The 144,179-nt window shown below is 46.7% G+C and overlaps 1 protein-coding gene across 1 annotated transcript; it reads right to left on the bottom strand.

Annotated features, from left to right (window-relative positions):
* Window positions 1–19,166: 19,166 nt before the first annotated feature.
* On the bottom strand, window positions 19,167–106,879 carry Fid (class I SAM-dependent methyltransferase fire dancer). The gene is made up of 6 exons (XM_077702635.1): window positions 106,512–106,879; window positions 67,938–68,235; window positions 30,120–30,421; window positions 26,943–27,000; window positions 24,909–25,261; window positions 19,167–23,441 (listed from the first exon to the last, which is right to left on the bottom strand). Exons 2-6 carry the CDS (start codon window positions 68,173–68,175, stop codon window positions 20,034–20,036), a joined length of 4,359 nt encoding a protein of 1,452 aa, XP_077558761.1. The 5' UTR covers window positions 68,176–68,235; window positions 106,512–106,879; the 3' UTR covers window positions 19,167–20,033.
* Between the last annotated feature and the right edge of the window lie 37,300 nt (window positions 106,880–144,179).

Raw genomic sequence — 144,179 nt, forward strand, 5'->3', positions numbered from 1 at the left:
CACACACTCGCCCCGCGGCTTTGCCACGGAACTCACCCTTTTGACGTGTCGGCGAGGACGCGACGCCAGCGTTGCTCTCAATGGTTCCAAGCGCCCAGAGCTGTCAGGTTTCCCGAACGACGGCCGGAACAACAGTCCGGTATTCCGAAGTCACAGCGTCACAGTCTCGTTTTTTCCAAATGCACAACACACACACAGATACAACGCTGCGTTCTGCTAAGAAACGCACACCCTTTTCAGCAACCAACGCCTCCGCCCGTAGCAAGAACGAATAGCAGTCGCCGCCACCCGGCGCGGATCCAGCAAGAAATGGCGCCGGGGGCGGTGACGTCGCGCGTCTTATCGGCGCATAAGCTACCCTGGCGCCACCAAACGTACGCAGCTTCGGAATGACCAGCACCCCCTCGTCATCTATTTTCAAGTGTTCGATGTAGAATTCTTGCAACAACAAAAACAACAACAACAAAAAAACTATGTGCCACTCCAACCATCTCATCACATATCAGCAGGAAAAACAGGCGGCCTGTCGCTTGAGGATGACTGGGAGGATTTAATGACGCAGCATCGCGTAGCGCTCGCTCGACTGTTGCGCATTTCGGCGCGTAATTCGCGTTGCCCATGGCTTGCGTGTCCGACGTCATTTCGATTTTTTGAAAACCGGCCGCCTGCCGAAAAAACGGAAAGAAAATGTAAAAACCAATTTTAAAGAATGAGTGCTTGGCGCACCTTACCGCAACGTGTCTGCTAATGTATTTCATTCAAGAATTTATTTTTTCTTCGCTCGATGTTAAACGAAACACTTGCTGCCACCACACAATAGAAGAATTCGGGGCACGCCGCGGTGGCTCAGTAGCTAAGGCGTTGCGCTGCTGAGCACGAGGACGCGGGTTCGATTCCCGGCCGCGGCGGCCGCTTTTCTGATGGAGGCGAAAAGCAAAAACGCCCGTGTGTGCGGGATTTCGGCGCACGTTAAAGATCACCAGGTGGTCAAAATTAATCCGGAGCCCTCCACTACGGCGCGCCTCATCGCCTGCGTTGCGTCGGCGCGTTAAACCCTACAATCAATCAGAACCGGCCGGAACGGTTCTGGTGAACGGTTGAAGCGGAAAAACACGGGATTTTGTTACAAACACGGTGCCGCACGGGAAAGAAGCCGCGTTTTGCTGTCATCACTCCCCAAAAATTCTCCTAACGCTTTTTGCAAGGCTTTGTTTGCCCGCGTGGTCGGACAAGTTGATCTTCAAAGGAACTCCACCACTTTCAATCTACGCAGCTGTCGTGGTTCGCGCGTGGGTGTGCGTAGTAGTTAGATTTGACTAAGTACTAGTCAGCCTAAATTTAGCTCAGGACACAAACAAAGACGAAGCACAAGCGCTTCGTATTTCGTCTTTGTCTGTGTCCTGAGTAAAATTTAGTCTGAGCAGTATTTAATCAATTATGATCCAACTAGTTCAGATTCTGCCAGTTCTAATTTAGATTTGACATATGGCTCCCCCCTCCCGCCACCCCCCACTGCTTCTCGTGATAAGCATGTTTACTGCTCTCTCTCTCTCTCTCTCTCTCTCTCTCTCTCTCTCTCTCTCTCTCTCTCTCTCTCTCTCTCTCTCTCTCTCTCTCTCTCCAGTGAAGTGAACGCAAGAAAAAAAAATTTGGTGTCCTTGCAATCTGTGAAGAAGGATGACCCGCGAAGCTGTGTCCAGTCCAAGGAATGGGCGAAACAGAACACGTTTCTAATTTGCAGTTCAGGATACTTTCTGGTTAATTAGTTGAATGAAACTTGGAAGGAGTCGAGTTTTATTCTAGGGGAGAAACTTGGGGCTGTCCGTTTTCCTCCCGCAGACGCCCTTATATTTACAGAAAACGGGAATCGCACAATATTCGCAACTTCACTGTGAGCTCAGAATGAAAAAAAAAGCAGATGAAACTTCGCGTAATGTTAGAGCCGCTGCAGTGGTTAATTGTCAATAACTTGTCTCGGAGTAGCTTCGATTGAACAAAAGTTACAGCCGTTTTTTATAACCGTGCTCCCTCCCTAGACACCCGTGTACTGATAGCAGACGGGAATTCTGCAACGTTTACAATTTTACTGTTGTAACTGTGAACTAATTAGAGAAGAACATGAACTCAGCCTAACGAAAGAGTCGTCTTGGCGGCCAATCTTGGTACGAATCCTGTTGTTCCTTTTTTTCAGGTGCTGCTTTCGGAAGAGTACACTACGCGGGGACATTGTGGAGCACTCAGGGCTTCCTTTTTCCGTACCCGAGTCCACCAGCGTCCCATCCTGCAGTGTTCTCCCGTACAAGACTCCAGGACTCCTTCCTCCCGCCACAGGAAGACGTCCCATCAAAGCAGGCCTTACTCTAGTTTTGTCTGTTTTCGGAATTAATTTTTTTCTTGACACCTTCTTCTTCTGCTAGGGCACCTGAGCTCACTGACTACGCCGGCTTGAGCATGGTGCACGCGCGTGTACTCTAAGAACCCATCTTTTGCACTGTGGAACTGGGATGTTAGGCGATCATCGCTTACACGCAACGTTTCTCTCGCTTAATGAAGCCTTGCTCACCACAGAGAAATAATGTCATCTGCATCAGAAATACCGCGGGGAATTGGTGGATGAGAACCCGTTAATAAATTCTCACGCAGTGTAACGAATTGTTTCTCGCCCCCGCCCCCCCTCCTCCCTTAGTTTTCGGCAAAAGGATCCACTGGCCTTGCACCGACTGCACGTTCACTGCACTTAGCTGGCTTCATCGGTGATGATGTCACCGGAATGGACGCCATCACTTCCGGGTACTTCACACGGTAGACGCGACTTTCTCTGCTTGGCAGCTCCCTGGGGTCACGTGGGGTGAAATTGCGGACGGTCGGACAGGTCGCGGATGCATAGACGTAAGTTCCGCTAAAATTTGCTGGTCCGTGGATATTTCTGTCTTTGGTTTATGTCTGTTACGTTACGCCTGTAATGTTACGTCTGTCTAATCTTCTTGCGTGCACGGCTTTTGCGCAGTTCTAGTTGTCGCGAGGTACCAACTAGCCAAGTTTGTATTATGTTGAAAGTTACATTTCGCTGTGAAGTTCGTATGATCTTTATTGGTATGGTATAGTACATAAAGTTGCTGTAAAGTGTTTGTAAGAATCTGTGTTCAGAACTTAATAGTAAGACGAAACGGAAAGACTAGCGTAAACCTGAACTTCCAGTTGAATAAAAAAGGTCCAAGTATAATTTTCTGCTTGGCTGGGATGGGTGTGAAAGCAGAATGATGCTTCTGATAGCTAAAATGTGGGTGCAAATTACACTGTGCCTCTCATATTTAGCTCATTCCGTGCCTCACGTACGCCAGCTCATCGCGTAAGTCTCCGTCTCGGAAAGATCAGCGTACGGCGAGTAAAGTATTATATAGCGGAAACGACTTTCGAATGAAGTGGCTCCGAGATACCCCGACTACACACTGAATCAAACCCAAGGAACATGGATTATTCGGTGTTAACAGGCAGGACAAAACACCTTAGGAGGAGCCTTCTCGAATCTGCTACACGTTGAGCTGCTGCGTCCCCACCAGTGTTGTACACGTTCCTCTAAAATAGGAACGAAAGCTTGTACCCCATTCCTGAATAATTGGATCGCTAAGTGCAACTCACTCAGTGGAGCTCTCAGCTTGAGGAAAACCTGGTGCATATTACGATATCTTATCGAGCCGAGCAGTACACGGGGTGAAAGTGCACGAAACCTCAGGCGCGCCTTTCATTCCTTTCAAGGAACTAACCAAGAACTAGCGCAGGCGCTAGAAAACAGATATTTTTGCACTGCCATCGATCAAGACGCGATATCTCTTTCTTACGAAGGGACGGTTAATGAGGCTCTCGATGCCCCTTACACTTTTGAGGAAACAAAGGCAGCGCTTGCGAACTTGAGGAGGGATACGGCTCCGGGCGGAGACCGCATCACGGTCGCTCTGCTAGCAAACCTCAGCGAAAAATCTATTCAGGAGCTTACAGACTTCATTAACGCAATCTGGGATGGCGCCCCAATTCCGGACCAGTGGAAAACATCAATCGTGCACTTCATTCCCAAACCTGGTAAAGAGATAAACACGGACAACTTACGGCCTATTTATCTAACTTCGTGCGTTGGAAAATTCATGGAAAAGATGGTCTGCCCGCGTCTTTCTGCTTACATCGAAGAACAGGGTCTCTTCTCCCCAACCATGTTTGGTTTTCGTGCACACCTGTCAACACAAGATGTTCTCCTCCAGCTTAAACGGGGGGTGCTCGACCCCCCTCACGGAGAAGATGGGGACAGGGCCATCCTAACACTAGACTTGAAAGGTGCATTCGATAACGTAAAGCACAGCAAAATTCTTAGTAATCTAAATTCCACGAATTGCGGGCACAAAACCTTTCGTTATATTCAGGATTTTCTTCAGGGAAGGAAGGCATACATAAAAATAGATGACACAAAGTATGGACCCGTACAGATTGGAACTCGTGGCACACCTCAAGGGGCGGTGCTTTCCCCCCTTCTGTTCAACGTGGCCATGATCAAACTTCCTGAGAGACTCAAAATGGTAGACGGGGTCCACCACGCTATATACGCGGACGATATTACTTTGTGGGCGACAAGCGGAAGCGTCGGACAAATCGAGGAAACCCTCCAGGCAGCGGCTACTTTAGTGCACACGTACGCTGATGAATGCGGGCTCAAGTGCGCGCCGGCGAAATCCGAGCTGCTTCACATCACCCGGGACAAGGTAGAAGTACCTAAAATTCACATTAGTTTGGGCGGCACGCAGATATCCGAAGTGGAGACCATCCGCGTGCTGGGCCTGCCCTTAACAAACTTAAATCCACGTGTGAACAAATCAGCCGCATGATCGGTCGAGTATCAGGCAAACACGGAGGTCTCCAGGAATGCGAGACGCTCCGCCTAGTGCAGGCCTTCGTCATCAGCCGCATAACATATGCAGTGCCCTATCTCAAGCTACGACAAAACGATCTTGAGAAACTTGACATTATGATCAGGTCAGTTGTTAAGAGAGCCCTTGGACTCCCTTCTAAAACGTCCACCGAACGTTTAACACAGCTCGGGATGCACAATACGATCACAGAACTCATAGAGGCTCAGTACACGAGCCAAATCACGCGACTGTCAATGACAACTACTGGCAGGCAGGTCCTTGAGGATCTCCGCATCGCTCTACCCCCTACCACTGAAGACAGAGCGGACATCCCTCCCCCTTGGTGCCGCAAACTAATCGTTAAATCTCTGCCCCGTAATATGCATCCTGACCGAAACTCAGGAAGAAGGCAAGCCCGAACAACAGCCATAACAAAACAATATGGCACCCGTAAAGGCGTGTATTATGTTGACGCAGCGGGGCCCACACCGGAGGGCATCTGTACGGTTGCGGTCCTGCACGAGGGAACACAGGTGGATGGACTATCGGTGAAAACGAGTAAAATTGAGTTTGCTGAAGAGACGGCTATAGCCCTGGCCGCCACTCACTCTGACGCAACGCACATAATTTCTGACTCGCAACAAGCTTGCCGAAATTTCATCAGGGGTCGGATAGCACTCCTAGCTAGAAAAATTCTCACAAATGCTAATCCAGAAATATCCGACACCATAAAACAACTTGTATGGGTACCTGGCCACCAGGGAGTAGAGGGGAACGAGGCTGCGCATACAGCCGCCCGAGCGTCTCTCCCCCGGAGTTCCTCTGACTTCCCAGGCTCTGGCCGTACGCCCGTACCTTACCCGCTAGCCACATTCTCTGAGGTCACAACATACCTGCGCCTCGGTAGGCGGGCGTTCCCGGTGCCCGCCAAGGGCCTGGATAGAACTGAGGAGCGCCATCTTCGCCGGCTGCAGACGGGCTCATTCTACAGCCCCGCAATGCTCAAACACATCAACCCGTCCTTCTCGGGTTCGTGTAACTTCTGCGGTCAGTGGGCAGACACGTATCATATGCTATGGGCCTGCCAGTATAATACAGGGTTAAAAGTCAAAGTGAAGCCAACGAGGGAGGGTTGGGAGGTGGCCCTGTCCGGTTGCTCGGACCTAGAGTCTCAGCGGGCTCTCGTCCAGCGGGCACGGGTGGCGGCCTCGACCAATGGGATCCCGGACTGAGGAATACCACCCACGCAAGAGAGGCCTAACCGCCTCTCCCTCTCTCTAACTCTGTCTTGTACATTAATAAAGTTCTTCCTCCTCCTCCTCCTTCTCCTCCTCGTTCCTTCCCAATTTTGAAACGAGTTCCCGTTACAAGTTCCTTTATTGCGAAAGGAACGCGTTCCAGTTCCACTTCGAAAATTGGAACGTGTCGTTACATTAACGTTACAATTAGGTTTTTGAATTAAAATATAGCGTCGGACAATCCTGGGGCGAAATTAAGTGAGAAATTTAAAACTCAAATCAAACTACGTATATTATACGAATATTAACACCGCCGGCAGGAGATTATCTGAAGAATATTCAAAAGAAAAACTCCTAGGCGAATTTTTTCAGTGAGCACCGGACAAAATCCAGACGGCTCTAGGACATTTTGGTGCAAGATGTTTCGGTGCGGAAATTTCGGTGTACGGACATATCGGTTACAGGCGTTTCAGTGAACGGACATTTCGGTGTACGGACATTTCGGTGCGCAATCTTTTCGGCGACCAAATTATCCGGTGCTTGCCTGTTTGCGACAGCCGTTATATGTTTATTTCCGCTTAACGGGGGTTATGGACAACAATCTGGAGCAGTGAATTTATTTTTTGATTAATGCCATGTTTGATCTTTCCCAGGTATTTTTAGAAATTCTACATTTATATATTTTGTTTAATACCTATTCCTGGGGACACCTGTTATTCAGCCGACTGAATTCTTTAGCACACGTGTTTTTTTTTATTCACAACAGGTTGTTATTTATATTCGCTCTTTTTTAGCTAAGACAATTAATCCGTGTTTATGGTGGTCCGACGCCTTTTTTGTATTTTTTAAAATTTACACACCCTTAAATTACATAAATTACATACACACTCTCATTATCCAAAACGTAACGTTAGCTAGCCCCCCAGACTGCAGAAAACCTTATGAAGGGCATTACGTAGGCTGGGCTGCCTTGCTAAAATGAATTTGCGAACTCTGGTCTAGGATATTGTCGTGGAGAAAGAACGGGCCCTTTTGAAAACAGCCGCAGCTTCTATATATCCTATATGTTGATTAGGCGCGTACGGGTTGTGCGTACAAATTCCATTCATCCTGCTCGGGAAAACCTACCTTCGTTTTATGTTTACATGCCTACATTCACCACATTTTAATTCTTTGACCTAGCGCCCCCGGCCCACCTCCCCGCCTGCACGCTCGAATCTCGGCCAGATTTCGGTTTCAGTCGTATTATTTTCGGTTTTCCCTGAAAATCCTACAGGCCTGGCGGAGCTCATGGTCTCCGAAGCCTCACCGCAGTGATACACGAAAAAGCTTTACATTCACCAGGAGCTCACGAAACCTCTATAATGTGCAACAAAAAGCCACCCAAAAAGCCGCTGAGAACACAAAGGCCACTATCGTTTGCTGGCTACGCCCTTCCGCGCGTCGCGGTCATACCGATGGCGCCCTCACTACAGGAATCGCTCTTTCTTCGCCTTAAGTCGCCCCATAGGGAATTAACTCTTCAAGTCGCGCATATCATGGACACCCCAGGCATACATTGCTTTCTCCCATTATAAGCAGCAAAAAAATTGAAAGGCTAGTGTGACGAGAGCTGCAGCAGTCGTCTTCAAGTTTTCGAAATCCAGTTCACGCAATGGTGAACACAAGTGACACACCCCTCTCTCTACCAAGGGGGCTGGTAGCCGGTGGGTTTCAGCCTTCCCCTCCCCCAAGTAACGCCACCGTAAGTGCGATCGTTGGTTGGTTTGTTTTAAGCAGAACCGACACCGAATGCAACGTATACGAGATTGATTGAGAAAATAATTAAAACGGATTGCACACACGCTTAATCTACCTCGTTTTTCTGTTGTTGTTTTTGGCGGATGTTTTGCTGTGAGGTGGGGGGGGGGGGGGGGGGAGGATGGACTGAAAGCAGCAGCATCTTGCACCGTTGGGTCAAGTGAAAGCAAACCGCTTTGGTAACACTTTAAGTAGTAGGGTTTATTTATTTATTTATTTATTTATTTATTTATTTATTTATTTATTTATTTATTTATTGTACCCTCAGGGCCAGAGGCATTGAAGAGGGGAGTGGGTTTTAAAAAAAAAGGATTCAGAACGTGAGTAAAGGGGTGTACAGGATTCAACGTTTTCTGAATAAGCAATTTTAGCTGATAACAAAGTCAGGACACAAAAGCAGAATAAAAGAGATCTAGTGTACATATTATAAATAATCTTAGTATACAATGCTAGCTACGAAACACATCAAACACACAAGAACAGAAAAAACTGAAAAGGACCCACGTCATAAGTAATCTCAGTTTACAATGTTTGTTAGTGCAGCGCGAAACACCTGATAATCAGTAATCGCAGCAGTCGCGCCAGGAAGCTGGTTCTATTCCTTGCTGGTGCGTGTGACAAAAGATTCAGAACTCGTTTTAAATGCCGAGCATTTCTTAGCCTCGCCTGTTCCTGCGTCGGACGGTGTCAACAGTTCCGCGTCCGCAGCAGGTGCGCCTCTCCGTCCCTCCTCTCTCTCAACAGCAGCTGGCGCGCGCATGCGTCGTAGTCAGCCCGTTCGCTCCGTCGCAGTCTCGGCGTAACAGGTGCGTGATAGCAGCGCGGTGGGGCGTGGAAGGGCGCGCGCTGCTTGCGCATGCGCGCTCTCCCCCCCCCGCAGTGCTCTCCCTCTACTGCGCGCGCTGCAAATATAGCGGCTAGCGGTCGCTCGTGTTTCAGTCACTGCGTTGCTCCTTCCTTCCTTGGTTGACGCTCGTGCCCACGTTTACTCGTGTCTGCTACTCCAGCATCACGGAAGAAGCGATATAAGCAACACTGCCTTCAATCAGTACTGAGGCCCCAATGCTCTGCATTTACTCGTGTTCCCCTCGCGGGAAGGTGCGGGAATTTTTTTGTTTGACATACCGGTATACCAACTTTGTGCGCATGATCGATGCGAGATGACACGTAGGACGGTGAAAGAAAAAGATTAGCTCGGAGGTGTGGGCTGTTATGGAAGATTTTATGAAAGAGGCACAGGCGAAAGAAATTACGACGAGAAGAAGAAGAAAGGGAAGTCAGTTGCAACGAGTTTTTCATAGCTGTAACGCTTGCTGTTCGATCGTAATTGTGTAGGATAAACCGGGCAGAGTTATTTTGGACCAACTCGAGGCCTTTAATTAAATAAACCATGCTGGGGTCCCAAACTGAGCAGCATATTCTAATTTACTTCGAACCAAGTTCTTATACAACAGTAGTTTTAGAGAGGCAGGTGAAGAAGAAAAATTGCGACGAAGATAGCCTAGCATGCGGTTTGCATTGTTAATAATGTTGCTTATGTGAACGGACCAGGTCAGGAGAGAAGTAATGGGCACACCTAAGTACCGGTAGGATGAAACACAGTCGAGTGAAACATTATTAAGATGGTACGAAGCGGGAGTGGGTGACGATCGACAGACGCGTAATACTTTTCACTTATTAATATTTAGGTTCATTAGCCAAAGACTACACCAGATTGAAATATTATTAAGGTCGTTTTGTAAAATACTAACATCACTTGTGTCGTTAATTTCGCGAAATATCACACAATCATCAGCGAACAGGTGTATGTTTGATGAAACGCAATCAGTGAGGTCATTGATGTAAATTAAAAATAAGAGGGGGCCCAGGACTGAACCTTGGGGTACACCCGAATGAACAGGACATTCTGGGGAATTATACGAGTTGGCTGCAACAAACTGTGTACAGCCACACAAAAAGTGTTCCAACCATTTTAACACATCACGATCAAGGTTAAGTTTGCTTAGTTTCAGGAGCAGGAGAATATGGGATACTTTCTCAAAGGCTTTTGCAAAATCTAAGAAAATACAGTCTGCTTTGGAGTGACTGTCAAGAATGCGGTGAAGTTGGTGTGTAAAAGACAATAATTGTGTTTCACACGAAAATCCCTTTCGGAAACCATGTTGTGCATCCGTGAAAAATGAGTTGGATTCGAGAAATGTTACGATGGTTGTGTACAAGGCATGCTTCAAAACTTTACAAGGAATGCTCATAAGGGATATAGGGCGGTAATTTAAAGGAGATTCTTTGCTACCTGATTTGTGAACGGCCACCACCTTAGCGATTTCCCACTGAATGGGTAGGGACCCGCTGTCAATGGATTGTTGAAAAAGTTTGGAGAGAAGAATTGAAGAATACGTGGCCGTGCCTTGAAGAAATTTAGACGTTATAAGGTCGACACCAGGGCTTGAAGAAGGCTTAAGTGACTGTATTATTTTGTAAATTCCCTGAGTGTCAATAATAATTTAATTCATGAGTGGATAATCGTGCAGCTTTGGGGAAGGTAGAGATGTACTGGAAGAAACCACAAAAGTACTATACTACAAAAAAACTTATTCAGGACAATCGGACACTCATTGACAGGAATGGATTAGTCATTATGGTCCAGCAGTTTAATTGAATCAGTCGTGCTAGGATTAATTACGCGCCAAAAGTTTTGGGGATTGTTTAGAAGCAGGCTAGGTAAGGTACTCCGGAAAAAGTTGGATTTCGCATTTTTGACAGCGGATACATAGGAATTGTTAGCCGCTTTGTATGCCTCCAACCGAACGTTCGAGGGCAGCAATTTCGCTTTACTGTAAAGGCGCTTCTTGCGGTTTGATAGACGTTTTAAGTAGGCATTATACCATGGAGCTCTTGCATGAGAAGAGATTTTGCGAAGTGGGATGTATCTGTTGGTTAGGTCGTGTACCTTTTGCAGGAATAAGTTCCAGTTATCTTCAACTGTACGGTTGTCGAAATTGTCTAGAAAAATGTCAAGAAAAGTGGACAGTTCAATGTTAATGGCATCAAAATTTGCTTTCTTATAATCACGAATTTGCTTAGTTGTCTTACGCGTTTCTAGAGCTGGTACTGCGATGTCGAAAGAAAGGATTAAATGATCAGATAAACCGGGTAAATATGTCATGCACGAGACAGAGTCGGGTGGTGAGGTAAGTACGAGGTCTAGTACTGTTGCTGTACTGTCTGTTATTCTCGTCGGCTGGGTAACTAGTTGAGTAAGAGTAAAGGTTGAGCAAAGGTTCAGAAAGTCGCTAATTTGTGAGGAACTTGAATTAAACATGGGCGATTCGGAGGACCACATGATTTGAGGAAAATTTAAGTCACCTTGTAAGAAAATCGAGGCGTTTGGGAGGCGAGTTACTACGGTATCAAGAACATCGTGTAAGGAGGCAGTAAAGGTTGGCGGAGCGTTAGGGGGGCGATAACATGCCGCAAAAATGAATTTCTGGTGCGCCACCTCAACACACGATAAGATAATCTCAATATCGGTTTCAACACCAATGTGGTAAGAATCATGATCATTCAAAACAGCTAGCATAACGCCGCCACCTTGGCGAAGGGTACGGTCACAACGGTAAATTGTGTAGCAGGACGCATCGTAAAAAAATTCCGTGTTCCGAATGTTATCATTAAGCCAAGTTTCGGTTAGCGCGATAACATCGGGTCCGCACGTGTCTACGACAGAGTTAAAAGTGTCAAGTTTGTTAAGCACGCTCCTGACGTTCGCTAGAAGTACAGGTAAGTGTGACAGGGGCAGCGATCGTCCACATCCCCTCGCGTTTTCCTATAGTGTCTCAAGGTTTGCTGTTTAGGTAGCGTCTAGGCCGTTATTTTGTGAAGCTTTGCGTTGGTGCGTTTGAGGGTGGGAAAAGTTACTTGTTTCTGTTACAGTATCGGTTAAAGAGTCATATACGTAGCATTGCTCGTTGACATACAGTTTCGTGTAGCGCAATTTGTATTTCGGGGATCCAGGTAGACCCTTAGCGAATTCAGAGTTTTTTTCATGCCTCACGAGTCGCAGGCGAAAAGTCTTCGGAAATCGAAATCCCGGATTCTTTAAGTTCACATGAATGTTAAAAAAAAGGTTGAACGGATGCAAATTAACAACGTTAATTTTTACCATCTACTACATAAATTGGGTTTTACGTGGCAATGCTCCGCCAGGTTTAAGCGTTCGTTTCCATGCACGGCGGTGCAAGCACAAGTCTAGAACGTAAAATCATACCAAGGCACGAAATTACAATATTAAAGCTAAAATGTTCAAAGAATGCCTAGGACATCCCGTGGCTCAAAATGTCTAAGCCAAGACGCCGTGCACAGAAATGTCCGCACCGAAACGTCCTGCACCTAAATGTCCGACACCGAAATCTCCGGATCCCGTATTAGACAATCTTTTTCCGCCAGGGGCCAATTCTATCGGCCAGACGCGCGTCCTGGCCTCCACAGGCAAACGATGAAAGGTGAAAAGCATTCTCGCGGCTACGCTATTCACCCGTCGAACGCCGCGTAAGTTCAACCACCATAAAAGCAAGCACAAGCTGCGGCCTGCTGCGTGGTTATTCTTCTGCCTTTGACCTTCGAGGAAGCACTTACGGCTGAAGGGCGGGCAAATTGACCAGCTTATAGGAAGAGAAACGCAGTAGCGACTTGTGGATTTTTGTACTCGAGCCTTGGCATCAAAAACAGCCAAATGCTAGCGATGTAATGGCAGGAACGCCGTTCCTGCCGTTCCTTCAAAAAGCTAACGAGTTCCCGTTACAGTTCCACCGACCCTTAATGGAACGGTGGCGTTCCTCCGTCCCTCCGTCCCTCCAAAAAGGAACTATTTCCAGAACGCCGTTCCTTGTAATGCCGTTCCGTACAACACTGGTCCCCACTATTATTAACTCTATGGGTCCCCACCTGCCTTTCGAAGTTGCCGGTCCACGCCTGCGCCGTCTGGAACCGCTGTAGTGCGTAAATACAACACGGCGTGGCGGAACAGACCTGGTTGCAATTTCGAGCAGAAGTTGTGGAGAACGAGAGAGAGAAAAAAAAAAACGTCTTTATTTGCCCTTCTATAAAGGCTTATGCGTAAATATCGGTAGAACAAGATATGAGTGTTTGTCCTTCTTTTCTTCTCCTGCTATGGAGAGGGGAGAGGACAGCATAGTCAAGGTAGCCAGCAGATAGGGAAATGAATTAAGCTGAGGCACGATAACTACACTTACAAACGAATCCTGCGAAAGTCAGCCTGCGTTGAAGCTCGCAGCACTTGTGAGTGGTTGATTGGAACTTATTAACTAGCCTATTGATCTTGTTAACTCTTTCGCGGCCGTGCCATAGGCCATATCACGGGTGAACGATGATTTTCAAACCTCCCGCAACACCTAAAACGGCGCTATTCGGACAACTGACTCCATCTGGCGTGTTTATTAGAAATACCTTTTTCAGTTTCGTTCCCGTTTTTTTACATTTCGTGTGGGTAGGTGGCGTCGCGAGTGAAGTTTGAACCCAAGTTAGAGTGGCGAGAGAGAGAGAGAGAAACTCTTTATTAAAGAGAAAAATGCAGATAGGTTTGCCAACGTCAGTTCGCCTGCATGCTGCTCTTCGGGGAAAGTAGGCGGTCGATAAAGGTAGTAGGTCTAGAGAAGGAGAGGAGAGTAGTAGCAGAGGGAATAAAAGAGCAGAATACGGTCCTTCTTCAGGGCATTGAGTCAAGCATAGAGTTTCTTACTATATACACTAAAGAGGAATCTGGCGTTAGCACCAATGCGGTTCACATCAAGGCCATCTGTCATAAGAATGAATGAAGGAATGAATAATGTAGAAGAAAGGCAGGAAAGTTAACCTGGCTAGAGCCTAGTTTGCTATCCTGCACGTGGGAAAGGGGAAATGGGCAAAAAAGAGAGAGGAAAAAAAGAGGAAAATTTGGACCAGACACGTATGCCCAGCACAGAGGCACGTGCTCTCAGTCTATAGCCTAGTGTTCAAGTTTGTCGCCCGTAGAAAACGTAATAGTTTCTTAGTCGCCTTCTGAGCGGATGACTGAGAAGGCCAATGGCACAGAATCTTTCCCTCCGAAAATGGCCGCCGAGAGTCCAGGATCCTCAGCGCTGACGACAGCTTTTTTCTTTCAGCCGAGTAGCGTGGGCACTCGCATAAAACGTGGCGTATCGTCTCCGATGTGCCGCACGTTTCGCACTCCGCCCTTGCTGCCATTCCTATTAAGTACGAGTAAGCATTTGTGAATGCCACCCCCAGCCAGAGACGGCAAAGAAGAATTGCGTCAGACCGTGGGAGGCCTAGTGGAAGGGGACGTTGCAGGTGCGGGTCAAAGGCACCAATGCGTGCGCATGTGAAATCTTCTGGAGACCATTGGGAGATAGCTGTTTCCCGGGCAAGGATGCGGAGGACCCTAGCTGCGTCCGTCCTAGACAATGGGATGAGTACAGTTGTCGCTGTTTGATGCGCCAGCCGGGCGGCAGCGTCCGCACTTTCGTTGCCGACAATGCCGCAGTGGCTAGGAAGCCACTGTAGGGTGACATCATGACCCGCCTGGGCAGCACGTTCGCATACCATTCTTATTTCTGTCAGGAGCTGTTCGTGAGGTCCCCGGCACAGCGCTGACTGGAGTGACTGAAGTGTAGGCTTCGAATCACAGAAGATAGCCCACCTGCGGCACGAACTTTGCTCGATGGTGTGAAGAGCGCTACGGATGGCCGTAAGTTCTGTAGCCGTGGATGTCGTAAGATTGGATATCTTGAATTTGCTGCCCAGTGACAGTCGTGGTATAACAACAGCTCCGGCAGAACCCGACGATGTTACCGAGCCATCAGTGTATACATGGGTTCGGTCACTGTATGTCTCGTGCATGTACGTCAAAGCGAGCTGTTGCAGGGCCGGAATTGGAAGATCACGTTTTTTTGTCACTCCTGGGATATCTGGGATATCCTGGGATATCTAGGACTTCCGGCGGCGGGGCGTGAACGGCGCGTGGGTCACCGGATCGGCGGCGGCGTAGCGCGGAAGAGCGGGAAAGAGGATAGATGTTAGATTCAAGAGTGAGAAAAAAACGTGCAAGGAACAGTTGCATGGGTTCGCCTTTTTTCTTTCTTCTGGAAAGCCCTGTGAACAGTTCCTCTGATGGAATACTCAGTTACTCAGGCGCAAGCAAGCACAAATGAAAGGACACACCAATAAGAACACCATTTATAGGATACTACACATACATAAGATAGAGCTCACGAGTACCAGGGTGCAAACCAATATAAAACTTTCCATAAGCTTAAAACAAAGATAACGATGTACTCTCACGATTGTGGTATACATACTTCATGTCATAGCACATTCAAAAACATTATAAATATAAACATAATTGGGAATGATAATTACGGTTTTCAAGTTTAATACATATAACTGAACCTACAAAGTCAAAATGCAAATACTCACATTGCTCCTCCCCCCCCCCCCAAAAAAAAAAAAAAAAACGGAGACTAAATTATACAATCTGTTGAAAAGATTCAGTGAAACGTGAATCGCGAGGACTAATAAACAGTGAAATGCTTTGTATTTGCACTAATATGCATATCTGGTAGAGTTAACAAGTTTAATCCTTATACAAGTTTAATCCAGTCTAGTCCACTTATAAAAATATCCAAGTGCCAAGGAAATCCCATCGTTATAACCCATGATTGTTATATGCGGGTTGCTAAATAAAAAGACCTATCAGAGCTCAAAACATGTCATTTGCAGGCAAGCAAGGTTGTACTGCTACCTATTCGTGGAAAAGAAACCATACTCGGTCAGCTTTGTTTGCTGCACATGAAGCTGGCGCACATCTTTTTCAAGACATCTATAGGTGCTTCACCTAGCTGAGCGAAGGGTCCTTGGTGGAAACGAATTCCCTGAGGGACTATCATGCGTTGGGCCTCTTGCGAAGGTCCTACCTGAGTAGGCTGTGCAACCGCGTCGTCGGAGCTTTCACTGCCACCGCTGTCCGCAGCACGTATCCGCGCAACGATCGCCTCTTCAGTGAGGCACTCTCAGACGTTTCCAAAACACCGGCCGTGACGTCTGATCCGCGGAAAAACGGAGGTAGCTAGAGGCACCCAGTCAAATTCAAAGCAGCAGGCACGGGGACGGGGCCAAAACGGCGGCATCGGAGGGGTGTTTGGAAGGAGAACTGTTCCCCTCCCCCCTCGCTTCCTCGTAAGTTGTGCAGTTGACTCGTTTTCTGAGGGGTGGACGGCATGCGAGGCGCATCGCGGCGCATGGTGTCGGCGTGGTTGGCGTGGAGAGCCGGCGGCACCTTGCATTTTCGGTGCTTGCTGTAACCCGATTCAATCGTTATATCCGATATCGCGGCACTGGAGCATTGTAATAAGCGGTTTATTTTCCCATGGAAAGCATACAAAAGCGGACGGCGCCATAGCTGTTCATCGTTATATCCGATATATTGTTATAAACGGTATCGTTATAAGTGGACTTGACTGTAATAGGACTCGTGAAGATAATTATTGGTCGAAGGACATTCTAAAAACCCAGAAAACATTAAAAAATAGACACACTAAAATTTTATGATAGTGAGCTGAAATAGTAGAAAAAATGTGGCTCTTATACATCTACCCCCAAAAAACGAAGACGAAAATAAGAAGCCCGAGAAATAATGACTGAAATACGGACTAAAAATCGCAAAAAATGAACCACTGTGAGACGCCCTGCATTTACTTTTTTTTTGCGCAAAAATGCTTTATCGGCAGTATTTAAACACCTAATGATAGTCATAACGCAAATTGAGATAATTAGTCGACCAGAACTAGAAAAACTCCGAAACACCAATACACAGCAAGAAATTATGAAAGTTAACTTATGTAATAAAAAATATGGATCTTACGTCTGCGACCATGGGGGTAACACAGAATTGGCAGGCGATTACGATACTCCCTAATGCAATATTTGGGAGCAGCAGCAGTGCACTGAGGCAGCACTCACTCGTGGGTTCTCTCGACGGTAGCGATGATGAGCCTCTGCGTCGGCGGCGCGAAGTGCGTCTCAGGGAGGGACCACGGGCTGCGTCTTAAGCGAACGCACATCATAGTCACGCGCAGGCCCCCCTCATGTTTTCCCCAAGTGTTGCGCCGTCGAGCGCCTCGTGCAGGCACAGCATACTGCACACTCCCCCAGCGCACGCTTTCGGAGAGCGCTGGCTCGCTCCGCTACGGCGAACCACCCTCCTCTCCCAATTTCGTGACACTCTCCTCCTTTGCTTTCTTTCATCATTCGCTTTTTCTGTTACTCGTCGGTCCAGCCATCGTTCGCTCGGTTACGACGACGGCGATGCGGCTCAGCCCACGAACGGGTGACAAAGGGCTGCACCCTAAAACATACAAATTTCAGGTAAGGTAAAACAAACTTGCCAGCCGACGCCGCCGTCCCCCTTTCTCATGCTGCCGACGAGCGCTCAAAGATCGGTTTTCAACTGCAAGTGGCACAGCCAGCATCCGGTGAAGCATGAATACCTCGATGCCTCAAATTACGTGAGAGCGTGTGAATGCAAGGAGTAGTTGAGATGTTCCTTTATCTTTTTTTTTTTTGAGCGTCCTGCCTACGGCGTTCACCCCTCACCTGTTTCAGAACACTCTCGGCGGCGGAAGGCTTTGATTGTAACGGATGGCCGATGGCTGTCAGCCGAGTGGTCTGTCCTTCACGGCTGGATTGCATGAGGTGAAAACAAGATACGCAGCTTCATTATCCCAAGCTTTACCTAATTGGTGCGGAAGGATGGGCGGCAAACAACGGGGCTCATAAACCCAACAGGCATGTTCATCAGGAAAATACAGTCGCAGATCTAATCGGAACTGTTATCAGTCAGCGTTCCATGTGTGACACAACGCGGTCGGAAAGAACTCTAGAAAATGCTCAATACGTCTGAAACGGCACTTTCCAAGCATTTTTGTCAATGAGCAGCAGGTAGTCATTGACGTACCTGAACGTCTTAACCACCTTATATTGGTGGTGGCGAGTGGTGACCTCCCTGTCAAGGGAGGCTAAAAACATGTCGCTGAGTACCGTAGCCAGGCAAGACCCGACACAGCTACCATTCTTTGAAGGTCCTAAGTTTAGGGTTCCCTTCCCAAACCGAGAAAGCAGAGCGGAGGTGCAAGGCAGACAGCTCTAAGAAGTATTCCTGAAGTGTTCTGAAACAGGGTGGCCCCGTAACCCTCTATGCATGCTTCAACACAGGAGAGCAGGCTTTTGTGTTGGATAGAATAATTCAGGTCTATTATGTGCGCGGGGCAGGCCGAAAGACTGTTGTTGCTACTGTCTTTGTGATAAGTAACGACTTCAGAGGAGCTCTCATTAGAGAGATTTCATCAACCGGTAGTAGGCCGAGGTTAAGTTTTAGGTATGTCGCAGGGTACTTTTGCCAAGAACCATAGAACCATTCTCAGAGACTATGTGGCCTGTATATTTTGCGCGTTTCAACGAAGAAAAACATTCGGAGGCTGTCACTTGCGCTCTTATCAATGCCCTTTTCCCCACGCTACGCATTTCAAAATCGTTGCAGTTTCTTCGCTTTCGCTTTGGCGTCGGGCATCCGCACGTCACTCTTTGAACAAAATGAAAAGTCAACGGCCTCTCGTCCTTTCGCGTGAAAGAATCTTCGGTGATAAAAGGGCGAACTTGTCCGCCGCCAGTAGGAACAACGGCTGCTCCTACAGGTAAGACACCGTGGTGCGTTTCAGAGGAAACCTGCGCGTAGCTGATTTGCACAGATAGAGGAAGTCCTTACCTTCCGAAATGCAACGTTCATGTCCCGATTCCCGGGTGATGTAGGAGACTTCCCTAACTAACGATACAAGTTCTAGTGCGATCCTAGTCGGAGGCACTACGACTGTTGGCCCGCATCCCAAAACGCGAAGCACATCAGGCGTAAGCGAGGGTTCACCCAGAACAAGAACTTTGTTGCTAACAGGCGGAATTTTTTTCATCAGCATGTTCCGAAGTTGGGTCAAAGTCTGTTGCCACACAAACTCCGCAGTCCTGTTGGCCATTGCGCTGCATCCTGTTTACGTCTCGTACGCGTCCTTTTTTGCGCTGTTCCAAGGAGGCTGTAGCAACACACCAAAGCTTATACCTTAGTAAAAACCGAACATTAAGAGAGTGACTAGAAGAAAGTATCCACTTTTTCAGACGTAAAGTGATTGAACAAACGTTTTTTATTTACAGCATATTCACATGTCAAAGTCCTCATCAAGGGGTCATACAAAATTCGTTGTAGTCACTCAACGATGCAATAATTCAGTAATGGCCATGCACCCTTTTTACCTGGTTTTCCCATAGTTTTTATTGAAATCATGTTGCTCAAAAAATTGGATGTTTTTAGTTGTTTAGAGATAACTAATGATTGATACCCTAATTACAATCTATGCAGGTGTTGTTTATACATGCTGCTACTCCTGTTTTTTATTGAATTGTAATAATCGCTAGAACTTGTGTTTAAGCGTGGAATTTGACCATGGTTCTAACGAGATGCACAGAATAGATGAGATATAATTTTATTTGTCAGTTGGTGTGTATGTATGAGAAGAATATTTCTAGGTTTAGAGAGTAAACCTACAAACGGTCTTAAATACGCGGTACGTTTACCTTAAAGGCATGCTTTGAGTTATATGTTAGATGGATGGGTCATAATTTAAGGGTCTAGCTTTGTCTCTGTTCTGAATTTTTAGAGATTTATGCGCCAAGGGCGCCATAAGACAACGTCTACGCTGAGTAAGAACTACGCTTTCTGAGAATAGCACTGTGACGCAAAACCGCGTATGCCTCGCAACCCAAGAGTTCATAATTTCCCCGTCTCGAACCGATATCTGGTTCCCGCATTATTTCAGGAGCAGATCGTTATGTATAACGAGTATATACAGAAAATACTGAACCCACCACAGTCGTTGTTGATGCCATTAATGAAACAATACTCCAATGCACCAGACCATGGCATGCAACACAGTTCCCATTTGTGGGACGGCACCTCGTGAACAACGAAGGGTTCGCAGCGCAGCCTCGTCTGTGCTTTGTATTATATAGTCCACACCTGCACTTTCTCGGCCACCACACACCAACTGGCGCGGTCGTAGTACGAGGAGATGATGTGGAGGTTTTCGACGTACTTGTCGATCAGGTTGTCAAGTTCTCCCTCGCGGAACACGTGATAGTACCTGTGGAGCATTATGGAACTGCCGCCTCCATCCGTGTCCTGCAGAGACTCTTGGGAAGAAGAAAGCGATGCAGACTCCTTTCTGTGCAGGCCACTATTTTGTTTGCCTTCAGGCATTCCGGCGTCCTGTTTACTGTCGTCGGTCTCCTCTAAGGACGCGTTTCTCCCCTCAGTGTTCACTTCCCTTTCCACCTCATCCTCTTCTGCCGGTGTGGGTGTCGGGCTCGGGCATTGGAGTACGGTTTGGAAGCTAGCAGTCGAGCTAGAGCCGTTCGAAGTGCTATTCACTAACCTTTCGACTGTCAGCGAGTCATATGTGTGAGCCGCGGTTTCTTCGGCCGTTGGCTCGTTGCAGGAGTCGCTTTCTTCACTGTAGTCTTCGATAACAACATTGAAAGCTGGAGGTTGGCAGTCACTCAAATCTGCTTCGTCATCCACTAATTCCTCAGTTTTGCCCGCTTCTACCGGAGTACCCTCGTCATCATCGCCGCTAAGCTTTGCAGTTAGTGTGGCATCAAGCTGCACGTGCTCTCCCTGTGGTAGGTCTTCCGTCTTCCCGTCCTGTTCTACGGGATGAGTCTGCATACCGGGTGAAGTCACCACTTCTTTTTCATGTATGCCAGCACCTTCATCGTAATCGTGAGTTTCTTCTTCACTGCACTCTTCTATGCTTTCTAAGGAGTCGTCTGGGGAGCTCTCTTCAGTAGTCGGCTTACAAGAGACCACACTTGTGGTCATGCTTTCGTCGGTGCTTAACTCAGGTCCACTGGAAAGCCGGCTGGTCTTAACATCAGCGGCTAGCGGTGATTGCACCACAGGATCGTCGCCTCCGTCCATCGAAAGGACAGACGGCAGCAAGTGCTCCCAATACCTTTCCCCTGGCTTCCCTACACAAGAGTCTCGCATTAAAGGGAACACTTTTTTGACAACAGTAAGCTTTATGGCCATTTCAGTAGAATCAACGTCTTTCTCTTCAGCTTCTGCTTCTGTGTTCTCCTTATGTACAGAATGACCCGGAATATGCATCTCTTCGATAATAATTTCTTTTGTTGGTGACACCAAAGAGAGCAGTGCAAGACCGCTGTCAATATTGCTATCAGACGGGACGAGTGCTTTGTCAGCATCCTGCTTTCCATCGACTGAGCTAACGCTTGACAGAGTCGGTGAAACGCCACTTGTCCTTTCAGTCCACAGATCAGGTGACACCGTGCTCGCAATGTCATGCTCACCGCCTTCGGGGTCATTCTCTGACGAGGGCGCTTCGGTTTCAGGCTCCAGAGTGCCTTCTGAACTGGATGCCGCGCTCTCCACCAGTCCAGGGGAACTGGCCTCGTCGGTGCTGGAGCAGGTGACGAAGGTCTGGGTTTGCTGAGACTCGCTGCTGGTGGTGAGGCTCTCCTCCTCTTGCGCGGTGTCGGGAGCCGTGTAGTAAGGGTCGTCCAGGTCCGTGACGTCAAATTCAATCTGCGGAATGTCGTCCTCGCAGGAACTGGCATCCCCACCGGCCGCCGTGCAGTCAGGGTTGGACATGTACGACTCTGTGTCTCCCGACTCGCTGTCTCTGTCCTCAGTGGCAAGTTCCCCAATACGTTCAGCAGCTTCTGGCTGCTGAGGCGAGTCTTCCAGGCTCTCCCATTGTTGAACGTATATGGTCTCCCCACAGTCAGTGAATGACACGACAGCACCTATCACGTCTCGAATCACCACAGCCTCGCAGTCGGAAAACTTTTCCAGATACTGCCGCGGGAATGAGCCAAGAAGTGGCGGCGAGCTTTTTGGCGCTGACTTGAATGTGGGCGAGAACTCCGGAGAGGACGCCTCTTGGGTGCCCAGAGTAATGCTCAATGGCGAAGCTCTGAGGCTGTTCGAGGCGGCCCTTTGAAGTTCTTTGCGCTGCATGATGGCTTCGATCTCACTGCTGCTCCGCTGTATCACGGACACTATTGACTCTTCGCTGTCAACGCTGGTGTCGCTTTGCAGGCTGCTGCATTTGCGTGACCTCACAGAAATGACTGACTCCTCCGAGTCTTCGGACACGTTACGACTTCGGGACGTAGTCGGTGACGCACACATTGAGGCTGACGCCGAAGAAGCTGAAAATCGGCGGTGCTGATGCCTCTGTTCGGAACGATTGTTCGTACCTACGCTCATGCTTCGCTTGACCACCCTACGCCGGCCTTGCAGCACGCGACAAACCTCTTCGTCTTCTACGAAGATGTCCGAGTCAAAGGAATCCTTTGAACGCTCCTGCTTCTTCGCTTCGACAAGAGTGGTTCGGACCTTCTCGTCAGGGTTTTTTGACAGGTGTGTTGGCTCTTCACACAAGGTGTGCAGATCAGGCATAGAATAGTAGGTCGACAATGATGAATCCTGATGCGCCGCCTCTACCCTGGATCGCTTTCCTTCGACTTCTCCCAAAGAGCACTGATTGTAAAAGTTTTTCAGCAGGGACTTCTCCTGAAGTCTCTGACCGTGTAAACGTAAACGCTTCCGTGCCACTTGCGATGCCCCTGCCCGGCTTACCTTGGTCGAGATGTAGTCGTGAACGGTGGCTGTCGCCGTCGCACTGATGAGGCACTTTTCGAGGTTGGCGTTGTTGTTGAACGAGTTAAACCAGTTCTTGGTTCGGCAGCCGTTGAAACCAGTCGGAGGCGACGGAAGATAGCCGAGCTGCTGCTTCACGATGGAAGACAGCTGTTCCTCACTGAGGATGCTGTTGCCGTTGGCGATGTCGGACGTCGTCAGCTGGCTGGGCACATTGCTGGTAGTGACGTCACCATCGCGGCTTCTTGGCTTACCCTCGCTGTCGGGGCCTTCGCTCGCTGGTTCCTCGGGCGACTCCTGGCTTTCGACCATCGGTGGCAGCTGGTATTCTTCGCGGAGGTGCTCGAACCGAGCGCAGCAAGAAGCGGTGGATTTGGAGCGCACGATGCCGTTCCTCTCCTCGACGATCCTCTTCAGGTACTCACGCGGGTCGCTGGCCGTCGAGATGCGCTTCTGGAACTCGTGCGAGCCTTCTTTCCTGCGCCGCGCGCGCAGCATTGCGGGGATGATGCTGAGGACGTCGCCCAGGGAGCGGGACTTCCCGTGGCCCCGGATGAAGCGGCCGGTGGCGCCGTCGAGGCTCGACGGAGGCCTGCTCCTGGCGCTCTCTTCAACCGGAAGCTCTGCGTCCAGGTGGCGCAGTTCGATTAGCCCGTCGTCGTCCTCCTCCTCCTCAGCATCCTCGGCGTTCGCGTCTGCCTCGGCTTGGAGCTCCTTGTCGGCAGCCTGAAGGGAACCGAAAGAAAAAAAAAGTCAGACGAGCAGTAAGCTAGGGCCGACGAGCAACAGCGGGATGTGACGTCCGTGCATATGTTCTGTGACAACTGCCACGTCTAAAGAGATGCTTGAACTTAACTAGGCTCTTATACGCGTACTTGAGGCCGGAAATTTTTCAATTATCGCGGATTTTAAGCAGCTACATACTATGGAGATTAGCAGACCGCTTCTTCGCACACCTTCCAACATAGTTCTACTACGAAGCCACTATTATGAAAAATCTCGCAAGGCTATTTTTAGCGCATAATAAACGTTGCTTTTTTGTTCGCTGAAGCCGGCTGCTCAATATTCCGTGGCTGTTCAGTTGAATCAAAAAGTGGCAAGCAATACCAAGTCCTGCGTCAGCGTACTTTACGGTAACAAAGCAGGCATTCCTTCCTGATGCACAACTTAATTCAAGGTTTTTTTTTAGCGTGGGGGTGTCAACTGACAGCACGGAGACGCAGAATACTGAGAGAGAAAAGGAGACGTCTAGCCCCGCGAGCGACGTAGACTTTTATTGACTGATGTAGACCACCACCAACGTTACAGGGGGGCGTTCGTACGAAACTGAACAGGTGCATAAAAACAAACGATTATTTTCAAAAGGTGATTCTGTACCTTTAAGGCCATTAGAGTTATTAAACTTAATTACGTTATTCTGTTCTAGCGGATAGACTTAGTGTGTGTCTGTTTTGTGTTCTTTGTAATTTCGCGCCGTCCTTGCGTAAGGGGAGAACGGTACTTTTTATAGAGATTTTGCATTGGCATTGGTTTTGTCGCCACTTTTTGGAGCTTATGCGGGTTCTGGAAGTGCCGCAAAATGGCCGTCGTCATTTTATTTGCTGCAATATTATTTATTGTTCATTTTAAACAGTCAGGTGAAATTCAGCATATTTATAGGTTTGTCTAATCGAGCTAACGCGGTGTAGATTGTTCTAAGGCACATTGTTGTCAGGCCGTAGCCTTTAGGTCTTGGTTCATTTTCCACAGATTCGAAAGAAGTGAATCAACTTGAAACTGCACACTTAATACGAGTTTAAGGCCTGTTTATAGAATGGGCTCCAAGAAAATCTGGCGGAGGGTCCACCAACGCGTTTAACACATATAGTATAGTAAGCTTATATGTATATGCTACTTGTTGTTGTTGTGTTTGCGTTTATTTAATAGCCTCAAGGCTTAGTAGATATGAACCGAGTCCGGTCTATATCCAGGAAACTAGGTTAGCCTCCCGGATAAATTCCAACAAAGAACGGTAGGCAGGGCAATGTTGCTCATAGAACTTTCGGCCGGCATTCCAGCCATGGTTCTCGCAACAAAAAAGAAAGTCAGGGAGTGCAGCAAGGCTCACATTCTCAAATGAGTTGGTGTAAAATCACGTAGCCGAAAACCCAACTAGGCATTGAGCGTTAAAACTGATGTGATTACGGCACGTACCTGCGGCGATGTCACCTTGTTCTCGAGAGCCCCGGTGGAGGCGACGGACGCGGCGTCCGAGAACCAGCCTCCGCGGCAGCTGCTGTAGAAGTAGGGCCGGGACCGGTGGCTGGTAGAGGAGAGTCTCTGCAGAGCGCGCCGCATAAAGCTGTAGCAGGTCTCGCTGGGGCTGGACAGGTCCGAGCCGGAGCCGTCCAGGCTTCCGCGGCCGCCCCTGCGTCGGCAGCGCTTGGAGCGGGCTGGTGCCGCCGTGTCGCTGTCCGACGCCGGCGGGTTGTACGACTGGTACACAAGCAGGTCGTCCTCGCTCGTCGTGGTGCTCGTCATTTCGCGCTCCACCGACGAGCCCCGGTCTGTAGGGGAGAACAGATAGCGCCCATTGCCAAGGTGAGGTGCAGGGTATACAGAACGTCACTTAGTGTAGAATGGCTCTGATCTGCGGAAGTTGGTACATATTCGGATGGGAAGCGGCTTGAACTTAGACTAACTTAGCGGCGAGTCCTGTATTTCCAGTCTTTTGGGTTCGACTGAGTTCTAGCTGCTTCCCATCGACCCCCACTTAATGTGACATCTTGAGTTTGTTTGCGAGCTTCTTCGCACAAGCCGTTTTTAGCTTCAAAACGGGATTTTGTGATAGCGAAGCCAAGTAACGCTACGACCCAGGGATAATGCCAAGAATTCCAAAAGTTCGCGTGTGTTGCCAGTGACAGATCTATGCGTGTAAAGAAAAGTTTAAGCCGGAAACGGGCGAACAGGTCGCTGAAAATTTTTAGTGCCAACACTTTATACAAAACATTTAAGCAAAACATAACGAGACCACGAATATTTATTTTATTTTTTATTTATTGATACTGCAATCCCACATTGGGATTTTGGCAGGAGGGTACAAATGATGAGGAGATCACAAAAAAGGCAAACAACAAATACATAGGTACATAAGAAAGAATAAATGACATAATTTCAGCACTAAGTTAAAGATGATGTGAACGAGGAAAGTGGAGGCTGTTGTACTTGGGTGCTAGTAAGCTGGTTCCATTCAGTAATGGTCCGCGGAAAGAAGGAATATTCGAAGGTATTGTTGCGTGTACGAAAAGGAGTAATTGTCATTTGATGCCTTTGCTTTGTGGCATACCCGGAGGAGAATCTTATTATGTTGGAGATGTCTAATTTATAGTGGCTTTTTACTATTTGATAGAGAAATTTTAGCCTGGCTAAACGGTTTCTTTCAGCTATTTGTGGTAAATAGGCTCTGGATAACAGGGTTGAAACAGAAGTACGCCCGTAGCTCTTATAAATCGATCGGACACCCTTTTTTGTATCTTTTCAAGCTTGTTAATATTGGTTTGAGTGAAGGGGTCCCAAAAAATAGCTGCATAATCTAATGAGGGAAGAATGAGAGCTTTATATGCGGTCATACGGACGTCAGGAGTGCTGAATTTTAGAGCTCTTCATAAATAGAAAAGCTTACAGTTGGCATTTCTTGCCACATAATCAATGTGGTGACCCCAATTTAAAGTATTTCAAATCCAGAGGCCCAAGTATTTGTACTCAGATACTTCATGAAGGAAATTGTTTTTTCTACATAAAAGTTTTTCTACATAAAAAATTTGGCTTGTCTCTATATATTACCCTCGTATTTCTTGCAAGCTCATCTCGTACATCACGGACTCGCTAGTGGGGTCTATGCAATTGAACTAAATTACAAATAAAGTAACTAGTTCTCAATTTTTTTTTACGCCCGGTGGGAAAGAAACACGAGAGGAAAAGGCTTGCGGCTCATTTGAAAGAGCATAAAAAGGTAAGGCTGGAGTCCACACCGACCACTTTATAACCAAAGTACACCTTTAACAAGTAGGAGTAATGGCGTTTTCCTGCAGGCCGTTCGGATTACGGAAACACAGGAGCGTTAACAATCTCAGCGCTCTATTTATTTATGTTTGATAATGAGGAAATATTGTATAGCATAAAGCAATGAATGCGCTTTGTCAAGATTGGTTCCTGAAGGTCAGTTAGATGAACCCGAGGTATAGTCACCTTCACTGCTGCTCTTGGTAGGCTGCCGGTACGGGACAAGCACGTCCTGAGACTCGAACTGCATCCAGGAAAGGAAGGATCCCCGGTGAGAAAAAGCGCCCAAGCACGGCGAATCATTTGAGCAAGCGCCGTGCTTGATAATTTTATTGCGCTCATGACGGCGATTGTGGCAGTCTTCCCACGCGCATTTAGACGCGGTGTTGCACACTGTGTTTGTCACCGTCACCAAGCATTGTTGTAGCATCCGCGCTGAAATCCGCGCGCACCGAAAATGGCTCGAATATGTGGCCGCTTATTTCTGATTGAAATTTACCAGAAGCTTTGTGGCGCCGCGTAGTTTATTAAAAACAAGGGATAGAGGAAAAAAACTCCCCGCATTTCCTCGAGGGGAAGAATGTGAAAGTGCGAATGCACGAGTTGAATTTGCGCGGTTCGGTAATGTTCGCGAAAGAGAGATCACACACACACACACAACTACAAAGAAAGAAAGATGCATTTATTCACAGACACCTATTTGTGTTGTCGTTGTACTTGATTGCTAGAGCGGATCTCAGCTTTGAAATTTCGTGTCAGTACTCCTTTAAGCAGGTGCATTAGCCCTTCTCACGCCCGATTCTTGGCCAATCCCCCACGTGGGTATGTGCCATGTCAGCGGCCAGGCAGCGCGCGCCCATCTCCCCCCGTTGCCAAGGAAGACGAGGAGATTCCTGGCCAATCCCCCACGTGGGTATATGCCATGTCAGCGGCCAGGCTGCGCGCGCCCATCTCCACGTGCGCGGACATCGCCGGTGGACGCAGGTTCAGGGTCGCTTAAGAAGTGCATTGCACTTAAAATGCGTCCTCCCGGGAGCACGCGGGCTTATCTCCGAGTGAAATTTACCAGAAACGTTGCTGCGGAGTTGGCTTTATTAAATCAAACAAGGGATAGGGTGAGTAATGCACCCTTTCGAGAGTACAAGGGCTTATAACGGCTTTTAAAACGGATCTGTCATGAACTTTGTGATCACCATTTTCATCAAAAATTTTTGCAAAACGACAAATAACACAACAGATGGTTACTGAAGCCGACAACTGTATACAGTGGAATGTTTCTTCGTTCGTTTTCTTTTTTTTTTCATTGGCAAAAGAGAAAAAAGTTGATAAGCTCTGTGGGGAATGATTGAATGGACTTCCGGTTGACCCGTCTAGCTATTCTATTAAAGATTCAAGTGGGAATGACAGCTGTCTCTTCGGCTTTTGGGGATATTAAAACACAGGCGGCATGACGGCTGGCCTCCATGTAACATGCATTTAATAATGTAATATTTAAGATAAACATCTTGTGTTCGGTAAGGACCCCCTGTTTTTTTTTTATAACCCCGTCTGCCGTAGCTACGCTGGCAAGGGCCATTGCTCATTTTGTTTTGCTCCCTAGATTTTTCGTTCGTTTCGCGCAACTGTAGTTGCGAGAAACTAGATATGACAACCGAGTGAAAAAAAAAAACGCACATCAATGATTTAAAATAGTACAGAATACCTAGCGAATTTATTGAGCCGGAGCGCCGAAATGAATAGAATGCTGTGTGTCTTCTTTTTTTGTAAGGATTGATGCTTGAGTTATGTAATGATGACAGCGCCGATGAACCCTGTCGGGACTATGACCCCCCTCCCTTCTCGTGGCCTTGTTGTGTCCCCCTCCTTGGGCGGAGGCGATGGGCGGCCTCCGCGGATGCCAGCGAGTCGCAACCCTTTGTATGGGCCTCGCCGGCAGCTTTTTACGCGGCGTCGGGGAAGGCTTTCCTGTCCTCCTGACCTTCGGGGATGGACAGAGGGGGAGCGGAGGTCAAAACCCTAATTGGCAGGTGCGCTGCCGTGGGGAGGCGGCTTTGCTTGTGCCCTGCTCGCGCATCTGTCAATGAGCTTGTGCGGAGCTGCGGCCCAGAGCGGTCGCATCAAGACTTGCTCCCGTGGCGGTTTCTGGGCGCCAGAGCCCCACGAATTTCTCTCCAACCGCGAGGCGGTTCGGCACCTTTTTGGCCTCCGGGCCCACATCAGGGATCGTGCCGCGATACCCCCCTTGTGCGCTGCGGCGCCTTTTAATTGTAACCCAGTTTTCGTTTTGTCTTATGTTTGCTTCATCGTCTGTAAATAAGTGTAAATAGGCTTTTTCTTCATCCTTTACTTGCCTCGTCTCGTCATCGGGTCCTTCACCACCCTCCACGACGACACCAACCACCCTCAATAACGAACCTAACTTTACTGGTTAGTTGGTGGCTCATCGCGAAAACGGTAGAGCGCACACAGACCCGGACAAAGAAAAAATGTAAAAACAAGGCACTCTTCTAATTCCGGATTAACTTTGCAGTTAACGTGGTAAGATGGCATTTTGTCATCATTACGTTTGCTTCTCTGGGTAAGCAAAAGAGGTTTATTTTTTGAACAAATGAGGAACACTGAAGCACCAGCCAGCATCGAAAGCTTGAACTAAGCGCAACCCTCGACTGTTGGTTCCTTCAGCATTAACTGCAGGCTCAATTGTCGACATAGTTCTATTACCTAGTAAAGTAACGAGAAAGGTATAAACGAACCCCTTTCTCTCCCTCCCTCCCCATCCCCAAACCCATCCCGTTCCTGACGAAAGCATGTTTACCATGGGAAAAACTTGCCGCGTGGTAGCGCCCAGAGCAGCATATAAGTTAGGAGTCCTTTGTAACCACTCTGAATTCGAGTTCAGACACATGCCAAGCTTTGGAACTCATGCGTTTTGGGTGCAGAGCAAGCTGAATATGAATCCTCATAACTTGAAAAGGTGCACAGAGAAAGGCGACACTTCTTGTCGGTGAAGAAATGCGCACTCAGGCCCACGCACGCACGCACGCACGCACGCACTTAGAGATTTATAGGCGGCCAACAGCTAGGCAGCCAGGCGACCCTTATCGCTCAGAAATAAATGACACAATAAATTCGTAGTTCTGTAACTGACGAACACAAAATACATTTAGCCATGACAGTATCGGTTTGGAGTTCGCCCGTATTCCCCGTCACGCGTGAATGGAGAACGGGGAATAATAGTTTCACTTTCGAGAAGTGAGCACCTCTTCCTCCTTTTTTCCTTTTCCAATCTTCCCACGAGCTCTCTAAGCCCCCCGGATCCAAAGAATAACGGTGGCTGGTTAGTAATCATCCTCGGAGACTGGCCTTTCTCTGCGTCTGCTCCATGGCCCAGACGGTGATGAGCACGCGGCCGCCGACGCGCAGCACGCGTGCCAGCTCCCTGAGCGCCTGCACGCGGCGCTCGGTGGAGGCCAAGTGGTGCAGCACGGCCACCGACAGCGCCGCGTCGAGGGCCTCGTCCCGGAAGGGAAGCGCCAGGGCATCGCCGAGCACGACCTGGTGGCCGCCGCCGCCGCATGACGCAGCGACGCGGGCCAGCGCGCCGCTCCGCTCGCAGCCCAGCGCCCCGAGGCCGCCTGCCTCCAGGTACTGGCCGCCGCCGCAACCTGCAAAGCAACGACGTCGACGACGCCCGCCTGTAGAGCGTGCTTCACCTGTGCATGACCCTTTATGAGGTGAAAACAACTTTAGAAAAAACCAGTGCTTGCAAAGGGTACTTCGCTTCCATTGGACGCCTTCGGAGGTGAAAACAGAGTGCCCGCAAACACCTTTTTGTTGGCACCACAGCGCGTTTCCCTCACACGCCGTCAACATTCGTCAAGTGGAACATTTTGCAGTGCGGCCTTATAATCAGTCGTTTGGGCCTTTCATGCTGTTAGGGAGCTACTTCAACATTCTCAAGCCACACATTCCCAACACTATCTATGTATCCTCTGACGCTCTCCTTCTTCCTCTTGCTCCGTGTCCTTGATTTGAAAGCTCCCTACTCTTTCGTGAACTTCCCAGGTGGTGCTGTGGTGCATCACACGTAAAGGCAGCAATGCAATCGGTGCTTTCTTGGACGTTGCTTGAGCAGAAGATAAAACGAATCAACATCACCAGCCAGCATTGCTGGACATAATTTGATCACTGGAGCCCAATTCAACAGGAAAACCATTAAAGTAACCGGGAGTCACCCCGCTTCTCTTCGACTGGAATATTTGCCTGCTCGTGAGGCAAGAAAGGGAAGGACACCAATCAAAGAAAAATAAATAAATAAACACCGCAGCGCAAAAGACTACGCATCTTGAGACACTTGCACTGTTTACGATCTAAAGAGGTGTTTCCAGTTCGGAATCCTGTAGGAAGCCGAGCAGTGCTTTCGTTCTAAAGGTACTGTCACCACTATAGGCCCAGGGCCAAAGCAAAAATTCAACACTCATCACTGTAGTTATTCCCCATCTGGTGTAGCAAGCCTCACCAAGCCTCTAGCAGGGCTCACCTCACCTGTTCACAATTAAGAGCCCCCCTCTCTCTCCCCCTCCCTCCCTCCCTCCCTCCCTCCCTCCCTCCCTCCCTCCCTCCCTCCCTCCCTCCCTCTCTCTCTCTCTAAAAAAAATAAGCAGCGGCTTAGCTAAGCTATTCCAGGATATACGTAGTGTGAGCTAATGTTCAGCTGGTTATTCTTAGCTTTCCTGGTTGTCTAGGATTACCTCGATCATCATGCTTACTGCTGCTTCAATGACACATTCACGGTAACCCATTTTGTGACGCATGTATATTTATCAAGCGGCTCCGTCGCAGCGTCACCAATCTACCCAGAACTAAGCTGGTTCCACAGGCACACGCCGGTGTTGCTGCGACGCACGAGCCATCTTTTGCACACGCGGCCACCCCTCGCATGATCATCAAGTGGACCGGGCCGCCACGTGTGAAACGGAGGTCGGCGAAGACGCTGGGCGCGTGGGGTGTGTGAGAGACGCCGGGCAGCGAGCAACGTGCGCCGTGTGACGTCACAGCTCCTCGCGCATGCGCAGCACGGCTCTCCAGGGGCCACGCAAAACTGCTCAACCTCGGCCAGTGTAGCTCACGCTACAAAATCACGTTCCCTCCTTTTAACAGGGACAAGGCCGTGCTCCTTACTAAAGTGAGGAGATGAGTAGGCTTGTTTTTTTTTAAATCCTATGCCAAAGACGAGGTCGCGTACCCAAAAGATGGTGGTCGTGGCGGTCTTAGATGCCTTCTTCGTAAAAAATTGTGAGTGAGGAACGAAAGTAGCATTCTAGAGCTAGCGAAGGCTCGTACGCTTCCTTAAGTCTACGAATTGTAACGGGGTAAAATATTTCTGAGATGGATGCTCTGACAAGATACCTGTGCGGAAGCCAAGCTTAGTGCGCGGAAGAAAAAAAAAACTGAAAACCAACATTGCGGTCGATTAGCTGTAATCGAGGGCCTTGTAGACCCCCCCCCCCCTCACCACCACGTGGAACGGGCTGTATAATCTGTGCCAACAGAAATTGGCTGCAAATGCGCCGAATGTTTTTATAGGAAGGGTGGAATCTCCGTTAGGCGAGGTGGGTTTGCTTTAAACGAGCCGTGAAGACAAAACACAAGTTTGGTTCATTCATAAGGTGGCCTCGTTAGAATCATACTGACACCAGATTTAACATAAACTTCGCTCAAATAAGCTATATAATTAAGAAAAAAAGGGAATGGCCATGCGACCCACTCGCTCATTTCCCGCAATAGAACCTATGATGTCATACCAGCCTGCTCTGTGATTGGCGGAGGCCGGCAAAAGCAAACGCAAATTAGGCTGAGCTTATAAGCTTGCAGAACAAACCATGGAACCCAAATGTTGAAGCACAAACTTCCAGAATTGCTAAATTTTTGCCATACAAACACCATTGTTATCGAAAGGACAACGGTCAAGGAATTGCGTGTCTTCTTTAACCTACAAACCAAGTGATTGCTGCCGATTTTATTTCATGTATTTTCCTGTGTTAACCTGTTGTAACAGTATATATTCTTCTTTCTGTACACAACTGTTCTTTTATTTCGTATTATGTAAAAAACGCGTGCAACCGGGATTGTCGCGCGCTTTATGTTATTGCAAAGACTGCTGATTGTTTGTTTCACCTTTTTTTGTTTTCTCCTTTCTTTTGTCGGTGTGTTTATTGTACGCGGTTCACTGCTGAAAAATTGAACATGTTATATTGTATTTTGTGTTGGGCGGGGGGGGCGGGACCAAGTCAAGCTGATTCACGACCGGGCTGGAGCGGAGGCGTGCGCGCACGCGTTGGTATCAACACAGCGCGCGCCGCCGCTCTGGCGCGGCCGTGGATGATTGTACAGCTTTTTTTCCTTGCCTCCCCCATCTCCAAGGATGGAAAATAAAGGAAATATTAATATTAACGAAGTATTTTTGCTTAAATTTAGGGCACATTCCTTTTAAAGCAATAAGAATGGTGGGACAAACAGTGGAAGTTACGAAAGCACAGTAAACATAGAAGTAGTGATGCTGCTGCACTGATGCATACTGCTGTTGGTACTGCGCGCACTATGCCATGGTTTAGCTGCACAGCACTGCAGGGCTTTGGGGTTGTCTCAGACGACCCCGAGCGATTGACGCAAGTAACGGTGTCTTACGTGACTAGATTTGTCGAGCGAGCTCTATGTTTCACGAAACGATTATTTTCTCCCAGAACAAAAACAAGCCAGGTTTAAATATGGCTTGCCACGGTATGGTGGCGCCATCTATGTTCAGTAACGTAAACAAACATGCGAACACCGCTGTAGGGCACCTCGATGCCAGCGCCGCCGTACAGGGTGGAGACACCCTTTGAATGGTCCTGTGCCACCGCAATTGGGTCAACGTGCTCAACGCGTCGTTCTTTTTGTTTCCCACGAGACCCAGCAACGCGAAACAGATAAGATGATTCAAACTTCGCCAGTAAACCGCGTTGTGGCGATAATTTTAGCGTGGTTTTGATACAATGACTTGCTTCGGCGGCGAGCGAGTGACCCAAAATGGCGGCGCCAGCGTATACGTGCCTCCACCCTATACGGCGGACGCGTGAATCAAGGCACCCTAGGCTGCAGATCGGTCGGTTCTTGTGATGTCATTGCAGACCACAGAAACACAATAAAGCGGGAGAATCAAAATTTTAATTTAAATCGATTAATCTATCAGTGAATAAAATCGTTTATATGCGGACAAGCGCTGGGGGCACTATAAAACACGAAATCTATCGAATAAAACAAACTTGTATTTTGTCTTCATGGCTCATTTAAATAAGTATAACAAAGAGTATATACAAGGAAGAATTCATATGACTCCGCTTTTCTAAACAAATATAGAATACAATATAAATGCCGGCAGTCTATACGACCCCGCCTCTAATTGAAAACTTGATCCTGTGCAGCATTTATGTCACTGTGCTTTTTTTTAGGAGCCTTAAAATTCGTGGCGCAATTTTTTTGGCGCAAATTTTTGGCGCAACCTGGATATAATGAAGTTGACAAAAAATCGCAATTTTTCGTTACATCCAGGTTTTTGTTACATGCAGGTTTCGAGTAAAGGCTCGCGTGAATAAAGCAGAAACGATACCAAAATTCTAGACATCATTGATGGTGTACTCAACTTTCAAGGATATATTTCAGAGTGAAAAACTGCGTGATTTTCGCCTGCGGCTTTCCCACAAACTTAGTCACTATACGGCACTCCAAAGAACTGGGGTCACTCACCCCTGTATTCACAAACGTAATTTAAGTAGCACTTTTGCCTTTCGACACTTTCGCTGCCTTAACTGGTTTCAAGGACCAAACTTACGCCAAAAGGAAGGCGTTTCGCGAACTTGTTTCTCTTTGCCGCACTAAAAATTGTTGAGAAATTCCTGGCCGGTATACTGTACCGGGCGGCGACGGTCTTTCTCGCTGGCCGATTCCGAATTTAAAATTGCGAGCTTGTCTTGAAAATACAAAAAGTTTCGTTTTCTGGCAGCAGAACTCATCCACGACGAGCCGACACCACAGATGGCAGTGGAGACGCCAGACTACACGCCGACATGGCAGCCCTAGCACCTAGCCGAAACCGCACGGGCACTGGAAACACACGGTAGTTTGCGGTGCGGGCATAGTTCGCTAAATTAGTGCGCTTCTCCAGCCGATTATAAGAAAAACTGCAAAAAACAATGGCTCATCAGCGTAGCGAATTCGTTACATCGAGGTTAACCGTCGCAAAGCCTTCGTTACATAGAGGTCGCAAACAAGTGGGTTTCAAATGGGCTGGCAATGGGGAATTGAAAAAATACGTTAAATCCAGGAGTTGGTCACACAGAGGTTCGTTACCTCCACGTTTAACTGTACAATCAAAAGAGTGCACGTACCTACCCCGCGACCCACCGTATATTCGAGAATACTTCACAGCCGTGAGGCACGCGGGAAAGAAAAGTGTATTCATTTTATGCTGGCATCTTCATGCAATCTGTTCAGGCAACAAGAGTTGGTTAATCATGGAACCCGAAAAGAAGGAACCAATGCAGAGAGGTTCTCACAAAACACAAAAAGCGCAAGCTGATAAAATAAAACTGTCTGCGTGGTAAGGCGTTCAAGAGCACCGTGGGGCAATGATTCTTCCACGCACGATGTAGTCCTGTTCGCACGCTTGTGCTTCCAGATCAAGATTCCGCCACGTCGGGTATGTTTGGCCATGGCCCCTTTCTCAAGACTATTCAGCGGCCGTGGTATGACGTGCACATCCTATGAAACCTGGCAGCCGCCGATGCACAAATAATTGGGAGCTTAGTATAAGGATCCCAAGCTTACTGTGTAACTAAGCAAGTCATTTAGCCACATCATTACTGTTGGTGCAAGCTCCTTGCTGGCTAGAATCTGTGTCACTCTATTTTAGATGCTTTATTAAGGGAAGTTACGCGCAAGAAAGTTGTGGATCAAAGTTTGCAAAAGTGTGTTTTCTCTTCCCTTACTTCACCGAGATAAAAGAACACTGTTATCATTTTCACCAGGATGAGTTCGTTATTTCTCTTCTCGGAGAACCTGGCTAGCCGGATGCGTGTGATGCATCAAGGCGACGCTACAGCCAGACGTCCCTTGCCGCCGATCGGCGCCAGTTCACTCTTCGACACTGACAGATCGCTGGCTCGGGCCGACGAGCCCGTGGCGCCTCGAATAAGCCTTTCCGCCGCCTACGATTGCTGTATCTGCGGACGTCGGTAGCTATCCATTAATTACGAAATGCGCTGATCTATATAGGGCAGACCGAGCGCCGTTACTCGTTCTTCTTTTTTTAGGGTTCACACCTCTCTGGTGCCGGCTTGTTTACGGCACGAGCCTCGCAATGTTCGCGCGATCAAGGAATTGTACGCAGCCCCACGAAATACCCGAAGGCGCTTGCAGTACGAACGGTCTCGGAATAAGTTTCCCATCCGCTTAATCTCCACCGCCGTCGACGGTAATCCACGTCAATTACTCGGCTAAGCACCCGGTCGCTCTTCACGCAGACGAAGGCGGGAACTCAGTCACGGCCGAGAAACACACTAAGCCCTATCGATTTAGCGACTGCGGCGCATGGTGGTGGCAGCGTAAGTGGCGTTTGTGGGCCGACAACATACCTAGGCAAAGTTGAAGCTCGTCACTCGAACTCATCCACATCTTTTTTTTTTTTTTTTAAATCGCCGCCCTCTCAGACTAATCGCGGAATAACTTATCTACGGTCAATCAAACTAAGCTTCACCACTGCCGCACCCATGCATCATTCAAACTCCGGCTCACACCCAGCACAAGACTTTGGTTTGCTCACAACTCACAAGCGCTGGAAACTCACAACGGACCCACGGCTCACAAAGACTCATTTCGGCTTGGAAATTGGCCGCCATACACCTATACTTGGCTGCTTGGCCGCTATGCACCAAGCCTGTTTATTGTCGGTTTCGGTGGTGCAAACCAAGCAGTGGTATGGAGATACGAAGGCACTACAGCGCTTTGTACCGATTTTCCTAGGAAAGCAGCCCCCTTTGCAAATAAATAAATAAATAAATAAATAAATAAATAAATAAATAAATAAATAAATAAATAAATAAATAAATAAATAAATAAATAAATAAATAAATAAATAAATAAATACATAAATAAATAAATAAATAAATAAATAAATAAATAAATAAATAAATAAATAAACGCATAAACGCGAAGCTTTCTCGTGATGGATTCTTTGGTTGGGCAATCCCACATTGGCAGTATGTGCTGCTCTGGAGGTACGCGCAACTTTTCTAGAATACCAACAGCAACTCTGGGGTGTGCACTCCGCAGGCCTAACGTTTGGGGTTTGGGTTTGTGGTGTGCGGCGCGAATACCTTCTGCTTGGCGTTCGCTTCGACCATGTCGAAATCGAGTCATAGGATAAACACCGGCTTCATAACGCGAGGGACCCATGTTCGATTCCGGCGACGGGAAGCGTTGTTTTCTCTCACTTCACCCACGATCATTCCTCATCGTCGTGAGAGGACGTTGGCTTTCCTTCGGGGCGTATTGGCGTATCAGTGAGGACACTAAAGCTTCGCTTTCATAAATAAATAAATGCAGACACTCGCCGCCCAAACAACCTGAAAGCTGAACGCCATTCCGGAAACCGGTTTTGCGCGTGAAATGCGATAGGTAGCTTGAGCTGCGAGGACTTTCGCAAACGTTTTTTTTTTTCTCCCGAGCGCGTTTCACACCCTAGGGAAAACAGCAAACCTCGCTATCAGAGGGTCATATTCCCAACAGCTCCGCGCTTCCGCTTATAATAACGTGGTCATCGCACCTCGCCCTAACGGCACCGCTGACCACGCTGAACGACCGGCTCGGCTCCCCAGTCGCTGCTTTAACAGGCGGCGGGCGTCCCGTGGCTTGAGCGCCGGATGCGAGCATCGCGGCTTATCACCGGGGACACGTGTCCATGTGCTGCCGGCTGCCGGCCACGTCCCCCCATTTTGCTGTGTACACACGGGCAGGCAGCGAGCGAGCACTTGCCTGGCGCCCTGTGTAATCAAAGGCTGCGGCGAAGCGCGTTTGTGCAACCCCACCAACCCGAGAAAGCCTGACACCACCTTCCTCGATCCAGTTCAGTTCTTCAAACAAACAATCGCGGTTAGATTGGCAGTTTGCTAGTAGTGTCCTTATTTTTCGCCCACTCATAAGGAGTGGATGCAGCTGAGGACTTCTGTGTGTACGTGTGATGACCCATCTGTGAGGTCTGCTCCCCTAAGCGGTGGTAAATTTTGTCCGGGAGCGTGCGCATGCAGAAGCAGAGCCAGCGGTCTCTTAGCGACTCCAGCTGCGCGTGCTGTAACGGCTCCCATGAGCGGAATTGGGCTCAGGAGCTAGCGTTCGGCGAGGACCGCGGGCCTGATCTCGGCCGTTGTTAGCCAGAAACCCGGAACGCACATTATGAACTCCCAGCGTTAGCCACGCGTTGTCGCGTCATGATGCCCTATAGAAACTAACGTTCCTATAACGGCTGCGCCAAGGAAATACACAGCACGCTAGAGCGTTTTTGGTTAGCCCTCCAATGTTCCGCTCTTCCCCAAAATACAGAAACATCGGTGGCTGGCCTGTAGCCGTTGTGATTGTTTTGCCCTGGACAATTAAAACAGAGTAATTTTGTGCTTAAAAATTTAACCCCCGAAACCTTTTTTTTTCAATTTTCTTTAGAACCTGAAATTATTTTAGAGCATGGTCAGTCAGTGCGTCCATTAATTAGATAGGTGACTGAGAAACATCTGAGCCACATATTATTCTACGCACAGCAGAAAACTTATGAAGCCGCTCAAAAATGTTCCAGTTTTCCAGAAATTTGATGACTGGGCTATGTTCGCGTGCTTGCGTGAATTCACGTACGGAACACTGCCGCTATAGTCCGGCTGCCGGTCATTTGCAGTAATAAACTCTTTTGATAACCACTTCAGCGAATATCGCAGCAATTAGCAAGCAAAGAACATTGCAAGAATGTTGTGTTGAGAAGAAATCAGGTAGTGCCGCTCTCTGCTGGCGATAACTACTGCTTTAAAAGTGCTTCCAGACACGAGGAAAAGAATGAACGCGCTTATCGTCACTGCTGTAGGGTTCCCTTGAATGTATTGGCGGGGAGAAGGTGGAGTTAGGCTACCTGGGAGTATTTACCATGCTGCCGAGAATCTGTACACGCAAACATCTTCGTTTTTTTGCCTCCGCAAGATAAAAAAAAAAACACCTCTGCGACTGAACAGCTCCTTCTCGACGTCGTGCCGAGCAACAAGACGTCTTGGCCACTCGGCAATCGCGGTTGGTGATTGAACTACGACGTTATTTATTACGTCTAGCCCATTACGCCAGCTTACTTTGCCACCAACAGTAGTATTAGTACCGAATAGCAATCGGATTCGAGCAGAAAATCTGTCGATTACGTCGAGGTTTTGCTGACCCATCGATTGGGCACTGCACACTGATGTGTAGTACTTGACGGGGGATTTTGCTGGAGTGCAGACACCGACTGCACTTAGCAGCTTAGTCATCGCCTCAAGACACATTCTAAAAACAATATGATGCTTGTTAAACAATAATTGTCATAATAATGATTTCATGTCTTTTACAAAACCTTTGAAATCGGAGGCATGTGACTGACATATAGTTTGAACTTTTTCTGGTACGTTGAAAAGCGATTCAAAAGGGCTTTGCTAGTCAATCCAGCAAGGACTGGAGTCGAGTGCGGTGTGAATGAGGATTTTGTTTAACCCTGTAATGCCCATACAATGAAAACCGTAGTAAAAAATTATCATGCTTTATTACATTAGAGTTTGTGACTCAAACAATAAAAAAACGCGAAGAAAAATTTTTCTCCCAGGCCTCTAAAATTACATAATATATCATAAACGCATAGAAAGTAGATATATAAATATATATATACCTATATATATAATGTAGGTATATAATTTAGCATATACCTATTTAAATGTAGGTATATGTATGCCGACATATAAAGTAGGTATATAATGTATCATATACCCGGTAAAAAGTGTGTTATGCATACATTAAAAGTTGGTGTAGACCCGCCGGGCACGCTTACGATGGAGAAACCCATCTTTCAAACTGTATTTGGGACTCCATGCGGCCAGTTACCCAGCTACAGTATTCTTAAAATTGCTTAGTAGGTATCAGAAATGATGCAGTGGACATTTCTTGGCGCTCGAAAGGCCCGAGTGTGAGCAAAAAAATCCGAAAGATGGTGTATCTTAAATGATGAGTTCGGCATTACAGGGTTAAATAAAAACAGGTGCATGCAGGCAAATTCATAGAGTTCTGTTGAGCACAATACTATTTCTGACTGTTACAATGACATAAGGGAGTATTCGCACAATAAAAGGCGTTGTAAAATGTGAACTTCTTGGTGGGTTACAGGCCCCAAAATGTGCTGTTTACATTTGAACTTGAGCGCACGTGAGCCCTGTATTATAAACGACGAATTCTTGTAGATAACCATTGCACCTTCACGCTGCCCTTTCCTTTTATCTCTACCGTATAGCGGAAAAACAAATCAAAGAGAACCGCGCACACAGCGAGGCACCAAAGCGAACGAAAGTGACACACAGATTCCCCATCACGATGGAGGAAGGGCACTCCCCGACGCGAGAGAACGTGATAGATTAGGACAGAGCGCGTCGACCGCGGAACATGCGCGGGACGTTCATCAGCAAACGAAGCGGAGCCGCCTCGCTGGCTCCTTCGCCGCCGCCGCCGAGATCTGTCCGAAGCACTCCCAGTCACGGCCTCAAAGAGCGCTTTATCGGAGAAAGCGTCTTCTTCCGCCGACCTACAACTCCCATTGCTTCGTTTGGCCTGCCACTCCCAATCCTTTCCATTTCTCTTCCCGCTACCTGCCCTTATCGATTTTCTTTCTTTCTTTTTTGTTTTTTGCCTTGAGTGAGACCCCGCGAGATTCCTACCTGCGACTCGACTACTGTCGGTAAAAGTGCAGCCTTGGATTCGCTTTTCGTGAAGAGACTCCTGATTGAGGATAGAATGCCGTGCTGGAGGCGGGGTGAATGAGGAAAGGGCAGGCTTTTTTCCACGCACTTTGGGAAAGCAGCAAACGTGGAAAGGAAAGACAAGAAAGTGGGTAGGTTTAGACGCGTGAGCTCGTGCGTCTGTCGTTGAAGCTCCGGCTGAGCCGCACACTCTAGTCTATATTTTTCCCTTTTTGTTTTTAGCTGTTGCCTTGGATTTTTTCATTGCGGTTTAGGATTTCCCCCTACCGCCATTTCAATTAAGTGTCCTGAAATATGTCTTCAGAAGTCGGACATGTCCCTTGTGGATTTCCTGCCTAATTAACATACGTTCTTCTCCACGCTTTCTGCGTAAACCACCAAGCGGTAAAAGGGTGGACACTCCTTTGCGGTTTTTTGTTCTAGGTAAATCCTCCTTTCTTTCTTTACGGGCACTCAAAACACGCACTTCAATCTTAAGTCCAACTCACACAGACAAAATAGAAAACAGAAAAATGATGCGCGGTGTGGGCCCAACTCTTAAATAATACCTTGAGCTTTTTGCCGTCTTGTTTAAAAATTATGGTCCAATCAAGGAACTGTCGAGAGGAAACTGAAAAATCAGAAGGGCAAGAGCAATAACAGCAATAAATACCGGAAATAGTCGGGACTATATTTTATTCCACACGGAGAGCAAAATTGACATTTAAGATTTACACATTAATAAATGGTGAAAACACGGGGTGTGTTTCTGGTTGCAATTCGTCCAGGACATCTCAGTTGCACGTTTGGTTTGCTCATTAAATTTTATGAACGTTCCAACGATCTTATCTCTGCAATATCTACCAAATTTCCAAGTGAGAGCGAGTGAACGAGAGAGAGAGAGAGAGAGAGAGAGAGAGAGAGAGAGAGAGAGAGAGAGAGAGAGAGAGAGAGAGAGAGAGAGAGAGAGAGAGAGAGAGAGAGAGAGAGAGAGAGAGAGAGAGAGAGAGAAATAATATTTTTATTCGTCCTACAGAGGCTGATGTTGGGGGAATCAAGCCTTTGGTGCTCTCAGTCATGTTGACAGTCGTCGAAGGCTTTATTGACCAAAGCTTGTTTGAAGAAAGCAATCAAAAGAATATTCACGAACAAGGGACACAGTAGGTATAAATTTTTGTATTGCGCCAACTAAATTTCTCCGATGCGTTCCGGAAGTGCAGGTAAGATAAAAAAACTGCTCTTCTTTCGTAGCGACCCGACTCACTACCCCTGAATTACACGCTGGCAAACTAACATAACTAACATCTAACATAAATGCAGTTTTTCTCAACTTTCTTTTGTTGCGCCCTTTGCCCATGTCTACATACAACTTCATCGGCTCCTATTAACACAGATACCATGGAGCGTTACTTTTAGCCGAGGCATTGTTGCTTCAGCCTTCTAGGCGCCAGAATATGTAGGGGCTGGCGGTGCAGCCGTTTTATGTTACATAAATTATGAAAGTTGACGATATACAAAGACCACACTCATGTGTACACGGATGGGTCGGTGTCATCAACATCATACACTACCGGAGTGTGGATACCGGCATCATTAGTGCCATGCTCAGTCACAGAACGTCAACTACGGCTGCCGAACTTGCAGCTCTGAGGGTGGCTTTCGCTCATATCATCAAGCAACCCGCACGAGAGTGGGCCATCTTCACGCACTCCAGGGCTGCGCTTCAATGTCTAGCGTCTTTTCCAAAAGACCAGCGTGTATCTGACAAACACGCTGTACATCTCCAAGCTCTACAAGCGCACCATCACATAGCAGTTCAGTGGATTCCAGCCCATAATGGGATAACTGGCAATGTGAAGGCGGACATTACTGCATGCGTTGCGCATAATCATTGCACATGGGCAATATCCATACCATTCTCCAGGAAAGATGCATCTGTCCTTGCATCCATAGTGGCATGGAACATGCAGCGTTCAGCCTGGGATGACGTATCACGCCATTACGCGCCGCTATCTTCCATCGAACCCAACTGCAAATTCAAAATGCCACCAGGAATCTCCAAGCGGGTAGAAGCAATTCTACATCGCATGCGGTTGAATGTCGCATACACGCGCAACTTCCTCTTTAAGATGAAACAGGCTACGTTGCCACTCTGCCCACACTGTGATGTGCGAGAAACCCTTCAGCATCTTCTCTGTGAATGTGTTGGATTCAGTGCTCAAAGAGTGTCCCTCGCAGTGTCTTTGGGACTGCCGCTTTACGTGGGCGTTCAGATAAAGGACGTTTTAGGACCATGGGCTTGTCCCAAACGTACTTCATGGGCTACAAAAGCTGTGACAGGGTACCTGCAACACACAGGTCTAGACCAGTCGCTGTGAATAACTCGCAGTTTCTCTGCGCATCAAGTTCTTGAACATCATCACCATCATCTTCATCCCGTCATCAACTGGAGTAGCAAGTTAGGCATTTTAGCCCGGCTAACATCGCCAAACTTCATTAAAGATCAACCCCCCCCCCCCCCCCCCCCACTCTCTTTCTCTCTTGACAAGGCAGGGATCTCGAATGCCGTTGTAGTCGCATAAAATAAGACCCATAGCCTTCTTTTGTAAATGAAAAAGAAAAGGTAGCGGTAATTAAAACGAAGGGTACGACGAACTGTGGTTATAAGTCAGCAGTGTATATAAGCCATAAAAACCAACGCGCACCTGTGGCAGGACATATTACCGGTACGGTTTAAGTCTGCACTTTTTTTGTCTCATCAATACGCTGACAGAGAGGTCCGATGGTGGGCCTAGCTGATGTTGGCTAGAATTAATGAGCCCGACGGCGTGGCTCGGAGGCGCTGAAACGGATATGCTTCGTCAACCGGAGGGGGGGGGGGGGGGGGGGGGGTGGAGGTTCATCAAGTGGGACAAAAGTGTAAAAGCGCTGGTCTAAGCGTCTCGATGCTTGTGCTGAGAGGGAGGCCGGGGGAAATCGTGGTATCCTGCGGGGGTTTCATACGCAGATCTTGAATTTTGCTCGCAAATAGGCAGTGCAAACGAAGGCGTAAGCGAGAGGTAAGCGAAAACGTTAGCGTATCCCGTAGGCGTAGTGCTTCAGCTTTTTTGAGCCTTGGTATACAGAGCTAGTCACGCGGTGCATTATGTCAGCAGTTCTTTATTTTACCCAAGGGAGACAGCTGCGGTCGAGATAGATTTTTTTGCTGCTTTGAAGACGGACGGTTAGAAAGGTTTTTGCGGAATAACGGCGCCATCTGGGAGAGAGGTACGGTGTTTTCGGACTGCTTTTTGTTGCGTTTAGTAACAAGGAGAACCTTAAATCTTGAAGGAATGCAGATTATTCTACTGGTTCTCCTGTCGAGAATGTATTAAAAAAACCCTTCAAACTAGTGAGCCATGTTCTGCTTTTCGGCCAATGCCAAAGCCGTGCGCGTTTCAGGCGTTCCTACCGCTATGATTATTACAACGGGAGAGAAATAGCAATAAATAAGGCTACATTTCTAACTCCGACATTTTGACTACCACGAAAGAAGTTAATAGGTGTAGATGAGTCTGGAGAAAGAAATGCGCCTTTGCTATCAGTATATCCCTGTATTATGATAAACGTATAAAAACAGCGCAGCAAAAGATCGCCACTTCCGGGCCAAGAAAGCATGTTTTGAGGCGATTGGCGACTACGTCGAGGCGTAAGTGACAAGTCCATTTACTTTCAACACGGCGACGGAGGTTGTCATAGCACAGGTCAGATGGAAAGCCTGTGCGCAGACGACATTGCTTTGAAAGCAATATAAAAAGGGAGCATGAAATGGAAACATGATGATTAGAGAGAACCTTTAGAACCCAAAATCATCGCTGAAAACGTGGCCTACAATACAGGCGACTGCAGGAGAGAGTAGACCTCACGCTGGGTAGCTCGGCCATCAAACAGACAACCACTTCGGCTCAAAGGTCGACGAAAAGGAAAACCAATTTATAGGAGTAGCTGAGTACACAGGATGATGTACTAAAGTACTAACGGGTAGTGTACCGGACCACAGGGGATCAGGCAGGAACCAAGCAGTGAATCAGCTACGTGGAGATTCTGCAAGTACACCCTGTCCCTTTCACAACCCTTGCATGCAGCTCAAAGAAACCCAAAAGACCTTACACGGGACACAACTCGACTTACACAGTAGCAGGCGTTTTCGCTCGAACAAAGCTTACCTGCTTCTTAAAATGAACCTGCAACACTTATCTCAGCTTTTTTTTTAAATCTGAAAAGCTTGTAAAGCGCAGTCAACCAACACATCCAGTACTTAGATTAGGGGGTCGCAAAGAACCTCAGCCAAAAATTACGACATTATGCCCGTCAGATATCTTATAAACTTGCTCAAAAGTTTTTTTTTTCTCTTTTTTCCGGTATTTGCGTTCTTCTACCGCCAGAATTCCATCATTACAACGACAATGCGGCGATTGGCCGGCTTTGCTTCAGTAGCAGCAATGAACGCATTCGACAGCCACTTTAAAAAGACAGCCACAAAAGCAAAGCAGTAACGGAAGACATATCTGCTGCGACGAGCAAATCAATCAGTGGCGCTTTCTCGGTGCTTCCAGATGCAAAAGAAATAGTTAAGGCGTTGATAGGAAGTGTTGCAGAGTCCCTTTAAGGGACTAACGTCAGTCGGCTTCTAGCGCACTGCCGAATAGCTCTTACAAATCTCCCCTCACTTGAAATGCCCAAGTGCTCCTGCCTTTTCTAAACTTCTCGCCACGTACGCCCCGTGGGGCTGGAATGTGGCGATACGATACCCATTTATGCTTAACCGCTCCCCTCCTTCTAGTGGCTCATCTGCCGTGAAAAATTTGTTGGCTGCCAGACTTATAACGCATGACTGCTAACGTACTCATTACAAGAATAGAAAACCTGACTTAGGTTTATTTCACTGAAAAAGTAAAAAAAGAAAAACTCGACTTTGATATTTATTTCTTTGTCGCCATCCAGGAAGTTGGCTGTTTTTATACAGAGCGAAGAAAAAACGGAAATCAATGTTGCAAGTTTTCAGAAGCACAAGTCGTGCCGTTTTCTATAAACAGTATGCATCGAAGGAAACAGGAACCCGATTCTGCTTTCTTTTTTCTTGGTAAGAGAAACAGGAACCTGCGCTATTTCTCCCACGTTTTGCTCTAAGCGTTCTGTTGCTGCTGGCAGCTGTTCTATAAATCGATACTTTTACTTGACGCTTGCGAGAGGCCCCAGTACTGCGCACCAGTCATGCCGAGTTCGATGCCGCGAAAGCATCCGCCCACGCAAAAACGCTAGCGACCTTCACGAAGGGGGGCGTTTAAAAAAAAACAAAGCAAACACGCCGACGGCAAGAATGAGGCGGAACTTGAAATTCCACGCGCCCCTGGAAACTTAGCCGGGGTTGTATGAGGCCAGTAAAATGCTGAGCTGGACAGTCGAGCAACGAGAGCGTCGGCGAGCGACGGCGTGAAAATAAATGAAAAAGGAGACAGAGAGAGAGAGAAAAGAAGAACTCGCGATCGCTTTCCCTCTTACGCGTGGGCGGTTTGAAGGCTACACATTTTCAAAGCACCGGGTCGCAACAAATGACTACAGAAGGGCTGCATTTGTATCCCAGACTTTCCCTGCTTTCCGGCCGGTTATGCCTTCTTGATTCGCTTTTGCATTCCACGCCGGCTCCTACGTCATCGCTTTGCGTAGGAACCGGTAGGAACCGGTGCAACCGTTGGTTGTAGGAACCGGTGCAACCGTTGTAACCAACCGGTGCAACCGTTGGTTGTAGGAACCGGTGCAACCGTTGGTTCTATGTTGAAGTTGAAGGGACGCTGAGGGCAAATAGCAACTTGGGCTCAGACGAAAGTTCACCCGCCCCGAAGCCCTGTCAGCGTTTATTAGACGGCGAAAGATGCTTTAATTGCCGAGAAATTACCAATTGAAAAGCTACATTGCATTCCTCGCGCCATTTCATGACAGTTCGCGTGGCGTCAACGGTTCCCCGAAGCTAGTGAGACAGTGGTGGGGTCTATCAGGAAAACTAAAATCTACCGAACGAACCATCACGGCCGCAGGAGCCACTGGTAGTACACTGTAGCACTGGTCGCGCACTCGGCGCATCCGACAAAACAACTTGTCCGCGTGCACTTCCGTTACCTACCGTTCTCTGTGCGTCAACCTTGGTGCCACACGGGGCGTGAGACGGTGGTTAAACAATGCGAATGTGACGCGCGGCTTTTTACCTTACCTACGAAACGTCTAGCGGACAGTGCAACCGCAGCGCGAACGACGACAGGTGCGCTTTTTTGTTCTGCATTCTCGTTATGGATAGTCGGGTTTTAGTCGCTTCGATGCACTCGGCATAACAGTGTGGCGCCATCTGTTAGTTTAACTTGTAACAGTGTGCAACGCTAAATTTGTGCGGCCCGCTACCTCGGCACCGCGACGCGAGTTTTAGCGGAACGTTTCGTCAGTTTTCCGTAACGATATAGCAACCCTTATTGGGGCATCTGTTGAACGTTTTTCGAAGCGAGTTGCCTATTAGCCCATCTGCCAGAAGTGTGCCTAGAGCTTTTACAAGCGCCCAAACCACTACGAACAAACGCCTGGCCAGTATGGAAGGAAAAACGTGCATAACATGATACAAATATCATTTTATTTAAGGACGCACCGTAGTGGAACATAGCAGAGCACAATGCGCTGAATCGTGTCGGCGCGGCTTGAATTATATCTGTACATTTATAGTTTTTGATGACGTATGAAATTTAACGTGAAAAAAAAGTTTTACGTGTTTCACTGAGCGCTTGTGTGCGCGGTTCTCGCTCTATTGTTTGTCACGTGACTTTTGGCACATCATCTCAGTCGCCGTTTACGTCTTCTCAACTGGGCGACTTATTGCTTCACTTTTTGATTATTTACGCGATTATTTTCAAGGTACTGCCCCAAAGAGTGGTATATTCGTCTTCTGGGTATGCCAACCTATCTATTTAGACCAACTTCTGTTTTGACTTCAGTGTCCCTTTAAACAAACACCACTACATAGCCCAACTCCCAACTGTCTTCCTTGAATGCGCTGTATTCTCACAAACATTCTTCAGCCCTTCCACACTGTGAAGAAGGACAAACAGCAAAACTGCGGTGTTTTCCCTCAGTCGACGCACCTAATGCGTAAAACAAAACACATATGTTAGTAATTTTTGATTGAGCATACTTTCTCGGGAAGCAGCTGAAAGAAACTTAGAAGGACTGGGGTTTTGTTCTAGCGGGCAAACACGATGCCGCCCTTTTCCCTTCTGTAGAAGCTCATTTATTGACAGCAGACGGGAATCTTCCAATATTTACAACTTCACTGCGCACTACGTAATTACGAAAAATAAGTGAAACTGGACGTAATGTCCGAGTTGTCTTAGTGGATAATTTTTATATAGTTCGTTTTGATATAGTTTTAAAACAACAACAGTTACACCCGTTTTTTGTAACCATACTCTTTCCGTAAATAGACGGTCATCTATTGGCAGCAGGCGGGAATTGTGTAACGTTGACAACTTCACTGAAAACTAACTAATTAAGGCGAGTATATGAAACTCGGGGTATTGATAGAGTTGTCCTAGCGGCCAATTTCAGTACAAGTGTTCTTAAGTTATCTACATTAGATTGATACCTACGGGGAATTCACGAGAAACTGGAGACGAAAACTTTTTCTTGTCGATCCAACGCTCAGACGGACGGGTCCACCATCGCCGGAGGGTAGCTATATACAGCTTCGCCGTAATAAGCATGGGCACACATTCAGTCGTACGGTTGTATTCCCACGTGTGGTCCGCAAATCCCACAAACTTGGGAGATGCCAACGCCTACCACGCACTTAACGGTGTACGCGCGTCTTCCATTTTTGTGTTCCTACTGCATGCACGAAGACGAATTGGTGATGAACCGGAAAAGGGACAGCGCAACACGTGGCATGCTGCATTGAGCCGAAACTCCTTCCCGAGGCCCAGTGGCGACTGTCGCTGAGAGAGCCAGCGGTAGTCGGGGCTCCCAGCGTGACGTCCGGCATCGACCGCCGTGCGCCCGGTAGTGATATGGCTCCTACCACCGCTTCGAGGAGGAGCGAATAAGCAAAACGCAAAGACAGCGAGCTTGGCATGACGCGCCGTTTTGAGACACGCTCTTTCCTCATCGACGAAACTCACCTCCTTCTCTCTGCTGCCTTTTCTTGCTGAGGACGGACCATGGCTCGGACCCATGGCGTGCGAGCGCGCAGAAAATGGCTCCCGAAAGGGTTAACAAGGTAAAGAAGCCACCTCTTATTCGCTACCATGCCCGTGTGCTTTGCTCGCTTCGTTTCTCCGCGATGTTTTTAGTGGGCGTTTCTGGTTAGCTTTGTTTTCTTTTCCGCCCAAGGCAGCGGAAAGTTTTAAAATATGAAAACAGTAGGTAATGCTATCAGCGCGCAGAATACAGGGAACTGGCTAAGCAGACTGCTGGTTTCATGAACAATATAAATTTAAAATTAATTCATGTATGGATGTGCCTGTTTTGTTACTTTTTATCGAACGTGTTGGTGTATCGCTACTTATCTATCTGCAAGATAAGCGAGCTAGCCAACTAGCGTATCCTCAGACTTTTATGGGTCATAAATTAGCAAGTAGTTGTCGCGGTTTTCGCAAGTTTAGATGGTACATGGTGTTTTAAGTTTACATTGAATGGGTGGGCAGTTTGTGTTCATAATAGGCAGGTGTTCAGCCTTTTGATGACTGCATAACGACTTGGACTATTCATTCAATTTTCGCCAAGTGTTTCACTCCTAATTCATCAAAGACACACCTCCTCTCCCAGGCGTGCCCTACTTTCAACTTTGCATTCTTTCGCCGCCCACATTCCAAACGTTTTAGCTCCGTTTACTGCGGAGCTGTATCAGGCTATGTTTTTAGATTGTTCGATGCCCTCGCATTAAAACGCCCTGCGGCAAAATTAACTTTACCCACGTGCTTTTATAGCGCAGGACGTTTCATAGAGCGTGGTGTTCTTGTGTGTTTTGTTTGCTCGCTTGCTTGCTTGCTTGCTTGCGTGCTTGCAGAGGTGTCGGAAGTGTTTAGTGGAGGGGGGGATCTCAAGACAATCGACAACGATGACGGCGATGATGATGACGACGACGACGACGGTAATGATGATGACGACGGCGATAACGATGATGATGATATGCTCGATTCGTGTTTTTATGCTACTCAGGCTTTATGCACGCCAACCTTTCGGCTTTTCTTTTTTGCATTTCGTGGTTCTATAAACCAGAGTGGAGTTTCTTTCGGGGCCTGAATAGTTTTGCAGCGGAAAGGTATGTGGCTAGCATCCAGCACATATTTCGTTTTCGTGCGAAAAAAAAAAAAGAAATAAAACTCCCCAGGCAAGCTTTGCTGTCCTTGAAGCGCGAGGCGCTCCTTAGCAGACGCTTTAACTTGGCAGTAGCGAAAGGCGGCCGCGCACGCCAGCACAAGCATAAGCAAGACGCATTCGGGGAGCTTGAGGTCTCCGGCGTGCAGTTCCACCGTGCGGTTGGTCAAGAAGTGACCAACCGGACCAATGGCACATCATGCGGGACGGTTCCAGGTTCCCGAACGAAGCTACCTCCAGGACATACCCGCCCGAACTTTAAAGTGCAGTGCAGTGTACAGACAAGGACACTCAACTATGGTCCGTCTAGCAGGCCCGCGGTGCACTCGAAAATCACAAGCCTCACGACCCGCTACAAACGGGCCAAACTGGGGCATTGCAGAGTATGGCATAACCCCGGGTTGACGCTTGGCCAACGCCACTACGCTTTAAACCGTCGGTTGCCGCGCCGGCATTTAATAAAGTTACTCCTATCCTATCCTCCATCTACGTCGTGTGGACACCAGGCCACGCCAACCTTCCAGGGAATGAGGCGGCACATGCCGGTGTCCGCGAATTAACTACCCGGGAATTCCCTGAAGGCAGAGAAGACCCACCGGAGTCCCTCAATCACCCCCCAGTCCCGAGTCGTTACACAGACATCTTGTACCACTACCGTCGAAATCGCCTCGTCTACCCTCCTCCTCACCTATCTCTCAACGCCAACGACGCACGCCTTTGGCGACGACTACAAACCCAGACATACTACAACACAACAATTATACACAACATATCACCAACCATGTATCCCTACGAATGCCCATCCTGTAAAACCCCCAACACCACATACCACCTTGTCTGGGCTTGCCCCTACCACCCAAATCCCATCCCTTCTCCCTCCCTGGAGCAGTGGGAGTGCGAGCTGACCAGCTGCCTGCTAGAGACGCAGGTTAACCTCGTGTCTCGGGCAAGAGCAGCTGCCACGACTCGCGGCTATCCGGACTAGGAAGGCCACACACAATAACACTTTCCGCTCCAATAAACGTTTCTCTCCTCCTCCTCCTATCCTATCCTAAGCAAGACGCAGTATGGAGTGTGCGGGTACGTGCACCGATTTGACATTACCCAAGAATCTATATGCAGCTTTCAGTATGCTGGTCAGTGTATATCATAGCAACAACAATGCCATTGTAACCGTCGTTAACAAGTGACAATCACTTAACAGCACCGCCGTCATCCGCATTTGCAGGGCCGAATGGCCTTGAATTTTTTGAAGACGATAGTCTTTCTTGGGATACTTACACGCACAAATTTTGGTCTGTCTGTCTGTCTGTCTGTCTGTCTGTCTGTGACTGGATTCAGCCACCCGGCCAAACTGGAACAGAAGTTGCACAATAGTCTTCAAAGTTATATACCCACAGCCAAATCTAAACGTCTAAGTCCGGTGTCAAGGTTCATACTTGTCAACATTGTTGAACAAGAACAGGACATTACGCAAATATAAGGCAGAAAATCAATAGATAAGTGATATTTGCAGTGTTCCTTTATTAGAAAAATTATGGATGCTTGGTTTTTGCGATAGCAAATGAAATACTACATCAACTGCACAAAACCGTCACCTGCTGTTGCCCGCGCTCCTGGCGGCATTTAAGAAATCAAAAGGCAAAATCTACGAACGGTTCCACTAAATAGGTTCCACGTTTTGCTTGAAATGCCCGTGAAGTAGGGCAACGTGATTCTATAAACGTTGTAGTAGGGTGCCTCCATTCACGCGCGTCTCCGCCGTACGGCAGCGCTGACATCGAGGCACCCGACTTGGAGCAGTGGAACGCGGTAAATTTAAATTGACTTGAGCAAACCTCTAGCGTGTTATCTTGGGAGGAACGAGTCGGGAGAGGAACAGCATGAGAGGTGAGCGGGAAAGAGAAGGGAGGCATTTACTTGGCAGGGGCGCCAGTCGACTGTCGTCTTTCGTCGACATTTGCAACGAAAGAAGCAGATACGCCGCCAGTTTTTTCGTTTTATTTCCATTCAGTTATTGGCTACTCCTTTTGTTTTCTTCGTTTAATTTGTTAGAACAATGATTTAATGACCGCAGTTTTCTCGGCTCTCGCACAGCGGATACTTTTTATATAGCGTTTATCTTGCCGCAGGGCATGGATGAAGGTGTAAGATCAGATGATAATGAGGAAAGATGATCAGATGAACATAGACACGTTGGCTTTCCGGATTAAGTCCAGAACGGAACTATGACGGGGCTCCTGTAGCTACGCATTGTAAGATTTTTGTTTTGTTTTTGATCGTTAGACGATGCGTCGTCTACGCAGAGGCCATTCGCCGCACGACGTCGCGTCCTCGTCTCTCTCTCTTTCTTTATCGCTCGCATATTCTTTTTTATCTGTTGTTTTTATACCTACTGATTATTTGCCTCCGTCCGTCTGTCTGTCTGTCTGTCTGTCTGTCTGTCTGTCTGTCTGTCTGTCTGTCTGTCTGTCTGTCTGTCTGTCTGTCTGTCCGTCCGTCCGTCCGTCCGTCTGTCTGTCCGTCAGTCCGTCGGTCCGTCCCTCCATCCGTTCGTTTCATTTTATCTTTGTCTAGTTCTGATACTGATATCTTTCTCGTAGTCCGTCTTTCAACTTATCTTATTCTGCGGCCCGTATTCGCTTACTAAGGGCGGCGTTCCTATGGAAACGCTAATTAGCGTCGGATTTAAATGGCCGCAGGAGGTCAGTAATTTTGCCCTCCTCTCGGAAAGCAACCAGTTAGAACGTCTCGTCCCAGGCTTGCAGCTTGAGAAGATGCAAATCAGGTTAATATTGCCCTCGCATCTCCTCCTGCATACCTTCCTGCAGAAGGTTCTGCGCAGATTATTAGAAAAGCGCTCGCATGCGAAAATATTTATGTGCCTTTCGAAACTCCGCAAACTTTTATCCTCATTTATTTTTTCTCTCTTTCTATAGGAATGTAATGGCTCTCGTACGGTGCGCTAAGATTTGTTAGAAATGTTGTTTAGATGGTTTTTATTTCTAAAAAAAAAAAAAACGCTGTAACGACCGAGAGGTCATGAGGAGTAGACAAACACGACCAATTTTCAGGGACTTCATCTTGTGAGCGACCGACCATGTGGCAACCGATTGCGCAAATGAGTGGCCCTCTGGGCACATGATTGCAACAGTTATTTTACGAGTACCCTATGCGAGACGCTTGTAATGTTCTTTAATGGCCGTCTGGGGTTGTTCGGGATCGCTGATTTTAAAATTTAAAATATATATCTCGCGGCTGTTGCAATGCATGGTCTAAATTTGTAGTGAGCGGGCTGCCTTTAAAAGAAGAAGCAAAATTTACCCGCTGGCCTGTTCGCACGACGCGAGAAATTATTTTTCGGCACTCTTCGTGAGTAAAATAGCAGCCATCACATGGATACCGCTTCAGAAAGTTATTCCCAAAAACTCTGCGCCACTGATGTCACGCTGGGTGATGTCATTGACGCATAATTACTTAAGGTTTCTCAATCGTCAGAATATTCCAATACTAAAAAATATCTGCCAGACATTGATATAAGTCGGCGAATAATATCGCCAAATCATTGTAGTTTCGTATACCTCTAACTGCCCACAAATGGCCGGAAAAATTGCACTGCTCGAGAACTTTCGAAACACACTTCCATAGAAAAAAAAACTTGAAAAGAAAATGTTCGCCTTAACAGTTTATACTTTATTGACTAACGCAAAAGTTAACGGCATCTATTTTTTTTTGCTTTTTGAACGTTAAATATGAATTTCGTCTTCAGTAAATTTGATGGCTGCCTGTAGATGACTGATCCTAGCAGAACCTTTGGTATTTGACGTTTGGTGGTTTATTGCGTTGAAAGAATTACAAAACACAGCGCCAGAAGAACGAGCTAAGGCCGAATAAGGCAAAATAAATAACGAACAGTAGTTGGTATTGTACGTTGTTCCTGCATTTAAATAAGAAAACTGCGCGTAAAAGACGCGAGAATGCATCCACCTGTTTTTAGTTCACTGTTTTGCTTTTTTGTGTGCGCTTGTCTGTTTAAAACGCAAATAGAAATATTTACTAAAACAGGCCTCCGGGTGAGTTGTATCAAAGCGTATGAAGTGGCCTGGAAGTCATGCATTCAAATACATCTCCGACAGCCGCTGTACCAACATTATTTTTTCGTCTCAATATTAAGAAAAGAGAACACCCCTGAAGCTCGATGATACACGTCATCCGGCCTGATTCGATTGGGCAGCAACGGATAGCGGTTGGCGAGCTTTAAAATGAATGACTTAAACTTTCATCATTTGATCACAATGTCTTTGGCGTCTTTGGATCCTGTTTATTTTTGCCGATTTCTCGTTTCTCTTTTGTGTCTAGAATAAACGTCGTTATTATGGCTGACGGAGAATTGCTTTGCGGTTGTGAGGACGGCTTTGTGAGGCGAGGCTTTCAAAATGAGTCCGCAAGGAGGTCTTCACTGTAAGAATTATACAACGCGGTGCTCAATAAGGGCCACGTTTGTTGAAAGGCGCTTACAAACTCCTGCTCGCGCAGTGGAAGGGGGAAGGAAAGGGACAGTGAAACAAGAAAGCGCAGAAACGTGCGGTTTTTTTAGCTTCGTTGGTATTCGTCGTGCACACTACCACTGGTCATCAACGAAAACGAATCATGGTGACCACAAAAATAAAAGGCGACGAAGGTAAAGCTTCGATGCACAAAAAAAGTACCTCCTCTTGAGACATCAGTGGTTTCAGGGCGTCCCTTTTACTCTGTTTGCTGCATCTTCGGCTTTAGACGTCATTGTCTGACGTGGCGGGGTACCGGAGAGGGTAAAAGAAGAGAGCGAATGTCGAGTTGTGCGAGAAGAGCTCGCTCCCTCCAGTTCTTTTTCTCTTGTTTCGTTGCGGACAAAGATGCGCTGTGCAGCCTCATGACTGAGAGCGCAATAAAGCGCCCCTTTCCCTTCCCTATTCTTTGACGTTCTGCACTAGACGGTGCCGTCCAGCCAACCGCGTCGAAAAAGCCGGCAGGGGCGGGGGAAGGATAAGTAATAGAGTGCACAAGCAGGGCTCCGTCGCCTTTGTTAGCGCGCCAGACAACAAAACCGCGCGGAACTCTCGCGCTTTGCTGTGTGGAATCCCCGTTCGAAAAGCGCCGAAGGTACACAAATAGATACAGCGCATTAAGGTGGTCCCGAGGAGAGAAAACCGCTGGCGGCGAGGCAACAAAACGCCGCACAGGGAGTGCCGAAGCGCTCAACCTTCGCCACGATAACAAAGTTTCGCTTTTACGACAACACCCGTGCACATGGGACCTCGACTTATTTCGGCGTCTCGCGGGCTTTTCGAGCGTGTGTGGACACGCCAGTTTGCAAGATCTTGCCTGTTGAGCAATCGAACTAAGAACTACACTGGCTCTTTTGGCCTTGTTTTTTCGGAACAACGATGCTTTCAGAAAGGAAAGTAGTTGGTAGGGGCTGCAGGTTGTTCAGTGTTATCACTCCTTGTTAGACGAAAGAATTTTCGTAGGTGGTCAGAGGCGTAAGAAAGATTTAAGAAAGAAACCACGGGGTATTACCATGAATGCAGAGGGTAAGCGCTACATAATAGATTACGATCATTGATTCTGCGGGAACATTCTGCTTCTGAGGGTTTCTGGAAATGGTGGCGGAAAAAAAAAAATCGATGCTCTTTTATGTTGTGAACCATTTAACAATGTGACGTCACTGTGTCGACAGCCAGGCCTCATTAATAAACAACGTGTCATAACTAAACATCATCCCGAATTTGGCTCAGCATGCTGCTTCAATCCATCAGCTTAATGGTTAGAGCTTTACATGAGGAGGTAGATATGGCGCTGATAAACAGCACTTAGATTTATGGATGCGCAAAAAATATAAAAAGAAAGTTTTAATCTCTAGAATTGTCTAAAAATTCACCAGCCTTCTCGCCATTTCTTTGTTTCAGAAACTTCATCCTTCCTTAATGGCATCTTGTGTGTCAAATTTGTTTGCGTTTTTGACTTAGTCGTGTGTGTGTGTGTGTGTGTGGGGGGGGGGGGGGGGGGCACTGGATTCGACAGACCTTTGCGATCTCGTTACTACTTTAGGTATTTTATAGCCAGATATGAATACAGGCAGCCAAAGATTGTGCCTTTTTTGTTTTCGGCTTGTATTAGGCTATATCTGGTTATACTGGGGGACTTTTGGTTTCGTTTGTTTCTTTTCTTGTTTTTTTTTGTCTTCACCTATTCTCTACGATTACGCTGTTATAAAAATAATTGTCTTAATTTTATGAAATATGCATTTCGTGTGAGCAGTACACGTTGGGGCTTCTTGGGCAAATTTAGTTTTTTGTGTGTTAATTGCAAGAACTCGGTGGAATAGACAGACCTTTAACTGTCTCATCCGTATTTTTGTTTCTTAGCTTTTATACACCAGGAAAATTTCGGTCGATGTACTGTCTACATTTACACTATTATAATGATGACGTGCCTGAATTAGCCTTCGCTAATTAGTCCTCTTTCTGCTGATACATGGCGTTGCTGGGTTAGTACATTTTTGCTTATTCGTTTTTATGGTTCAGTTTGATTTGCCGGATTTTTAAACATTGTGTCTATATCGCGTGATGATGGCGCATTAGATAGACTTCTTTAATTTCGTTATTTTGTCGTAGTTTTTATTTCGATTTTTGTGTTTCTAAACCTTCTTTTGGCGAATAAGTTACATTTACTCTATAATATCGATTAGACGTGTAAACTTCACCAGTTATGCATTTTTGGACAAATACAAGGTATCACATCTCTCGCAGATTGGGTTCTCTATGAAGAATGCTTATTAAAGAATAATATACACCAGTAAGTTTAATATCGGCAAACTATTTCTTTGGCGCTTTTTGCCCTTAGGTGGCCTAGTGCCATAAAAATCCAAACATTATCATAAATATCGGCAAACTGACAGCTGACTTTCTATGGCAGGTGGGGGCTATGCCGAAGAGGGGCATGCGCGAGATCGTGTATCAATTTCCGGCAGTGGTGGCTGCAGTGTTTATGCAGGGGAAAAAATTCTACAGAAATTCAGAGAATTATCTCGCACGGCACAGCATTCTTATGCCGCTTTATTTGAGTGTGAGTTCTTTATAGCCATTTTTTTTGTTTTGCCAAATTCTGTCATACCAATTATCTCCATTGACGCTATTATAACTATTACAGGTGGAACCTTCCCAAACCTGCATTATTGTTTGCAGGGGGCACACGGTTCGCCATTTTCCATGATTTTTAAGTGTTTTTCTTAATTTTTTATGTTTAAAAATTTCGTTTGACCAAATATCTCTATTTACGCTAATATAGCGGTTACAGGTAGAACTTTCACAAAATCGGCATTATTGTGGAAATGCAGGGAGTTGTACGGTTTGACAGTTGCCGTACGTTTTTTTATATTTTTCCTGTTTTTCAGTTTTTCAAGATTTCGTTTGACCAATTATCTTCATTTATGCTATTGTAACTATTACAGGTGGAAATTCCGCGATATCTGCATTGTTGTGGAAATGCAGGGCGTTACACGGTCCTGGCTGAGGGGGTACTCAGCAAAGAATTCTACGCATTAAAGGAAAGAACGTCCGCATGCTTGAAACTGGCACACCCTCGAAGCTCTGAATACACTCGTAGCAATAACTACGGAGCGCCTAGTACCCAACGAGCACCTTTTTAGCGCAAATCTATATTTTTTTCAGTACTAGAAGATATAGTACAGACGTTTTCGTTGGCTGCAATACCTTCAGAAACGAGCGTTGTCGCATTCAGTCGTTTTTTTTTTCAGGAACAGTGCCAGAGATAAACGAGAACTGGGCTGTCACGCGTGCAGAACGTTGAACGGAGAAACCGCCAAAAAACTACGCGAAAAGATCAGTTGGGGCGCGTTCTTTCAATTCCCTTTTCCGTGGGCTGAGAAGTGAACGTGTTACTGCCCGCTTGCCTATATAGCGGTAAAGTACCGAGAGACGCTTGGCTAAAGTAAAATAAAAGTAATGGTGGAAGCGGCTGCGAGAAGGCAATTAAATCAGCCGGAAAGGAAACAAACCGGATGGAAGAGCAGCGGAGGGGGGGGGGGGGGGGGGTTCCATTAAGAGTAGTTCCGCATAGTAATCGATGACCTCGATTTAGGCGGAAGGCTGGATTGGTGCAGCATCGCCAGAAGGAAATAATGGAGCTAATATCCGTTTTGTCCATTAGCGTACTGCTCCTTTGTAAATGCCTTGAAAGTGTCGAACAAAAAGCAGATATCTATGGATTGGTGCGTCGTCAAAACAACGGTACTGGCTTATCCAGATGCTCGCAACAGGAGCCAAGATTTGAATCCAACGGATGTGTCGCAACGCGAGTGTTGCCAGTGCTAGAATTTTCTTGTTAAATTCCAATTTGTTGCAGAATGAAAAAAAAAGTAAAAAGAACTGTGGTTGATTCCTCTGTCATAAGAATCAGTAAAACACGAAAGGGAAATGTGCAGCGAAATCTGCAGCTGAGCGTGATCTGCGGTCGGCGGCTGTCCTGTGAGTGTGCTTGCCGAGCGACGTCCTTCTGGCGGGTCGCATCGGCAAAGGTGGGCTGGCGTCATTTTCGTGACGGATATGACGTCAGGGAAATCTTCGGGTGTCGCGGCATAAAACACTTTCGTGTTAAAATGTACCACCCCAAAACAAACCACCCTAAGTATAACCAGAGTCCTTTAATGCTTTACTGGTCACGAAACTTCGGCGCTCGCTTCATATAGGGACCGCGACCGCCACCGCCGCACGAAGGTCATCCAGCCGCCGCGCGTGCGGCGTATTTGCCGGCTCTTGGCGTGCAAACGCTCGCTGCTTTTGGTGCCTGCGCGCTGATTAAGTGTGTTGTTTTTCGTAGTAGTTAGCGATGAATAGTCCAGTAATTGTGTTTACCACCTGCCTTCAATGGGGTTTTATTTTTCGAAGTAAGTTACCGTAGACTTTGGCCGTGAACGGCAACGGCTTCTGTGTGCTCTGGCACAAGCGCTGCGCCGTCGTGTTTACGGATTTTTAAATCTATATTGCTTCTTTTCTTAAAGCAAAGTTGTAAATGCCACACATACGGTAGCTGTGTAGTGACGGACTGCTGCGGGCCTATCGATAATACAATAAAAAACTGAAAGAAACCAAGTACGCGTCGTTCAGACTACGCTTAATGAATCCGTTGATTGCTCTGTAATGCACAGAACGCTAAAAGAGATAGCCCAATATTATTGTCGTTTCGATGAGTGGATACATACTTGAGAACATAAAAACGCTGCAGAAACGCGAAGGATCAAAACACGAAGAGGTATATGTTACTCCATGTGCCTTTCTGCTTCCACGCTTTGCAATCCTTGCAAAAACAGGAAGCGAAAAAAGAACAATGAAACTGATTTTATCACACGCAACAAAAAATTGCGATGTTACGAAGGGAGACAAAAGAGCGTGGTCCAGCTTACAAAAATTTATTTTTTCGCGCTGCGATGTGCAGCACACGGAGGAAACAGAATATTGCCACGTAGCCAAGAACGGCGCAAAGCTTTTCTGAACGCAGCGAGCTAGCGATCTCCTGCACTACAAAAGACTAGAATGAAACACAAACGTCTAAGAAGCAGTCGGCAGTGTGACGTGAACAGATGAACGTCGATAAAGTGAGTTGCGCGGCGTTTGCTACGCATGCATTACTCTTGGAACGTTATTAATTTCAGATCCATGGAAATAGGATCGAGAACATTGTCGAAGAAACAAAAAATCAAGTTAGCGACAAGGTGTCACCCTTTCTATATCAAACAATATTGCCCGATGGGACGTACGACAAAAAGAGCAAACGGGCGCTCCGGTTGAAACGCCAGATAAGAAACCGGAATCGGCCACGCGCGGCTACAAAACAAACAAAACGAACCCTAAGGGATAATTCGCAGAAATATGAAAAGTAAAAGCACAAGGATGTCCCAAAGCTTTTTTACACGCGAGCCTGAGCGCAAGGTAATACAAGTTTGCAAACAGGTAATGAAGCACCGCTACAACCTGACTGATGTGACAAAAATCCGGCTTTAAGTTAGCCTTGTACAATTCTACGCCCACGATGCTCTCAAAAGGGTACATTGCTTTTTCCATGCTCACACACAGTGCATTTCCACACACTGTCGCACACTTATAATCGAAGCTGAAATCTCCCGTTGCTTGCCTTGGAATGGCACCCCTCCATTTCTCACACAGCTGCCCGTCGCTGGGTCAACAGAACAAGGAAACATTTTCTGTGGTATCGTTGTACAAGGAACGACATCCCGGGACGCAACACATGTTCGGCATCGTCGTTGCACTAATTAAGTCGCATCACAAGAGCGCGATATGTAGGTTACATTTTTTTCCCGCACAAAACAAACACAACTCGCCGCGGCTCCGCCGTTCGAGCCAGCGCAACGCCGCCCAAGGAGTGACCTCAGTGAGAGGGTGGCGACACCGCGCGGCGGCCAAATGCAGCATATGAAGCTCTCCCATTGAGTTACGGAGCAGTTTCGTGACCAGTAAAGCATTGAAGGACTCTGGTATAACGTACCCTTTAGTACTAAAGGTTGCTTCCTCGCAAGCATATCGTGTGTGCAGGGGTGCACCCTTTACAGGCCGCTTGCTTCGTTGTACTGGCGTCACTTCAGTGACGCATATGACGTCAGCGAAATCTTCGTGTATGCGGGAATAAAACACTTTCGTGTTAAAAGTGAAAAGGCTTCAGGATACAATTCTCTGCGGCATAGAGAAAAGGGTAGCAGTCATCATAGCATCAACCTGTACTTCAAGCATGGCAGTCACCAAGGTCCCCACTAGAGCCACTGGCTTATTTAGTGGCTCTAGTCATCCCCGTGATGTTTGCACGTCTGCAAAGTGACTGGAAGGCTGCTAAGCAGGTACGCTGTTATGTGGGAATGCATTTTCTGTCAAGCTCGTGCAAGCAAAATAGCCCTCCCTTCCTCCTTGCCCACAAACTGTAGATGTCTCTAACCAAAACAAGACCGTGCTTAGGACGGGACGAAGGAGGCTACACACACACAGCGCCGCTTCTCTCTTCGTGCCGTCCTGGGCGCTGTTTTGTTTGATTGATATGAACCAACAATGAACCAACAAGTCCAAAGGTTTTTTTTCCTTCACTTGATGTCTAGCAGCCGTAAAAAAATCGCGGAGGTCTGCGCTTCTGCGCTATCTCTTAAGATAATTGAAAGCGAAATCATGAATATGTCTGTTACAATTGCGCGGAGAGAGAGAGGGAAATTATGCGCATACAAGCATGGGCATGTAAGCGTGGGAATGGACAGGCTGTTTAGGTAGCACACCAGTAACTGGGACAGGAATGTGCGGCGAATCGCTTGAAATCGTGCTGATAATTCTGGTTACACCTTGCCTTTGCGTGAAAAATACTACGTGGGGGCCAGCTTAGTAATATGAAGTAATCCTTGAGCACTTTCTTTCCTTATTATTTTTTAAATGAGTAATAAATTGTGCAATTGAAATTTTGCTCGGTAAATTTGTAGCTTTTGTAAAGCATACTTCGCCGATGAAACAGCCTGAATGAGGCTGAGCACCCTTTACAGGGCTGAAGCACCACTGCAACGCGTAGAGATCGCTCAAGGCAATGCAAGCACTACGTCTTTTCTAGCGAAGATTTAGCGTCCTTGCTGATGCCGTTGAACGCCAATACGCCCTGTAGCAAAGTCAACTATATCTGACGATGATGATGAATGATCGTGGGTGGGTGAAGTGCAAGAAAAAAAATTGGCAGTGGCTTAGGTCGGCTATGCCAGGATATACGTAGCGTGAGCTAAGGTTCAGCTGGTTATTCTTAGATTTCCTTGTTGTCTAGGATTAGCTGATTATCATGCTTACAGCTGCTAAAACAATTTCCAATCCAATCAAATCTAATCCAATTCATTCCAATACATTCCAATCCAGTCGCGAGCGGCGGCGGCTCCGGCGCGCCAACTGTGCGCCGTAAGACGGTACTGTTCCTTGCGCATGCGCAGTACGGCTCTCCAAGAGCCACGCGAAACTGCTCAACCTCGGCCAGTGTAGCTCACGCTACAAAAACGCTTCCCGTGGCCGGAATTGAACCTGGGTGCCTCGCGTCATGAAACCAGCGCCTATCCAATCGCTCCATTTCGGCACGGTCGAAGCGAACGCCAAGCAGCAGGTACCGATTCGGGCCGTACACCCCAATCCCAAACGGTTGGCCTACGGAGTGCACACCAGAAAGTTGGTGTTGGTGTTCTTGAAAAGGGGTGCGTACCTCCAGAGTAGCACATACTCGCAGTGTAGGATTGGGCAACCAAAGAATTCGTCACGAGAACGTTTCGCGTTCGACCATCATCGTCGTCGGATGGGAGGGAGGAGGGGTGCATGATTTTTTTCTTACAGGTGACGATGAAACGTTTCTACAGAGATTCTTGAGTCTCAAGGGTGAACTAAAAACCAGTGGTTCACTTCATTACTGTTAATTTTATGTCTGGACTTTGTAGCAAGGTCAGTGTTTAGGGTAAACGGTGGTGCACTTTTTTGGTGCGCTTTCACGATCACTTGTTTGCTTGGTAAGGGCGAAAAGCAAACTAAAATCTTCAAATGCCAATTCGAGCCCCATTTGAGGAAATAAAGGTGCACTAGAAGACGCCTCAAGGTTTAACGTGAACGGCGCGACACAATTGACAATTCCATAAAGGGCTCTCATATAGAAGCACTGTGTTGGAATTTAAACTTGATAATTTGAGGAATTTTCTTTCTTTTCTGGTGGGAGTAAATCTGTGTTAGAACGCTAGTTGATCCGACTGAATGTTGAATTGTCATCGTTTCGTTCTTTTTCTTTTTTTCGTCTGACAAAACCTTTCGACTTGCTCTGCTATACTCCGGGGACACAAAAATGGCTTTTCTTACCAGCCAGATTTTAAAAAAATATGTTTCACACTAAACCTTGCTAGTACCGTTGCCTTCCTCCCCTTTCTTTGGTATTCTAGTTGTTATTTATAGATTTATCTGAAGGGAATCTTTTATCGGTGGCCGTGTCAGTGAGCGAACACGATGGAAGGAGGATGGCGGGGAGCATTGGGCTGTGCGGGAAGTGGAAGTTTGGGCAAAAAGGTTTTGGTCAGACGCTTGCGCTGGTGAAGGACACGCCATTGCTTGTTTACGGTCTTCCCAGGCAACAGCTGCCGCCACTCCCGTCATTTTTCTTCTTGCAATGGTCCTTGCCTTCGTCTGTGCCGGCTTGCCTGAAATCCGTGGCGTGCGCCAGAGGCTGGTGCTCGGCGTCGGTCAGTTCGTTTGCTCTTTGTAATGTCCTCCATGTAACGGTCATAAGTGTCTCTCAAACCGAAACTAAAACGTATTGGTATGTATTCTGTGCAAATATTTTGAAAATGGCGCGTGTTATTGTTCGCAATTAAATACACGTAAAAACAAAATAAGCAGGAGAAAGGACCACGGTGATTGGACATTCAGCGATGTCTGTTGACGTGTGGCTATGCAATTATTAAGACTCTTCAGGCATGATATTGGATGCACTGCATTTGAATCTTGTCGTTCTAAAGCGTGAAGAAAACCAGGAGCCTGGGAATGCACCACGTGTTGGTGGCAGATGATTCCCACACATACCTTTTACGGCATACCTGGAAGTCGATCTTCTGCGTATATTATGCGTCATGTGTCTTGAGCAGCGATCGTGTTTAAAGGGACCCTGCAACACTTCTTTCAATTTTTTTTGAAATTTTAAATGCTTGCAGAACGTAGTCACCCGACACACCCAGTATTTAGATTAGGGGGCCGCAAAGTACCTCAGCCGATAATTATTGCTCTATGCACATCAGATAACTCAAAAGATTTTCCAAGATCGCTCAAAATATTTTTCTCTTTTTCCCGGTCTTGACGTTCTTCGACGGCCCGAATTGCGTCACTGATGAGGCCATGCAGCGTCTATTGGCCGGTTTCCCTTCAGTTGCAGCAATGCACGCTTTTATAGCAATTTTAAAAATAAAGGCACAAAAACAAAGCAGAAACGGAAGGTGTATCCGGTGCGACGAGAAAATCACGCAGTGCCGCTCCGCGCTGGCGATAACTGTATCTTTCGCAGTGCGTCCAGACGCGAAGGAAAGAGTGAAAGCGTTTATCAAAAGTGTTGCAGGGTCTCTTTAATAACAACGGCTCGTTTTTTTTTGCACCCAGTTTACAATTGTGGGGAAATCTACAATCAATGGTAATTTTTATTTCACCGCAAAACCTGAACAGAAAACTTGCAATTCTTTTACGTCATGGTTTGACAATTATACTTTCTTCTCGCTGAAATTGCAGTTATTTTTACGATTTATTGAACAAAAAATAGAGACAGACAAGTGGCAGAGTGGTCACAATTTCCGCGTCAGAAGAACAGCTGTCTTATTCAGATCACATGAACTTCGAAGCTAACAAAAACATTTTGTTTTCGAATTTTCGTCCGGTGGCGCATGCGTCCTGATGCCAGCGATAAACACACGCAAAGTCGGCGGCGGCAGATATGCGGTTACAAAGACATGCTCCCAATCGATAGATAAGAAAGAAGATCTCGCATACAAAGGAACTTTACATCTGTTGCTGTAAAAAGATAGAGAAGCACAATGAAGCCACAGCGAAAATAAAACTGCGGGTGCATTTGTTGCAGCAGTTTAAAAAAAACTATCTCAGTTTTCAGATTGGGGCCAATTGCAAACGAAGCATTCACATTTTAATTGCCACATAATACAATCTGCAAACTATGAGTGAGACCACGCGAAAAAGAGGTGACGATAACAACCATCAAGAAAACCACCACACAGATAGGGTTTTGTGTGGTGGTTTCGAATGTTTGTCTTTCTATATTTGTGTTTCTAATGTTTTCCGATTGCGTCGGAAAATAAAGGCCAGTTGATAGTTCCGCTTTCTTCTTGTGCTTCTCTCAATAGCTGAGGCGTTGTGCTGCTGAGCACGAGGACGCACGTTAGATTTCCGGCCGCGGCGGCAGCTTTTCTGATGGAGGCGAAAAGCAAAAACGCCTGTGTGTACGATATTTCGGTGCACGTTAAAGATCCCCAGGTGGTCAAAATTAACCCGGAGCCCTCCACTACGGCGCGCCTCATCGCCTGCCTTGCGTCGGCGCGTTAGATCAATCAATCAATCAATCAATCAATCAATCAATCAATCAATCAATCAATCAATCAATCAATCAATCAATCAATCAATCAATCAATCAATCAATCAATCAATCAATCAATCAATCAATCAATCAATCAATCAATCAATCAATCAATCAATCAATCAATCAATCAATCAATCAATCAATCAATCTTGTGTTCCGCCGTCCTTCGTATTGGTCAATTTCAATTTAACACAGTGTTTTATAAGATGTAAACTCTACTGTTTTGCCACAAGCTCTATCGGTGGCAGCTAGCGCTGTTCCTTAGAATGAAGTTTGTACGGTCGTCTTTACAAAATTAAGCGGTAAATGCTTCTTAAGACCTGTGTGCTTCTGTGCTTGTGCTCGCTGCACTGAAATATATGGTTAATCAGACGTTTCATTGACCGCATAAACACTTCACTCGAAAGCTCCCGAACCCTACGAAAAGAGTACTCAGGCATCAATGCTTTTCCGTGTTGCAACACTCAATTGGATTGAATAAAGGAAGGCCCAAAAGAAAAATTCTTATATAGAACGGGAGAAATTGAACCCCAAACAAACAAAAAAAAAAACCCCGCTTCTTCCTGTTGCAACCGATCTCGATGAAGGCCCTCCTAACGCGTTCAGGCTATAGCACTGAAGCCACAGTTTTGCTTTCGAGCGAGTTCGCCTGGTTCAGGGATAAAGCACGGCGCGATTCCTTTAAGTGCCACGAAAGGACGTGAACGAACTCACAATGGTAGGAAAGAAATCCTTCGCTGTAAATCGTCTCGTACTGTGCGTCGCCTTGCAATGAAAAAGCGGAAGTAAACCCGGGGTGTTCTCGTTTTCTTTCGCGCACTCTTTTCATGGGCCTGTTTTGTACATCTGGCGGGGGCTCCTCCTCTCTACTTGCGCCCTAGGTTCAAATCAGAGCACGGAGAGCCAAACTAGAGTACAAACCAGCGCGTTCAGTGGAAGACGCAACTCGCTTCGTTTCCAGAGAAGAATAAAACTAAAATACTTGGTGGCTTCAAGGGATATCCGCAGGCGCAAAGTTGCGGCGTCTTTAAGCTCACTCGGAGTTTTGGTGGCGATTGCCAAAGTTACAGAGCTTGCGGAATCTGGTGTTTGGCAAGCGTCTACTTTTCTGGTTGGTGAAAGCAGACGGGGAGAGGAAAGTTAGTTTCGAAACCCTGTAGTCACAGAGCCGTGTCGCGTCGTGGGGGCCAGAGATCCTCGCGACAAGAGATCTGAACGGCTCAAGCTGGCTGAAGAGGACATTTAGAGACCGTCGCTGAGTGAGAAAACATGTTTACTTCTGGCACAGTTTGTATGCGAGGACATTCGGCGAGCATCCTGAACTAATGAAGGATAGGCGCGCGCTGTAACCAAAAAAAAAAGAGGAATGGACAGAACCAATACGTATTCCCGGTTAACGCGTATGGAACAGAAGCTTGGAGACTTGCTGAACAACTCGAAAGAAAACTTAAGCCGACCCATCCAGCCATGGAAAGAAACATCACTTTAGCAACACTTAAAGGTAAGAAACACGCGTCTTGAATTAGGAAGCATTCTCGAATGGGCGACATCAGCTGAAATTAAGAGAAAGAAGTAGACTGGGGCTGGACATTTGGTTCGGAGAATTGACAACCCGCGGACCACCTGGTAACAGAATGGCTACCGAGGGACGGGACTACAAGTAGGGGAGGACTGGACACTCGGTGGAGGGATGGATAAAGAAATTTGGTGGCAAATAATACATTCAAAAAGCCATGTATAGAAGCAGCTGAATTTTACTAGAAATGCCTTTGTCCTGCAGTCAACATGCGTACAAACACCACCACCACTTCCTCCTCCTCCTCCTCCTCCTCCTCCTCCTCCTCCTCCTCCTCCTCCTCCTCCTCCTCCTCCTCCTCCTCCTCCTCCTCCTCCTCCTCCTCCTCTACCACCACCACCACCACCACCACCACCACCACCACCACCACCATCATAATCATCATGATCATCACCACGACATTCATGGCGGGAACGAATGTTGACTTGTAGCTCGTAAAAGCATGCGTGCCCTGAGCACGTGGGAGAGTTTACGGCTGTCAGTAGGCATTTTGCTAGAGATGACGCCGTGTACACACACGTCGATAAAAATATGTGTACATGTACTTTGTATGTACGCGTGCATTGTGCATTGAACAGTGGTGCAACAACACTGCAGCCAGTTTTAACTCGTTTACATAGAATGTCGCAATAACTTCTGCTTATAAATGTGAACTTTGTGCATGCATGCACATTTACGTGCTTAAAAAATTATGCCTTATGTAAATTAGGGTATTTATGTAAGTGTCCCAACTGCACTTAGTACAGGAGGCTTTATTGCGTCAACGTTACACTGGCTTCGTTGCCACTTTATACCGGTAAGTATTTTCGTAAACGGAAGGAATGGTGTCACAACGCAGCAGCGTTTTCTTTCGTTGCCTCGTTAATGTGGTTTGTTATGCAAAAAGAACGAAAGATCCCTAGCTAAGAGTTTTAAAAGCCACGCCAAACGATGTAGTCGTGCCGAACGAACAACAGTTCCCCCGGGACGCGTGCCCGTACGGCTTACCGACGTCTGCGACGAGGCTTCCCAGTTCTAGGTCGCGCAGAAACTGGTGCACTCGGGGCCACAGCCGGGGCCTGGCGAGCCTGGGTGCCAGCTGATCGTACACATCGTGGACGTAAGCCTTCTCGAGGGCGATGCAGCGCGCCCGCCGCTCCTGGAGCTCTTCCGGACTGCAGCTGCCGCCTCCCACACCGCCGCCTTCGCCCGCACCGCCGCCGCCGCTGTCACGGCGCAGCCGCATCGCTGCTCAGATACTCAGCTCCGCATCCCGCAGGCGACTATAGCAGCGCACGCCTTCGCCCTGTTTGGAGAAAGCAAATGGGGGGAAAAGAGAGGGCGATGTTAACCAGACGTTCTTCGGTGGCCGTTACGATGTGTTATTCAAAAGAAGAACAGCCAACCCAGAATGCTTAAATGCAATGGTTGTAAGTTAAAGGAACCCTGTAACACTTTCAATAAACGCTTTCACCCTTTCCTTCGCGTCTGGAAGCACTGCGAAAGCTACAGTCATCGCCAGCACGGAGCGGCACTGCGTGATTTGCTCGTCGCAGCAGATACGCCTTTCGTTTCTGTTTTGTTTTTGTCGCTTTATTTTTAAACTTGCCACCGAAAAGCGTTCATTGCTGCAACTGAAGCAAAACAAGCCAACAGCCACTACATGGCCTCAGTGACGTCATTCGGGCCGTTGAAGAACGTCAATACTGGGAAAGAGAGAAAAATCTTTTGAGCGAGTTTATAAGTTATCTGATGGGCATAATTTTGGCCGAGGTACTTTGCGACCCCCTAATCTAAGTACTGGGTGTGTTGGGTGACTACGTTCTGCAAGCATTTAGGATATAAAAAAAATGTTGAAAAAAGTATTGCGGGGTCCCTTTAAGTCACTGCTGCAAAGTAATTTTAAAATTAATATAATATTCGCAGCTTTCTGTCACAGCAACTCAAGCATGGAAGTTTCGGAGACCTCCGTTCAATTTCAATTGCGTATAAAAAGGCCGCCTGTATAAGCTTATACTGCCACCAGATGCTGCTACAAAGAAGTTGTGGGCAGTTTTGTCGAAAGTATAGAGGCGAAATTAAGTGAAATAAAGTGAAATAAAAAGGTAAAATAAAAGAGCCTTTAATGCGTGAGCTACAAGGGAGTGAAGGGGCAAAGTGTCAAACAGCATATGATAACTGGAAGCAAGTGAACAGACGAAATTATAGTCGGACTCCTCAAGGTTATGCGCTGTATAAAAGAAAATTCTGAGAGCTCAAGGGCTGTAACGTCCATTTTGGGGCAGCAAGGACGCCTCGGTTACAAGATTGGATGCTTGCACTATAAAGAAATGTACGCAAGATGAATGTAATAGCACACGAACGATCACTGATTTCGTGCAGCCGATGAAATGGTCTAACGGATGCTTAGAACAGTGGTGAGTAATGTACGGCCCGTCAAAATAAATTAAGGTATGATTGGTCGACTGATTACGAATGCCGTTGCAGCAACATCAGTATGTGGAAGGCTTTCGCTACATCCGTGGCGGGCAAAACATTAAAAAATTGGTTTCGTAACATTCGTTTAAAAGATATAAATTGTGCACAGCAGTGGTGTTTAGTAATTTTGACTATGTTTTGGGGCCTGTGAAAAATTTGATAATGGGAGTAAAAGATCTACCACTCTTCCTACCAATTTTGATTTTAGCGGGGAGTATGGTTTTTAGAAATGTCCTTTTACTGCTTGGAAAGTCACTGGGCAGTGTTGTAAAACAGCTTCATCACGGTTCACCTCCTCAGTGGAGTCAGAAGGGAAACAAAAAGAAGGGTCACGATTATAATTCTCAAAGAAACATGTGGCCTGATAATGTTCGTGCTCCCCACTATCCTGGTGCTCACCAAGCTTTACCTGTGGCATACGAAACCACAACCGACGTACCATACACCCGCGTATCTGAAATGTCACTCCTAATGGGCCGGGATGAAAATTCAGACGCAAACAGTCACAAACAGGAAACATTTGATAAATAGTACAGCCATGCTTGCAGCATTAAAAAGAGGACACATAAAACAGAAAAGACATAGTGACGCGTCTTCTCGGAGATTGGTAGTTCCTCTGGGGTCATATGAATTCGCGAGCACGGCGTAGAAAAGTAACACCGTGACCTTGACGTCCAATATAAGTTGTGAGGTTGTCTCGAAAACGAAAAAAAGGTGCTAATACGTCGGAATTCACCACCTAAAGATAAACAAACTATTGCAAGGACTGTTCACGAGTAAAGTATATCGTAGCTCCGCCATATCTCGCTTGACCCAAACCTGTTTGCCTTTATGTAGCGTTGTTTTTCCTATAAAAAATAGGTGGCCTTGCTTATTCAGAAAAAGCGTGGTAGCTTCCCTGCAGCTTCGGCGTGCACTCTTGGGTCTCATACCGAAAATAAAAGGTGCACCACCATACCCCGTTATGACCCGCATCATAAACTCTGATCAACAGGGTTGCCTAAAATACTCGAGAGCTCTATCGATGCCTCCGACGTCAACGCGAGGCCACCTACTCCAGAGAAAGCCCTTTATTGGCTGCAGGCTAACGGTCATGGATTTTATTACGTCTGAGCGATATCGATCACGGCCCGAAAACAAACCCATGCAGCCATACCCGCCGTGACGACAACGTCCTCGTGTGGGGCCTTGGAGCTTTGAAAGGCGAGGCGCCGGGAGCTTGTAAAGGTGCTCGTTTATACGAGCAGGTGAGCGAAAACGAAAATCCCAGCCTTTCTCTATACTAATCCCACATGAAAAAAAAAAACACTTAAAGGTAGGTGTTCTGTACACACACTCCCACAAAAAGAACCCGCGCTTTTCCATTAATCTCATAACCCACTGTTTTTTTCTTTTGTGAGCGCACAAAATACGACCTTGTATTCTACCTTCCGCGGTCTGAAAGGACTATGTTCACGTTTTTTGTGCCGCTGCATTTGAGGTATCGCCGCGAGAGTTTTGTGAGCATGCAGAGAGAAGAAAAAAACGCACACCAAATCGAGGGCACCCAACGAAGAAGCGGTTTGATAAACATCTTGAGACGCTAGCACTGATTAGAAATGTTCAGATTGAGATTTTAACGTTACCCTTGGTCGCTTCGCCGAAGCAACTTTAGGCTTCCCGTGCTTCGAAGCAATGTCTGTCTAACAACGTGAATGTTGTTTGTAATTAGTGGCTTTGAACTTGGCTTAACTTTTCAATAACACTTTTTTTTTTCGGCCGCCAGCCACCCAGAAAAATATAATTCGGTTGTGCTTCATCAAGCTATCTAGTAAATTCGGGGTTGATGTAGGCGTACAGCGCCGAACAGGAGATTCCCGAAATGAGGTGGAGACAAGGTTGGCCACATCGATTTCCAGCTATTCCTCGTTTATAACAACCCCGGGTACATAAAGTATGTCAGTTCCTGCAGTGTAAACCAATAAAATAAAAGGCGATGTGTGAAGATTGCAAAAAATTATGACTAAACACTTCTAGTGCTGTGATTATGAACGTGAACTGTACTCCTATTCCCAGCTTGACACCAGTAGACTGGTACCTTATTTGCCCGAGATGAATATTGCCGCTCAAGCACGCAAGCTCGGTAGAGCTGCAAAGGAGCAGCTGCTTCGTTTTGTGCGGAAAACGGTCCCTGGCCAAGCCACCTCTCTTTCATCTGAAGCAGAGAGGTAAGCACCTTCCCACCGCATTCACATATAACCCTGCCACACATACTCACGACGACTGCCTGGTGTGCGAGCGTTTACGAGTTATACCTATCTGATAATGAGACGACCAGAATTTAGGGGCAGCAAGATTGACTGGATCTACGATGCGCTAATTCTCACGTTGGGGGTTCGCTTGCTAGTATGGTGACAGCCGTTTTCGTCTCATTTTCTGGATAGGTTGGTCCGGGGTGAAGCGGGGAGGAGGGGGGGGGGGGTGCCTTTTATTGGATTTTGTGGTATGCACACGTCAGGAAGGAATAACTACTTTTTTGCATTTTGTGAGCAGCGTTATTGTTGTGAGCTGCAATAATCCTGAAAAGCTTCGAGTTAACAGTTCAAACTGCCAAAAGATGTAAATAACTCGGGCTTTTCCTTAATAAAGAATAGTTGAAAAAAATTTATGGTTGGATGGAAGCCCGTCTGGTCGGGGTGGGTCATGATACAACGGGGAATAAAAACACCATCCAAAAATATATTTCGTAAAATAAAATACGTTTCGGCTCCCGCGTATCAATAAAGAATAGTTGCATATGGCCGGCCACCAGTGCATGCCCTTTCGCTTACTGCTGTTTTGTGCGTTCGGCTTATCACAACTGTCCTAAGAACTGTTGTCCGTCCGTCTGTCCGTCCATACGTCCGTCCGTCTGTCTGTCTGTCTGTCTGTCTGTCTGTCTGTCTGTCTGTCTGTCTGTCTGTCTGTCTGTCTGTCTGTCTGTCTGTCTGTCTTCACATTAATTATAAGTGGAAACCCGGTTATATGTCCCCAGGTTTTGCAACATCCTGGGTTTCACGAAGCACAGGTCGAAGCCCGGCAAGGTCCGTGTATAAACAATGCATTAAACACCTCGGATGTCCGACGGGATTTCACGCCTGACCAGCGTTATCCCACCACCCACTCGAAGCGAACGAGTGGTCGGCGGACAAAACGAAACGTCGCGGGCCTGTTCCGTGTACCGTGAGCCCGCTCAATCAGTTCTTTCTAGCACAGCTTTCCTTTCAGTCTCATCGTTCGTTTCTCTTTCTCTTTCCTCCGGCAGCGGCCCGCTCCTCTGTGCAATCGAGGAAGGGGGGGGAGGGAGGCAGTGTGCACGGGTTCATTTCCACTGAGCAGTGAATTGTCTACGAGGTTACGCTGAAACGTTTCCCATGTGTTCGTCATGATCGCGTGTGCCACGATTCGCACTGGCTGGCGGGAATCACGGCTGTGAACTGCTGTACAAGGTTTGTGTTAATACGGCGTGATTGTCATCTGCACTGAATTATTGTTTTCTCTTTCGTTTGTAATTTACTTTGAAATTTCTTGCAAATATGTCGCGCGAAACATTATTTATAGGCGTAATTGTTGTTTGGGTTGTACGACGCCGCATTTTACGGCGCTTTTCCACGGTCCCGAGAAAATTGTATAATTGGGGTTTTACTCATGCCAAATGCATTTATGCTAAAACAGGGCTGTGTGTTCCATGTTGGAAACGCAAGCGATAATCCAGTTATATCCTATTGCCTCACATGCAATGTTAACGTAAGAAAAAAGATGACACTGTGAGGAACAAGACGTAAAAAAACTTATTTATAAAAGCTTCCAAACAACGTTAATTCAATTACTTCCCCATCTGGGCATTTTATATTTAGTTCTTTTCTCTAATTCTGGCATTGGCTTAAAAAGTCTATTAGCCACTAAACTTATTCGTTATTGAATCATGTGCGGTGCCATGGTGCAAGACCAACACTCATTTACGACTCATTAGTTTCCCGTGAAAAAACCTAAACCTACAAGAAATATCTACGAAGACATGAAAGTTTAAGGAACCGTTCAAGAGGAATTCTTACTCATTATGTTTTATATGCGAAAGATGAAAGGGGGTAGAAGCAGTATAAATAAACACTGCATATATCCACGGAACTGTATAATTCTATTGAGAGGGCTTTCATAATCAGAATCTGGTCCATCTTTCTATTGCTTGCAGACGTAACCCCATACCTAACCTGCATCAAGACGGACTTGGTTAAACCCCCGTCAAGAAAAACGCTCATAAAAAAAGATGTTTGAGCCACTGTCGTCGCAGCATTCACTGCAAAATGGTATGGTGATTGCCTAAATAATTACGCTATAGTTAGCAATAGCAGAGAAAAAAGCATTCAAAGGGCTTCGTGGAGTTAATGCTGGCGTTGGCTGAGTTAGGAAACGGCTATTGTGTAAACCATTGCGCAAGCTAATGTTTCATATATTTGGGGAATGCACAATTTACTTTTGCCGACAGAGCTAATTTACTTTTGCCGACAGAGCATTATCTTCCAGTTTAAACCGCCCGGCTGGTAAAAAGAGGACACATGTACTCCAAGATGTTAGCACAGATGTATAAAATTGTTGTTTTAACGCATGTCAGTGTCGAAGTACATCTATCGCCAACGCGTAGCAGCCGCGGCAGCAAACACACCAATCCCCACTGGACATCAGGCAACCGAATCTGCAACCGGTAAAAAGAAGTCGTTCAGAGAAAATGCCTTGCGACAGCTAAGCCATTTGGGATTTTTTAAAGATGTGGTTGACTGGACTGACCAGACCACTATGTCACTGACTAGACCACTCTGTCGTTGCTAGGTTTACACGAATCGCCGCACTAAATCGACCCTGATACACTCAGCAGACCCCAACCCATCTCCAAAATAAAATGATCTTCTTTAAGCCTCGTTCCAGTAAAACCCTCTACGTATACGCTTGAAATGAATAATAGGAGTGAAGTTGTGTGAACGAGTCAAATAAAGGCCACCGGGAACTTTCCTCACTGGGAGGGCGGAAAATTTGAAAAGTTTGGTAAGTAAGGTAAAAGAAAACGCGAGTTTCTTAGCTGTACTGCGGTTTAATTTTCCATTAGTTGTATAGGAAAGCGAGTGCATGAGGGAATACGGTGAGGGCTATACCTTCAAACTGTGCCCAAATCTTGTGCCAGTTATTTGAACGAGCGTTAGCCCCATGTTTTTTATAGCGCAGATCTAAGTGGCGCATTGGGCGTGATCGTGTCGGCCAGCCACGCTATCCCACCATGCACCACGGCAGCGCATGATGCAACATACCTATTCGGGATGATTCAGGTGCCCTTCACCAGCACGCCGAGACGTGATCCCGTGCCTACGTCGGGGCAATGAGGCACAATAGTGACGAAAATAGTTTGAACGTGTGAGAGAGCGACTACACTGAATGGTCACCAGAGGCCACGTCAGCTATCATGAATACGTATTGAAGGGTGGCAACGTTGAAAGCCCGGAGCCACAGTATGCGTGTAGGACATCGTCATTGTTCTCAACACGGCTCGTGGCATAGGAAAAAAAAAAAAAACGTGAGCAGAAGATGGACGAAGAACGAAGCCATTCCGCTGTAACCATGACATAGTAGCTGCCGCCTCCCTTCTCCGAGTTCCTTCCAAACAGTATCGACGGGGGTCTGAGATGAGGTACCTCTCAAGGGCGGCGTGCAATCCTCCGAAAGAATGGTGGAAAATCTGCGAGCGAGGAATCACCACCAAGGACGGCAGAAGAACAAGAGGAAGGTAATGCTCAGAACGGAATAGGACTACTTCATTTCTTGGTACCAACCAACTAACCAGGGCTGCTCAGCGGACTCCTGATAGACGGGCTAGCCTTCTGTTTCTGAAGCCTGTCGTACGGCGGTGTGTTGCGGCTGTTGTAGGACGTCCAGGCACCACGTCCTTACCATCTACGATGCGAGCCCCTACATCACGCCGAGGTATGGCCATCCTGCCTCCGCCCTTTGCTTCAACCGCTGAACTCGCAAGGCCACTGCCTCCGTCGCGCCTCCAACGCCCTACCCTCGTGCACCTCTTCGAAATCAGCCATTTCTTCGCCTTGCAATACTGAAACAACTTGCATTTACAACATTACGTTTAACTGTAGCTGTTCGTATTCTCACCTTTTTTGCTGCCCGGACGTTACCACCGTCGTCTATGTTCATGTTTTATTGTGCCTTTCATCATCTACGTCTATCCTTTCATGAATCCCTATCAATTATCGTGTTTCCGTCTTCAACCTGTGTTCCCATTACCTCGCCTTGAGTCTCCCGTAACCTCACATCACACTGTCCTCAGTACAGAGAAGCGCCCTGAATCTACTGGATAAGGGTCGTTAGAGTGGACCAAAATTTCCCCATGCAGTTCCTGAAGGTCAATGACAGGTGTAACTGCGGCCACCACATATTTAGGATCTAAAAAAGAAGGCAAACGAAACAGAAAACTAATTCACATGTGTAATAGAGGGAGGGAGCAAAATGGGGCTCGCGGTTTAGAGCGTTAAAACGTTAAAACAACCAGTTTTAACGTTACAAAGGCGTCAAAAGGATAAAACAACGAGTTTTAACGCTATAGAGGCGTTAAAACGTTTCAAACAGGAGCGTTTAATCACGGTGCTGTAATAAAAAATCAGAGTCCTTCCACACTGTGAAGAAGGAAGTCCAGTGGATTTGACGCTCTGATGGGATTTTCCACTTCCGGGTTTAGCCGTACTTGGGATTTTCGGTCTCTACATTATAGACTAAGCACAGAGGAAATTTATAGGATAGAGTAAATGACGTTTTATAAAAGCGTGGCTACGCCAATCCCGGCGCATGCTCTAGTGCGCCACACAGGTGGCCGCTTAAAAGCGCGCGGCATTGCGCTATGTTAGAGGGGAGAGAGACGCCGCGCGACGTGAGTAAGTATGTACACGACTGGAGAAACAGGCAACGGGGGTGGAGACGAGTATAAACTGGGTTTTTAACCATAGTCCCTCCGATATAATCATGCTTCGCTGTACCTTATACAATGTTAGAAGGCCAGCTTACAAGGACCAAGTTTACATATTATCTCAAAGTTGGTTTCACCTCTAAGCAGAGACGTAGTGCAGGGAAGGCGTTGTTTTCAGGGGAGGAGGAGGAGGAGGAGAAGGAGGAGGAGGAATAACATTTATTTTTAAGGGAAAGGGGAGGGGGAAAGGAGAGTGGGTGGTGGCCTCAGTCCAGGCCGCCTTCAGGCTCCCCAGCAGCCCTCGCCCGGGAGATCAGGTACTCCTGATCCTCGAGCTGGAAGCTGGTCAGCCTGTGCTCCCACTGCTCCAATGTAGGAGGAATGCTTTTATTATCAGAGGGGCATGAATCCCCTGTTGGGGAAGGGTTTTCAGGGGAAATATACGCCATTTAACGTAAAATTTTGGAGGCCCTGGGACCTTTTTTATTTTAATGATTTTTTTTCTGTGTGCTGAATATCCGGTCTGCCTCCGGAGACGATCTGCTGGGTTGTAGTCATAGACAGCTTCTCTGTAAAAAAGCACGTGTTGCAGATTTTTTACTTCAATGAAGGGAGCATCAAAGAAGAAAAGACAATACAATGCGTCGTTGACTGGGCTAAGAGTACACCAGGACGTTGGAGAAAAAATAATAACGTCACTGAACACGTGGACCTATGGCGCTATCGCCTACCGTCGACGATTACAAGCAAGTAGGGGCTGGCGTGCAGCTTGCGCGGGCTGTCATGGCCGCTGTGGGTATACGTATACTGTAAATACATCGATCACATCTATTTGTAAATAGATCTTTCATCATCAACCACGGTTCATGTCCTGCCACCACTAACAATATAAATCATCTGCTGCTTTCATTGTTTAACTTTTCTAGAAGAAGAAGAAGAAGAAGAAGAAGAAGAAGAAGAAGAAGAAGAAGAAGAAGAAGAAGAAGAAGGAGGAGGAGGAGGAGGAGGAGAAGAAGAAGAAGAAGAAGAAGACGACGACGACTTCATTTTTCAGTAGACGGTGTTACAATGCCTGCTGACGGGGGCAGGAGCTAAAGACATTGAGTACCCGCCGCGGTGGCTCAGTGGCTAAGGCGTTGCGCTGTTGAGCACGAGGTCGCGGGTTCGATTCCCGGCCGCGGCGGCCGCTTTTCTGATGGAGGCGAAAAGCAAAAACGCCCGTGTGTACGAGATTTCGGCGCACGTTAAAGATCCCCAGGTGGTCAAAATTAATCCGGAGCCCTCCACTACGGCGCGCCTCATCGCCTGCGTTGCGTCGGCGCGTTAAACCCTGCAATCAAATCAATCAATAAAGACATTGAGTGCCTGACGAGGGCTCTTGACCATCTGCAGTTCACAACAGAGGACACGTTTCAATCAAATATGCGTGCTTAGCAATAACATCCGGCATTACAGAGAGAAAAATAAATGTAAAAATTACGAAAATCGTACATTCCCAATAATGAGAATCACAATTTGTACAATATGCATAAAACTTATTTCTGCAATACCTGTTACTACCAGAAACAATAGAACACGACAAATTTCTTGACTGATTGCCCGTTATGCCTACCAAAAAAATCACACAGAATAGAGTTTATATTCCTTACAATGAGACATGCCTATTGATTGTCATATCTCACTTTCTTTTCTATAAACATCACCTTGGTTTCGGTCTTAAATGCGGTCGCACTAGTGTTAAATTTTAAATTATTCGCTAGGATGTTCAAGACGTGTGCTATTTGATAAGTGGCCGATTTTTTTACCGTATTTAGTCCTAGTTATAGGTGTACGTCTTATTGGTCGCCGTACACAGTAGTGACGGTTTTATGCGTCGCCATCTACGTACAACTTGTTCTTGAGTACCATCTGGACAAGTCTAAGGTAATACAGCTGGTCAGCTCTAAGTATTGAGTGTTTTGAAAACAAAGGTGAAGTTTGCAGGTCTTGGAATTTCCCTGGAAAGTTTTCGGAACAGCGTAATATCTTTTTTTTTGCAGGACAACAAGCTTATTGTAATTATGTTGTGAGGTTGTTCCCCACACCAAGATTCCGTACGTTACTTTGGAATAGAATAGAGAGTAATACATGGTTCTTTTTAACCATAACGGTATTAAGTGTGATGTTTTATAAAGGCATCCAACTGTTCGTGCCAGATCCGTAACTAAATGATTTACGTGTACTGATCAGTTTAACTGTTCTAGGAATCAAACACCAAGGAACTTTTATGTACCCGTGCAATAACATGACCTTCGTATTTGAGATTTACAACTTTGTTTAAGGGCTTATTGATTTGTCGGGAAGTTATATAGGTTGTATTTGTGGCATTTAATCACAGATTGTTTTGTTGTAACCAGTTTGAAAGATGCACAAGATATTCGTTTACAATAGATTTGAGAAATGTTAGACTGTTTGATGAGAAAAAAACTATAGAAACGCAATCACAAAATGCGGCCATTTTCAGCACTACAGCTGCCCCAGCTGTAAAATTTCGTATTCCGCATTAGTATTCATTGTGACGTTGTCTGATCGCTCGCCTGCACGCGCCGCAATTGGTGTGTCGTCTCCTAAACACATTCTCGCTCGTATGGGTCAGTTGAGCATTGCCACCGAAACTTACTACAGCAGCGAACACCGCTTTCATCGTTGTTATATTTACGTACCCCTGCACTGCCGCCATAAAACTATGTTGTACTGGCTCTAACAGCGTGCTCGCCCTATGTATTTACATCAACAGCAAGAAGCGTTTGCCTAGCTCTCTAGCAATCGCGTCACTTTTAATAGCGAGCTGAACCAAGCGCTCCGTCTTTTTATTTGTGCACAAGTCGTTCCCTGCGGGCAAACCTGCGTAAAGTGAGGAAACTAAAAACGTTTGCAACGGTTCCTATAGTGGAACAAGGCCGCGGGCAGATATGCGCGAATCTGGCTTCTGCGCACATGTCACGCGAGCTTTCGTACACGGCCTGCCTTCCGACCCAACTTCCTGGTTGTGCTTCCGGATCACAGAGGAAGCGATGATGGCGCAGTTTGTAGGTCGTGCTGGGAAGAACGAAGCAGAGGTTGGAAAAAAGTGGTGGCAATAAAAGGAAATAGGAGATAAGTTAATGCCAACACGGCTCATTTACCTCGTCGTTTACAGCGCAGTAGTCGTTCCGCACGGAATAAACGTACAGCGCCCAATGCGGCGTTAGTTGACGTCAAAACAAAACTGCTTCCTATTACATCGTGGCTTTTGCCTAGTGCTATTTCTACAATATTACGGACCAGAATGGGAAAGGACGTGTGCCGAAGATTGTTGTTGAATAAAATAAGAACAGTGCGTGCCCCCATGGCCAGAACAGGCAGAAATGCACGTTTATGTTCAGCCTTAGTATTGTTTATAGCATGCGAATTATATAAGCCTTCATGTGAGCGAGTGAAAATGGTGTCCCCCCATTTATTCGAGAAAACAACAAAAACAATCTTTTTTAATTGCACGTGTTGTCTCTCCTTTTCCTTGTTTTTTAGATGCGAAGCAGCTTATGGTCGAGCCTGTTCCCTCCGCCGTTGTGTGGGCGCCGTTGTGCGGCGTCCACACCCCCGCTGCGCATGCCTGGCCAGGCACCGCTGATGATGATTGTGGCAGGATTCACCTAAGGATTGGCCATCACGAGATAGCTTCGCGTTCAACCACCGTCGTCATCTTCCCGTAGGGGAACTCTGAGTAGTATGCGAGACATTCCTCCTCTACTCTCCGACGCTCCTCTCCTCTCCGGTATTCCTCCTCTCCTCTCCGGGATTGCGCAACGAATGGCAACACCTGAGTCTCCGTGCGCGATAATGCGAAGCAGCTTAGGGTTGGAGACGCGACGGTAGCCGCTGCACACTCCGCTGGGGGCGCCACTGTAGCTCCGCGGTATAAATGAAGCGCTCCCCTCATTCTCCTCCCGCAACGCCGCGATTGAACTGAAAACTACTTGGAACTTGAGTCGACCCCATGGCTGCTTCGCATACTACTCAGGGTTCCCATACTACTTCCCAAAGTCTTATTGATGTATTTATAACCAGTGATACAAGTAGCAGTACCATGTCCGGTGTGATTGGTGTACATATAGGTTATCATATATATATGTTCTCAAAGCACACAGAAATACTAAGATGTAAGCAATGCCCTGAATCTTTCGCTTTTCACGATATTAATCAGAATACTTTGACTACTTTTCGTCAGAAACTTCCCTCTATTTGGTGGAACCCTTTACTTCAGTGCACCACTGCAGATAATGTCTGCGATACTTTTCTGGAATCATTGAAAGATGCATATAAAAAGTCTTTTCCTCTTAAGATGGTTAAGAAAAATAAGGATATAAGGAAACCATGGATTACAGACGAATGTCTGAAGGTGATCCGTAAAAAAGATTTATTTTACCGCAAGTTTGGAAAAACAAAGAACAGGGACAATTTAGTAGCCTTTAAAAAATACCGAATCTTTGTGACAAAGTTCTTGCGGTATACTAAAAAAATGGACTTCGAACATGTGTTTTCTGAGGCTTCCTCCCGGCGTGATGTCATGTGGCGGGAATTGAATAAACTTTTGCCCCCCCTTACCCCCCGTAACGACGACTTTGAATTGTCAGTAGATAATAAACCACTCAAGGGTCAAGAACTGGCAACCAAGTTTAATCACTATTTAACGAATCTTGTGCAATGCTCCCACAATGAAAGCGCTATTAGCTTCCTAAACGATTCTAACCCCCACACAGCCTTTTTTCTCCGGTAACGCCTCAGGAAATATGGTCGATTTTCTTGTCACTAAAAAATAGCAAGCCCATAGACACCGAAAGGCTTCAGATTCGGCCTATTAAGTTTGTACTGGACCTTCTTGTATCACCGCTTAGCCATATATTTAACTTATGCCTTACTACTGGTGTTTTTCCAAAAAAAAAAAGATGCAGCAAGCTAAGGTCACGCTACTGTTTAAATCTGGGGGCAAAAACAATTTTTCCAATTATAGACCGGTTTTTGTACTCTCAGTTATTTCAAAAGGGTTAGAAAAAGTAATCGTGAAACGCCTTAATTGTGTCCTTCTGTGACAAACACTCTGTTATATCATCAAAACAGTTTGGTTTTCGTAAACATATGTCAACAGAATTAGCTTTACTAACGCAAAAAGAATTAATAATCCAGGGATTTGAAGAAAAGAAGGTAACGTTAGGCATATTTATAGACTTTTCCAAAGCATTTGATAGAATTAGTCATTTAACATTGCTTAAAAAATTACAATATTATGGATTCCGGGGCTTTCCATTACTCTTTTGCAATCGTATTTAAATAATCTTGCCGAGAGTGGCATAGCTATAAATACAATTTATAAGTGAGATTTACGGAAACGTTAACTACTGAACATAGAACATTTTTAACTGAAAATCTATTAGGCGTTGTCTCTCGTGGCAACCTTGGTTTGGCCAAAATTACTTGTAATATTTTTCAAGGGTTTTATTGGCATTGTCTTCATTCCCTGCACACTGGAGCATCTAAAAAGTACCGTACACTGATTTTGCCAATATTGTGTGTATTTATTTGTGTGGATACTTCTGCAGTGCAGATTTTGATGAGTGTATGCATACCTGTATATAACATGACTTTTTCTTCAAGTTTTGTCTTTTTCTTTTTTTCGGTGTCTACACAGGTTCTGTACATATCCAATATACCCCGTTTTGTTTTGTAACCTTTATATGTATGTATGTACCTATTAGTGTCTATATGCGTGTATGTATATAACTTAATAATTATCTTTTACAAACTGTGCGCTATAGTCGGTTTTAATGCTTTCTTTTATGTTTGTATGTAATATCGACATGTTAAGGCGAGATTTATTTTCTTAGGACTATTTCCTGTGCGTATGATTTAAACTCCTGTTTCTGCTCTGCCACGCCAACCATAAGGGGCAAACACCTCGCCAAGGTGCAGTTTTGCAGCTTTTTGTGTTTGTCCTCGCATTTCTATGTACGAAATGCTCAATAAAGTTGAAGTTGAAGTTGAATGTTGAAGCTGAAGTTGGTTCCCCTCCGGGAAGATGGTGATTTTTTTTTCTTTCCAGGAGCTGGCCGTGTGTTTATAACTTTCTAACAACAGTTTATAACTTTCTCCTTGCGTTCTTAGAGGAGCGTGAAGCCGTGAAATGATTCACCCATTGATCCTAGGCTCTGTTCCTATGGCCAAATAGTTTTGGATTTGTGGAATGAAACACATATCGAATGTTTCGATTGAATGAAATACGTACAAGAATTCACTCACGGTAATGTATAGCGTATGCTCAGTATTATATAGCATAGTATGTCAGCCAAAATCTTTTACAATGCCTGTCCAATATTCCAAGAATTGATTTCAAGTTCTTAGCCTGAACTTATACAACGGCAAATAGCGTCGTCGATCCTACGGCACATTATTTCAAGACATCATTTCCCATTTCAATAACGTCTTTAATTGGCAAAACTTGGTTCGGTTTGGGCATGCAGAGCATTTTCTCGGTGCCCTGATCGGCCTCTTCGAGGTGATAGTTGACTAAAAATTTACACAGAAGAAATCTGCGATGACTGTCGCTGTGGTGCGATTACCAGTCTTCGGGTAGCGTGAAAGATTCGTGTTGAACTGTCCCTGCCTAGGCCAGAAATAGCGTAGCTATCACCTCCAAAGGTTTTAATACAGTGAGCATCTGTTACGAGGTTGGCGAAAGAGTGGTGGTGTATTCAGACGTATTTACAGGCTATTTACACAAGTCACAGAAAGGGAAGTCACATTGGTAGCAGGCTTCCGATCGATCGCGCACCTCGTCTTCCTCTAATTGCCCAGTATCAGTTCTTGTTCTGCTTCATCTTCATTCCTAACTAGTGCGCGTGCATCCTGTTCGAACGCCACGGAACACATCCTTCTCCGTAACACAGCAGATTGCGCGCTCGTTTGATGATTCCTGTTTTGAAACCGACCGAAAAAGCAAAGATATTTTGCAGACTTTCAGATCGTGCACAAGCTTAGGAGCCCTCTAACGTCGGAGACACGTCACAGAATATGTCATTATTTTGTAGAAAAAAAAATCCAACAGCGCTTATTGGTGTTGTATTCCGACTAGGGCACAACAGACGGTCCCACTTGACGTAAGACGACTGGCCAACCAACAAACTAAACAACCAACCAACTACCCAACCGACAACACAATGTTTTGCGAGGAGTTGAAGGTCTCTCCACGTACCTGGCAACCGGTTCCACTTAAAACAAATAACTGATTCCGATTATAACAATTATTTAGGGTATGAAAACAAGTCCGGGCGTACTTCGAATCGGTCCATAGTATTAAGCCAAAATTTTAAATTTGTCAGGCCGGTGAGTATAGTGGCAGTATGCAGAGTTAGTCATGAGAGCAAGACCGTGAATACAGACCCTGCCAATCTGAAAAAAAAAAAAGAAAATTTTGGGCTGGCGGAGTGGGAGGGAGGAGGCATGGCGATCGTCGGCCGCATCTTCTCGTTCGACTCCACCCGAACTAGAAGAGTACGCCTCATTACCTTGCTTTCAAACATCAACACAAAACTAATAAAAAATGATGCTACACGTTCTAGGAAGCCCCATCGCTTACGCACGCGTGAAGCAGCGGCGATTGAAATCTCTGCGGGAAGCCCGAGCGCTGCCGATCGATTCCCTGAATGCGCGCATCTTCCCTGATCGCCTGCCGAGCAATTTAGAGGAAAAAAAAAACAACACTGCCCGCCTCATTAGACGGGGGACGTGCCCGGCGTCCCAAACATCTTCTCGTTGCGGGTGTGTCCGCTAACTAACACAATGTGCGCATTGCAGGGTAATTTCATTTAAAGAAACAGAGACCTTAGCTCGAATGGGTTTCGTGCATGACGGGAAAGCCTTCGTCTCGAAGTTCGGGCTTCGTTCTGGGCTGCCCAGTTCTTTTCTCCCTAAGACCCGCCGCGGTGGCTCAGTGGTTAAGGCGTTGCGCTGCTGAGCACGAGGTCGCGGGTTCGATTCCCGGCCGCGGCGGCCGCTTTTCTGATGGAGGCGAAAAGCAAAAACGCCCGTGTGTACGAGATTTCGGCTCACGTTAAAGATCCCCAGGTGGTAAAAATTAATCCGGAGCCCTCCACTACGGCGCGCCTCATCGCCTGCGTTGCGTGGGCGCGTTAAACCCTACAATCTAAATCAAATCAATCAAATCCCAAAACAAACTTTGGAAAAATGATTCTTGAACATAAACACTCACAAAAATAGGTTCCCAAATTGAGCAACGCAATGCCCCGCAGAGTGGCTGCAGGGCCAGTGAGGGTCCACAAAAAACTTCGGGATCTCCAAATGCCAGTTGACTGCCATTCCGCTGTGACGTCAATATCACAAGCCGCAATTTTCACACACCACTTCAGACGACTAGCCCGTAGCGTTGACAGTTTTCGTCAGAAGCTCACGGCAGTTTAACCAATTTTCATTTGGTTGCGACGCTAACAAACCCAGCCAAAATTATCACGTGCTAGCTTAGGGGTCAGTCTTCAGTGACGACAATATTTGCCGTTAAAAGCTCACAGCAAGTTTTCAAATTACTACCATTAACAGCGGTGGTGTCAGGATACCCGCCCGCAGTACTCACATACCCATTCGAGTGAATTAACCAGTGCTGATGGCACCTACTACCAGCAGATGATTGATTGATTGATTGGGGGGTTTAACGCGCCGACGCTACACATGCGATGGGGCGCGCCGTAGGGGAGGACTCCTGGATAATTTTAGACCAACTGGGCATCTTTACCGTGAGCCGAAATCCCGAACAAACCAGCGTTTTTTTTTTCTTTTCGCCTCTACCAGAAAAGCGGCCGTCGCGGCCGGGGATCGAACCTGCGTCCTTGGGCTCAGCAGCGCGACGCCGTAGCCACTGAGCCACCGCGGCGGCTTCCAGCAGCAGCTCATGACCGCTTCTTATGAACGAGCTCATTGCATGAAACAAACATGTAAGGCTGTCGCCAATAACACCCATAAGGATTTTTGTATGTCTGCATTTTTTTCGGCGTCATGATGGCTTTTAGGCTCAAATCCTATTCTCCATTTCTGTATTATGTGCCCCTATATTACGAGTTGTTCATCAGGCTTCTAGACGGGACAAAAGACGAATAATGCCAGAAAGGGATGTAGGCTACTTTTTAGACAAAAGAGACAAGCCACCCCTTAAACTGGCAAAATTAATCCTGCAGTACATGCTATATGACTCCCTTCGTGGCCATGCTAGTAGTCTCCTTTGCGGCCTCATAAGCTCTGTTTCTGGCAATCCATGCTGTGAACTTGACGCCCAACCGGCCTGTACTTGAGCTTCTTGTGCTGGCACCTGCTCGCACACATTCGTTTGCTTATACACTGTTTTTCTCGGTTGTGCGAAGTAAGCGAAACGTCAGGTTCAAAGCTTATCGTTTTGTCAATATAAGCATTGCCGTTTGTCTTCGAAACGATCAACACCAGACTATCCTACTGCTTTGTCTACGTATTTTTTTTATTGAAGAACCCGGCAGATTTGTCTTGCTTAGGAAACCCCGGTTTAGTTCTTCTGCATTGGCAACCGACTTTCGGGTGAGTTGAGCTGAGCTCGTACTGTGCCTTGGCACGATCCTTCACGCGGGGAGTACATCACAGGTATACGGCCACAGCTGGCCTGTCCGACCGTACAGGAATTGAAAAGTAAATTTGGAATCTGGACCTGCAGAACTGTCATTGCAAAACAAGCGCTAAACAACAGCATTGTTGCACCGATAGATCATGTGCCGCTGAAAGTGTCGCAATAATAGTCGTCGAAAAAAAGGTTTATCCGAAAAAAAAAAAAAACAACGGATAGAACAGACCTCAGATTGTGCTGTAATAAAGGCGCCAGGTTTAATTTCTTCGGAGTGTTTTTGTCGGCAATTTTTGTAGTATATTTAGGGGAGATAACAACCGATTTTTCCGTCTAGTATGCTAAATTCAGGCAGTAAAATAACCGGGGCATGGTGGGAGCTTTGTTTTAGATCGCATATCGTAAATCTTTCTGTCGGTATATTGTGATTACATCAATACTAGAACTAGAGACTCCGAACGGGCAAGTAGGAGTCTCGTTCAGGGTAATATTAAGCCCGTACAAAAGAGACCTTCAGCGCTTGCTATCACACCTTTTGTGTCTTTATCCTCTTTTGTATTTCTGTACAGACATTTCTTTCACGGAATTTTTTAGGGAAAACGTTTTTTCTGATGTCCCTATATTTCATAAAATTTTAAATGAGCGCAGGCCTAATTACTGCTGTTTTTGCGGTATTTAATCATGTCCTTGAATACGATGGAAACTAAATTTGTATTACGCATGAATACAAAATTTTAGGGATTAATTATTTTACCTCTTACCTGAACTGGAATTCACATGTAGTTACTATCTGCATGAAGCTCGCTCAAGTTACCGGTGTGTTATCTTGGTGTAGACGGCTCCTGCCTATGAAGGCAAAACTACAAATTTAACATGTTTTGTTTATGTCGCATATTAACTACTGCAGTTAGGTATGGGAAACCAAAAGAAAAATGAATATTAACAAAATTGTTATGCTTCAAAACAAAATTGCCCTCCATATTGCTAACCTTGAATATTTCGCATCAACGGACACAGCCTCTGAAGACCCAAGCTTACTCAAAGCGGAACAGATGCACAGGTTTCGAATTTTGCGTGCATGTTATTTTAGTTTCCCTTCAGGGGTTGGCAGAAAGTTAGGTGAGCGGGTGAGATCAAGAAGTTTGCGGGGATAAATTGGTCGCAGTTAGCAGAGGACCGGGATAATTGAGATCTATGGGAGAGGCCTTTGCCTTGGAGTGGGCGTAGACGGGTTGATGAATTATCTTTCGACAGCATTTGGCTAACGATCCTTTAATTTATTGCACATTGTGTTCTAAGTGATGTTTAAGCGTTAATTTTGTTTGCTGCCAATCGTTAGAGTTTGTGTAATTCTGTTTGTGGAATCTGATGTGTGATTTCTCTTGTGCTTGTATTTCGTTGTACCATTGTTTACGTAGAATTTAGTATGCGTCTGAAATTTGTTGCTCGTTGTGTAATTGGAAATTTTCTGCGTATTGTGTGTGTGTGTAAATTCATGAGTGCATTGTGAACATTTTGTCAGAAAGTGCCTGTTTTGCTGCGGGTTTACTGCCTCGTCAAGCTGAGTTAAGATTGCGTTCTGAATGGGAATTCGGCCAGAATTTCTGGATTTTTCTGGCAAATAAAATAATTGAATTGAATTGAACAGAATTGAAAATATTACAGCCAAGCTGTACATGTCACCTTCCTTAGGATCCTTTGCTGCTTTGTTTTAATCTTTAATCCACCAGCAAAAAATGTTCTCTAGAATGCATGGTGCCTTCAGCCCGCGCCAGAAGCACGTACTTCTGACCACGACCCAACTACATGGGCTCCGGGCACTTGCTGCTTCGCTTCCCCATCGTCTTCCTAGTTGCAAGGCACCCAAGAAATCTCGCACTCTGTTCTTCCGGTCCGTGGTAGGAACCGAGCCGAACTCGTTTTGCGGCTCTGATGCCACCAGGGATAGGAAGTGTAAACCGAGAAACTCCCATGAGCAGCGCGATTATGATAAGCAACTGAGGAATAGTTTTAATTAGAATAACACGAAGCCGCATACCAGCAGCATTATGACGTTCGGCAAAACCACCGTGAGACAAACTGCAAGAGTCTTATTTTTATCTTATCAGATGAAACTAGTCCTTTCAAGCTTCATTAGGCTGATTTATTAAGTATGCTAAATCGCAAAGTGCAAACAATCGGGTTTTGTTTTGTGTGCACATCTGGACAACGCCCCGAGTAAAACGCCCTAATACACTGAAATATTCTTAATTTTGTACCACAGTTTTTTGTTGTAATAAAAATCAAGAAGAAAGAAAAATTAACTCATCAGTTTCACTGATCAGTCATCAACGCACGAGATATGCCCCTTTGTTTTCGCTTTGTTTTTCTGTGGACTGCCGCTCCCAATAAAGCCGCGTTACAGAGCAGTAGGAGCGTGTTTGACCGCATTACTGGCATTTTAGTTAATATTTATTACCAAGAAAATAAATCCCCCGCTTGTTACATTTCAGCGAAAAAAAGAGAACCGTAGGGTGAAACATGATTTGTATTGGGTTCTCTCACAGCGTATTACTAACCCCACTTAACGCCGTGCCAATCTGAGTTGTAACGTTTAAAAAATTTTAAATTTTAAAAGGCAGTATGAGCTGAAGAATGACAGCACTGTGTTTGTGCGCCCTTGTTTTTGTTTCTGCCTTTCAGCGCTGAACGGGTTTCAAACAAAATTTGAGTCTAAGAAGGCATAAGATGCATGCTTTTTTTTGCACAGACATCTACAACAAATTTTATGACGTACTAAAAAAAGATGTTGAATTTAGGTGTTATCCTGGTGGCCTCCTCTCTGACAACCCATAGTTCGTGTACATGAATTTATTTTCTCACATGAATGGCCGAATAAAATAAAAAGGAGCAACAATAACACACGTGCGTCATTGCTATATACGTTCCCATTACCCGCTATTTATGCACACTCAGTGCTTGCAGGGAATTCATCCGGGCAAGGCGATTTGGCGCAGCCCGAAGCACTCGATAGAGTTTGCGCACGCTCCCGAAGCGAGAAGCCCTGGCTCCCTTTCAGATCCGATAATCGAAATCGAATGTCACGGCCAGTGCTCCAGAGATTGTAATCCGAAATGTCACCGGTGACAAATATGGCGCGAAAGTTATTCAAAGCTCAGCGTGCAGCGAGCGTGCATTGCCGGTTGCTCCTCTATTCCTGCGTCTGTCGCAGTTTCTTTCACTTCAGCTTCCTTTCTTTCTCTACTTATCCTTTTCTTACTGAGCTGCCACTTTCTCGCTGCGTTTGCTTCCCCGTCTATCTAAATCGGTGCTCTTGTGACTACACGTGCAAATCGGCCTAAGTATCGTCGCAGCTGCAGGTAACGAAGCGATGAACCCCCCGCGTTTCCCCAAAATAGTCCGTCGGCGATTACGAAGCCTTCACCTATGCAGAACGATCGAACAAATCGAAGCCCGAGTTTAGTATTTCTGTTCGCCTCCGGGACGTGAGATTCTCGCGCGAGCCCTGGGCGATGGCGTTCGGGGTTTTCGCAACCGCTATACGGCAGCACCCGTGACAGACGGGGTGACAATGCTGTTTCCAATCCGACGTGACGGGGCGAGCGCCTGGGGACGATGACGTAAGCGCCCCCCCCCCCCCCCCCTTCCATTTCGACGCTCTCGAGGATCACGGCAAATGCGGCAGAGGAAAGAAGAGTCAGAGCGGTCTAAAGCTGAAAGAAAAGAATGACTAAAAATGGAAACGAAGGTCAGCGGCCACGACAACCTGCAGGGGTCAAAGCGATTTCTTCGTCCTTTGCTGTTCGTGCTCGACTGACTGACTGATTTGCTTCTGTAGCGTTTTAAATTTTAACTTTCGTCTGGATGACAGTGGAAAGAAAAGAAGTAATTAAATGACAGCTCTAATTTAATGTACCTACGAATAAGCTACGTAGCATATATATTTGTTTTTAGAGCGAAGCTTTTGAAGTCTCACTGGTAGCGTATGTGGCGTCAAAAATGCACTGCAGGAAAGGCAAATTTCTCTGGCGATGATAATGATCGTTAGTGAAGGACAAGAAAAAAAATCATGCATTCTTCCGTATAACGATGATGATGTCTGGAGAGGAGTGCACGGACGTTGCAACAGTAGACAGGAAAAGCATGCACCCCTCCGTTTAACAACGAATATAATTGAACGCGAAGCTTTGTTCTTGCGAAATGAAATTGCGAAAGCTCAAAGTCAAAGCCGCTTCAATCGAAAGCCAAAACTGCGTGCGAGTCAAATTAAAAGATCAACGAGTCAAGGGTGAAACCGTCTGCGCGTCATAGACCACTCAGACGACAACCAACAATTTTTTAGAAAAATACGGCGCTAGCTAAGTTCATTTGAATTTTTTTTCGAGCACTTATGGATGCTCTTAAAGCTCATGTGTATTTGGTTTGTGAGAAAAACACCTTTTAGTTTTTTAAATGCTTGCAACGAACAAGTGCTCGCTTTTTGTCTACTCGAGCCAGAAATAGAAACTTGGGTGGGGGTCCCGCTTCATACAGACAAATAATGATATAATTGCTGGACAAATGAAAGCAGGACTAGTTTTTAATGATCAAAGATTACTTGTAATACTTGCCCACCCGCTCTCATGCACGGTATATGAGGCACGGATGGAAATCCACGATACGTTTAGCTAACTCTATCAGACGACGGTAGGGAGGCGCGGTCTGTGAGCGATGTGGAGTGGTCCGCAGTGGACGTGTGCTGGAGGGGTTGGACAGCGGGACCGGCCGGCGACATGAACAATCGCGGCGCCACTTCTCTGACGTCACCAGTGACGTCACCGGAAGGCGAGCTGATAGATGCGATGAAAGCGAAGCCTGCTGCGCGGAGAACCATACAGTGCGGACGGGTCGAAAAGTGCCGGCTGGCGCCGAGCTCTCAGTGCGTGAAATTAATGGCCCCGTCGGCTCCTCCTAATCCCCTTCCGCGGGCCGAGAAACGGTCCCGTGTCTCCGCGCGAACCTCGCTGTGGAACGTGGTGCGCCGAGTTTTGTTAGGGGAAAAATGGAAATTACGCGCCGCTCTTCTTCCCGGTATTGATTCTGAGCGTTGGGCGTCACGAGAGAGAAAGCTCTATTGTCGCCGAGCGCTCTGCGACGCCGAAATTCATAAATCGAGATGAGTAATCGTGTCAGAAACATTTCAGTGCACTGTTTGTGTTTTGACCGTGATATTTCTTTCACTTAGTACGTTGCTATAAAATTCAAACGGGGCTGCTTCAAGTACATAGCGTTTATTATTTGTGAGAGTGTTTGAACATCCCCTTTTTATCGGAAGCGTAACAATATTGTTACGTGGTGGTAGGACAAAGGACGCGAACCATGAGATGGGCGAACGTTGTATTTTCTGTATTTACATGATGTCGGCCATGAGACAGAACCTGCGCCGGCTGCGCGCCTGCCCAGCTGCTTCTTCCTCGGGCGTTGGACCACAGCACCACGTTTCGTTCTCATCCTCATCGTCCTCTTGTAACGATATTATCAGACACTGCCGGTTGCCGCAGGGTGAGAAACTGTTTACTGTATGCCGTTGGGCAGTTTCGATTCTCCGAACAACCGTGTAGTAAGCCAGTGCGGAACATAAAAGACTGTGATGCAATGTCTTGCTCCCATTATTTTAAACGGCGTTTATATTTAACATACTCGGACAACTGCTTTTTAAAATTTTTTTGAACTTACTATAGTAGCTGTCAGTAGGACCTACAGTGATCATAATTATTAATAGCTTAACTCACGTTTCGGTTGCTGCCCGTGGCACGAAATTTGCTGCCCTTGGCACAAAGTACACAATATGTGGGTAACGTCCTAACCAGTCAAGCGTGATCGTAGAGTCTGTTGCAAGGCTCACTATTTTGACGCTATTGCCGCGTGAATACTGATGATCCTTCCTTACAAGATATATTGAGCAGGGTATATGAGTTAGTATTTGGCCCGACAGGAAGCCACTAACCTAAAAATCTTCTGCCTAGTGCTTGCTTAAAGATATTGTTTGGTTCGGACTTAAACGAGAATTGACCGGTTAGTTGGCTGTCAAAAATAGGATTTAGTTAGGAAAGCTTCTTTCATTGCTTATTTGGCGGAAACGAAGCTTTCGGCTCAAAAGAACAGACGTTCTTTCAACGAGCAATGCTCTCTCAGTGCTGATCCAACGCCGCGTGTCCCATAGTTACGAAGCCTTCACGAGAAAATTTCTGAAGACACACCATCAAATGTCTCAGGCAGGATGAGATTCCTATTTTGAAATATTTTTGCCCATTATTATAATTGTCCTGTTCTTTGCATCCGGCAATAGGAGAAGACAGGAGACGCGGAAGTTTGGCGGTGATTAATAATTGACTCAGACGTCATCCCGACCTTTATAAAAGGTGAAAATATTCTGCCTGTTTCTGGCTCACCAAAAAATGCCCCTGTCTCAAGTGCACTGTTTTTATAAGCAGCAAGGACCAATGACAGACCACAAGACGTATTTTCCTTAAAATTTTATTCCGTATAATAGCCACGACTGTAGCCCTTCTATGCTTTGGTCGTCAGGACCAAACCAAAGAAGCCCACGGTCCATCAGAGTTCGTACCTATGATGGTTGGTGAACGGCCCGACTATTACCACCAGAAAACGATGTGACAGTGCCAAATACGAAATTTCGCACATTGGGAAGTTAAATCACAAATGATAAAAAGAAGAGCAAGATAAAAAAAGAGACAGCAACGCCCCAAATATCATTTACATTTCATATGTGTTACTGAGGACGCATCTTGCAAGGTGGTTCTTCTTGCCAACCACACACACACACACAAAAAGGAACTCGTTTGAGCGAAAGAACTTCACGTCTCGGTGGTTTGACGCGGAAATAGAGGCGCATCGCATCACGAGCGAGAGATATTTAGCCCTCTTGCTGTCCCCCGAGATGGTTATGACCCGAGTGTAGTCGTTTCCTTCCACTGCCACCTCTCTACTTTATATTCCGCATTTTCTGGAATTCAGACGCCCGCATGCAAACTTAGACGCCGCCACACTGCATTAGGGCTAGCTTGCGTTGCAAATTACAATTTGCAAGTCCGCCGAAATAACACGAAGTTTTTGCATGCCCAACTACTGCTTAGATTTTGCTGCATAACTTTCGTTTCTTGATGCCTGCGTATTTGCACAGCTATTTAGAAGAGTTTTCAACATTATTTCAGTCGCACAGAAATAAACAAACTTGCAGGAGGATCGCATGTGCGACGATTGTTTTTAAGCGCAAAGCGGCACTGGGCAGCTCGGGCCACGGGCGTAGCCATAAGGAGGGGGGGCAGTGTCAGAACACCCACAGAAATTTATTCATGCAGAAAAAATGGCACATATTGTTCGGGTATACAGCACAGTCTCCCTTTCTTTTTATTGCTTTTTTTTTTTCGGTGGCATTTTCCTGGCTACGCACTGTCTCCGATCGGGTAGTTTAGGAAAGCACGATTAAAGAGCTGCCAAACCCCCCCCCCCCCCCCCCTCATTTATTAGTGTACTTTGCGCAAGGTATACTACTATATTTAGTGTGATTGCGTGCATGTGGGAGCGTGAGTGAGTGAGTGCGTGTTTGCGTGCGTGCGTAGTAGACCCACTTGCGCCAGCACTAGCTGCTATGACGCATTAAAGCTTACTTGTGATAAGATAAGAAGGCCGGCCTAGGTTAGCAGGCAAATAATGTTTCACACTAAAAAAATTCGAGCTTCGCCGAAGCAGCGGCGTTGAGAGGTAGGAACGAATAAATTAGAAACAATTGTTGCTATCGTTCGTACGTCGATTCTAGAAGCCAGTACTATATATTGTGCGATTGCGAGTAAGGTGGACAAACGAGCGTTCTTGAAATTGCGGAGGGCGAACATATAACGTCCTGACCGTGTGCTTACGACTAACAAAAATTTTTGGCTGACTGAGGATCATCGAGCTTGCGAGAAACTTATGACTAGTCTTAAAAATGATGCTTCGACAGTGCTCGTTTATAGAAACAACACAAGAAGAACTGCTGTCTCCACTTTTCATTGTCATGCTGGGATATTAGAAAATCAGAAGAGGTTTCTAACGAAGAGGTTTACATTGCTTTACAATCTTCCAAGTAATTCCCACTCGATCGGACGCGCCACGGTAGCTTAGTGGCTAAGGCATCCGCTTTTCGCCTGCATCAGAAAAGCGCCCGCTTTTCTGATGGAGGCAAAAAGCGAACACGCCCGTGTGTTCGACATTTCGACATACGTAAAAGAACCCCAGGTGGTCAAAATGAATCCAGAGCCCTCCACTACGGTGCGCCCCATCGCATGTGAAGCGATGGGGCGCACTCATGGGGCGCACTCATAAAACGCATTATCATCAATCATCGTCATCACGTTTGATCGGATTGTTCCTGATCAGAAAGCCAGAACGCCTAAATTGAGATATAACTTACATCTGTCCACAGGACAAAAGTAACACATTTTTGGAGGACTTGACAGAACCTATTAGCGGATCTTTATGATGCCCAATGTTCCGAAGCACCGAGGATACAAGGAACATGGTAAAAAGATAAAGTAAAAAAAAAAAGAAGACAAAGGATGAAATTAAACCAAACTAAGTTTTCAGAAATCCCAATGCCATGGGCTATTTGTACATAACCTAGCGTTGTTTTCCGTTTGTGCTCCCCCAACCACGCCAACAACCCCCAGTACGCCAATGACCTAGATACGTGAGGTGGCCGATCGGAACGTGCAACGGCGTTTAGTTGCACAGAGCACTGGTGGACTCAGAGGAGGAGGGCTGATGGATGGGGTCACTACTCGTCTGCCTGTCATAAAGTAACGCACCTCCGTGCACGCTGGCACGGGTTAACCTCGTTTTTGAGCTATTAAGGCAGACCGATCACGATAGGGTAGCAAGTAAATGCTGCACAATTAAACAGAAATTGAGAAAAAATTGGAAGTTTAAAACAGAGAGCTCCGCTAGTTGGTTGAAGTTCATAAGCTAAACTCAATCGCCACCACCACCACCACCACCATAATCATCATCATTATCATCATCATCATCATCATCATCATCATCATCATTGTCACCGTCACCGCCATGACTGTAAAAACTGCCGTCGATACGAAGGTCTTGGATTTTATTTGCAAGCGATCTTCACTTTATTTTGTCTACTTGCGGTTCCCCTCCAACAAAATTCTGCGTGCGCCACTGGTACGGAGTATACTTATGACTTGTTATTTGTTATAACCATCATTTTTTGCAAATATGAAGATCATAGCCATCACTATCGTAACGATTATCATCTTCATAAGTTTTAGTTTTTTACTGGTCTTAACTCAAGAATTTATGCTGTGATGGTTACCCGCCTGAGCCAAGTGAATTTTACCGCGTCTTCTCTCATCTCATCCCTCCAATATAAGTGGCAAATATATCTCGCCGTCGCTGGAGCACAGCACACTAAATTGAAGTCTTACTGGTGGTCCTGTGCAACCATTCACGAGTCTTCCGACGGCGATGGTTGCAGACCATTCCTAACGCCATCTGGATGATTCACACGACTAGCATCCAGCGAGCATGTTAGAGACTTATTTAGCAACAACATCCGACTGATGAAGTTAATCAGTAACCAAGACTCGGAGAGAAGAGGCGACCAATATCCTTCCTACGTGAAACGCCTGCGCGAATTTCTCATCGCAGACGACTTCATTTTTGAAAAGAAGAGGGAATCCATAAGTTCCCGCGGGTTTCATACGTATTTGATTATTAAAAGTCGCAACTGTTCGTTTTATTATAAAGGTTCGTTTAGATGGTGAAGCCGCGAGCCTCAGAACTCGAATATTTGACCGATAATCTCAGCTGAAAGAGCGAGTGGTGTGCGGCGCGAACTTTGTTCTGATACCGAATGGTGTGCTGCATCAACAGTCAAACGGCACAAGATGGATCTGCTTGAAATTCGGGCATCACGTTCGAGAACGCTGTAGGGGCAGCTCTGGGACATGTAATCTGCGAAATAAGATGCTGGTGGATTTTGCCGTGCCTGCCTAAATGTCGTGTTAGCCCACGTAGAGCTCTACGAAACAAAAGGGGCGATTTGCTAGTGTTCAGGTGACAGTCGCACATACGTCCTTGACGGGCCGCGCCGCATTTGCACTACCTATGAAGAGGAGATAAATCTGACACGGGACATCATGCGGCTGAGCCTTTAAATGACTGTTTAGCCGAAGAAACTCAGCTGAAGAAACTGCATGTCCACGAATGCTACCACCGTGCGTCTCCTGTAGACTCCGGGGCACCAGCGCTTCTAATAAACTTTCAAACAAGGCTATAGTAAATGTCTGCTACTGTCATAAACGAAGTGCTTCATACTCGAAGGTAAATTTTAAATGATGGAATTTCAATGCACCGACATGAAGAGCACATTTATTTATTTTTCACTGAGCCGTCGCACCACCTAGATGGCCTAGAACAGCCATACCTTCAGTAGTGGAGCCAGCTGAACAGCCTAGAGAGCAGTTGAACGCCAACGGATAAAACAGAGCCTGCCGCAAATGACTGTCTTTCGAAAGAAAGCTCTGCCGCATCAACGGGAATGTTTCGACGGCCACCACAGCGTGTGGTTCTTCCCGTGGTATTAAGGAAAGGAAAATAAAGGACGGAGAGCTGTGGCAGCTTCTCAGCGCCTCTGCTTGCAGGCTGTTACTAGCGTCACCTCGATCCTAGGCTAACCAGTGACTGGGAACGAGGCCGGAATTGTTTTGAGCAAACAGACGTGATGTGAACCTGTTCCGACGTCCGCTCCTATCTAGGTCGGGCTCACACATACAACAGTAAAGCCTATTTTCTCTACGTTTTAATTAATAAAGTACGAAAAAAAAAAAAAAACAGGAGGTTGATAATATATTGTGGTTTCGATCGTTTGTTTGAAATTCGTATCTATGGAGGGTGTGCAGTTTAACTGGAAGACTTCGCTAGTGGAACTGTTTTTTTTTTCTTCTTTCAACTTTAACGCGGAAATCTAAACCAGCACTGATCTTGAAAAGCAGTGGTACTTAATAAAAAAGGGAACTGTACAAAACTAGCAAAGGGGGGAGACTGAGCCCACAGAGAGTTCGTGGAAGCCAACAAACCTCACTTGGTGATGTTTATCGTGCGGAAGGAACAGTCAACGTGACTTCGGTGCCAAACAAGCGAATCGCGAAACGAGGTTACTGTCTGCAACAGAGCGTAAAAGTTGGACCCCGAAAGTCGTTTCTTGTGTATAAAATACATGCGTGATTTTTAGATTTTTTCTCGGCCAAGACAAGCTTCAGAGAGAGAGAGAGAGAGAGAGAGAGAGAGAGAGAGAGAGAGAGAGAGAGAACTTGATTTTAAAGACTCAATTCCGTGCCTTGGGTGGCTTCCTCTGAAGGATAATTTGTAGCTGGATTATTTGGAGGGTGGTCCTAAAGGGGTCATGTCGACAAAACACAAGTTTAGTTCATTCGAAAGACGGCCTTGTTAGAATCATACTGACACCACTTGTAACGTAAATTTAGGTAAAATCTGCTACATAATAAGGAAAAACGGAAAGGCCATGCGACTCACTAGCTAATGTCCCGCACTGGAACATATGACGCCATATGCACAGCCGTGCGGTTGGCTGAGGATGGCAAAAGCAAAAAACAAGTTAGGCAGGTCTTATAACCTTGCAGAACGAGATCTTTTCACTTGCCAGTGTAATGTATATATTCATTTTATAGCAGTAGGAATGGTGGGGTGAAACAATCAAAATTACGAAAGTACACGTAAGCCTGCGCACATTATGCTTGTCATAGCTGCACATTTGCGGTTGTCTCAGACGACGCTGGCCGATTGGCGTAAGTGACATTGTCTTCGAACATACCCCATGGTTCACGAAGCGATTACTACCTGCCATAACAAAAACAAGCCAGTTGCAAATACGGTCAAAAACAAAGTAAAGGGGAATAGCGGTGCGGAGCAGTATGGCGGTGCCATCTAGGGGGACTGATGGTAAATAAGGCTCCGCAGTCGGCTCCAGACTTAAATGCGCACTTGAAAATCCGTCTATGTGTCGTCGTAGCAGACGTCACAAAACACACGATTTGGCGGGAGAATCAAAACTTTGATCTGAACAAACAGCGCTAGGACGCGGACCAAAGAACGGAAAAAAGAAAGTACAAGCACTGACTGTCTTTTTTTCGTTCTTTCGTTTGCGTCCTTGTGCTGTTTGCTCAAATGATGTATAGCCAACTAGCCCGAACCAAAGCCTTAATTAGATTCAAAACTTTGACCTGAATTGACAAATTTCTCTGTGAATAAGGCATCACTAGCTGCCGGAAAGCGCTGGGGGCACTATAAAACACCAACTCTTTCGATAAAACGAACTTGTATTTTGTCTGCATGGCCCCTTTAAGGTATGCGATGCTGGTGCACTGCTGGTATGTCCTTAACATGGCCAACGTGAAACGTCGGTGAGCATTGTCAAGGTCACGTGACGAGGTGGAGAAACCCAGTGTTTCACTTAAGATGGAATCGGATGTGGTGGGAAGGACCGGAAGATGCCAGTTTGTACAGGGCATCTTCGGCAATAAGGCAGGACCGCAGTATGTGTTCATTACCTAAATACCCTCCAGAACCTTGATGTGGAGAACACCATGAGGCGTTGGCAGTTGGCAGGGATGAGATTTGCGCGGGCGGAATTAGCGATGAGGCAGCGCTATCGAAAGTAGAGGAGGGAGTAGGTATAGTACGTAGCATGTTCCCAGCGCACGTATCTGCACTGTATTCGGCAAGCATGCTTTTCCACTCGGTCAACTTGACTGTCCCTGATGTCTGACCAAAAGCAGGGGGCTGTCGCTGGTGATCCCGTGGACCCGTTGGTTCCTCTGTACCCCCTGGTGGCCAGGCACCCATTCCAGGTCTACCCGGAGGTGAAAGTGTCTCGTCATGAAATCGTTCAACGTGATGTCAATATGACCCAGTGCGGTGCCCCGCTTGAAGGCTAGGCTGGTAACTTGGCCCTCTCTCTCTCTACGAACGGTATTTCGCTGCGTGTCGTGATCAAAGTTCATGGTTGCTTTGCAATTGCCAGTATTTGGGCGGTTCTTATTGACGGTACCCGAATATGTCTTCGCGCGTGTGCACTACAGGGGCTCACGACCGCTGCCACTGTTTTGTTGTCAGAATAGCAAGCGTTCGAGTAATGTATTAATATATTAGCCCGACTCCAAACAACAACGTCCAAAACATTTCTGGTCTTTATACTTTCCTTTATGTATATTGGTAGAGTGCCGCAGACACCGTTGTTCGGGTATCAGGATTACGACTTTCGATAATACGTGTGAAAGAATCAACATGCCGTCTGTAGTACTGGATCGAACGTTTGTAGTACTGGATCGAGTGATACTGTTGCAGCAGATTACTAAAATACTTCGCGGAGAATCCGTGTGTTTTGCTTACTCCCGCATCTCGGCCAAATTCTTCGAAGGTCGTTCGCAGGAATCGCAGAAACAACAACGAACGTTAATGTCGCGGAATTTGGAATGTCCCGGTGACACTTGTGATAAACAGCCTGTTTTATTGAGCCGACGTCCCACGTGCACACAGTGTTGGCAAAGAAAACGGTAACGGAGATAACTAGAAAGAAAATCTGAATAGAAAGCAATATCCAGGTGCACAACAAAAGTAGAAAAGAATCCCAAAGTACGCCGTTAGCGCCATCAGATCAGCCAGTATGATTGCAGCTGCTTACATTCGTCTTTTTTTTTTCTGCTCCTAGGAATACTGGCGCTACGCTTGACGTCACATTAAATCCGCGCGCGAGGCGCAGACGAGCGAAACACAGAATTCGCCCTTCAGCAGCAAATTTAGCACCGCCCACAAGTGAAAGGGCCTGCGTGGCACCTCATCGTGGCAGGCAGGGTCTCCATATAGTGCTTTTTTGATTGGTCCGAATCGAAGGGTGGAAAGAAAGCGCCATGAACACGGCTGCGATGTGAAAAGGAACGCAGGGAGACAAAAATAATAAGCGGTGCCGGCGGAGGCCTTGTTAATAAATGGGGTGTTGTTGAAACACCCTTCCCCCTCCCGGCTTCCGGAGCAGGCAAAAATGGAAATGAAAAAGGGGTGCGTTCGCCACAGGGGCTCCGGCCACGAGCCTGACGGAGGGGAGGGTCTCTCCCCCTCTTCCCCTCGTCGTCCTGCGAGCAGGACGCGGAGGGGAGGAGGGGGAGAGAAGCCGTTAAAGGGTCATGAACGTGACGACCATGAACGTGACAACACGGCTCCTCGATGCCCCCCTGCGGGGCGCTTAGCTTCCACGAAGTGCGTCGGGGCCTTCTTGTTTCGCCGCTCCTGTCTCGGCTTCTTTCTGTTCCGCTTTGACTCCCAGTCGGGAGGGCAAAAACTGTCACTATTATGGAAGCATTCGTTTGCAAGCGAGCAGGCGGCCAACTCTGCCAAGCGGCCAAGCGCCATGGAGATATATTTTGGTATTCAAGGGGAACATTTTGATAGATATGCTCTCTATGCTTTGCAGTGCCCGCCTCATTTTCGAGTGAAAACGGGCAATATATGATGACAAAAGATCTTGCGGCAGGCTTAACAAAAAAAAAAGGATGAAAATAAAAGAAAGCGCGGACGGTATGAATAAGCCAATCTTTATCAGTTCAGGATTACAGGCCTTATAAGCAAGAAAGCCCCAGGTTTGGTAAAAACGTGCTTTATGTCTTGACTGCGCCCAAACGCAAGGTATCAGGCACAACGTGACTTTGATTTTATTATCACAGCACACTATTCTAACTATATATAATTGTGGCCAAATGAAATAAATTTTGCTGAATAATTTCCCGAATTTGTTGAGGGAACTTTCAGCTCAGCTTTACGAAACAGGGCCAAAATTTTTGTCGTCTGCCTTTGTCATAGCTGACCCTGACAGGATCGCATCAGCAAGTGGAAAGCTGTTGAATGTGTGTTGCGATAGTCTCCTGAAGCCCATCTTTGCGGAACGAAAACAGGGGGAAAATTGAGACATCCTGCAGTTGATTCGCCTTGGGGCAAAGCTTTTCCCCCTTAGTTTACGGTCACCGACAGCTACCGTAACAACTTCCAACTTCTGGTCATTCTTCCTGGAGGGTTTCGTTTTTTTTTCTAAAATATTTATGCCTAAACAGTTGCTGTGCATTTGCAATCTGGTTGTATTTCTTTCATATGCATGATAACCTTTTTTTGTGGTTTGCAGGCTCTCTCAGCACGCCTCAGTGCATTCAGGTTGATCTATAGCCTCTTGCTCTGGTTTCGATATTGAAACGGTATTTCCATCCAAACGGAATACAAAGACGCACATTCACCCTGAAGAGAATGGCGAAGAAATAGTTCACCTCGGGAGTGCCTCCCGCGCTCTCCGATTTCGTTTTACGGCTCTTCGTCCGCAATGGTTTTTTGCCGTTCCCATCTAGGAAATGATACATTCCTCGAATGGCGCTTAACATTCTGGGGCTGCCGTAACTTGCCGAAGTAGCCTTCTTTTTTGTTACTATACTAACGGTGTGTTATAGTGCGCCCAGGGCATAACGCAAACGACACACCATAATTTTTACCTACTATATATCATTTGAATTGCTTTTATTTCCTCCTCCTGGGTGCTGGAGGAACGGCCAATGCACGAAGCAGGAACAAATAATGGCTGTAGTTTGTAGCTTGGAAATATTTTAGCGTAATGGTATTAGCACTGAGTCCGCTCACCATATTGGGTAGAAAAGAAGAAAGTTAATTTTTAACCTTTCCTCTTGTACGATTTCTAATAGCAAAACGTGTTAGTTCGTGTTTGTTTGCTGACTGATGGTAAAGATAAGTAAGTAATGACACTACGAAATGATTTAATCGCTTTTTTCTGGTCATAAGTGGTGTAGAAAACTTACCGAAAGTTGAAAAAAAAGGTTATTCGCGTGGGATGCCTACGGGTATCTCTTATTCGTGGGCCTGCTCTGGTAAGCTGTAAAACGACGTCTAACGACCGACGTGTTTTGCCAGATGCCGTTTTACAACTTAAAACTTCCTTCCTCGTACCTATGTTTTAAATAAGAGGATTATAAAATAATGTAAAGCGAGACTGCGCCTTTTTTCCCCGCGGATGTGTCCGCCAATAGCTTCTTGGTCAAACCACAAAGAAGCAAGCAGAATTATGCCTGCTTTATTGTTAGAATAACATTACACCAATATAAAAATTAAACAGAATAGTGCATTGTAAGCTTCCGATATCCAAGAAGAAGTCATCGCAAGATGCAGCACTGTACGGTCGATTGTGGCATGCCTCAATACTATGCAAAAAATCCCCGATCTGAGAAAACAACGTCTAGTTCAGTCCCTGTTCCTTTGTTTGCGTTTGTATATTTACTGCAAACACGGTTTTCCGTGGATCAGAAAAGCCGGTTCGGTAATTCTTTATGCCCGACAAAGAGCCAAGTTAGGCCCCCTTGTTAAGAATTTGTTTAGTGTGAATATTCACACTTAAGTGCATTTCTCAATGTCCCCAGTATTTTAGCATTCTGTGCGGGTTGTGAACGACTGAACATTTTTTTTTCCAGATCGATAGGGAATATTGCAGACAGTTCAGTCACCCATGCCTGCACTGACACGGGAGCTTCAAGTTCTGAATTCTGGGGTATTGTATAAGGTTTTCAGAGCCAAAAATCGCGTGGACTATAGAACACACCGTACTGAAAGGCTGCGGAATACTTTACACAATCAGGAAGTTTTTATGCTGCGTCGAACTCTTGAAACGCGGCTATGTTTATTTTTTTCGTCTGTGTTGCAAAAACAGCAACTGTAGAAGCAATTCAGCTACCACGGTGGGGCGGCAGAAAATGTTATAGGTGTTGATTTTCGTTAGGGCTCTGACTGCAGCGTAGAAATGTAGTACCATGTGGCAAATATCTATAAATTTATGCAAACCAAGGACACAGTAAGAAAAAAAAAAAAAAAAAATATATATATATATATATATATATATATATCAGGGTGTCGAACCGGAACCGAACCGAACCGAAAACCGGAACCGAACCGGTATTTTTGCCGGAACTGAACCCGAACCCGAACCATTATTTTTTGAGCCGGCTGAACCCGAACCGGAACTGAACCGAAAAAAGAAATAACGGTTTCCGGTTCTCGACAAAACGGTTCGACCATCCCGTTATTGATAACGGGTGGTAAGTGTCATTAGGGGCTTCTTTCTTTCACGCGCCATCAACTTCGCAATCTCTCGCTCACTTTTACCCGTTCAATGAATCAAAACGCTCCGAACACGCTCATCACGGTCACAACATGGTGACAATTTGATTACTTGATTGATTGTGAGGTTTGTTAATGCGCCGACGCAAGGCAGGCGATGAGGCGCACCGCAGTGGAGGGCTCAGGATTAATTTTGACCACCTGGGGATCTTTAATGTGCGCTGAAATCTCGTACACACGGGCGTTTTCGCTTTTCGCCTCCATCAGAAAAGCGGCCGCCGCGGCCGGAAATCGAACCCGCGTCTTTCGGCTCAGCAGCACAACGCCATAGCCACAACATGGTGAAACGACTGCGCACCAGTATAGCAATTAAGGCTCCTAATTGCAATGGTATGTTGCTGATGGTAGAGCAAGCAGGGTGCAAGGCTGGGAAGAAGAAATGTCAAACTCTTGGCAGCCTGCACGATGTTTGAAGCACCGAATTCACCCTTCCCGCGGTCGCCGGTGCGCCTGCCACCACGCCCCCACAAGGGGCCTTAAAAGGCTCAATAAAACGTTTGTCGCTCTCTCTTTCTCCCTCATTGGGACAGTGCAAGTGCAATCAGTCCACGAGATTGTTGCACTGTGTACCAGCCAAGGTTCAAGCCCTACATTTGCCTATGCCTATTTACAGCAGCTAAAGAGTGTTGAAATTTTGGCTTTTAGTATTGCATAATCACAAGAATTAAAACAGCGCCACTAACGGGACGCACGAAGAAAGGGACGCACATATGTTTGTTATTGGTTCGAGACATCGGCTTTATACAAGCGAGGCGAACCTCACGAAACGAGGAAGAGGGGAAAATAGGGCGAAGGGGCCGGAGAAATAAGATTCTTAAACGTACTGCACGGGGAAAGAGAACATTGATTGATTATGAGGTTTAACGCGCCGACGCTACACAGGTGATGAGGCGCGGCCCAGTGGAAGGCTCCGGATGAATTTTGAACACCTGGGGATCTTTAGCGAGCGCCGAAACCTCGAACACACGGGCGTTTTCGCTTTTCGCCTCCATCAGAAAAGCGGCCGCCACGGCCGGGAATGGAAACCGCGTTTTTGAGGCTTAGCAGCACGACGTCTTAGCCACTGAGCCACCGCGGCGGGTGAGGTAAGCGAAGATACGTGTCTATTCGAAATTCTAGAGACTGTGTTCTTTCGAATTGACAGGTGTGCCCAGCGTTGGGCACTGTACGTTTGGTTTCGCTGATTTCCACTAGCGTCTTTGGTAGTCTCTTGTACAGGTAAAGCTGCTCTTCACAGGCGAATAAAACGCCATGTTGTGTGCGCGGGCGTGTGTTTGCGCGCTTTACGTGGAAGTTTTCTTTGTTGATTGTTTTGCAGGCAGCATTCGCTCTTGATTGTCGCAGTAAGCCCGATAACGAAGGGGCCGCAGCCCCTGGTCGGCGATATTTTTCCGCCGTGTCATCTTACATGCTTCGCCAAGGATCCTAAATGGACCATGAAAACAAAGCCCTACCTTGCCTTATTTGAAAGATCTGCCTTTGGTGACTCGTTAAGGAAGTTGTTTTTACAAGAAATGGTGAGAAACACCGAAAAAACTTTCAAATTTTCTGCCACCCAGCATCAGCAGTGACGTAACAATTGGAAGTAATTCAAGCAAAATGGGCAATGTCTTAAGTCATTATTAGCATCTAAGCAGTACAATAAAACTAAGCCAGGGGCACCAATAAATAACACACTTATGTCTCTTGGCGGCGGCTTTGTGTAGTCTCTAGGATGACAGTAGGGGGGGTGAAAAAGAGGCTGGTACATTTTCTGTTACACCTGGTCAATATTTTCAAATTTGACAGTAGTATTGCAGCTCATTTTCAAAAAACCACTAGTTCGAGTGAAGAAAAAAAGTACTTCAGTTTTGATGAATTTAAAGTATACAAAACTGATTTTTCACGCCTTGCTAATAATTCAGTTCTGAACCGGTTCACGAACCGGTTCAACACCTCGAACCGGTTCGCGAACCGGTTCGTGGATATAATTAATCGAACCGGAACTGAACCGGAACAAAATAAATTTACCTGAACCCGAACCGTAACCGAACCCGTATTTTTTGCGGTTCGACACACTGATATATATATATATATAGAACATTTCGAGCAAGGTAGAAACCACGATTATAGCCAACGGTGCAGCCTTCGACGAAGGCAAGTCTCTTTGCTGAAACGTTGGGAACAATCGTGGTTTCAACTTTGTTCGAAGTTTTCTTTTCTTGTGTTCTCTACCATCTTCCAAGTTTTATTGCTACCTAATATATATATATATATATATATATATATATATATATATATATATATATATATATATATATATATGTGTGTGTGTGTGTGTGTGTGTGTGTGTGTATGTAAGGTGTGTATTCTGCGTGTTGAGTGGTGAGAACGAGCATAACGTAACGAAGATAGCGTGCCATCAGACAATATTTGGTGAATAAACAATACGACTTATCGTCCTGAAAACGTTTAGTGCAATATTAAATCATGCGACAAGGCAAATTTGAGTTGTTTTGTTGATTTCTTGCCTTTGTTTTGCTCTGGAACGACTAAATTCTAAATTCGCTTGCTTTACTCGTCCAATGCATACGATACTGTACCAAGCGCAAGCAACCTGGAAGTCATCAGTACGCTGATTTCCGCCAAAAATGCATTTGTTCTGAAACACGTGTAATATAATTTCATTACCATAGCAACAAAGTTTTATACAAGTTGGTATTGCATTTCATCTTTTATTGGACAATACAAACGCGTTTTCAGGCATTAAGCATTGAGAAGGGTAGAAGTTTAAAGCCACTTTGCAATTGACGTCCTCGTATTATTATCCTGATTGAATTGTGTTTCCTACAACCGTCTGCTTATTGCTGACAAAAATGATACTTATTTTAAAATCATTTTCATTTTAGTGCTGCTGGTTCTATGAGCACTCTTCGTTTTGTGACCGAAAAAAAAAAGAAAACATCATTGCACTCGAGATAGAATCAGCATGCGAGGTTCGGAACTAGCAGCTCAAAGATCCGTGGCTCTCACTCCATTGGAAAGCCCGCGTGTTCGAACTGCTTCTCTTCCTACTTCCTCACAAACTCCCGGCGGCTTTGCGCACTGTGAGTACAAGTTATTCCCCAGGCAAAGGTAAAAATTGCAGCTCCCAAGTGGCCCCAATCCGAGCGGTAACTTCACTCACCTCTGCTCGCGCAAGGGGCCGACAAGTCAGGACCTGCGGTTTCTCCTCCGGCGCCGAGCCGCTTCATAAGGCTTCGTGCGAGCTTCCGGCTCCCGAAACACCGTCTCTGGCCGCGCGGCCACCGTCGCGTGCAGTCCGGGCCGCCGCTCCGAGCCGGCTGAGCGAGCTGCAGGGACGGGCCGAATCAGCCGGGGTTGCGCGGTAGCATGCCCGAAGCCGGCCACTTGTATCGCCCCTCGAGTCGCGGCGGCCGTGCTGCCAGCCAGGGAAAGCACCGTCGGAGGAAGCCAGCTTCGGGGTGAACGGGGTCGGCCCAGTTTTTGCCGGCCGCTTCGCATCGCGGTCGCGCCGCGGCGTTGCAGCGACCGCGTCGTGGCGCTGCCGCCGCAGAAAAGTTGTCGCCATGGAGACGGTTTGAAGGGCGTCTTTGGTTTGTTTTGTCTTAAACGCCTTGTGTACGTCACTCGGGGCTCACTGCTAGCCAGCGCTACCTCTGAAAAGGCATGTCAGAGGCTGTTTACGGCATCTGTATCGGATCGCTGAGGCCGCGGCCAAAGTAGTTTAGGGGCTGTTTTGCTCACGTTAAATATACCCAGGTGGTTGAAATGAATCCTGATCCGCCCACTGCGGCGTGGTCCATAGCCCAGGTGTAGCTTCGGGGCGTTAAGCCCGACAATATGAATTTTTGAATTGGACTTGAGACATCGCGTGAACTGAGGTCTGGCAGAGCTCAATTGGCCTTGGATAAAATATGCCTCCTTGTTTCCGGATGATGAAGCCAACGCGGGGCCGTCATTTTTTCTGCCACTAAGAGTCAGTGTGTATGTAATATTTATTTTTAAATATTTCTACTTATCATGGTTACTGTCTTTGCCACGCGACAGGAAGCCGCAGAAATTGATTACCAATAATAAATTTTGACGCGCAACTGGCCAATTCGGGCGAAATGATTGGGAAGGGGGAAAGTCCTTTGAGCAAACAAAGTCGCATTAACCCCATGGATTTCTCGTCAGTGGCTGCAATTGATGGAACCGAATGTACATTTTTCCTGATTGAAATTTGTACACACGCGTCACAGTTCGTTATCGTGCCCGCATCAATTGGGGAACGAACATGCGAAGGAATGGACGGACGGATGGACGAACGAAATCGAAATTAAGCGTAGAGAGTTATAGAAGAGGGTAGAACCGGTCCCGGTGCGGTGCCCTGTACATGCCGGTACGGTATTCGGTACGGTACCCGGTACATGCGCTTGCGCACAACCAGTTATCACCTCTGCGCTGCCGCAGTAGTGCAGGTCGCCTACTGGGTACCGTGCAGGGACCGGTTCTCCGCTCTGCTACAACTCTCTAATAGCTGTTGACGTACTAGGTACTGCAAATATTTACAAGCTCTGAGTGGACTTACCGCAGCTTGATCGCCTGTGAACTGTTTACGATGTAAAACAGGAAACGGGAAAGAAATGCTGGCTTTTTGTAAGGGTTACGCCTCCACAAGCGTACACTTCCGGACAGCATTAGTAAGCACGTCAGGTTCACCTGTTATTTCGGGCACGTATCGGTGGGATTTGCAGGGGCCAGAACATGCACCGTGATACAGGTTACAAAACGGGAAAACGAAAGTCTACTGAAAAGCCTTCTTGGGGCATTGTGGCGCAGAACTCACAGTTAAATCGTCAGCTTCGTGCTTCCCTTCGTGACCTGGCTGAGATGACCGGACTTCTGTGGTGTGAGCTTGCCGGAGGCTGTTGTTGGCAGGTATTTTTTTTTGTTTTTGTTTTTGAGGTGTTCGGTGTCCCGCGCGAAACCGAAGATGAATTTTTGGAACTTTTCTGTTTGTTCTGCTTGAATTAGTTTTGCTTTCATTTGACGCCGTTTTTGAGGCTGACGGCATATTTACAGCACTCACGGAAACGCCTAAACAAGATCGGGATTCATCGAGTTGTAGAACGCAGGAATTCTCGATCAATTATATTATATGCGCGAACAACTCGAACGGTTTAAGAAAAAAAAAAAACCAAGGGACTGGGAAGGCCGCAGAGAAAAAAAAAATAGATACAATCCGCACTCTACTAAATAAAATCACACAGCACCTGGCCACACCAAGTCATTTCATTTTTCTTTCTCATTTCATTGCATCGTAATATCGCATCTTTTTTTTTAACCTTATCGTTTCCTTGTTCTGAGGTGTCGTTGTGTGACATCGCCTTCTTAAAATAAGGTTGACCAGGATGCGTTTGTTTTGTGATATTTATATCCTTGCCTGCTTTTGTAAAGCTGGAAGCTGAGCTAAAGTACCGCCTACCAAAGAGATGATAGCCCTAGGCCTCACTGCGACAAGCTAAAACTTATGAATAAGACCAAGAAACGCACAAAATCTTTGCGATACACTCATCATGTAGTTTTCGTTGCCTGAAGTATCGTCAACAAATCAGAACCGAACCAGAGTCAGCACCGCATGTCCAAATTTGAAAAACAGGCTTTTTCGGCACTTCCCTTCCGAACTTCTATTCGCACACACGCAAAAAAGACTATTCGTAGGCTGGGTAAACATTATATCAGAACAAAAAAATAATTACGAATTATGTCACGTAACCCTGATGCAAGACGGGAAGCGTCATTTTTTCCGTCCCAGCATAATATTCGCAGTTTTTTTCACATTTAGGACGTGAAATCCCTTGTGAGAATTACTCACGTATCGCAGCGCGAGCGCATGCCCGGGCTGCAATCCTAGAGACCAATTGGAAATTTAGAACTTTGGTTCTTCCCCATTGCGATTGATCGAGATTTGGAATGTCTAATTAATACCCCCAAGGCGGCGATGTGACGCCGAAAGCGATCCCGTCACGTTGGAATCCAAAGGCATGCTTCCCAGCCGTGCTTTATGCATGTTGCTAAATTCCTCAACACCAGGTGTTGCTCTTCACCATGCTCTTCATGCATCCTTCACGAAGGGACGCTCTTGTTGGATTTTTTTATCCCTCCTGTTTTGAGCGCTTAATTTCTTGTTGGGCAGCTGCTTTCCGCTGCTTTCTGCTTTTAATGAGGTAGGAGCAAATCTCAAAAGAACGTGTGCGCTTTAACCTCGGTCGTAGAAACCCCGTGTTTCGAGATTTACGACTGGCAGGTTTTATGTAGGCGAGTGACACTTTTCTTTATTCACTGAGCAAGGGGACTTCGTAATGCAAAGTTCAAATATCGTTCATTGGCGAAACACAACACAAACTGTTTCCCACAGAGTGTCTCATAGAGCGTTTTACGTAAATCGACATTTATCCACTCTTTTCCAATTTGTGAGCATGCTCACGCCCCCTAATGGGTATGAAAAGAAACCGGAGTGTTTACACTTCGCGCTTCAAATTCAAGGGGAACGTGGCTCATGATGTTCCCGCCACCTATGTGCGCTCCGGTTAAACAAACTTCGCCCTGTGAAGTTCACGCACCGTAGGGTGGCGCAGCCGCTCTGAACTTCGTAAGTATCTATTCCCGGTAAGCGCAACAAGGTTATTGAAGCTTCGGTTTTCCTTACCGCAGGTTTCTTAGCTCGTATAGGTACTAGAACTCACATTTACGTTGCATACCATTCTCGACCGTCGTGTTTTGTGTTTCTCATTCTACTTGACCGTGTTTATCGGTTATTTTAAAATTGGTGGATCTAATGCGGTAGTCCTTTTCAAACGTGTTTGTTTGTTGTCTCTACGTGCTGATTAATTTAGTTTCTGATTGTTGTGTTGTTGTTTTGTTGTCATCTCCTCCGTAGGGTATACTATATTCACGTTCAATAATTGGCAATCCCCACACCCTGCTGTAACAAACTTCTTCTGGCTCCTCTACATCTATCTTCGCCGCACCATCACCCTTAATGTAAAGATGCACGCTTTACAGGAGCACAATTGGCATTGGTGGCGTGGCTATTGCAACAAAAACATGGTCCACGTGACTGTCAGAACCATTATGAAAAAATCTGCAGAAATTAAGAGAATTATCGCCTGATGCCTAGCATTCTTAATCTGCTTGTCTAGAGTGGGAGTTCTTTAAAATTAGATTGGTCTATTACGCCAACGACGTTGGGGTATGTTATCGTTTTTAGTTTTATTTTTTCGTTTCGGCGGTGATGTAAATTTATACCATTATAGTGACTAAGTGCCTTTACGTAGTTAATTATGTATATTTCCGCAGATGGAAGGCGTAGGTTTGTCCTCGTTCGTTATTTTTATTCATGTTTTTAACGTTCTTTTCCGCGATTTGTAGTTTATTCTTCGAGCTTCGGAGGACATGTATAAGATGAACTTTTTTTATTGTATCAGATAATTTTTGCAGAATTTTGTCTGTTTCTATTTTTTTCATCTTTTTGGTTTTTTCAAAATTATTTTCAACCAATTATCTTCATTTATGCAACACAACGAATGAATGTGTTACTTTTAACAGTTATGCATTTTTGTGGAAATGCACGGTGTTTCATGGTTTCTTCATTTTGGCTAATTTGAATTTCGAACATTGTTTCCTGGGCTTTTTTGTTTATTCTTCGGTTTTTGGAGATGTATACCATGCGTATTTCTCATCTCGTCAGATCATTTTTGCAAAAGTTTTATTTTTTCTATATCCCTTGTTTTTTGGTTTTCATAATTCTGTTGGACCAATTATCTACACTTACGCTATTGTAACGAATAAACGTGTTACTTCCGCCAATTCTGCATTTTTGTGCAATGCAGGGCGCTACATGGTCCCGAGCGAAAGAGAACGAGAGAGAGAAATATAACCTATTTTTTAGGAGGTATCAAATAACTGTGGCGCCAGATTTTGCAGACGGCCTTTTTTTATTTGTGGTCTGAAAATAACCAAACCGCTTCATGTATATTAGTTTGGGTAGGGTCTAGGGAGATTTATTGAGATGTTCTGCAACGTTTTACTGTTTTTATTGAATATGAGGAGTTGGCCGTGACAAAGTGCAACAGAAAAAAAAGAAAGCTCCTTCTTGTTCGCAAATTTTCATATCCCACCTACGTTGTTCATGCGGTTACTTAGGCTTTAACCGGTTTTTTTTTCTTGCGAGTTTTCTACGAAGGAAGGGTGGTTCCACTACTAAGTTAAAAATTTCCACCAAAATACAAGTCCTGCTCTTTTCTAGTGTTCATGTTAATAGTACAAGTGATGAAAATGCAGGCGGCCTTTTTAATATTTAAGCCTGGCATAAAAATGTTCGTTTTCTTCTATTTGCTTTGTTACTCCCCCTCAGCTCAGTTTTAAGTACGGTAGCACGCTATTCGCATCTAGATATTAATATGCAAACGAAGCAGCAAAGAAAAATGAATGTCTTTTAATTTTTAACCAAGCCCTAACAAAACTCTCATTTACACACAAAAAGTAACAGTAAAGACGTGTAAGTTTCAAAGTATTTGGAAAAGAATAATCGCGTGCATTTCACGTTCTTTTATTGCACAGGAAGCTAAGTTAGTGAAACGTTTGAGCGTGACTGTGCATTCGAATAATCATTCTGTAACGTGAACAACAACAACAACAACAACAACAACAACAACAACAACAACAAAAAAACCCTCCGCAGTCTTATGTTTTCTTTTGAAATATGAAGCAAAGCTACTTTCAACATTAACCCGTGCAACCATGCGATCACAGGAAGCCTTCAACGGCGTCTGAACATTGGGATAATGAAAATAAAAGTAGCAGGCGCGGTGTTGCCCCTCGCACGGGAAAAATGACTTAATAAGCGGCCAGTTCTGAAGCCTGTACCTAATCTCCCTGAAACGCCAGGATTAATTCGATGGTGAAACTGGATTTTCTTGCTTACATCCGAACAAAACACGACGCGTCGTGTGCCTGCGGCGTGTCTCGAGTTAAAATATTTTCGCCGGCGTTCTCTTTTAAAGCATCCGCTAATGTCTAGTCTAACCTTGATGACATGTTTTTGTGCATGCAGCAGAATAAATTAAAACCGGTTTGAACGCCGAATGCCGCTACAAGTCTCATATGCCTGTCGCGCACGTCGCGTACGAAAAATAAAGGGTTAGCTGGGCATATTTTTGTTAACAAAAAAAGTATTAGTGACTGTAGTTGACAGCAGCCTCAAGAGAGCATTTGGAGAGTTTCCATGCGCATGTCATACGCACTGACTTGTGAGTTTTTTCCATAATGTGCTTTTGCAAAAGTAAAGCACTCACCACTGGGAAATGGTTGGAAATTATAGTTACGAGCTATGAGCTTTGTCGAGCCTAAACTAAAAAGGTCGAATGTGCTCTTCTACGCAAGTTGTACTACTCCCTGCTGGTACACAGAAGCGCCTAGAACATAGTGCTCTCTTGCAACAACCCTAACAGTGCGGACCGTACCATACATGACAAAATCTGTACGTACTTTTTGTTCGCTACCACGCATACAGTGCAAAAAAGCCTGCGTGGACAATGATGGATTTGTAAAAGGCAGGAATGTTAGCAGATAGTACCGAAAGCTTAACTGGCTTATTTTACAACGAAGCTGTTTATAATAGGCTTCCATCAATTTGTGGTTCTGCGTCCTCAAAAAAAAAAAAAACAACAACATTGGAGCAAAGTCAACTTTATTTACGTTTATTTTAAAGGGACCCTGCAACACTTGCCATCCACTACTCGGAATGTATTTTGGGGTAAAGTCTCTTGTCCCAGCAATCTACTCCGGCAAGAATTATGAAAATCCGTTCATTAGCACCGAAACTACGCGCGATGAAAAATCGCGCATAAATGTCCCCTCTCAACTCAACTCAAAAGCCGCGCGCTCTCTCCCGGAGAGGGGGGGCGGCGCACGGCGTTCTGTTCGGCGGCCTTCGATATGTCACAGGCCAGGGAGTTTCGTCATTTTACCCGCAACGTGGACGGGTTTATTTCAGGTCTGGTGCAACAAAAAAGTAGGCATGGTGGCCTGCTCACAAGCAAGCGCTCAGGCTGGTAGGGCGTTTTTGGAGCAATAAACGTTTGTTGTCGAGTGGGCTCGTTGAAAGTGGAATATTTAGTTCGTCACTCAAACTCCGCGCGCACTCAAAACAAAACAAACACCAAAAGCATGCGGACAGGTTCAGACATAGAAGAGGTTCATACACAGCGCCGACGTCGGCTGATCGTCACAGGAAATGCCAGAATTCAGCCGCGACGTTGACCAGCGACAACCAAGAGGACAGCCAGGACAACCATGGCCCGATTGACGTCGCAGAGGCCATGCCAGGGGTGCATAATGAGGAGAATTGAAGAGAGTGCGGTTGGTTTTTCCGCGTCTTTCACGGCGATTTGCGCGCTTACCGTTTCACGTGCACGTGTAATATTTAGCTCGGGTGTTTCTGGAAGTCTAATCTAAATGTCGCGCAGGTTTACCTGCACTGCACGAAGAGTGTTGCAGGGTCCCTTTAAGTGTGGGGCATTCCTGTTTGTGTAGGGTGACCAGCCGTCCTGCGACTCGCCGTACTGTCCCGCATGGAAAGCTATTGTTCCGCGTCCCTTGAGGGATAAGAAAATCTTTAAAAATGTCCCGCAAAATATTGAGGTCATTCGTGGGGCCAGCCTGTAGAATTCTATGCTTTGCGGGGGAACGGGGAGGGGCTGATGTTATTTCTGAAGGAGCACGCGATACGAAATCTGGGGAGTGACGTGTTTGATGGGGTCAAAGTTCAGTGTGGTCAGCTTAATACCACTGGTAGCCGCACCACTTACGGTGATACTCGAAATTATTGGCACCGAGATATGAGTGGGCCCAACTTTGTCGTTGACTGCATCGTCAGTGGGGAGATTTTACTCACGCGGATGCATGTGGCGTCACAGACCGCGCCACCCCACCCCCTTCCTCGGAGCTGGTGCACGCTCGCGGCTGCCTATGCAGTGCGTCCGGCGGGGAGCCACAGTTTATTCCCGATAGGTGTCTATGATTGAACGCCGACAGAGGAGACTTGAGCTACGTGTGTTAGAACTTCAACTTGTATCAGTTACTGTGTTTCCCGTTTGCATAGATGATAAAATACTGTAAGAGGAAATTTCTCACCAAAACTCCAGGCAGGAGAAGGAATGAACATTTATTTTGAGCAAAATGCTACATATTGGAGCTGTTAACTCGCGCGAGACGCCTTCAGTCAGGATGTCCAAGGTACGTTCCAAAATATCCCCATCCACCTCTCCCCCCCCCTCCCCCCTCACACACATACTACGGCAGCGTGTCCAGCATTTTGCTAGTAGTAGTAGAAAGGGGGTCATCCTGTTTGTGTGGGCGTTTGCTTGCTTGCTTGCTTACTTGATTGTTTGTTTGCTACTGTCGAAGGAGAGAGGTAGAAGAGAGATAGAGAGAAATAGAAAAACAGGTGCTCTGCGTGATTAAGGTCCTCGCACATGGTCACTGTGAAGGGCTACGCGAAGCTATAGGGTTGGGCGAAGATTTGGTAGAGTAGTGGCCCAGCTGTCCTAAGTGTATGGAATGTGGGGTGGTAAGAAATATGGGCGTAGGGAGTAGGGTGATCGCCTGGAGCATGGACAACTCCAGTAGGTATGCTTCACGCCCGGATAGGATCCACACACCAAAAAGGGCGTATTTCCGGGTCGGGTCATGATGTGGAGGGTAGCGAGATCACAAACGAGGGAAAGGACTCGCGCTTGGCGAATGGAAGTACTTTCGTGGCGTGCAAGATCTAGGATAGGTGGGGGAGGGTTGCGGCGGGAAAGACGGAGGCCCTTTCGTTGTTGCCTCCGAGCTTTGCGATGGGCGGCGCGTTCTTTTTTAGGCTGCACTCAGGTGAACCAGGTTGGGAGTCACTCGGAGTCCATCTTGAACAGGCCAGTGCATGAGCCATTCCATTCCCCACAATGCCCTGGTGTCGAGAAGCCTCCTCCAGGAAGATGTGCAGATGAGTGCGGGCTGCCATGTTTTGGTTTCATTTCATCTATTTCGCCCTCAAGCGCAGTCGCATCACAGAGGGGAGTGGGAAACAAAAAATACAAATAGAAGGAACGATACAATCACATAAACAGATAAGTTAACACTGCTGTGACATGCTATAACGCGAAACAAATTTATCCAGTGCCGGAAATACAGTGAATGGACACACACACACACACACACACACACACACACACACACACACACACACACACACACACACACACACACACACACACACACACACACACACACACACACACACACACACACACACACACACACACACACACACACACACACACACACACACACACACACACACACACACACACACACACACACACACACACACACACACACACACACACACACACACACACACACACACACACCACACACACACACACACACACACACACACACACACACACACACACACACACACACACACACACACACACACACACACACACACACACACACACACACACACACACACACACACACACACACACACACACACACACACACACACACACACACACACACACACACACACACACACACACACACACACACACACACACACACACACACACACACACACACACACACACACACACACACACACACACACACACACACACACACACACACACACACACACACACACACACACACACACACACACACACACACACACACACACACACACACACACACACACACACACACACACACACACACACACACACACACACACACACACACACACACACACACACACACACACACACACACACACACACACACACACACACACACACACACACACACACACACACACACACACACACACACACACACACACACACACACACACACACACACACACACACACACACACACACACACACACACACACACACACACACACACACACACACACACACACACACACACACACACACACACACACACACACACACACACACACACACACACACACACACACACACACACACACACACACACACACACACACACACACACACACACACACACACACACACACACACACACACACACACACACACACACACACACACACACACACACACACACACACACACACACACACACACACACACACACACACACACACACACACACACACACACACACACACACACACACACACACACACACACACACACACACACACACACACACACACACACACACACACACACACACACACACACACACACACACACACACACACACACACACACACACACACACACACACACACACACACACACACACACACACACACACACACACACACACACACACACACACACACACACACACACACACACACACACACACACACACACACACACACACACACACACACACACACACACACACACACACACACACACACACACACACACACACACACACACACACACACACACACACACACACACACACACACACACACACACACACACACACACACACACACACACACACACACACACACACACACACACACACACACACACACACACACACACACACACACACACACACACACACACACACACACACACACACACACACACACACACACACACACACACACACACACACACACACACACACACACACACACACACACACACACACACACACACACACACACACACACACACACACACACACACACACACACACACACACACACACACACACACACACACACACACACACACACACACACACACACACACACACACACACACACACACACACACACACACACACACACACACACACACACACACACACACACACACACACACACACACACACACACACACACACACACACACACACACACACACACACACACACACACACACACACACACACACACACACACACACACACACACACACACACACACACACACACACACACACACACACACACACACACACACACACACACACACACACACACACACACACACACACACACACACACACACACACACACACACACACACACACACACACACACACACACACACACACACACACACACACACACACACACACACACACACACACACACACACACACACACACACACACACACACACACACACACACACACACACACACACACACACACACACACACACACACACACACACACACACACACACACACACACACACACACACACACACACACACACACACACACACACACACACACACACACACACACACACACACACACACACACACACACACACACACACACACACACACACACACACACACACACACACACACACACACACACACACACACACACACACACACACACACACACACACACACACACACACACACACACACACACACACACACACACACACACACACACACACACACACACACACACACACACACACACACACACACACACACACACACACACACACACACACACACACACACACACACACACACACACACACACACACACACACACACACACACACACACACACACACACACACACACACACACACACACACACACACACACACACACACACACACACACACACACACACACACACACACACACACACACACACACACACACACACACACACACACACACACACACACACACACACACACACACACACACACACACACACACACACACACACACACACACACACACACACACACACACACACACACACACACACACACACACACACACACACACACACACACACACACACACACACACACACACACACACACACACACACACACACACACACACACACACACACACACACACACACACACACACACACACACACACACACACACACACACACACACACACACACACACACACACACACACACACACACACACACACACACACACACACACACACACACACACACACACACACACACACACACACACACACACACACACACACACACACACACACACACACACACACACACACACACACACACACACACACACACACACACACACACACACACACACACACACACACACACACACACACACACACACACACACACACACACACACACGAAATTTTTCTTCAAGACCTTGCACGTGGCGCCAACTGAAAACAGAGTAATCAGCGTTGCCGAACGCAAGGTTCGTTCAGCGCAAGGTTCGTTCGACAACGCTGATTTGAAGAAAAGGTTTGAAGAAAAAATTCGAGTATGGCAGGCAGTGTGGTAAGCGAATAACGAAAATCGGGGCGGCCGTCTGTTCTTGGAAAAGCCTCGTAGAAGACGGCAGCAGCGGTCTTTGCTTAATGCGCATGCGGCTACTTTCGCCGAGTTTGCCGTATCACTCCATCACGCGGCTCTGATCAACCGAACGGTCGACGCTCCCGTGATATTGGCAAAACATTGGGCGGGTGTACATGCGAATGTTGGCGGATGGTGCCCTCCGGCGTACCTACGGCGACATTTGTTGATTTGTTGCCTGAAAATGATGCGTCCGTGCAAAATGCGCCATTCGATGGGCTAGAAAGATTGAGGGCTTTGTTTTGGTGCCTACCGAAGTCGGACATCAGGTCCGTGTAGCCTGGGATAAGATCGATTGTGATGCGAGGAATTTCATCCTTTGGTGGAGGCTCTTTCGGCATGAAAGAGGGGTGAGAGAGTCCAAGTCCAAGATCTTCCATGATTCTGCGGCCTTGGGTGGACGCCGCAGCCCTGTGCTGTGGTGCAGCGATTTGAGCGGCTGCTTTCTTTTCAAGGGTATATAATGAAAGGCAGTGTCTGCGATGAGACAGTTCGGGGCATTCGTGGGCACATCAAGCTGCCTTCGCAGGCATTTCCGCAGGGCCATATCTAATTTTTTGTACCGACTTCTTTTTAGTTTTAGGGGAGGGAGGGCACACAAAAGTTTGGAAAAAATGGTCGCTTCCACTATATTTCACCTCATCAATGACATGATTCCCCGAATTGGCCACCAGAACACAGAGCTCAAAGAACATAAAAGTTGCCGTCGAAAAAGGTGTCCGTCGAACAGAAATTTTACTCTTCCAGCTAAGAACTCGACAGAAGACCAGACAGACGCCGCCCTCGATGCTGAATTTCGCTTTCCTCGTCTCGTCGTAACTAGAATTCGGTGCATAGTCCGGAATTCCGGTAACCGGGAACGTCGAAAATTTCCAAGTGTGCGGGAAGTGTAAAGACCCTCTGCCCAAAGGTGACGGGCCCCGACTCTCCTCCACAGGCGGATTCGTCTATCTCCTAATTGACCTACCTGCCGATTTCTGACCACCTACCAAAATTGAATAACGTCAAAAATATCCAAAGAAAAACGGCTGTTCGCAGGACGACTTCCATCAACACTTAGGACCTTTGTTCGAAATTCCGTGTCACATCAGCTTTGCTAGTCGTCCACTTGCACGCAGTCAAATGGCTCGCGATTTTTTGTCTATGTGTTGGACATCGATGTCCTCCAACTGCGGCCTAATGCTCAGAGAGAGGAGCGGCACGTCTTCATGGGATGAGGTTCTCAATGGAACGTGCTAGAAAAGCAGGGTGAGCCGGCGCAGCCACGACAGCATGCGACAGCTCCTGAGAAGCATAATGAAAATGATGGTGATCAGAGTCGTCTGCTACCGGTGAGGAAAAGGAAGTCCCAACAATGTGTATTATCCGTCTTGTTTCTTTTCTTTCCGGAAGATATTCGAGATTGGTGGGCTAGGCAGCTGTGCCACGTCGCAGCGCACTTACCGCTTCGCCCTGGTCATGCAGGTATTCCCGGCAATGGTCCTGTACCTACTGCTTCCCGCCCTGGCGAATCCTTCGTTGGACTTTGCTTGGAACGGGACGCTCCTGCCTTGCGAAAGCGAGGCAGGGGCTGGCCAACACGCTTTCGCCGCGGCTACGCCACTGCTGGCAACAACGCAACCGGATCCCCCAACCTTCCCTTCAACCTGGACAGCACAATCGCAGCCAACATCATCGCTACCCCCGGCTATAAAAGAGCAACGGCCGTCGGCACTTCGTTGGCTAGGCAGTTGTGCCACATCGCAGCGCACTTACCGCTTCACACTGACTTTGCCCTGATCATGCAGGTTAGTAAGTACAATAGCCTATTTGCGAAGAAGACAACTAACTACTGCTTAGTGCAGCTGCCGAGCCCACAGTGTCTTTCTGAAATCCTCCTCGAGTGCGCCCATACCACCTGCTTTCTTCTGCTATTATTGTCGGGTGATGTCGAGGCTAACCCTGGCCCTGAAATGAAAAAAATCCATGCCGTACTACAAAAAAATTCCGCTGGTCAAGCTACATTTCTCACTGAGGTCTAAATAAGCGAATAAATGAACGAGAAAACCACTACCAGAACCTTTCACCTTTACAAGCAGATGTTGAAGTGATCCGAACGGACACAACCGACACGAACCGTTTGGTCTGCGAGCTGGAGGCTAAATTAGATGACACAGAAAGCCGCTCATGGCGTGATAACTTAGTATCCTACAACCTCCCCGACTCCCAACCAGCTGAAACAAATGCACAAGCTGAAGGGCTAATTATTAGACACTCACAAATGCCCACGAATTCAAAGGAACAGACTTCAGCATCGACGAAGACTCCTCCCAGTCTGTCTGAACCACCTGCAGACACTTAGTTACTTTCGCGAAAAACAGATCAACGAAGTTTCAGATACGTGTTAAAACTAGGGGTGTGCGAATATTCGAAACTTCAAATATTCGATTCGAATTTTTTGGTATTCGATTCGATTCTGAACGACACTTTTACTGTTCGAAATATTCGAACCACCCAAAACTAAAAAAAAAAAAAAAAAAATCAGAGCGTGTCTCAGCAGCAAAGTCGCAAAGCATATACACTGCGAACGGTACGTGCTTTCGCAGACTGTATCGGTGTTTATTCGTAGTTACAGTGGACTCTCGATGATGCGATTCTGGGGGTGCAAATTTCGGGATGATACTGCATTGTTTGCAATGGGAAAAATTTCGGCTGTTACGAACGGACCTGCGCGGCCCGGCGGAAAATACGAACGAGCCGGCGAGGCACCCGACTGCCGAACGAGCAAGTGACGGCTCTCGCTCCCCTGTTTTTCACTCTTTCTCCAGAAACAGCCGGGCTGTTGTTTTCTGCTCGCGAAAAACTCTGCGCACGCCCAACGCGCGCTGACACCGCCGCGAAACCGCCCCTACGCTGCGCGCAGCACGGCCGGCGGCGTCAACATGGCGTCGGCTCCAGCCGCGAAGTGGCGCTGGCGCTCGAGCGACCGCTTCTAACCGCTCTTTAAAATGCGGCTCAAGGGAGACATGAAGTTGCTTGTGCGGTAAAGGAACTGATAATGCATGCGAAAACGGTACTATAAAACATCATCCGCGCCGCTAGTGAAAGCGCCCATAAAATATTTGCCGGGGTGCTAAGCCTAACCATCTCCGGTGGAGCCAAGCCGGCTGTCTCGATCTCATCGCAAGTAGTCAGGCTCCTCCATTCTGTCGCGCGCGTCGTGCGTCATTTTCTGACCGAGGTAGGCGCTACCGCGGGCGCGAAATCGTCGATGCGGGCGTGAAAATACGGCGCTCGCAGAGCCGAGGCGAGCGAATCGCGTGCAAAAACGCACCATGCGGTTCACGCTTACTGTTGCGGCGTGTAGCGAGCTTGGGCACAGCGAGTGAGGAGACGAGAGGACTGCTCCAGAAAGGACTGCTTTGCGACATGGGGGTTAAAAAAAAAGCAGAAAAAATCGCGAATTTCTTCACGCGAAAGTAAGAAAAGAAATAAACGGAAACGTTTTTCAGCGCTCAATTTTTTGGTCTGTGTTGGTTCATACGAATTTAGGATAATACGAATCTTTTTCGCGGTCCCCCGAGATTAGTATCATCGAGATTTTACTGTATCAGCGCGCAGAAATGTGCACGGGCTCGGGCATGCCAGCCACTAGCGTCTCAAGTGAGCGGCTGTTTTCGGTATCTGGTGGAGTCGTGACGAGCAGGAGGTTGTCACTGCTCCCCGAACATGTCGAGCAGTTAACCTTTCTCCATGTTAACATTTAAGTGAGTGCAGACCTTAACCTGTTGAGTGCAATGGTATTGTGTAATTCCTAATTTTACTTTGTGTGATTTGTTCTGCAATAAAGTCAGTTTTTGTGTCTCTAGATGGTGAAAACTTTAATTTTACAAAAAACAATAAGTATTCGTATTCGAAAAATATTCGAAAAATATTCGATTCGATTCGAACTTTGTTTTTATTATTCGAATTCGCTTCGAAATTGAAAAATTGATATTCGCACACCCCTAGTTAAAACCCTTCATATGGGCTGGAAGCATTACATTTTTGACAATGCTTCAGAAACTGTTAAAGAAATCGCATAGCAAACTCCTCCAACGAAGGAAGTAACAAACCGCCCCCCAAATCCAGCACAAAATGATCTTTCCTTATCTGTAGTCGTTACTAACATACGCGACTTTATACCGAAACGAGTAGAAATCTCTTGCCTTGTTACGTCATCCAATTCCAATCTGGTTGTACTAACAGAAAGGTGGCTTACCAATCACGTGACAGACACTGAAATTCTTGCAGATGTACCTAACTTTCACTTATACCAAAGAGATCGCAAATGCACTCGCAGAGGTGGCGTACTAATCGCCGTCGGCCCAGAATTATCCTGTTCCCCCATCAGCAGAGCATCTGACAAAGAAATATTATGGCTAATTTGTTGAGTTTCACCCCAAACGATACTGCTTGCCGTCTGTATGCCACCCCCTGTATGTTTCCCGTTGCCGCTCTAGAACTGCTACCTTCTCCGCGTCCTTCTTTCCCCGTGCTGCGAAGGACCAAAATGGCCTCCCAAACCACGTTGTCACAATCACCTGCCCATCAACCTTCATTAAACATGTAATCAGTCATCTCTGTCAGTGAGACCTTATGGCAATGTTGTTATACCCATTATATCCCCCCCCCTATGTGACCATGTTTTTATACATTGTATACCCGCCCCTTATGTAGCAAATGTTCTTTATATCCTGTATATCAAACCTTTATGTGGCAAATGTTCTTTATACCCGGTATAACCACCTCTTCGTTCGCAAAGCTTCCATTCAGGGAGGACGAGTACGGGTAGAGCTGCGCGAATTTTCACATTTTTGCCAGGAACTTATGCCCTATAAGGTCTTATCTTTTCGGACTTCTCTGTCACAATGTTCTAGAGTGCATTTGTACCAGAGTGGAAACTCTTAGCAGCAATAGTTTTACGGTTATAAACGTTTTCATTTTCCGTCGGGGCCGGAGAGAGAGAGAGAGAGAGAGAGAGAGAGAGAGAGAGAGAGAGAGAGAGAGAGAGAGAGAGAGAGAGAGAGAGAGAGAGAGAGAGAGAGAGAGAGAGAGAGAGAGAGAGAGAGAGAGAGAGAGAGAGAGAGAGAGAAGGAACTTTATTTGAGCCCAAACTGGTAGAAGGAAGGGGGTGACAGGGAGAAAGTCACCTAGCCTTCCCCGTTAGATGACGGCCATGAGCCCGTGGGCCCTAGCGGCATCTTCCGCCAGCTGGACGAGTAGTTGTTGTAAGTCTGGGTGAGAGCTGAGCAAGGCGGCCTGCCATTTCTCCTGAGTCCTGATGTTTAATGCTCTATTAGGTGAACGAGGTTTCAGTGGGCATGCCCATATGATGTGTTGTAGGGTGGCTTTGTCTGCACACCACTTGCATCTGTCGGAATACGTGTCTGGGTAATATCGGTTGTTGAGAACAGGGTTGGGGAAGGTGTTCGTCTGTATTCGTCTCCACGTAACCGACTGCCATCTGCTGAGGGAAGAGTGTGGTGCAGGGTACTTGAGGCGACTCAACCTGTAGTGGTGCGTAATCTCCTTGTACGTGGCCAGCCGGTCTCTGCTCCCCGTGAACGTAGGCCCGATGTCTCCGTCGAGGTCAGCCTGGTTGCCGAAATCTCGGGCTGCCTCGTGAGCCAGTGCATTCCCCGGCAGGGACGAGTGCGCTGGTGTCCATACAAGGCGAACATGCCTGCATCTGTCGCCAATAAACGTAGAAAGAATTTTGGCCGCTGGCGGGGATATTCGTCCCGCCAGGAAGTTTCTTATTGCCGTCTTGGAGAGGAACGCTTAATAAGGCACAGGCAAGTAAAACGAATCTAACTAACGTCTGCGACAACGTGACTCTTTAAAGGCCATACTCGCGTTAAAGAGTAGCTGTTCAGATAGTTTGACAAGTGAAATCAGCTCGCTAGGCGCGTTTTTGGTAATGTCACAGCCAAAGCCGGAATGTAAACAAACACTCACCGTACGTTCGAGAATCTTCCATTAAGGGCGGACACGCTCATGCTACGCGAGCTGAGCTTCAAACTAGTTAGCTGGAAGTTTGCTGAGAAGGCCAACTTCTCTTGTCCAGCTTCTTTTGTGCAAGCGGATCTTCCAAAGAGCCATTCTTTTGTAGTTAGTCACTTGGCACGGCAATAGCTTATCTTTCCAAAGGCCAGACATCAGTGAACCTCATCAGTAAGCCTGCGTGTCAGCTTACTCCTTCTGAACAGCGCGTGTAAAAAAGCAAAACCGACAAACGCCGGCTCAGAATCACAACGGGGTTGCGCGGCAACGTCGTCGGCTGGAAACTCCTCTTGCTCTTTTCCGTCTGGCTCTCTGTGCCGAACACATGCAGGTATGGAGTGCTGCCTGCTCCGGAAGTAACCATCATCCCGGATACCTAAGGAGCTATACTAGGAAGGTTCATCCATGCTAGTAAGGCTCTTAGGGACACAAACAGCACTCCCTCACCAGAGAAGCATCTGGCCACCCTGGTGTAGTAGTTGGCCGCCACCTCCCATGACTAACCAACTCAACTTTCGGCCCTTAGTTCCCAGCTGCTGTAGAGAACCTATCCACGGTAGCGGTCAGAACAGCGATACAGCAGGGAGTGCAAGAGTACCTGGGTCCGGACAGGCCGCCATTGGAACTTGACCCTGGCAACGTTCAACGCACGCACTCTGTCTAGCGAGGGAAGCTTAGCTGTACTGCTTGAGGAGTTTTCGGGCACTAATTGGGATATCATAGAAATAAGCGACGTTAGAAGGACAGCAAAAGGCTTCATGGAGCTCACTAGCGGGCATATTCTGCGCTACAGAGGACCCCAAGAGAAGAAAGAACACGGGATTTTTAATCCACAGAAAAACAGCAGGAAACATGGAAGAGCTGTTTAGCATTAGCGAGAGAGTCGCGGCTATCATGATCACGCTAAACAAGCGATGCGATACAGGTTAAAGATAGTGCAGGCATACGCGCCTACAAGAAGCTATGATGATGAAACCGTAGATAGCTTCTACGGGGATGTCGAATCAGAATTGAAGAAGGCAACAACGCAGTTCACGATCGTGTTGAGAGGCTTTAATGCAAAGGTCGGTAAGAATCAAGTGGGAGAAACGTCAGTGGGAAACTTTAGATTAGATAATCGCAACAGTCGAGGAGATACACTGGTGCGACTTGCAGAGAGAAATTAACTGAGGTTGTTGATGAACACATTCTTCTACAAACGAAAGAATGGGTAATAGACTTGGAAAAGTCCCGATGGTACAACGAAAAACGAAATCGACTTCATCCTACGTGACAACCCGGGTATCATCCAAGACGTAGACGTGCTAAGTAAATTCGGAGTAGCGATCCCAGGATGGTTAGATGCAAGCTAAGGCTGAATCTTAGAAGAGAAAGAACGAAACTCGTGAAAACTAAGGAGCCCCGCATAAAATCAGTCAGAGCCAGATCGCAAAGGTTTAAAATTACTCTTCAAAACGAAGTCCCGCTTTTGAACGAGCAGGCGGAAGTCAGTATATATCGGCTAAATGACAACCTAACATCGGCACTCAGGGAATCAGCAGCAGCTGTGGGAAAAATAACATGTAGAAAAAAAACTGGAAGACTAACTACGAAAACGAAGGAACTGATTGGCAAACGTAAGAACATGAAAGTTTCAAATACGGCAGATCGGATTGAATGGGCAGAGTTATCGAAGCTGATTAACAGAAATAAAATAAAAGACATTCGTGCTTATAACATGGCCGTGGTCTAGAAAACGCTTCAAATAAGGGGAAGTTTGAAAGCAACTAAGAGAAAGCTAACCATCGGCAAAGACAGGATGTACGCACTCAGAGACGAGCAGGGTAACAAAACGCACAATTTGCACGAGATAATAAAGGTAGCAGAACGAGTCTGCACAGGCTGTATGCCAGCGACGTTATACCAGTGGATACTGCTGAGTGTACAAGATTAACTTGCGATATGCCACTAGTAACTAAAGAGGTGCTAAGAAAGGCTCTCAAGGTCATGAAAAGAGGAATAGCTGCAGGTAACGACGCCATAACCGCAGACGTTTTGAAGGAGGGAGGAGATATTGTTCTGGAAAAACTCGCTGTAGTATTTTCGGAATGCGTGAAGACTCAAAAAGTGCCCATAGCCTGGAAAAACACCAACATTATTCTGTTTCATAAGAAGGGAGATCCCAAGGACCTTAAGAATTACAGACCTATAAGCCGACTCTCCGTTGTTTGCAAGCTGTTTACAAAAGTTATAGTTAGCCGCATAGGTGACAGCCTGGATTCCATCAACCGAGAAAGCAGGCGGGGTTTAGAAAAGGGTGCTCGACCATGGATCACATCCATGTCGTCAACCAAAAGATATAAAAATCCTCCGAGTACACTTAACTGCTTACGTGGCATTCATAGATTACGAGACGGCGTTTGATTCCGTACTTACCGCAGCCGTTTTAAAAGTGCTAAAATAATAGGGAATAGAGGAAACCTACATAAGACTACTAAAAGTCATATATAAGGGATTCACGGGCAGGATAAGTTGGATAACCCTCCACAAACAAAGCGATAACTTTCCGATCCGTGAGGGAGTAAGACAGGGAGATACATTCTCTCCAAAATTATTCACAGCATCTCTGGAGGGGGTAGTTAGAAAGCTTAGCTGGGATACATAAAATTAAGGGTAAACGGGGAATACTTGAGCCCTTAGAGGTTTGCGGATGACACAGTCTTGCTGAGTGAGACTGCAGAACACATGCAAAGAATGCTTGAGGTACCACAATAAGAAAGCACGGCCGTGGGGCTCAAAATGAATATGAATAAATCTAAAGTAATGAAGAATAAGCGTGCTAAAAACGTTTTTTTCAGCTTAGGGAACAAAACGGCCGGAAAAGTAACAGAATATAACAACTTCGGAGGGATGGTTAGTGCTGACCCCAACCATGAGAGAGAAATCCGGCGCAGAATAGGTATGGGCTGGGGAGCACTCGGCACTCACTCGCAAATGAAAAGTAAGCTACCTCTGTCACTCAAAAGAAAAATCTACAACCAGTGCATACTGCCGGTGATGACATACGAAGCTGAAACTTGGCGCCTTACTAAACAACAAGAGTGCAAACTTAGGTCGGCTCAACGGGCCATGGAACGAATAATGTCAGGAATAACACTCAGGGACAAGAAACGAGCTACCTGGATCAGAGAACCAACTAGAGTTGATGATATCATAGTTCAAATAAAGAAAAAAATTCCCCGCAGGGGAAGAATGTGAAAGTGCGAATGCACGAGTTGAATTTGCGCGGTTCGGTAATGTTCGCGAAAGAGAGATCACACACACACACACACACACACACACACACACACACACACACACACACACACACACACACACACACACACACACACACACACACACACACACACACACACACACACACACACTACAAAGAAAGAAAGATGCATTTATTCACAGACACCTATTTGTGTTGTCGTTGTACTTGATTGCTAGAGCGGATCTCAGCTTTGAAATTTCGTGTCAGTACTCCTTTAAGCGGGTGCATTAGCCCTTCTCACGCCCGATTCTTTGCCAATCCCCCACGTGGGTATGTGCCATGTCAGCGGCCAGACAGCGCACGCCCATCTCCCCCCGTTGCCAAGGAAGACGAGGAGATTCCTGGCCAATCCCCCACGTGGGTATGTGCCATGTCAGCGGCCAGGCAGCGCGCGCCCATCTCCCCCCGTTGCCAAGGAAGACGAGGAGCGCGCGCACCCGCAGCTGTTGCTATGCGGACGGCGGCGGACGCTTCAGGCTCGCTTAAGAAGTGCATTCGCACTTAAAAGAAATGGACTTGGGCTGGCCATGTAGTGAGACGAACCGACAACCGGTGGACAATTAGGGTAACAGAGTGGATGCCAAGAGGTGGGTCTAGAAGAAGGGGAAGGCCGACAACCCGATGGAGGGATGAAATGCGGAATTTCGGGGGTAAACAGTGGACTCGATTAGCGCAGGACAGGAGCGGTTGGAGGTCAGTGGGAGCTGCCTTCGTCCTGCAGTGGCCTTGAACAGGATGATGATGATGCTGATCCACCCCTCATGTAATGCCCCTTGTGGGGTCTTTAAATAAAATAAAATGTGATGATGATAATGATGATAATGATTAGATGTGTTGAATACACTGTTTGCGGTCTACGTATTTGGAAAGATGACCCAATGATATTTGGTGGATATTTTTGGCCAATGAACTAAAGACACAATTGTCTTTAATGATCGGCAAGATTATTTTACTCACCTTCCGCCGGTTAGTCAAGATCAGATCATGTGGATAAGGACTCGTTTAACGAATGTACTCACACGGGTAGCATTTTGCTTGTAACCGCACATTCTACGACAAAACATACACCAGTGCTGCATGGTTTCGAAGTTTTGTCAAAAAAATAGCACATAATAAAAAAGGCTTCTTGATCCTGCGGATAATGTGGCCGTAAAACTAGCGTAATTGTCGACCCAAAAAGTGTGCCGGCCTGCCTGTATATGCAGCGTCTCGTTACATTTACGTTATCTCTCGCCGCCTTTATTCGAAATAAAAATATCGATATGATGGCTGAAGAGTTTCTACAGGATAGAATTAGTACGAACGACTGCGCTGCGCTGTTGTTCGAAAAAACTTGGCCTTCATCTCGAGACCCTGTTTAAAAAGTATGGGCATGCAAAAGTGTATAGATAATTAAAGGCACCCCGAAAAGCTTGTGAAGGTGGCAATCAAATGCATTCAGGTGGTAGAACACATAACGGGAGATTTTCGAGCCAAGTGTGAGCCCCATACGTTTTACGGATAATTTGTAAACAATTTTTGAAGATCGCCTTTCCCAGCCGATGAGCGCGACGCCGCAGCGAGCCGACCGCTGCTGACGCAACGGCGATCGCGGCTGACGCAACGGCGAAGGCGTCCCCTGATTCGCCCAATCGCCGGCGAGGTCGGCCGCTGGCGGCGTCACTGCCATTGGCTTCCGGCTGCTCTTCCTCCTTCCTGCGCGATCCCGAGGCAAAGGCGGCAAAGGCGGGTCCGCAGCGATTGACGCGTGCCTAGGCGCAGGAATGTAGCTAGCGCAGAACGGAAGTCGAGCGTCGCGATGTCGCATGGCTATTCCCAGTGTTTCCAGCTGCTTTGAAGGAAGCAGAGAGGGAGGAGGAGTCGATCGGCAAGTAGGGAGAGGTGCATTTAATTGCTTCTGGCGCAGCTAATACTGAATGTAGATCAATAAGTCCAACGGCATTGCATCGCTATATTGGTGCTACGCGACAATACAGGCCTTTTGTAACTTTTACAGAAGGCTTTTCTGGGTCCCTTTAAAATGTGCAAGTCATATATGCCAAATTTGCATTGTAGATACATGCGGGAGCAAGTTAAAACCCAGCTCACAGGCACAGTCTCACTCTCACACCTCGGGGGATTTCTCAGCGAGTCACCCCTGCGTTTGCGTAAGTAATTTCTGTGGTCGGGGGAGAAGGCATCTCCTGAAGCCAGAATGTGCCCCGGGAACTTAGTATGCGCGAAGTGTCGGCCCCGCTTTCTGTTTGTACAAGGCTTCGCGCACCCACCAGCACAGCTGAGGCGATCTACCACCCCCCCAGATCCAAGCCTTGCTGCTTGGATCTGTATACGCATTTAGAACGCCTGTACAGCGGCGAGATAATTTAGGGTGAACACGGGAGCACGTGGCCGCGGGTACTATCAGAGCAGCCTACCCTGTAGTGCACTAAGCAGCACGCATGCGCTGTGCATGTCAAGCGAGGCTATGCTTTCAGCACGTGCATCGCGTCATCGGAGCGTCTGAGCGTCGTCTGCTAAGTTAATCTTGCGTGTAACGGTGGAGCAAACGGCCGTCGGAAGCTGGAACCCGCAAGAAAAATGTTTCTGAATAGGCGGTTATTCGTTCATTAGATTGAATGCAATGCAATCGGGCCGTCAAATCGCAACTCGCCAGCTTGCCTCATGCAGACTCGATAAAAAGATGACAGTCATTTTAACACCACTTCATCTTTTGTAGGGGACTGCCACCGACACCAAAGGAACATATGCACACAATGTTTATTAGAAATAAATTTAGAGTTTGAAGTGAGCTCGGGCACTACATCCTCGACTCAATTTATGGTGGAAAAGCACCTTTGTGTTTTTTATCAGGCATATTCATACAAGGACAGCGGATTCGAGGTTCAAAGAGAGGCACCATTGGGAGACCACGCGCAACAAAGCAGAAGACGAGCCGACGCTCCCATGACGCGATGCGCACGCTGAAAGCGAATTCTGGCTCGACATGCACAGCGCATGCGTGACGCTCCGCGCAGGTCACGTTAGGCTGCTCTGATACAGTCGAACACGGATATATCGAACTCCAAGGGGATCGCGAAAGAATTCGATATATCGATAATTCGATATATAAAATACGCCTATCTGAAGATTATCTGACAACTCCGCACATCACTGAGAGTTTTCTGAAGTCGTGGAAAACGGTAGTTCACCGTTTTGACCCTCAAAGCACGGAAAATCAGAACCGCAGCATGATGACCACCGCACTTTATTTATAATTGAAATGCCTTTGAGCTTCGCTTGTTTTTTCTTCTGCGTCGTAAAGTCCGCCAAATTTTCTTCAAGATTACAAACATGCACACATGAGAAAATTAACGCTGTACACTGTGCCACAACAGAGGCGAATAACGCGGACGTAACCTCGGCTGCAGTAGGCGGTTGGGAACATTGTCAGGCACTGAGTGCCATTATCTTCAGTATCCGAACCGAACACTGAATAGCCGCTCCTGAATAGCCGGGGCGGGTTGTGCTGCATTCGCCTTTACGTCAACGTTGATGCGTGCATCGCCCTCAAAACTACTGCGAGGAATTCCGAACGCCTTTTCAACCAACATCTTTTCAGCAGCCTGCGCCCGACGAATTCCCGCCTTCGTTGCTCCGAAATGAATGCCTTGGACAAAACAAACATACAACGCCGCATCGGTCCCCCTGCACGAGCCACCAAACAGCTCAATCACAGAAAAAGAGTGCCTCAGGTCAATTTCTTTTGCTCCTTTATGTCCTTTCGCCCCAACCACTATCGGCCTTCTAGCTATCATGGAGCTGCCCCTCGTGCTAGCGTGAAAACAGCTGTTGAAGGCCATCGAAGCGACATAATGCCGCGGACGCCGCCTCTGTCTCACCAAGCCAGGCAGCTCCTGCGATGAGTCAACATTATCATCAACTCCACCCCACCAGAGGAAGCAAACTTTCAGGGGCACCTTCGGCGCGGAATTCGATATATCGAATTTGCCCGTGATCAGGAGTTCGATACACGCGCACAACAGCCCTATACGTTTGCATGGGATTTTCAAGGGGATGTTTGCACTGTTCGATATAGACAATAATTCGATATATCCGTGTTCGGTATATCCGTGTTCAACTGTATTAACAGTGGCCACGCGCGCCCGTGTTCACCAAAAGCGGGCTCACCGCTGTACGTAGGTAGGCCTCGTGATCTACGACAAGGGATTAAAAAAAAAACGGCCAAACTAATCCAACGTTTTATGAGATCGTAGGCCAATATAAAACGTCAAAAACAGGACATAGCAATACCGTGATTTCAGGTGAAAAATACAATATACAACATAAAAGAAACGTCATACTGGTTTCCCCAAAAAGTGGCTGTATATTTATTAAACGAAATTAGTTGTATGGTCCTTATTACCAGGTAATAGATAAAATGAGCTAAGAGAAAATGAATTTGTTGTGCACACCTGCAAATTTATTTCCAATGCCAAGTGTTCCTTCGGTGGCCATGCTTAGCACTTGTCGGCCGACCGGGAACCAGTAAAGACGGTCCGCTTATTTACCTGGGGCCCTATTCTCGACTGCACAAATTCCCGGGGAATTGGGCAATTTGTCGCAAGTCTTTTCTGATTCGCTTTCAATTTTGGCCACGTGCTTCCGATTTTCAAAGCGGTTGTTTGTGGTTTCGTCATTTTGACGTTTCATGACGTTTACTGTCAACAGTTGTAAATTTTGCCTTATTTCTCTTTAGTGAAAGCGCGATAATTCTTGGCCGGCAATTAAAAATTAGGCTAACTGCAACGGACATGACAACGCAGGCCTGTCTTTGCTATTCGACAACAATACTGCTTGTAATAGACGCCCTCTGTGTGATTGGCTGAGAAGGCGTGGCGTAATTTAAACAGTTGGCGGGAACGACCCCGTCAAACATTGGCAACTTCAGCCTTCGTAAAATTGACGTCATGTTACGTAACAGCTTGAAAATGGCGGCTGCTTTTGCCGCGAAATAGGGCAAAAAAAGTTCGGCGCCGCGACCTTCGGCGCCGCGAAATGTGCGGGAATTTGCACCAGGCGCAGTTTCGCATGACGCGCGGTTTAAAGCATGTTTTCTACCGAAAGAAATAATAGTTTCGACTGTTTACAAGTCAGCGATCACGGAGCATACAAATTTCGTGCAGTATTTTGCTTTTATGTTTGGCAATAAAATAAAGATAATTTATTTTGCGTAACCACAACATAAGAGGGCTGTACAAGCCTCTCAATGACAAAGAGAACCCAATGCATGGCATTTGTCCACACTCCTCCTAGTAAGCTGCTGGGTCACATGATCGAACTCAAGGGAAAAATAACAAAAAAAGTCAGTGTTTTGTTCATTACAGCGCTGATTGAAGTCGAGCTTGACGAATGAGTGAATCGGCGACATCGGTGCGCTCAGCGGTTATCAGGCGTAGCGCTTCGCTGCTCTTATGCGTCATGCAAGCGATGGTCACGGCCGTCTTTTTCTGTGATCATGCCATAACTTCTAACATAGAAGCAGACGATAGCGGGGGCGGCGGTGGCGGCCGGGAAGGTGAAAATGCAATAAAGCTTGCATTGAAGCAGAGAGCCCAACTATGTTACTAAAAAAGATTGAAAAAAAAAATAAATAGATAGGGTAAAAAATTGTTTGATGCTTTTTAGCTCAACATCTGCCTTTCGGTTGCTTTTGGATCAACGTTACTAGATCGCCTTGTGGCGTTGACGCCAATTTTGGCCTGCAGAAATGTGTTTCTCTTGCCAGCCTCAGTTACCGTCTTAAATGTATAGTACTTGCCAAGAGTCTTTATATCTTTTATGCGCAATATTAGATACCTTGGTTGCGATCTTTATGAGTGAAGCGTTAAATTACACTGCATGTCGTCATAGCTATATGTTCATTACGTCACTGATTGCTTACGTCGTGCTTACGCAAAAAAAGAAACATGGCGAATCGCCCGGGAATTTCCGCAGTCTAGAATAGGGGCCCTGATGGTATTAAGAAATATAGAAAACCAGCCAAGCGCAGCGACCTGAGTAGCCATCGTATGCGCCTTTCGTTGTTTACTGTTACAGTTAATGAGGGTGATATGGCACAGAAGATATTGACGGCGTACGTGCACTCAGTGCAAAGAGAGAGAGAGAGAGAGAGAGAGAGAGAGAGAGAGAGAGAGAGAGAGAGAGAGAGAGAGAGAGAGAGAGAGAGAGAGAGAGAGAGAGAGGGGGTAGAACGATCTTTAATGAAATGTTGCGATGTTACCCGGGCTAAAATGCCTCTAACTTGCGACGCCAGTTGATAACACGATGAAGATTATGCTGTTGATGTTGAAGAACTTTATGCGCACATAGGCGTTCAGTTATTCACAGAGACTGGTCTAGACCTTTGTGTTGATACATAACGCCTTTATTGAGATACTGCCTACCCCTCCCTCCTCCTCGCAACCCTCAGCAAAGAACATGGTTGCACAACGCTCACTAGATAAAACCACACCACTCCGTTTTCTACTTTCACCCCGTTGGGTTGGACCAAAATGCAGTAGAAAATGTTCAAGGCAACTGCCTTATTGAGAGGACCATTGAATACAGAACACCCGCTGCGGTGGCTCAGTGGCTATGGCTTTGTGCTGCTGGGCACGAGGTCGCGGATTTGGTTCCCAGCTGCGGCGGCCGCTTTTCTGATGGAGGCGAAAAGCGAAAACACCCGTGTGCTCAAGATTTCGGCACACGTTAAAGATACCCAGGTGGTCAAAATTAAGCCGGAGCCCTCCACTACGGCGCGCCTGATCACCTGTTAGCGTCGCCGCGTTAAGCTCCAGAATAAAAATCAAACACAGAACGCCGCTCTCAGGTAATCTGAAAGAAGCAGGGCGAATTCCCTTGTCGGTTTTAGCGCGAAAACACACCTACAAAGATAAGTATCTAACGTTGTCATTTCCACAGACATCAATTGCTATAGCCCTTCTACTATCACGGCCGTAACTCACGCCAAAGGTCTTGTCATTTTTTCTGCGGTAACTCATCCCCGAAGGTATGGCCTTCCAGCTATACGCTTGTCATTTTCACAGCCGCAACTCGTTACCGAAGGTAGGGCTATACCATTGGATTTTGTCAGCCATAACTCGCCTCCGAAAATAAGGCTATAGCCATGCCACATTCACGGCCATAACTCACCGCTCAAAGTAAGCCTATAGTACTGCCACTATCACGGCCATAACTCGTCATTGAAAGTATACCTTGTTGCGACCGTGAAGGCCGACTGCAGCCGGGAAGACGTCCAGAGCTGATAGGCCAACGTAACTGTTTTCTTCATAGCGAGAGGTGAGCCGAAGCCAAAGAAACATACAATGCCCCGACGGGCGAGGTTACAATACAGGACTCGAGCAGAGCGACCGCAGGGATTCGCTGCTCAGATAGGAATATTTCAGAGTTTGTGCTGCTTCTATTTATACCCAAAAGCAGCAAGGGTCAAACGCCCCCAAGTAGTAACACGCCACGAACATCACAGACACACACAGCGCTCTTTCCACAGTTCGTGAGTTATTCATAGCCTCGGCGCACGTCGAGTCCGAGAGAGGGGAGAGAGTGTCCCCAAAAGGTGCCGCGGTCGCGCTATCGAATGTTGATCGCGCCGATAATGAAACGTCTGAGCCGGGTATGTCGAGGCGTGACTCACCGCCACGCTGGTGCCTGAAGGGTGTGGCGCACGTCGTGGTTTCGCACATGAAGGCTGATGCGGGAAAACACGTGGCGTTGATGCGGGAAAACACGTGGCGTTGGCCGATTCGTAACAACCTTTACCATTTTCACAGCCATAACGGCCCGGGGAAAGTAAGGCTGTACGGTTGTCATTTTCACAGCCATAACTCGCCGCCCAAGATAAGGTCATAGCCTCGCTATTTTCACAACCATAACTCGACGCCGAAGGTAGACCTTCCACTATCATGACCATAACTTGCCGTTGAAGGTAAGGTTATACCCTTGCCATTTTCATCGCCATAACTCGCAGCCGAAGGCAAAACTAGATCTTTGCCATTTTCCCGGCGCTAACTCGATGCTGAAGGCAAGACTGTATCTCTGCCATATAAACGATTATAACTCACTGCCGAACGTAAAGCTTATACTTTTGTCATCTTCACAGCCATAACTCGCCGCCCCAGGTAAGGCAATATATCCCCTGCCATTTTCACAGCCATACCTTGCTGCCGAAGGTAAGGCTATAGCCCTTCTACTATCACGGCCGTAACTCACGCCAGAGGTAAGGCTTGCCTTTTTTTCTGGCGTAACTCATCCCAGAAGGTATGGCCGTCCGGCTATCTTGTCATTTTCACAGCTCCGCGACTATCCAGACCATAGCTCACTGCCGCTTTACCACTAAGACGACCATAACGTTCCGCCAAAGGTTATATCCTTGCTGTTTTCACAGCCCTAACTCGACGCTGAAGGCAAGACTGTACCCCTGCGGTATTAACAACCATTACTCCCCGCCGAATGTAAGGCTTATCACAGCCATAACTCACCGCCGCAGATAAGGCTATAACCCTTGCCATTTTCACAGCCATATCTCGCCGCCGAAGGCCAAGATATAGCTCAGCCACTATCCCGACCATAGCTCGCTGCCGCAGTTAAGGCTTTAGTTCTGTCATTTTCATGGACATATCTCTGCGCCGAAAGTAAGGCTACACACTTGCCTTTTCACAGCCATAACTCGCCGTCCAAGCTTACCATTTTCGTAAGCTATAACGCGCCACCGAAGGTAAGGCGTTAGCCACGTCACTATCACGGCCAAAATTCGCCGCCCAAGGTAAGGCTACTGTCACCATAACGGCCGTAATTCGCCGCTGCAGGTAAAACTTGTCATTTTCACCCGTGCCATTTTCACTGCCATACCTTGCTGCCGAAGGTAAGGCTATAGCTCTGATACTATCATGGCCAGAAGTCACAGCCCAAGTTACGGCTATAACCCTTCGACTATCACGGCCATAACTTCCCGCTGAAAGTAAGCCCTTGTCGTTTTCACAGCTGTAACGTCCGCCGAAGGTAATGTACCCCAGCCATTTCCACAGCCATAACTGCCCCCCGAAGGCAAAGCTTCGGGGGGCATAGCCCTGCCCTTATCACGGCCACATTTCGCGCCAAAGATAAGGCTATTCCCTTGCCATGTTCACAGCCATAACTCGCTGCCGAAGGTAGGCTTACTTCACATTGGTGAAGCTTCCCGCACCCCTGTCCCGAGTAGAGCCTACATATAGTTGGAGGCTTCCTTCAGATGGAAGAATCACGGGGGTAACACATTCACATTACTTGCAGCGCATTTCCTGACGGCCACAGAGATCGTCAGCTCTGTCCTATTGATCTCAACAGGGTAGCCCCACTTTCATCGTAAGGTCTAGGCGGCGTGTGCAGTGGCTACTGCCCCCCAAGTGCAGTTTCTCTTGAGGTGCGTCGCTCTTTGAGTACGGCTGCGGATGACTAAGCCGCATGTGGGTGGCTGACTGGCAACAGGGAATAAGGCTTCCTTCGCATTCAGTTGAATGCATCAAAATGGAAAACTGGAAAAGCTGGACATGGTCCATGCCTGCCTAACAGCGTGCATGGGTGAGCGTCAAAGAAAAGAAACAAGAGGACAAGCGCTTACTCGCGACTAAAGTTTTATTGAAGGAGACATTAAATGTATACTGACCACGCTACAGGTAGAAGACCCATGGAAGCCAATAAAAGAGGGAAAGACCTTGCATTTTACGTGCGGATGACTTGAACCGGTAACAACAAACCAACACTGAAAGCTGTGACAGGTCTTCACGTGTTATCCATAAGTTCAGTTTATTGCCCAGAAATTCTGGTGTTGGCTTATAAATTTCTGACATAACTTCCCGGTATGGCATGCCTACGACCTCACACGACGTTTTTCGGTCTCTGTGCGTAAACAACAAATTTGTTTCCATAAAGGTGGTTTGCAAAACAGCTTCGGCCATGCAGCGAAAAGTGTGCCTGCGAACCTTTTCCTAAGCTACTGCTGTGCGCCATCAGGCGCACATTCAAGTACTGCCCTGTCAGGCAAACGTATTGACGGCGGCACGTAAATGGGACGTCCTAAAATACACCCGTCCTGCATTGCGTAATACGTGCTTTGGAACATACCATGAAGCCAGGACGTCTGCTTTTTAAATGAACTGGTTTTCCTTCCCCTTTCGGACAAACACAACTCAGCCTAATAGGCGCTGACAAAGCCACGCCAATCCCGTAGCGCTTCCAACATTACTTGGTCTGTGCGACACTTGATACACTTAAGCGAGCAAAGCCTTCTTTTTCTGTTACTACTTACAGTGAGTGCGAGCGAAGAAACACCCTTCAGCCAAGTAAAAAATCTCTCGTTAGTCCGCGTCTACCGACGCTCCGTTTACCCTGCTGTCCTCAGCTTCGCTGCGTGCCCAACAAGGCGTGCCCAACAAGGCTACAAGCTTTTCATGCCAGGCTTACAGCGCTTGCGCGTAACGCTTATAATGAAATTCGCAAATAAGATACGGCAACACTGTTTTTACATTTTTGGTGCCGTGGTGTATTATTGAGTAGTGGTTTAGTAAATGTACGCCTGCAAAGACAGCACTTTAACGCTATTTAAACGCCATGTATACATACATAGAACAGGAAATAGTTGGTGGCATCGCCATCTAGAGCGAGTCCATCTTAACAATAATAGTGTGCAGCTCAATACACCGCCTTGAGGCACGCCATTTTCTTGCACATACAAACTGGAAATTCACTGCCAACACTCACTCGAAAGGCTCTTTCGGACATGTAGCTAGTGAGGGGGTTCCGCAGCTCAAAAACACGAGCGTTATGTCCAGATACTGAAGCTCATCGGACTGCTTAACTTCAAACGTAAAACATATCCCTGTGCCGCTTCTCTGTCCTGGTAAGGGACGATTTGCTGATTTTTATTCATGGCATATAGGCTTTGAGCAACAAATTAGTGACACTCCGGACCTGTTTAAATCACCCTCCCTAACACGACCCGGTAAGTTGACACCATCGCCTTTTTAAGAAACACTCCTCGTATACCGAACGAAAACAAAATTTCTAGTCCACCGCATTCAAATACGCTCTGAATGTAGAGCCCCCGACACCTCAATCTTTGTGCGTAGTTATCCTTAGGAGGCGCTGCGCAACATAGCGAACACACCATTAATACCTGCTCCACTTATCCCTTTTAACGCGTCCTTCGCAACGTTTCACCTCACAAGATTACGATAGTATGCGCCCCTCGCAAGGAGCACACTCGCTTACCCGAGAACTAGCCCGCATGCAACACGCTCTAGATCGTCATACTATCCGACATCTACACGGGCAGGGACCAGTGACGATGTTACCCAGTCCTCCACTTAACCGTCTCTCTTAAGTCCGTGTCTATGGTTCCACTAGAACCACTAAGTAATGACACTAACGCATGGCGGTAGCCATTTTGGTGTCTGACGCCAGAGTGGCCAACTTTATGCGCCCAATTGCGGCCGACATTGACGGGCGCAATTGGTCCGGGCACCGCTTGGCAACCGTGACAGCTGTGTTTACTTTTGAGGATTTCGATTGTGCATGCTGGTGCGACAGGGTCACACTTGGTTACGCTAGCGTAGCATATTTAGTGGATCTAGGTTACACTAGAGCCACTAAATAAACTACGCTTTACTAGTGTCTGTAGGTTATACTAGGCCACAGTCATTCTTGCTTGATTGATTGTAGGATTTTAACGCGCCGACGCAACGCAGGAGATGAGGCGCGCCGTAGTGGAGGATTCCGGATTAATTTTGACCACCTGGGGATCTTTAACGTGCGCCTAAATCTCGCACACACGGGCGTTTTTGCTTTTCGTCTCCATCAGAAAAGCGGCCGCCATGGCCGGGAATCGAACCCGCGTCCTCGTGCTCAGCAGCGCAACGCCTTAGCCACTGGGCCACCGCGGCGGGTCACAGTCGTTTTTTCGCAGAGGGAAGCAAAGCAGTCGTTTTCCACCGTCCGGCCTGTTGAAACAGCCCGGTACAGAGCGGCACGGCATCGCTACTCTGCTAGAGGCTTAAAAAACTCACTCTCCGAAAATGCGGATTTATCGATGAACGCGCGCCCGCGGCAACCCAGAGGCACCAAAATATCAGAGCCCATGGGTCGTCCGGGGTAAACAAATGTCACATGATGCGGTTCGACCAATGGCCGCTGTCGCCGGCATTCAAACAATGAAAGAAAAGAGTGCCCACACTCTGAAACTTGATCTAGTGGCTCTAGGTTCGACAAGCTCTAAGACCCTCGTTTCTCACCCAGCCTCGTCTCACGTGTATATAAATTGCATCCTAACGCGTCCAACTCGCACCACAATTATACCAACCATTCAGTACAGCACCTGAACTGGGTATGGCAACCACCAGACGTACCCCTTTTCTCGTATCCTGCATCACTCATTTGGAGGGCTTGCTGGCCACTGCAGTTTGGCTTGTAACGACCTGAGGGAGAACAAGCTATCGGCGAGATAATGGAAAAAACCGGGCTATCCCCACTAACATGAAACCTGGGGAGGAGCGAAGCATGTATTGTATGAGTGCATTCTTTGCGCCTTGGAGTTTTTACCCATGGAGATGAAATCGTTGGGGGGCAGAGGTATGCAGCTTTGCTCTAAAAGTCTCGTGTCTCTGAAGCAAGAAGCGTTCTATCGCGAGGCGTTGGAAAACGAGCGTCCTGGTGTTTTAGTACCGTGAATACAAGACACGACGACGACGACAAGAGACGCCGATATCCCGAGCCCTTAAGGGGCTTCGCCCCTAAAACAGCGCGGAGGAGATGAGGACAAAGACAACACTAGACACAGACGAGGGCTGAGCTAACTTTTTTTCTTCCCCCCAAACCAGGAGCAACCACCCCGCCAGGCTTGTCCCCCACAATCTTGGCCCGATGACACACCACATAATCGAAATAGACGACATCTTGTCTGCGCAGTGACAACGTTTGATCGAAGCCATAGGGTTTCTTAGTAAGTACCGTATTTACTCGCGTAATGATCGCACTTTTTTTCCCGAAAATATGATGCAAAGTTAGGGGTGGGATCATTACGCGAGGTAAATTTTTCGGGAAAAAGTTTCAGCGCAGAAAATGCAAGTTGCAGGTCAGAATGTTTACGATAAGTCTCATGAACATAATAACCATAACAAATAAAAACATAATAAAAACTCAACTGACCACCGAATGACCACCGAGTGATATCCCTTGTTAATTCTAATTACGGAAAGCAAACGTCACACTCCGCTGCTGTTTCATTCTGGAATTCTTTACCACCAACTGTCAAATCCGCTACGCAATTGTCTTCTTTTAAAAGATCTGTTAAAAAGTTCCTTTTCACGTAACAACAATATTCAGCACACAAGCGTATTGCTCTGTATTTTGCGTCCTGTTATTATCATAAGTGCTACTATGATTTGCATTGTTCCAATTCTTTCCCCGCGCTTGCCCAAACCGTGTTAACTGTATGGTCCCCCCACTTCCCTTTTTTTGGATCCTTTCCTTTCATTTTTGTTGTCTTGCTGTTTTTTTTTCTTTTGTTGTCAATTACCCGACTGTTGATTTTTTTTTTTGTGTTCTTGCTTTGTATCATTTTTTATCGTTCATCCCGGCCGATGAACTTTGTTTATTTGTTTGTTTAGCTGAAATTCACTGAACGTCTGTACCCTTGCAACGTTTTTTTTTGTATATGTTATTGGCGTTTTCTTTATCAATTTTTAGTCATTTTTGTATAAATTACATTTAAAGAGTGTTTTATTTCTTGCATTCACCTCTGCTGCTACCCTGCATATTGACTGCATTCGTTGCATTTACTTATCGAGGGTCCCGTCGCAGTCCCTGGACTTTGGGACCCTTGTCTGCAAAACGTAACCCCATGTATTCTTTTGTTGAAATAATAAACTTCATTTGATTTGATTTTATTTGATTTGATGCACAATACAGTGTTTTCATTACGGAACGCGCCGGAATTACGGAATTACGGAACGCGCCGGAACGAGTTTGCTGCGAGGTGAGAACAGGTCGACAAATAAGCGGCTGCTGCTGTCACAGTGTGGGACATCAAGACACGGCTGCCGACGCAGCAAGCCGAACGCGTTTTTTTATGTTTTGTGCATTTAGTGAGAGTTTCTTCCGCACGCTTCCGAACTCATGCACGCTTGCCGATATCGCTAATATCATCAAGTCTGCGGCAATAACGTAGCCATGTCCGCTTTGAAAGAGGAGGAAACTAACGTAAGCAGGACCATCGTCGTCTAGACTTGGCACACAACGACATATGGCTGCGGCAAGTTCAGGGTACTGTCATTGCGCGGGAAATAAAGAAAGTCATATTTTGACGACAAACTTCAGGGGTGCGATCATTACGCGAGCGCGATCATTATGCGAGTAAATACGGTATACTAGAGAGGAAACTGCGCCTGATAATCCACGTCGTCATGGTGGTTTAAGGGAAGACGACCGCTTTTTGCTTGGGCCTGGCATGAAAATTGGATTCTTAAGTGGTTTTTTGGATTTGCTTTCTTCACTATGCATTAACACGTCTACGAGCTACGAGGAAGCCGAAATCTTCCCTGTTCTATGGATGCGGTGTTCGGTAAAACAGCAGGCAGTGCGTGACCATACCTGACGTTGGTCATGCCGCAGTCGAAGCGCGTATGACTGCGGGTAATATGCCACCTCGAAATTTGTATCTGACGAAAAAAAGAAACAAAACGTACTTCGACGAAGACAAGATACGACAGATATGGGTGCCTGTATCCCTCCTATCTTGTCGTCCACGACTGTTTAACACCGCGTCTTCTTTTTTCTTGTGACGGTCGGTGAACCTGTTCACCACGAAGGCGACGTTTTTATAGGCACGGTCAAAAATCTTTCCAAACTCCTCAAACAACTTATTATTTAAAATAATGGTAAAACTAATAAAATAAGAGTCTCTAATGAGTTTCCCTCCAAATATTAACATTGCTCGCAACTACCACCTTGGCCTGTAAAATAGCAGGCACAACCGTTCCGGCAAAAATATGCTTTAGTTCCTTTTTCCTTAGGTTTAAGACAGCCTGCTTTATTTCCCACTTACATAATTGCACACTATTCTTCGCGTTTTTGTTGCACTTTGTTTAAATTTGTGGTCACTAAAACGTTTCTATCAAAGCTAATGACGACACTAAGGCGAGCGCGCGATGTAATGGCGGCCCATGACGACACAGACGGCCTTGATGTGAGCCGCATAAACGCTTGCGCTAGATTCCTCTCTTGTGTACATTGTAAGAAACTCTATGGTCGAAGCCAACTGTCGAGGTGTACAGTAATCATTCTTAAAAGAAAGAGTTTAGTATAAAGCTTTGGTTTGAATTTGAGCTTAATTTTACGCAATATACTGTACTCGCAAATACGAGATTCTAAGCTCCACTGCTGAAGCACTAAACAAACCGATCAAAGGGAGTGCTTAGTGGGACCTAGGAAACCTGTCTAGGAAACGTTATTTGGGATTGGAATCTGAGAGGACCGGGGAATGAGGTATCTGCCGATCGATGTCCAGAAAGCGGACCCACATCTTCTCTGAAGCGATTCACGCTCCACCTGCCTTTGTAATTAATTACTCGCTTGGCTGATCATCTCACGAGACGCTGGCGCTACTCAACAGACGACAATGCTCATGTTGGGGCCCTTAACGGTTTCGACATTGCAGTTGAGTTGTGCTTTTGTCTGTACCAAATATGCGTCTTCATTTTTAGTTGCTTGTCGTAAAAAATGTTCTTGTTGTCAGCAGCATAATTATTAAACCCGTATATTTTCCAAGCTCACCTTTTTTCATTAAGGATCCTTCTCTCTCCCCCCCCCCCCCTCTCTCTCTCTGCAAGCTGACCCTCGTGTGGTGTTTTCCGCAGGTATTTTAGAATCAGGTAAAATTCGTCATTACTTGTTCATTTCGTATTGTCTTTTTCTGGCAAGCATATAGTCAAGAAAAATTTCGGTCATTTTCCCGCTTTGCCAAACATTT

This window comes from Haemaphysalis longicornis, unplaced genomic scaffold (assembly GCF_048455015.1).
Source record: "Haemaphysalis longicornis isolate Haplotype H1 unplaced genomic scaffold, Haemaphysalis longicornis Haplotype H1 scaffold_3, whole genome shotgun sequence".
NCBI classification, from domain to species: Eukaryota; Metazoa; Arthropoda; class Arachnida; order Ixodida; family Ixodidae; genus Haemaphysalis; species Haemaphysalis longicornis.

Excerpts from the sequence above, each read along its gene's own strand:
- Fid (XM_077702635.1), bottom strand. The coding sequence starts at position 68,175 with ATGCGGCTGCGCCGTGACAGCGGCGGCGGCGGTGCGGGCGAAGGCGGC. Across the intron at positions 25,262-26,942 it reads TACCAAGAGCAGCAGTGAAG|ACCGGGGCTCGTCGGTGGAG; the intron begins GTGACTATACCT and ends TCTCCCCTACAG. Across the intron at positions 23,442-24,908 it reads ACAAGGTGACATCGCCGCAG|GCTGCCGACAAGGAGCTCCA; the intron begins GTACGTGCCGTA and ends GGTTCCCTTCAG.